At 47.9% G+C, this 144,179-nt stretch overlaps 1 long non-coding RNA gene and 4 pseudogenes across 1 annotated transcript; 3 read left to right on the top strand and 2 right to left on the bottom strand.

Annotated features, from left to right (window-relative positions):
* Positions 1–39,823: 39,823 nt before the first annotated feature.
* LOC129060759 (U7 small nuclear RNA) lies at positions 39,824–39,889 on the bottom strand (annotated as a pseudogene).
* A 4,158-nt stretch (positions 39,890–44,047) lies between these two features.
* On the top strand, positions 44,048–51,773 carry LOC129060299 (uncharacterized). The gene is made up of 2 exons (XR_008526888.2): positions 44,048–44,883; positions 45,332–51,773. It is a non-coding gene; the product is annotated as an uncharacterized LOC129060299 (long non-coding RNA).
* Positions 51,774–64,232: 12,459 nt separating this feature from the next.
* Positions 64,233–118,833, top strand: LOC112131857 (beta-glucuronidase-like; annotated as a pseudogene).
* Positions 91,478–92,158, bottom strand: LOC129060298 (ATP synthase subunit a-like; annotated as a pseudogene).
* An 18,650-nt stretch (positions 118,834–137,483) lies between the features above and the next one.
* On the top strand, positions 137,484–142,784 carry LOC129060297 (phosphoserine phosphatase-like; annotated as a pseudogene).
* The last annotated feature ends 1,395 nt before the right edge of the window (positions 142,785–144,179 follow it).

Below are 144,179 nucleotides of genomic sequence, written 5' to 3'. Positions count from 1 at the left end.
AGAATATTTGGTACTGGATGTCCATATGCAGGGGCATGTAGGTAAAGATGCTTTTCAGCTAAAGCTGCAATAAAAAAAAAAAAAATGAGTTAGGACTGGGCGTGGTGGCTCACGCCTATAATCCCAGCACTTTGGGAGGCTGAGGTGGGTGGATTGTCTGGGGTCAGGAGTTCAAGACCAGCTTGGCCAACATGGCCAAAACGATGAAACCCCATCTCTACTAAAAATACAAAATTAGCTGGGCATGGTGGCACACACCTGTGGTCCCAGGTACTCGGGAAGCTGAGGCATGAGAATTGCTTGAACCCGGGAGTTGGAGGTTGCAGTGAGCTGAGATCACACCACTGCACTCCAGTTAGGAAACTAAAGGAAGTGTTGGAAATTTGGACAATAAAAATTGCATTTAACTGGAAATAAATAGGGTAGTCTACCCGAGAAAGTGTGTATGTAATATAGGTAATGGGATGACCGGCTTTAATGCAATTGACTTGGCTAGCATTTCCACTGTACTGGGTGGAGCAGTGTCCCCCCACCCCAATTCATGCCAACCCAGAACCTCAGAATGTGACCTTATATGGAATTGGGGACCTTGCAGATGCAGATAGTTAAGATGAGATTATACTTAGATTAGAGTGGACCCTAATCCAATGATTGGTGTCCTTCTAAGAAGAGAAAGTGGGGGCCAGGCGTGGTCGCTCATGCCTGTAAACCCAACACTTTGGGAGACCAAGATGGGTGGATAACTTGAGGTCAGGAGTTTGAGACCAGCCTGGCCAACATGGTGAAATCCCACCTTTTTTAAAAATACAAAAATTAGCTGGGCTTGGTGGTGTGCACCTGTAATCCCAGCTACTAGGGAGGCTGAGGCAGGAGAATCACTTGAATCCAGGAGGCAGAGGTTGCAGTGAGCCAAGATTGCACCATTGCACTCCAGCCTGGGTGACGGAAAGGGACTGTCTCACACACACAAAAAAAAGTGACAGAGAGAGTGGGAACACAGAGATACAGGGAAGAAGTTCATGTGAAGGAGGAGACAGAGATCAGAGTTATGCTGCTGCCAGCCAAGGACATCAGGGATTCTGGCAGCCACCAGCGGCTGGAAAGACCCTCCCTGGGGCCTTTGGAGGAGTGTGGTCCTGCTGGCACCTTGATTTTGGACTTCTGGCCTCTGGAACTATGAGAGAGTCAATTACTGCTGTTTTGAGTCACCCAGCTCGTGGTTGTTGTTATAACTGCTCTAGGAAATGGATATGCCATCAATGAGTGGGGGAGGGGTCACTCCTCTTCTCCCAGGGCGAATGAGTGATGGTGGCACTGGAAAGAGATGTCCCCACGGTGACACCAGAGCAGAAATCTCAGCCCAGGCCCCAAATCAGAGATTCTGATTTAATGGTTCAGTGATAGATCCAGGCCTGGGTATTTTTTTTTAAACAACTTTATTGAGGTATAATTTACATACCATAAAATTCACCCATTTTAAATGTACCATTGAATGATTTTTAAATTTCCCAGGTTGTGCAACCATTACCGTAATCCGGTTTTAGAACATCTTCATCATCCCGATTCCATCCCTCGTGGGCATGGGTGGTTTTCAAAGCTCCCTAGGTGGCTCCAGCCTGCGCCAGGGCTGAGAACTCCTGTCCCTGGGGAGTCCTGGGGGGAAAAGGAGAGTGGTATAAGGTTTCCCCAGAGGTGTTCAGGACTAGTTGACCCTGAAATAAATGTGTAGGTAACTTCAAAATATGCCAATAGGCATCCACAGAAGCAGTTTTGGTTGCAGTGGTGGGGAGAGGGCGGGAAGCCGGCTGCTGAGGTGGATGAAAGCCCATCTGGGCTGTGGATAGTGTCTGGGGAGGGGGTGAGGAGGGAGGGACTGGTCCCATTTCCACCTGGCTGGAGAGAGCCCTGTGTCCACTCCCCAGTGCACACATCCATCGTATCTGCCCGGGAAGTTAGGGTGGGGATGGGAGCTGGGAACTGGGGTTGCTAGCAGGGAGTCAGTGGGTGTCAGGAGGCCCAGCCTGGCCCCTGCATGGCCCAGAGTCAGGTACATGAGGCTCACTGTCCCAGAGGGGTGAAGCACTACCCCCAAGAACACATAGCAAGGCTAACACAGGGGAGAAGAGGACCCAGGGCTTCGACTCTTTTATTTATTTATTTATTTTTGAGATGGAGTCTTGCTCTGTCGCCCAGGTTGGAGTGCAGGGGTGTGACCTCGGCTCCCTGCAACCTCCGACTTCCTGGTTCAAGCAATTCTCCTGCCTCAGCCTCCCAAGTAGCTGGGATTACAGGCACACACCACCACGCCCAGCTAATTTTTGTATTTTTAGTAGAGATGGGGTTTCGCCATGTTGGCCAGGCTGGTCTCGAACTCCTGACCTCAAGTGATCTGCCCACCTCAGCCTCCCAAAGTACTGGGATTACAGGCTTGAGCCACCGCCCCCGGCCTCTACTCTTGTTCCACCTTGGCGCGGCTCCCTGAGCCCTGTGCAACCCTGGAGAGAGGCTGGGGCCAGCTTGGTCCTGATCAGCACTCAGGGCCGGTCTCTGCTGGGCTCCCGCTGGAGCATTTCCTTGCCTGCCTTCCAGCAAGACCTTGCCTTGCCACGTGAGTCTGACCTGAGAGGTGTCTCCTGTCCGTTACAGTCTGGTCCTCTGCCAGGACTTGGTGGAATCTCTGTCCACTTGGCACCCAGGTCTGTTCTCACCCTGCAATGGCTCTTGGGTGACTCATCAATTTCTGCTTATATCTGGTCGTCTGTGGCTCTGGCAGGTCCTGGTACCCACAAGGGCTGGGCTGCCAACCAGGCTTGCAGCAAAGGCCTCTGGGGTGAGCCTGGCTTATCCTAGTCGGTTCCCCTTCACCTCAGAGCAAGTGATTTATGGGTATCACAGCTACTGCTGATTGAATATTCACTGCATATATACAGGACATCAGCTCTGAGTAGCAGATCCTCATCGGTAAATGGACTCCCAGATCTCCCCCAGCCTTGGATCCTTTCAGGACCACTGCGTGGATCACATGTGAGTGTGACTGTAGAACAGAAGGATAAGGCGTTTTCTTCTTTGTTAATCATATTCCATGCTAGCAACTTTCCAGAAGTTTCCCCTGTGGCTAAGGAAATATGTAACAGGTACTGCCTGTTTGCAGCTGCATTCGCTCAGGGTCATAAGGCATCACACACCGGGTTATAGGAGTTCTCAGCTGGTGGTGTCTGTTTAGACGATTAGTGAATTAAGGGCTTGTTTCTTTGACTTCAATAAGAGACCACATCCCAATGGGCAATTAACAGACACTATTTGGGATGGATGGCCACAGGCTCTCTGTGTCAGCGGTGAAGACCCCCAAACAGGCATTGTTCTTGGGTTATCCACAGGCTGAGTTCTGACCCTGCAGTGTCACTGCAGAGCAGGGATCCAGCCTCCCCGGGATGACAAGCTGACAGGGAAGACACCTGAGCTGCTTTGTAGGGGAGCTGCCATCCTGGTAGAGAAGGGGCTGCTTTGGGGTTTGTTTGTTTGTTTGTTTGTTTGAGTCTTGCTTTGTCGCCTGGGCTGGAGTGCAGTGGTGCGATCTCGGCTGACTGCAACCTCCGCCTCCTGGGTTCAAGTGATTCTCCTGCCTCAGCCTCCTGAGTAGCTGGGATTACAGGTGCCTGCCACCACACCCAGCTAATTTTTTGTATTTTTAGTAGAGATGGGGTTTCACCCTGTTGGCCAGGCTAGTCTCAAACCCCTGACCTCGTGATTCACCCACCTCGGCCTCCCAAAGTGCTGGGATTACAGGTATGAGCCACCATGCCCAGCCTGCTTTGTGTTTTGGAGGCTGCCTGCACGGGCTCCAGGAAGGTGTTTTGATCAAGGTGACCTGAGGGTGCAGCAGCCTTGGACATCTTTGGTGACATGTTCTTTTATCCGCTTATTTGAAAAATCTGTTTAAAGTTGCCACCAAGTTACAGTAACTGTATCAAGACCCCAAGGCCCAAAAAGGTGTCTTTCATGACCCCCTTCTCCCGGGGGGCCTAGAGTCTAGTGGGCAAAAAAGATACAAGCGAGCTCCACAGAGTTTGTGACAGAAAGTCTTGTATTTTACCACCACCTACCTCCTTTTTCCCTTTGATTGGTTTGGGTGATCATGTACCCAGCTCAAGATCACTGAAGCCAGTGGTCCTCAAAGTGTCGTCCCTGGACTGGCAGCATCTGCATCACCAGGGAACTTGTTAGAAATGACAAATCTTGGGCCCCATCCCAGTCCCACTGAATCAGAAACTCTGTGGGTGGGGCCCAGCCATCTCTCCTTTAACTAGCACTACTTACCCTGCACCAGTCGTATGCGTGGGCACTTGACTGATTCTTGCCAATGAGATGTCAGGAAGTATTTGTTGGGTTTTGGGGAAGTCGTTTTCTTCCTGTTAAAAAGGCCAGAGTCTTGGAAGGAGGAGGCCCTGCCTCATGCCCCCTTCCTGCTGCTGTATGGGTGGTCCTGAGTGCACATGTGCATGGCATTGAAGAATCAACGTATGGCCAGGAAGGGCAATGTCACTGTCACCAATCAGCTGAGCCTGACTGAGCAGAAAACACCAGCCCAGGGAGTTCTTATTAACAAGACAGCAAATGCGTTCATAACATTGCTACTGTAGCCAAGAGCACCCCCAACTGATCCAGGTTCATGAGGTTGATAATGATGTAGGTATGACCAGAACATCTCCCTGGCTTATTATGATGTTGCATAATAAGCAACATCTTGCTCTGTACTTTTGCGACATCTGTAGTTCAAAAACCTTGGCCAGACCAACTTAGACCCTTTACAATAGCTACTGTCAAAACCCAGAAAGTCACAAGTGTTGGTGAGGATATGGAGAAATTAGAACTCTTGTACACTGTTGGTGGGAATGTAAAACGTTTGAGTGCAGCCACCATGGAAAACAATATGGCAGTTCCTCAAAAAATTGAACATAGAATCGCCATATGATCCAGCCATCCCACTTGTAGGTATATACCCCAAAGAACTGAAAACAGGGACTTGAAGAGAGATTTGTTCCCCGTGCTCATAGCAGCATTATTCACAATAGCCAAAAGGTGAAAGCAACTCAAGTGTCTATAAATGAATGTTTAAGATGGTAAATTTTATGTTTGTGTATTTTATCATAATTCAACATTTTTTTCCATGTCCATAGAAATGAAATAATAAACTCTTTTAAAATTAAACTTTTTTTTTTTAAGAAACATGGCTGGGCCTGGTGGCTCACACCTGTAATCCCAGCACTTTGGGAGGAGGCCAAGGCCAGTGGATCACTTGAACTCAGGAGTTTGAGCCTGGGCAACATGACAAAACCCTGTCTCTGCCAAAAGCAAAACAAAACCAAAAGTTAGCTGGGTATGGGTGCATGTGCCTGTAGTTCCAGCCATTTGGGAGGCTGAGGTGGGAGGATCACTTGAGCCCAGGAGGTCAAGGCTGCAGTGAGCCATGATTGTGCCACTGTGCTGCAGCCTGGGCAACAGAGCGAGACCCTGTCTCAAAACATAAACAAATAAATAAAAATAAAAAAAGAAAAAAGAAACATATATACACATCTCTTAAAATCCACACCCTTTCCCTCATTTATGTCTGCAGGGCAATGGTCACTGTTGTTCTTGCCTCTCCTCTGAGTTCTGGTCTCATTTATCCAACAGACATCTTGACATCTCCACCTGGATGTTTTGAAGGCAACTCAAGCCAGTGCGCCTGGGTCTGAACTCCTGACCTTCCTTCCCAAACCTGCTCCTCCTGCTGTGTTTGTCTTTGGAATGACTTCCACTTCTATCCATTATAAGTCAGAAATCACCTCCTCCTCAATCTCCTCCCCTGGCTTAATCCATTTCAAATTCCTTGTAGATTGTCCTTCCTAAATACCTGCCAAAGGCGACCACCCCTGCCAATCTCCTTCAGTGTCACCTCTGACAACTGCAGTGGTACCCGACCCAGCTCCCTGTACAGACCAGGGCACCGCCCACATCCACGTTTCACAACAGGAGCCAGAGTGAGCTTTTTCAACTGCAGATTTGATTGATTTCATTCTAGCTTCACTCTCAGTAATCAATGCCATATGAAAATATTTCACAGAAAAATCCAGTCCCTCCCATTATAAATTGCCATGCAGGCTTCTCCTGGGTTGATTTCTCATCTAGTTATAAGAGCCAAGCTGTCTTCTGGGTCTCTTTGGACTGAGTCTCTCAGGTTTGGGGTCTGACCTTGAGGGTGGGTGGGACAAATGTCACTGATGGTTGATGCCTTAGTTTGGGTTGTCCCAGGTGCAGACTCTGAGACAAGAATTTGTGAGCAAGTAGTTTATTTGAGAGGTGACCTTAGGAAGCTCTGGCAGGGCTTTAGGAAGCGCAACAGGAAAAGGAGGAGGCCAATTCAGGGCATAGTATTCAGCCAGCTGGTGCAGAGGACAGCTGGAGTTCAGTCCCATGGAGAAATCACACACAACAGAGGAATCCCAGGAGCGAGGGAGTGTGGGTATTGATACACCAACTCCTATGAGTTATTATTTGGGGGTTGTTGGAGGTGAGTGTTAATCCCCTGACACCACCCACCTGCCACAGGTGTGGGTAGAGTGGTCTGCTGAGGTCATGGACAAAAGCCTGCAGGCAAAAAGAAGAAGATATTGGCAGTTAGAAGTGGCTCTCAGCCTGCTGGAGGGTTCCAGGGCTATGTGCAGGGCACGAACAGCACCTGCTCCTCTGGGGATGATGACAGGTGACACTGGGTGACTCAGATCTTCCTGACATAACATGGAGACACATGGTTAGAAAGCCAGTCCATTGTCTGAAGGAGAAGAGTCCCAGTTTGGTGCTAATATTCTTAACACCTTTCCAACACTGCTCATCTCCATCTGGAACCAAGAAAGAGCCAGCCTTGGGCCTAGCGTCTTTGGTAGGCCATCGTATGTACCTACCTGCAATTGATGATGTTGCTTTGGTTTCTACTTAATTTTTTCCAATAAACTTCAGCATATAAAGTTTGCTATTGAAATAAATGTATATACTTAAAAAATAAATTGATCTTTAAAGTGTTCAATGCCATCCCAGGCTGCCCTCCATGAGACAGGTGGCAGGCGATGCCTAAATCAAGGGGACACAGTGCACACTCTGCCATGGGTGTCTCAGGCCTCTGCCCTCTGGGTTCCAGCCCCTCTCTAACCTGGTTCTCACTTCTCCCTGTCCACTCCATCCACCAAAGCCACCTTCTCGCTCCCACTAAGTACATTCTTGTCTCTGGCTTTGTTCCCACCCCACCCCTCCTCCCTCCTTTCTTTTCAATGTCCTGCTTATGCTTGGAGGCCTGACTCCAACACCACCTCCCCACCCCACCTGAGTACCCGACCACACCCCCACACACACTCCCAGTGGGAGCTGAGGGCTTCCTGCTGGGGCCACCTCCACTCCAGGATTATTTCATCCTGGTGCTGTGCTATTGACTGTTGACAGATGGGTCCCGCACCAGCCCCAGTGCTTTGTGGGAACAGAGTCCTGGCCCTCTCTGAGCCTGGCCTGGTGCTGTCTCAGAAGAGCCCATGGTCTGTGCTGAGCCAGTGCAAGAGCAGAGTGAACCGCAGCTTCCTCCTCCACGGCACTCCCGACGCCCCTTGGGTGACTCCGGCCAACCAGGTGTTCCAGCAGAGAGAAGGATGATTATGGGTGTGACTATGGCCCTTTTCCTTCCACCACTCAGGCCGCACTGTGGGAGCTTGTCCCCTTTTAGCTGCTGCACCAGTCCATCCATTTCTTTCCATTGCCCTGTGGAGTCTGTGTCATTAGCCTTTTCTCTGGGTTCTGACTGATACCAGAGTCCAGCCTGCCTGGGGGCAGTTCTACACTGCCTTGAGTGCCTGGTTACAGGGTGACTGCACTGCCAGTGTCTCTGGGTTGCGTTTGGGGAGGCACCAGAGGCCTGAGCAGACGGCTGGGTTGGTTATGGCTGTTGGGAAGGGCACAAAGCCAGGAGTGGGTGACGCAGGGAGACCATGAGGAGCCTGTGCAGCCCGTTTTGTCTCAGCAGAGGGGCGAGTCCCAGCAGCTTCCCCAGGCCAGGGCGTCAGCCGAGTCCTGGCAGTGTAGGCAGCCCCCAAGCTGGGCATCTGGGCAGCGGGTGGGAGGGCTTCAGGGAGGACGCAGTGGGTAGCACATGCCTCAGGGGATGCGTGTGCGTGTGAGAGGGTGATAGTGTGTGTATATGTGTGCCTATGAATGTGTATGTGACTGTGTGCATGAGAGTGAGGGTGTGTGTACGTGAGTCTGTACATGTTTGAATGTGTGTATGTGTGTATGTGAGTGTACGAGCCTGTGTGTGTGTACGTATGCATGTGTGTGTGAATGTATGTGTGAGTGTAGGCGTGTTGGGGCCTGTGTGTGTGTGTGAATGTGTGTGAGTGTAGGTGTATGTGAACCTGTGTATGTGTGTGAGCCTGTATATGTGAGTGTGAGCCTGTGTGTATTTGTGTGTGTACAAGTCTGTGTGTGTGTGTATGTGTGAGACTGTATGAGTGTGTGAGCCTGTGTGTGTCTGTGAGAGTGTGTTTGTGTGGGCGTGAGAGTGTGCACATGTGTGGGAGACAGAGTGTGTGGAGGAGGCAGGCAGTGGGATATGGGAGCAGAGAGAGCAGGGTGACCTCCAAGGAGAAATGGTGTCTGGGCGACCCACACCATCATGAATTCTCACAACTGCCCTGTGTGGGAGGCACTGCCGCTACCTCCATCTGCAGAGGGGTAGGGGAGCCTGAGAGCTGGCGGGCGGAGGGCTGGGTGGGGTGGAACTGGCATCTGCCTCCAGGGCTGGGCTCCTCCCATTGGTGATGCCTGGGTTTCATTGTGCTCATAAAAGCCACGGGTCAATTATGCTTATTACCTGTTCTGCAGGTGGGAAAATGGAGGCACACGGGGGTGAGCAATTTGCTCAGCTTGAAAGTGGCAGAGCCAGGACCCAGCCCAGGCCATGGCTCCAGACCCACTCTGTAACCACTCACTGGGGGCCCCACAGTAATGAGCTCTTTGAAGAAAGGCGAGTCACTGACCTTGGCTGTGCCTCAGTTTCTTCATTTGCCAAGTGGGGCTCTGCTGCCCCTGCCTCTGCCCTGCTGACTTGCAAGAAGAGTGAGAGAATGGAATTGGATGAAGGCTTCCAGAAACTTCCATCAGGAAAGCGCCCTGGCCTGGGAGAAAGCCGGTCCTGGCCAGCTCTGCCTGCAACACCCTCAGTGGCCAGTCACGTCACCTCCTTGAGCTGCAGGTTCCTCACTGGAGCAGGGGTGGCCCAAGGTGAACCCTCAGATGCACTAAGCCCCACACCCTGATTGTCCGGCTCTGTTCTGATGGACAGCCAGGAACTGGGTGTCTGGAGACGGGCAGACCTGACCATTTGAGGCTTGTTCTAGGAAGCGTGTTCAGTGCGGCCAAGCTTGGTAACTCTGGGGCTTCTGGAATGGTTCCCATGCCAGAGAATTACAAAAAGATCCTTTATATTGAGAAGATAAAGTACAACTTATTCTCTTAGGGACACCTTCCTGGAGGGACACCAGACAAGAAGTCCAGTCCCTGGAATCAGACACCCTGGGCCAGGCAACTTTTGTCTGACTCCCCGAGTTCTCCACGGAGGCAGCGCTCTCAGAAGAGTCCACTGTTCATTCATACTCCAGCTCTTTTCAGAGCAGCTTCTACGTGCCAGGCATGCTCTAGGCACCAGAAATGCAACTGTGGATGAAAAAGACCAAGGCCCTGTTCTCGGGGAGCTGGCAGGGTGGGAGGGTCAGTGAAAAACAAGTACAGCCTGCCCCTGCAAGTACAGTCACATAGACATATGTGTGTATGTGTGCACATATACTTGAAATATCAAGTGGCTGGAGGGTTTACTTTAGACTGGGGGATGTGGAAGTCCTCCTTGAGATGCGCCCCCTTTGAGCAGAGGCCTGAAGGAACTAAATGAGTCTTCCATGTGCACATCTGGGGGAGGAAGTTTCCAGGCAGACGGACCTGCATGTGCAGAGGCCCTGTGGTGGTGGAGTGTGTTCTAGGAGGGTCAGCATGGAGGGGACAAGGAGAAGAGCTCGAGCTGAGGTTATGGAGGGCCTCGTGGGTCATGGCAAAGACATCTGGGTCATATTCTGAGATAGGTGGGGTGGGGTTTGGCACAGAGGACTTGATGTATTTTGCCTTAATATTTTAAAAGGATCCCTCTGGCTGCCTGTGAGCGTGGATGGTGCAGGATCAATGCAGGGAGTCGATGGAGGGAGACCAGCAAGGAGGCGATTGCTACAGTCAAGAAGGGATGATGGACGCCCAGGCCTCCGTATTCGGAGTGGTGTGGTCAGGCGATCGCATGGTGGCCATCATTGGAAGCTAAAGCCAGCGGGTTTGGTAGATGGTTGGGATATGGAGGAATAAGAGAAAGAGGAGGGTTATGCTGACTCTAAGATTTGGCCTAATCACCAGAAGGTTGTAGGCACCTTTTTTTTTTTTTTTTTTTTAAATGGGAGTGACCAGCTTGGAGGGAAGACAACGGGCATCAGAAACCTGCAGAAACCTGCAGGAGTGTGCACTGTGTGACCCCGATGCCCAAAGGTGACCCTGGGGCCAAGCAGAGTCTCCACCCTTAGTCTCTGGGGCCCCTGCCCACCTGCAGAAGGGACCGTAAACACTAACCTTTGATTTAAATCCAAAACATTCTTCCCTAATGTAAAGTTGCCCAGGGCAGTATTGGTTTCTCTTTTAAAGACTCCACCTGGATTCTATTCTAATGGTGGGGGTGCATATCTAGAAAGGATGGGCAGCCCCTGCGGGGAAAGAATGAATGGGGCAGGGTGCAGTGGCTCACACCTGTAATCCCAGCACTTTGGGAGGCCGAGGTGGGTGGATCACTTGAGGTCAAGAGTTCAAGACCAGCCTGGCCAACATGGTGAAACCCTAAAAAAATACAAAACCTAAAAAAATACAAAACCTAAAAAAATACAAAAATTAGCTGGGTGTGGTGGCATGCGCCCATAGTCCCAGATACTTTGGAGGCTGAGGCATGAGATTTGCTTGAACCTGGGAGTCAGAGGTTGCACTTATGGTAGGAGTTATTAAGAAATTATTTTAGGCAGATAGAAAGGAAAAGGGGTCCTTGGGAAGTTTTCATTTTTTAAAGCATCTCCAGAAAAGTTTCTCATAAAGCCCGGGCTCTTAGAGCCGGGCCGGCAACCTTTGATGTGCAAATGCCAGCCATTAGAAACTGGGTCCACCCAAACATGGAATGGAGAATCCAGAGCCTTCTTGCCCTTTCCTGACCTGTTCCTGGCAATGTGGCCGCCCCCACATATCCCCACATATCCCATCATGGCGCCCTGTATTTGCATATTAAAAGACTAGGGTGGGAGGGCCAGCTTTTTCATGGGCAACCATGAATGACATGCCTGGTCAAACCAATCCCCTGAGCCCTATGCAAATCAGACACCGTCTCCTCCAGCCTCTGTATATATACCTGGCTGGTATCCGTGGCAGTTGGGGACCTCCTTTTTAGGCTTTGGAGCCCCTGTTCCTCTGTCTCCGTACAGGGGAGCTTCTTCCTTCTCCCTTCCTTCTTGCCTATTAAACTCTCCGCTCCTTAAAACCACTCCATGTGTGTCTGTGTCATCTTATCTAATTTGACATGAGACAAGAGCCCTGGTGTTCCTCCCCTCATCGGAACTGTATCACAGTGAGCCAAGATGGGGCCACTGCACTCCAGCCTGGGTGACAGAGTGAACGTTCGTCTCAAAAAAAAAAAAAAAAAAAGAATTAATGGAAGAAGCCGGGCCTGGTGGTTCACGCCTACAATCCCAGGACTTTGGAAGGCTGAGGCAGGTGGATCACTTGAGGTAAGGAGTTCAAGACCAGCCTGGCCAACATAGTGAAATTCTGTCTTTACTAAAAATACAAAAATTAGCCGGGCTACTCAGGAGGGAGGCTGAGGCAGGAGAATGGCTTGAACCAGGGAGGCAGAGGTTGCAGTGAGCCGAGATCATGCCACTGCACTCCATCCTGGGTGACACAGTGAGACTCTGTCTCAAAAAAAAAAAAAAAAAAAAAGAATGAATGGAAGAAGATTCCATGAGTATCCAGAGTGCCGCAGGCCCATGCAAAAGATTTAACGTGGCTGCCACCTGTCCAGATGGGTTTGTGGGAAAGCACTACATCTGTTTAAGGGAGTTTGAATGTTCAACAGGGATATTAATTGCAGGAAGGAAATTACTGAGTCTTCAAATGTCATCAAGTGGGAGAAAGACAGATGGGACTTTTATGGACATGTAGTTTGTCCCAGTGAAATAAAGCATCTTAAAACCTGTCTTTACTGGCATAGAAGTACTGCAGTGTCCTCTAACAGAGCAGTTTACATCACAGTGGTGAGTTTCTGAAAAACAAAAAACAAGAGAGTGCTTTCCACCCATCTATCCAGCTTTCTAAAGCAACTGCAATAAAATATGTTTTTGTGCAATGGAATTTACAAAGCACCTACTAAGCACAGAACCCTGGGCTAAGGAGAAGAGTGAAGAAACAGAGCTCATTCTCGGTGGGCCCATGGCTGGTGGGAGAAACACATGGACATAAATGGCACGCAGAATGCAGTGGGTTGGTGCAGTGAGAAAGGTCCCAGGGTCCAGAGAAGGGAGACGGTCAGAGAAGGCTTTTTCGGAGGGATTCTATGTGAGTCAGCTTGCTATTGGCTGAAAGTGACTGAAACCCCTAATGAATCTGGCTTACACGGTGAGGGAGTATGTTATCTCCCATAAGAGAGGTGGACTTCAGGGTGGGTTGATTCAGTGGCTCTGCAACACCACCAGTCTCCCTCGCCTGTTGTGGGATGTCACAATGTGGCTGCCACCAGCAAGTGGCACCACATGTCTTCTTGTCCAGGTGAAGCAGGAAATTTTCCCCGACCCCTTCACAGGTGGGACCTGGAGTGTCAGAGGCTGGAGCTACCCGGTGCCAGCAGGGCAAACTCCACACACACAAAGCTGTTGCGCTCAACCCCTTGTGGGAGGGAGCTTGTAGATGAGCAGGTTCAGGAGCTGTGGCAAGTGCCTTTGGGTGCTGGCAGGAGCAAACTCTGTGCGGGCTTCACAGCAGCATCTAAGGGCAGAGTACCTGCAAACCCAGAATCCCCAGAGGATGGGTGTCACAGTGCTCTTTTAGCTTTGACTTCTGCAGATGGCTTAATTGTAAAACAGCTCAGTGGGCCCTCTGCCTTTTTGCATGAGGTTGCTGCTCTCCACCAGCGAAAGCAGAGGGTCAGTGTGACAGCCTTTAGTGTCCACACCTGTGGCACCTGAGCTCTTGTTTGGCATCCAAGAAAAATCAGGTTGCGTGAACGAATTGAAGGGTAGTGAATATGGAGGATTTTATTGCCGACGAAAGGGGAGATGGAAAAGGGATAGAGTGGGAAGATAATCTTTCCCCGCTGGGGAACATTCCCTTCATCCTCTTCGAAGCAACACTGTCAAGCCGTCCCTCTGAAGTCAAGCTGCTTCTCTCCAATGTCCAGGTACTTCTCTTCTCTGCCGGAGAAGCCGGGGGTTTTTATGGCACAGGATGGGGGTAGGGCGTGTCATGTGTGGTTTTGGAAAAGGCAACATTCAAGTCAGAAAACAGGAATCCATGTTCTCACTTTGGGCCATGGTTCCAGGTTTGAGGGTAGGACACTTGCTGGGGACCACCCTCTTCTGCCCAGAATTTCTCTGCCTCCTGTCCCTATCACAGGTCCCCTGGCATTGAGAGAGAAATCATTCCTTCAAGTGTGGGATGTACGCCCTGTCTTCAGTACAGTTGGCCATCTTGGGCCATGTGTCCCTTCCAGGACCACTGACAGTCACCAGGAGATTGCTGAATGTAGTAACTGTAGACTAATTGGGATGACCCTGAAGCTAAGAACCACGTCAGCATCCCTTGAACCAAAGGGCTGCATAGGGAACAGGTAGACACCAGGACAAAGTGTCCTGTCAGGCTTCTGTCAGGAGGAGGAATGTGAAGAAGGATATTGGTTAGGCAGCCGTCTGAGCAGGGCTTTGGTGGAGTGGTGTGCTTTTAGACTAGCAGAGATGACAACAATTATGTTTTGCATGCCACTCACTGAGCTTAGAGCTTTCAATGCAGAGTAGAATCTTCTCTGTGCAACTCCCTTAACTCACTCCCCTGATGCTTCCAAGCCCTCCGTTCCTCTGCAAGTAGATGGACAAGCCCACAGCTTGGGGCTATCTGCTACTCTCTGAAATGCCCATCATGTTCTCTGCTTGCTGAAATTCAGGGGTTTGTTCCCAAACCTGTTTACTCTGGATGTACCTGGCATTGCAATTGCAAAACTTAGTAAACATAGTAAATGGATAATTAGGAGGGGAAAAAGAAAGGGAGTCGCTGTTTTTATGAAAACCAAGTTGATTTGTCTGGAAAGATCTCTTAAGGGCAAAAAGCTGAAAAAGAGATCGGAAAAATATCGAGAACTGCCTAGTAACTGCCCAATATAATAGTCATTGCTGCAGGCAGGGCACAGTGGCTCATGCCTGTAATCCCAGCACTTTGGGAGGCTGAGGCCAGAGGATCACTTGAGCCCAGGAATTCCAGACCAGCCTGGGCAACGCAGGGAGATTCTGTCTCTACTTAAAAAAAAAAAAAAAAAAATTAGCTCGGTGTGGTATGCACAGCTGTAGTCCCAACTACTTGGGAGGCTGAGATGGGAAGATTTCTTGAGCCTGGGGATTTGAGGCTGCAGTGAGCTATGATTGTGCCACTATACTCCAGCCTGGGCGGGAGAGCCTGTAATCCCAGCACTTTGGGAGGCCGAGGTGAGCGGATCACTTGAGAGGTCAGGAGTTTGAGACCAGCCTTGCCAACATGGTGAAACCCCGTCTCTACTAATAATCCAAAAAAAATTAGCCAGATATGGTGGCACCTACCTGTAGCTCCAGCTACTCGGGAGGCTGAGGCGTAAGAATCGCATGAACCCAGGAGGCGGAGATTGCAGTGAGCCGAGATCGTGCCACTGCACTCCAGCCTGGGCAACAAAGAGACTCTGTCTCAAAAAAAACAGGGTTGAAAGAAATAGTCATTGCTGCATGTGACTACTGAGCACATTAAATGTGGCTGATGTGACTGGACATGGTGGCTCACACCTGCAATCTCAGCACTTTGGGAGGCTGAGGTGAGAGGATAGCTTGAGGCCAAGAGTTTGAGACCAGCCTGGTCAACATAGTGGGACCCCATCTCTAATTTTATTTAATTTTATTTATTTATTTGTTTTGAGACTGAGTTTCTCTCTTGTTGCCCAGGCTGGAGAGCAATGGCACGATATCGGCTCATCACAACCTCTGCCTCCCGGGTTCAAGTGATTCTCCTGCCTCAGCCTCCCAAGTAGCTGGGATTACAGGCGTGTGCCACCACGCCCAGCTAATTTTTTTTTTTTTTTTTTTTTTTTTAGTAGAGACAGGGTTTCTCCATGTTGGTCAGGCTGGCCTCGAACATGCGACCTCAGGTGATCAGCCTGCCTCCGCCTCCCAAAGTGCTGGGATTACAGGCATGAGCCACCGCGCCCGGCCTCCATCTCTAACTTAAAAAATATTTTTTGAAAATGTGGCTGATGTGACTAAGAAGCTGAATTTTTAATTTTGTTCAATTTTAATTAATTTTAATGATTAAAAACTGATATGTGATTCAGTTATTGGAAAGCTTTTAAATATGTTTGGGGATAGTTGTTTCTGTGAATCCACTTTTTCAGCTGTCAAATTTCTAAAATCGAAATAGAAGTCAAGTATATCTGATAAACATGGAGGTGCACTGGAAGGGTAAAACTCACACCAGAGTTTGAAGACTTAGAACGAAAAATGTAAATGACCTTAATTTTTACATTTATTGTATGTTGAAATAATATTTTATGTATGTTGGGTTAAATAAAATATATCATTGAAATTAATTTATTCTGTTTCTTTTTAGCTTTTTTTTCCTGATGTGGTTACTGAAACGTTTTAAATTGTGTTTGTGATTCACATTCTGTTTCTACTGGACAATGCCGGTGTGGAAGGATCCTGCACTGGGATTGCGTGGCACGTGTTTTTCTGCCCTCATTCCACTTCAAAGAAGCCAAAACTGAACATTGTAGAATTATGTAAAGAACAAAGACAATGGGAGATTCCAACAGCAGGCCCACATTATGAAGAAAGTCATTAGCCCTGGCATGAAAATATTTGCCAATTATAGGAGAGTTGCGTGTTTTCTTTTAACTGTATAAAGCTGTGAGTGTAAACGGGTTTTTTTTTTTGGATTATCCACTTTAGCATATTTAGCTTTCTTAATGAGCCCGCTGCTGGTCCCAGCTGTGCTGGGTTTTCTGGACTCTTTCTCCTGGTTTTATGGCAGCCCTTGGAGGTCAGGGCAGTTATGACAATTCTCACTCTGGAGCTGGAGGGCGCATGACAGGCTGAGGGTCCCACAGGCAGTGAGCAGAGAATAAGCAGTGGCCAGCGGGGGTGCCAGCCTCTGTGCCCTGGGATTGTCTTCTGCATTTTGTGTTTACTGCCTGGCCCTGGTGGCTGTACCTTCCTTCCCCCTCCATGGGCCACACCTCTGGCTCTCATAAGAGGACTGCCCTGGGGCTCCTGGATCTGCCTTGCCGCAACAGAGAGCTGGTTGTATCTGGAGTGCAGGTGTTTGGAAGCCCAGCTCCCTGCCCTGAGTCAGGACAAGGAGTGGCTGTGACTCACACCCTGGGCTGGATTCCCCTGCAGGGTGGGCTGAAGCCTGCCTCCCTCCCTAAGGAGCTTGGCTTAAGGCCACACCCTGGCCTGGCTTCCTGCTCTTCCTGATCCCCTCTCCGCACCCCTTTCTCATCTTCCCTGGTGCAGATTCCTAGATCCAGTCCTTCCATGAAGGTCCTCCTCTCAGGATCTGCTTCAATGGTACCTGACATAAAATAGGTGTATTGGGTAGGGGAGAGGAGCGTTCAGAGACACCCTGGGGCTCCATACTGCATGCTTTTCAGACACCGGGGCGCTGGGAATGCACCCCTTGTTGCAAACCTCACCTTCAATTCCTGCCCCACGTAAAGCCTTAGGGAACCTCCACCCAGCGGACCCCTTCCCAGATGGGTCCAGTCCAGCATCCCCTCTGCCCATGGAGGTTCCCAGCACTCTTTGGGGAAGAATAGTCTGAGAGATGCTGTCCTGCTTGGAGAGTAGCCCAGCCTCTGCCGGTGGTTTCTCGAAGCCCTGCTCCTTGTCTTGGGCCGAAGTGTCTCCTCCTGCGAATTCCCTCCTAGAAATCTCCTTTTGAATGTCCCTGTTTCATGTTAGGGTGGTGACTGATGGCTTTCATAGAGATTTCCGTACTCTCTTTAGAACAAATTGGTTCCAACACTTCTAATTGTGGGAATGCAGCCAAAATTCTGAGAGCTCTGGAAAAGTCTGGTTCACTGGATTCACTGTCTCAGAAGAGGACTTTTTCCTGGAAAGAGGCATCTGGAGCAATATTGGTATCAGGGCTGTCACTGAGGCCCCTTTTCTGTCAAGAGCGCCATCAGTGTTCAGTGGTCAGCGGTGTGGGCCTGGTGCTGGCCAGGGGTCCTGGAAGTGGCTCCACTGTCCTGCAGCCATGGGCCCAGGGAGCATTGATTCTGCCCAGCCTGGCTCTGTTCATCTGTGAGCGGAATCCTAATAGCATCGTCGAGTTCAGTGAGGATTAAGCAAGTTCACGCACCCGGAGAGCTCAGAACTGCAGTCCCCGGCCTGCGGTAAGGGCTGTGTGTGTCAGCCCATCGTCGTCTGCTGGTGCCGGTCAGGGTCACAGATGAGCCTGGTCAAAACGCAGCCCGGGATCAGGGCTTTGGGCTTAGGAAATGAGGTTTCTGTAGGAGCTCTTTGAGATTTAGCCTGTAATGGGCAGCTTTGCTTTTAATCGTTCTTGAGAGACAAGCCATCAAACATTGGTTATCCCTCAACTGAGAGCAGGAAGGGCTGAGAGGAGGAACAATGGCCCTGGCTCCCCCTGCCATGCACCCACTCTGCCAGCTAATGACAGACGCAGACGAATGGAGGACGTTCCAAAGTTGAGGCTCAGGGCTGCTGCCTTTTCTCCTTCTACTTCTTAATTTAAAAAAATTTATCCCAGAGTCTCCGTTACTATAGATTCCCTGACACTCTGCTATGGGCTAATCTTCAGGATAAAGCATCACCTTTTTTGAGTGTTTTTCTCCTTCAGGTATCCTCTTTTTTCTTGAAACCAGGAAGAAACCTATGTTGTCATTCAATGCTGGAAAATGCATCCCTTGCTCATTTTTAAACATTTTCATCTTCCCTTCATTTTCTGCCTAAATGTCTCAATTGTGTTTATCTTTCTCTTTCAGGGATGGCAGATGCTTAAGTATGTGCAGGCTGTGAAGTGGGTTGTAAATAAGATATTGTTATTAGGACTATCCCTGATAAGAAAGGCATGTCCTCTGCACCTCCAATCCTGGGCCACTGCTATGCATCCCCACTCAGATGACCGACTGCAGTTGCTCAGAGAAATTATAGAGGATGGTGAGGAATCAACCTATTTGGATGAAGACCTTTTGTGGGCAGGCAGAGAAGAAACCTCTTGAGAGAAGGAAGCATTGCCAGGGGCGTGGGAACCTACATCTGCTGGTGCCTCAGTCCCATCCTTGACCAATTCATTCAACAAACATTTATCAAGGAATGTCTTTGTGCCAGACCCCATCCTAGGCATGGGGCATGCAAGAAGGACAGGTCCCTGTACCCATGGAGCCTCCGTGCAAGAAGCAAAACAGGAAATGAACAATTTAACAAACACAGTGTAATTTCAGATCATACTAAGTGGTATAAAATAAAGTGAGTTGATGTGATAGCAAGGGACTGGGGACTAGGGAGTGTCAGGGATGGCTGTCTGTTAGGAGACCATATTTGAGTTGAGACTCGAATGCAAAGAAGGAATCTACTGAGTGAAAACTAGTGGAAGGACCACTTCTGTTCAACATAGCAGTGGAACTCCTAGTCAGAGCAATTAGGCAAGAACAATAAATAAAAGGCATCCAAATTGGAAAGGAAGAAGTAAAATTCTCTCTGTACTCAGGTGACATGACCTTATATGCAGAAAACCCTAAAGATTCTACAAATCCCCCTGTTAGAACTAATAAGTAGATTTGACAAGTTACAGGATACAAAATCAACATGCAAAAATCGGTAAACACGAACAATTCAGAAAGAAAATTAAGAAAACAATTCAATTTACTATAGCATCAAAAAGAATAAAGGACAGGAATAAATTTGAAGAGGCAAAAGATTTGTACACCGAAAACTATAAAAAATGATAAAAATTGCTGAAAAATTAAAGCAAACACAAATAAATGCAGACACCAGGTGATGCTCATGAACCAGAGGACTTAATACTGTTAAGATGTTCTTACCTTCCAAAGCGATCTACAGATTCAATGCAACCCCTATCAAAATTCTAATTTTTTTGTAGAAATAGAAAAATTTATACTAAAATTCATATGGAATCTCAAGGCACCTCAACAGCCAAAACAATCTTGAAAAAGAAGAACAGTTAGAGATATCACACTTCTGATTTCAAAACTTACTGCAAAGCTACAGTAATCAAAACAGTATCATACTGACATAAAGATACGCATGTAGACCAAGGGAACAGTATAGACAGCCCAGAATTAAACCCTCACATGTAGGGCAGATGATCTTTGACAAAGATGCTAAGACCTCTCAATGGAGGAAGGACAGTCTCTTCAACAAATGGTGTTGGGAAAACTGTATATCTACATGCAAAAGAACCTTACATCATATATAAAAATTAACTCAAAATGGATAAAAAACCTAAACTCAAACCTAAAACTATAAAACTCTTAGAACAAAACATAAGAGAGAAGCTTCACGACATTGGATTTGGCAATGATTTATTGAACGTGAAACTAAAAGTGTAGACAGCAAAAGAAAAAATAGATACATTGGACTACAGCAATATTAAACACTTTGCATCCAAGGACACAGCAGAGTGAAAGGTAACCTATGAAATGGGAGAAAATGTTTGAAATATATATGAGGGGTTAATATCCAGGATATTAAAAAAAAACTCCTACAACTCAATAACAAAAAAAGAAATAACCCTATTATAAAATGAGCAAAAGACTTGAATAGACATTTCTCCAAAGAAGATACACAGATGGATGCCTCATAAACACATGAAAAGATGCTCAACACCACTAATCATTAGAAAAATGCAAACCAAAACCACAATGAGATACCATCTCATGCTCATTAGGATGTCTACTCTCAAGAAAACAGAAACTAACAAGTGTTGGTGGGGGTGTGGAAAAACTGGAACCCTTGTGCACTATTGATGGAAATGTCAACTGTATACCCCTATGGCTATACCCTATGGAATTATACCATAGGGGTATATCATGGGGGTATAATTGTATACCATACGGGTATACCATGGGGGTATAATTCTATACCCATATGGAAAACAGTATGGCTGTTCCTCAGAACATTAAACATATAATTACCATGTGGTCCAGCAATTCATTTCTGGGTGTATACCCCAAAAAATTGAAAGCAGGGACTTGAAGAGGTATCTGTACACACATGCTCATAGCGGTATTATTTACAATGTCCAAAAGATGGAAGCAATCCACGTGTCCACTGACAGATGAATGGATAAAGAAAATGTGGTATAGAATATTACTCAGCCTTAGAAAGGAAGGAGATTCTGACACATGCTGCAGCATGGATGTACCTTGAGGACTTTATGCTGAATGAAATAAGCCAGTCACAAAAGGACAAATATGGTACAATTCCACTTATAGGAGGCACCTAGAGTAGTCAGATTATAAAGACAAGGTGGAATGGTGGCTGTCAAGGGCTGAGGGGAAGGAGAATGGAGTCGTATTTAATGGATACAGAGTTTCAGTTTTGCCAGATGAAAAGTTCTGTTGAGGGATGGTGGTGATAGTAGCACAATGGTGTGAATGTACTTAATGCCACTGAACTGTACACTTAGAAATGGTTAAGGTGGTTAATTTATGTGTGTAATTTACCACAGTTTGAAAAAAATGATCAGAAGAGAGTTCCATGCTTAGGGAACAGCAAATGCGGAGGCCCTGTGGGTAGGAATGAGCTTGGCACATTTGAGACAAAGGAGTCCCATGCTCTAGGAGCAAAGTGAATCAGGTGGGGGAGTGGAAAGAGGTGTGACCGCAAGGACAGACAGGGGACAGAACAGGCTGGATCTTGTGAGTTTGCATTTGATATTACAGATGTGAAATCTGAGATTCACAACAAAGATCCCCAGTAACTTGCCCAAGGTGAAATAGCCAGTAGGTGGCAGTGGCAGGGAGTCCAAGTGGTTCCCTAACAGCTTAGCTGTTCCCCCTTCTTCCTTAGTAATAGAACTACTGCTGACTATCAGTTGTGCCTATGGTCACCCAGAGTCATGACTACCTTTCCCAGCCCCCTTGCAGCTAAGCATGGCGAGGGAACTTAGTCCTAGACAGTGGGAAAGTAGGCAAAATCATCCTGTGCAACTTTAGGGATGTGTCCTTAAAGGGAGAGGTATTCTCTTCTTTATCTTTTGTGCTTTCCTGCTATCTGGAATGTCAGTGTGATGGTTGGAGTTTGGCAGCCATCTTAGACCCATGAAGCAAGGGAGAGTGACATGACAGATGGGAGAGTGTGGCCGACATTGGACTTGGGAGTTGGGAGGGCTCCTGAGGTGGTGTCACTTGACCTGCCTTGTCTGATGAGGAGGAGCCAGTGGAGGGCAGGCATATTTAAGTAAGGTCACTCCTGGTAGAAGGATCTCTGGTGGGACAAGCTGGGAGTAAGAGGGGGTGGTGGTTGGATACAGCAGGGAAGCTGGAGGGACTGAGGGCAGGTGTGAGGGGAGCGTGGGCAGAGACAGGAGCTGAGAGGGGGCAGGGACTGGCCCATCAGTCCCATGATGGGGGCACTGGAGGGTTGCAGTCAGAGAGGTGCCCAGGTCTGATTCAGCATGAGAAGGATCCTTCTAACTGCTGTGTGGGGAAGGGGCTGCTCATGACCAGGAGGGGAGGCCAGGGCAAGGCTGGGGAGCCATTCAGGGTCAGCAGATGCTGGAGGATGGAATGGGAAGCACGTGTTCTGTAGAGTGTAGAGTGCAACCACCTGTGGGATGATGGGTCAGCACCTGCCCTGGGCTCAGGGACATGGGTGGCTGTTGATTGTGATAAAGATGGGGATGACCTCAGAGCTCCCTTCCCAGCCTGCGTTTCTGCAGGGAAATGTCGGATCCAGGGAATGGAATTGATCCCAGCATAAAAAACACATGACACTGTAGGGCCAGGAATGAATGTCATGAGAATGTTATCAGATGCCTTATAATACTCAATATATAACCAATCAGTAATAATCAGAAGTAATCAATATAAAGCCAATAATCAATATAAAATTCAATGCAACCATAATGAGGGTGATTTTTTAAACCCTCGCATCCCATGGGCAGATGGTGCACTGAGCACTTTACTGGTATTTTCTGCCTTAACTTGTCTGACAATCCTATGTAACAGGAACTATAATTATCCTCAGTTTACAGAGGAGGAGACGCAGGCACAGAGAGGTTTAAATAACCTGTCCAAGGTCACACAGCTAGTAAGTGGTAGGCAGTGGGCTGGGATTTGAACCCAGAGAACCTGTCTCCCATGCAGGTGTTGTGTGCAAATTTGGCTCAGCCAATTGGATCCTCTTGTCTAGATCTGGGAGGTCTTCACCTTTGTCGATATCTGGCTCACTTACATCCTGTGATTGTGCCCCCCCAGAGTGAGGGGGCACATCAGGGCTGAGGATGCTGATTTGAGCCTTTGAGCAGCATGAGAGACAAACTGAGCAGCAGATGAGGCCAGGTGGGAAAGCTGACACCTCCTGGACTCTCAAAGGCTGAACTGGAGACCCAGGGACAGGGATGGGAGGGTCCCATGGGAATCCCCAACTCTTGTCATCATTTTCGTGTTCATTTGTTCTTGGGAGAGGGGACATCAGACCCCCCTTCCCCCATTAGAATTTTAGCTCCAGGAAGGGGTTTTTGTTCAATGTGTGTCTCCAGTGCCTTGGGCAGTTCCTGGCTCAATATGTATGGAAATATTATTGTAATAAAGAAGAGGGCAGTGACCTTATCTGTCCCTTTCAACCCAGCACCTAGCAGAGTGCCTGGCATGTGGTAGGATTCAATAAATATGTGTAGAATGAATGAATGGATGAATGAATGAATGACATCTCTCAATCCTTCCCCATACCTGCCTCTTCTGCCTTCAGGACCCTCTCCTCCCCATCTCATTCCAACATCCCTGTTTTGGGGCTTTCTTGGGTGGATTTGGGGCCCCATTTTGCTCCCCCAGTGCCTGTTTTAACAGCCTCTCTCCTGCCAAGATGACAAATGTCTCTCAGCCCTGGAAGCTGAGGCTGCCTCCACTGTGAAGCTGATACCACTGTTGGAAGATGCTTCCTCCCACCATTGGCACTGCTCTGCTGTGCCCCTGGGGTTGCGCCACCTTCTCTGACTGGCCCTTCGCTTAGGTCACACTCCTGGAAACAAGTTCCCAGGCAGACACCATCCCCAAAGTCTAGGATTCAGTTGTCTGCTTACACCAGTGCTAAAAACAGCATGATTTCCCCCAACTCAGCTGCACCTGTGCAGACAGAATAAGAGCATATTTTTAGCAGGTAACAGACTGCACACATGGAGACTATAATTAGCATTTCATTCAAAGGGAGGAGTTTCCCATCCAATGCAAGAGTGAGTGACCACGGGGTCTTCTCACTGTAGCCTCTGTCTCAGGTGCCTTGTGCGGGAAGGAGCCAGCAGCACTGAGGGAGACCCTGGGGTTCCCTGGGCACCCAGGAAAGGGGTGGGGCCTTTTTGGATATTGCTCCCATCACTGCTCATACCTTTCCCCTCTGGCCTGTCCAGAGCCTCGGTCCTGCCCAGACCCCAGTGCGGTCCTCCTGTGAGGATGACCTGGCCAGGCCATGTGATGAAGGTGCCCTGTCAGGTTGGTGTGGGGCTTGCTAGTCCTCTGTCCTGCACTCAAGGAGGCCCCATGGGGGACAGGGACAGGGCTGGGGTTACCCAGACCTCAGCATCCCTCCTGGTAGCAGGGAGCCCGGCTGCCTGGAATAAAGACTACATTTCTCCGGAGGAGCCAAGATGGCCGAATAGGAACAGCTCCGGTCTACAGCTCCCAGCGCGAGCGACGCAGAAGACGGGTGATTTCTGCATTTCCATCTGAGGTACCGTGCTCATCTCACTAGGGAGTGCCAGACAGTGGGCGCAGGTCAGTGGGTGAGCGCACCGTGCGCCAGCCGAAGCAGGGGCGAGGCATTGCCTCACTCGGGAAGCGCAAGGGGTCAGGGAGTTCCCCTTCCAGAGGTGACAGACGGCACCTGGAAAATCGGGCCACTCCCACCCGAATACTGTGCTTTTCCGACGGGCTTAGGAAACGGTGCCCCAGGAGAGTATAGCCCACACCTGGCTCAGAGGGTCCTACGCCCACGGAGTCTCGCTGATTGCTAGCACAGCAGTCTGAGATCAAGCAGCAAGTCGGCAGCGAGGCTGGGGGAGGGGCGCCCGCCATTGCCCAGGCTCGCTTAGGTAAACAAAGCAGCCTGGAAGCTTGAACTGGGTGGAGCCCACCACAGCTCAAGGTGGCCTGCCTGCCTCTGTAGGCTCCACCTCTGGGGGCAGGGCACAGACAAACAAAAAGACAGCAGTAACCTCTGCAGACTTAAATGTCCCTGTCTGACAGCTGTGAGGAGAGCAGTGGTTCTCCCAGCACGCAGCTGGAGATCTGAGAACGGGCTGACTGCCTCCTCAAGTGGGTCCCTGACCCCTGACCCCCGAGCAGCCTAACTGGGAGGCACCCCCCAGCAGGGGCAGACTGACACCTCACACGGCCGGCCAGGTACTCCAACAGACCTGCAGCTGAGGGTTCTGTCTGTTAGAAGGAAAACTAACAGAAAGGACATCCACACCAAAAACCCATCTGTACATCACCATCATCAAAGACCAAAAGTAGATAAAACCACGAAGATGGGGAAAAAACAGAGCAGAAAAACTGGAAACTCTAAAAACCAGAGTACCTCTCCTCCTCCAAAGGAATGCAGTTCCTCACCAGCAACGGAACAAAGCTGGACGGAGAATGACTTTGACGAGCTGAGAGAAGAAGGCTTCAGACGATCAAATTACTCCGAGCTACGGGAGGATATTCAATCCAAAGGCAAAGAAGTAGAAAACTTTGAAAAAAATTTAGAAGAATGTATAACTAGAATAACCAATACAGAGAAGTGCTTAAAGGAGCTGATGGAGCTGAAAACCAAGGCTCGAGAACTACGTGAAGAATGCAGAAGCCTCAGGAGCCGATGCGATCAAATGGAAGAAAGGGTATCAGCCCTGGAAGATGAAATGAATGAAATGAAGCGAGAAGGGAAGTTTAGAGAAAAAAGAATAAAAAGAAACGAGCAAAGCCTCCAAGAAATGTGGGACTATGTGAAAAGACCAAATCTACGTCTGATTGGTGTACCTGAAAGTGACAGGGAGAATGGAAACAAGTTGGAAAACACTCTGCAGGATATTATCCAGGAGAACTTCCCCAATCTAGCAAGGCAGGCCAACATTCAGATTCAGGAAATACAGAGAACGCCACAAAGATACTCTTCGAGAAGAGCAACTCCAAGACACATAATTGTCAGATTCACCAAAGTTGAAATGAAGGAAAAAATGTTAAGGGCAGCCAGAGAGAAAGGACGGGTTACCATCAAAGGGAAGCCCATCAGACTAACAGCGGATCTCTCGGCAGAAACCCTACAAGCCAGAAGAGAGTGGGGGCCAATATTCAACATTCTTAAAGAGAAGAATTTTCAACCCAGAATTTCATATCCTGCCAAACTAAGCTTCATAAGTGAAGGAGAAATAAAATACTTTACAGACAAGCAAATGCTGAGAGATTTTGTCACCACCAGGCCTGCCCTAAAAGAGCTCTTGAAGGAAGCGCTAAACATGGAAAGGCACAACCGGTACCAGCCACTGCAAAATCATACCGAAATGTAAAGACCATTGAGACTAGGAAGAGACTGCATCAACTAACGAGCAAAACATCGAGCTAACATCATAATGACAGGATCAAATTCACACATAACAATATTAACTTTAAATGTAAATGGACTAAATGGTCCAATTAAAAGACACAGACTGGCAAATTGGATAAAGACTCAAGACCCATCAGTGTGCCGTATTCAGGAAACCCATCTCACGTGCAGAGACACACATAGGCTCAAAATAAAAGGATGGAGGAAGATCTACCAAGCAAATGGAAAACAAAAAAAGGCAGGGGTTGCAATCCTAGTCTCTGATAAAACAGACTTTAAACCAACAAAGATCAAAAGAGACAAAGAAGGCCATTACATAATGGTAAAGGGATTAATTCAACAAGAAGAGCTAACTATCCTAAATATATATGCACCCAATACAGGAGCACCCAGATTCATAAAGCAAGTCCTGAGTGACCTACAAAGAGACTTAGACTCCCACACATTAATAATGGGAGACTTTAACACCCCACTGTCAACATTAGACAGATCAACGAGACAGAAAGTCAGCAAGGATACCCAGGAATTGAACTCAGCTCTTCACCAAGCAGACCTAATAGACATCTACAGAACTCTCCACCCCAAATCAACAGAATATACATTTTTTTCAGCACCACACCACACCTATTCCAAAATTGACCATATCCTTGGAAGTAAAGCTCTCCTCAATAAATGTAAAAGAACAGAAATTGTAACAAACTGTCTCTCAGATCACAGTGCAATCAAGCTAGAACTCAGGATTAAGAATCTCACTCAAAACTGCTCAACTACGTGGAAACTGAACAACCTGCTCCTGAATGACTACTGGGTACATAACGAAATGAAGGCAGAAATAAAGATGTTCTTTGAAACCAACGAGAACCAAGACACAACATACCAGAATCTCTGGGATGCATTCAAAGCAGTGTGTAGAGGGAAATTTATAGCACTAAATGCCCACAAGAGAAAGCAGGAAAGATCCAAAATTGACACCCTAACATCACAATTAAAAGAACTAGAAAAGCAAGAGCAAACACATTCAAAAGCTAGCAGAAGGCAAGAAATAACTAAAATCAGAGCAGAACTGAAGGAAATAGAGACACAAAAAACCCTTCAAAAAATCAATGAATCCAGGAGCTGGTTTTTTGAAAGGATCAACAAAATTGATAGACCGCTAGCAAGATTAATAAAGAAAAAAAGAGAGAAGAATCAAATAGATGCAATAAAAAATGATAAAGGGGATATCACCACCGATCCCACAGAAATACAAACTACCATCAGAGAATATTACAAACACCTCTATGCAAATAAACTAGAAAATCTAGAAGAAATGGATAAATTCCTCAACACATACACCCTCCCAAGACTAAACCAAGAAGAAGTTCAATCTCTGAATAGACCAATAACAGGAGCTGAAATTATGGCAATAATCAATAGCTTACCAACCAAAAAAAGTCCAGGACCAGATGGGTTCACAGCCGAATTCTACCAGAGGTACAAGGAGGAGCTGGTACCATTCCTTCTGAAACTATTCCAATCAATAGAAAAAGAGGGAATCCTCCCTAACTCATTTTATGAGGCCAGCATCATCCTGATACCAAAGCCTGGCAGAGACACAACAAAAAAAGAGAATTTTAGACCAATATCCTTGATGAACATTGATGCAAAAATCCTCAATAAAATACTGGCAAACAGAATCCAGCAGCACATCAAAAAGCTTATCCACCATGATCAAGTGGGCTTCATCCCTGGGATGCAAGGCTGGTTCAATATACGCAAATCAATAAATGTAATCCAGCATATAAACAGAACCAAAGACAGAAACCACATGATTATCTCAATAGATGCAGAAAAGGCCTTTGACAAAATTCAACAACCCTTCATGCTAAAAACTCTCAATAAATTAGGAATTGATGGGACGTATCTCAAAATAATAAGAGCTATTTATGACAAACCCACAGCCAATATCATACTGAATGGGCAAAAACTGAAAGCATTCCCTTTGAAAACTGGCACAAGACAGGGATGCCCTCTCTCGCCACTTCTATTCAACATAGTGTTGGAAGTTCTGGCCAGGGCAATTAGGCAGGAGAAGGAAATCAAGGGTATTCAATTAGGAAAAGAGGAAGTCAAATTGTCCCTGTTTGCAGATGACATGATAGTATATCTAGAAAACCCCATTGTCTCAGCCCAAAATCTCCTTAAGCTGATAAGCAACTTCAGCAAAGTCTCAGGATACAAAATCAATGTGCAAAAATCACAAGCATTCTTATACATCAATAACAGACAAACAGAGAGCCAAATCATGAGTGAACTCCCATTCACAATTGCTTCAAAGAGAATAAAATACCTAGGAATCCAACTTACAAGGGATGTGAAAGACCTCTTCAAGGAGAACTACAAACCACTGCTCAAGGAAATAAAAGAGGATACAAACAAATGGAAGAACATTCCATGCTCATGGGTAGGAAGAATCAATATCATGAAAATGGCCATCCTTCCCAAGGTAATTTACAGATTCAATGCCATCCCCATCAAGCTACCAATGACTTTCTTCACAGAATTGGAAAAAACTACTTTAAAGTTCATATGGAACCAAAAAAGAGCCCGCATCGCCAAGTCAATCCTAAGCCAAAAGAACAAAGCTGGAGGCATCACGCTACCTGACTTCAAACTATACTACAAGGCTACAGTAACCAAAACAGCATGGTACTGGTACCAAAACAGAGATATAGATCAATGGAACAGAACAGAGCCGTCAGAAATAATGCCACATATCTACAACCATCTGATCTTTGACAAACCTGAGAAAAACAAGAAATGGGGAAAGGATTCCCTATTTAATAAATGGTGCTGGGAAAACTGGCTAGCCATATGTAGAAAGCTGAAACTGGATCCCTTCCTTACACCTTATACAAAAATCAATTCAAGATGGATTAAAGACTTAAATGTTAGACCTAAAACCATAAAAACCCTAGAAGAAAACCTAGGCAATACCATTCAGGACATAGGCATGGGCAAGGACTTCATGTCTAAAACACCAAAAGCAATGGCAACAAAAGCCAAAATTGACAAATGGGATCTAATTAAACTAAAGAGCTTCTGCACAGCAAAGGAAACTACCATCAGAGTGAACAGGCAACCTACAAAATGGGAGAAAATTTTCGCAACCTACTCATCTGACAAAGGGCTAATATCCAGAATCTACAATGAACTCCAACAAATTTACAAGAAAAAAACAAACAACCCCATCAAAAAGTGGGCGAAGGACATGAACAGACACTTCTCAAAAGAAGACATTTATGCAGCCAAAAGACACATGAAAAAATGCTCACCATCACTGGCCATCAGAGAAATGCAAATCAAAACCACAATGAGATACCATCTCACACCAGTTAGAATGGCGATCATTAAAAAGTCAGGAAACAACAGGTGCTGGAGAGGATGTGGAGAAATAGGAACACTTTTACACTGTTGGTGGGACTGTAAACTAGTTCAACCATTGTGGAAGTCAGTGTGGCGATTCCTCAGGGATCTAGAACTAGAAATTCCATTCGACCCAGCCATCCCATTACTGGGTATATACCCAAAGGACTATAAATCATGCTGCTATAAAGACACATGCACACGTATGTTTATTGCGGCATTATTCACAATAGCAAAGACTTGGAACCAACCCAAATGTCCAACAATGATAGACTGGATTAAGAAAATGTGGCACATCTACACCATGGAATACTATGCAGCCATAAGAAATGATGAGTTCATGTCCTTTGTAGGGACATGGATGAAATTGGAAATCATCATTCTCAGTAAACTATCGCAAGAACAAAAAACCAAACACCGCATATTCTCACTCATAGGTGGGAATTGAACAATGAGAACACATGGACACAGGAAGGGGAACATCACACTTCAGGGACTGTTGTGGGTTGGGGGGAGGGGGGAGGGATAACATTGGGAGATATACCTAATGCTAGATGACGAGTTGGTGGGTGCAGTGCACCAACATGGCACATGTATACATATGTAACTTACTGCACATTGGGCACATGTACCATAAAACCTAAAGTATAATAATAATAATAATAATAATTACAATAAAAGAAAAAAAAAAAAAAAAAAAAAAAGACTACATTTCCCAGGCCTCCTTGTGACCAAAACATGACCAGTGGGGTGTGAACATTGTCTCTTTTTCTCTTCTCTTTGGATGGGAGAAAACAGGGGACAGATGTCTGGGATGAAGCGGAAGGCAACAGTCTCAAAAATCCGAGGATAAAGATAGAAGGAGGTGGGGCGTCCGTTTTCTCTGCTGTAAAATGGAAGAGTAATTATACCTATGTTCTGTAGTTTCCATAAGTTGAGATTCTTTCATCTGCTAAGTGATGAAAAATTAAACCCCAATGGTCTGAGGTGAAGGTGGATTTATTGGCTCAGGTAACTGGAAAAAAAATGTTCAAGAAAGAGGCTGACTCAGGCATGACTGTTTATCCATAGCCTGGGGGGACCTGACCTGCCTGAGTTACCGGTGGCTGTTATTTTCCCCATAAATTTGTTCACGTGACCAACAATTCCGGCTTGAAAGGACCACAGAATCTTATTGTAACCCCAGTGTTTAAATCCTGAGTGCATGGGATGTCCAAAATCATCATCGTCACGATTTCTGCCGTTCACGGAGCTGACATTTTTCCTGCTCCTCCCAGCTCTTTTTTCTGGCCTCTGCTGAGGTTGAATTCTCCACTCTGCATCTCACAGCTTCCCTTCTCACTTCTGCAAGGGTCCCTCCATCCAACCACATCATGGGCTTCTTCTTCTGCTTTTCACCTCTCCAAGTTCCACATCCCCAAGCAGCTGCTAGAGACAGATTTTACTGAACACTTTGGAGCAACCCAGGAGTGTGATTTCATTCATGCCCCGGTCCTTTGGCCATTTCTGCAGTCTGTGTTGCTTAGCAACCCCATTTTTGTTTTTACTAAGAAACTTTAATTCAAAAGGAAAACTCTATCACCAGACTAAATAGAAAACCAGCAACTTTTGCTTGCAAAAGGATGGTGACTGTAGAACTAAAAGCAATAAACCTAAACAGAGGTGCTTCATTCTGCAGGAAGCCTGGGGCCTGTCCTTTCTTTGTTCAAAAGGATGAAATGCAAGGTCTGGAAAGGAGCTAAAGGCACATCAGCACCAAATCAAGGTGTTTTCTTTGAGGTGATTGAAGAATTGGAGAAGAACCACTACAGGATTCAGTGATCTTAGTGCTAGCCCTGTGTGCTCTGTCAAATCATCTCATGTTTATCCTCTGGGAGTTCCTGAGCTAGGAGGGGCTGGGAGAAGGGCCTTCCAGGCAGCGGGGCTAGCTTCACACAGGCTTGACAGGAGGGGGAGGCCCTGGTTCAAAGAAGTAGCAGAAGGCCAGGCGTGGTGGCTCACGCCTATAATCTCAGCACTTTAGGAGGCTGAGGCAGGAGGATCACTTGAGGCCAGGAGTTCGAGACCAGCCTGGCCCACATGGCGAAACCCTAACTATTTTTAGTCTCTACTAAAAAGACAAAAATTAGCCTGGCGTGGTGGCACACACCTGTAATCCCAGCTACTCGGGAGGCTGAGGCACAAGAATCGCTTGAACCCGGGAGACAAGTTGCACTGAGCCGAGATTGAGCCACTGCACTCCAGCTTGGGCAATAGAATGAGACTCTGTCTCAAAAAAAAAAAAAGTAGCAGAGAGAAACCAGTGAAACAGGAAGGCAGAGGAGGTGAAAGAGGAGAGCAGGCAGGGGCCAGATGGCACAGAGCCTGGCAGCCACAGTCAAGGGTGCTGCCGGGCTGGAAAGCTGGGGCATGAGGGCATCAGGTGAGTGCTCTTAAAGTCCAGATGGCCTGGGAAAAAGATAAAGCATGGGGCACATTCAGCCAGGCAGGACCGGGTCCCACCCATGTGCCACCCCCAGTGTGGCCTCTGCCCCTCCCTCCCAGCAGGTGACCCTGCATCTCTCAGAGGCTGAGGTGTAGGGTAAGTGGAGGCTTTGAGTCTTTATTTCCTGAGCCCACGTGTCCCTGTCTCTAGGCAGGGACCCTTGGCCAGCTCAGGGGTAAGAATGCAGTGATGGTCAGCGGTGATGTCCCCTGTCAAGAGCCCTGATTGGATTTCCAAGGCATCTCCAGCCCCAAGGACCGCAGAGAGGCCCTGGCCAGGGACCTTTATCCGCATGCCTCTCACTCCCCTGATTGAATCTATCGATTCCCTGTCTATCACCACCTTCTCCGAGATACAAGGATGGGATGGTTTAAATGATTTACTTATTTCAAGCCACTGGGGCTTGGCAGAGAAACCAATAGGTGAATGTTAGAATGTTTTCCCTTAATGATTCAGGCTCTCTGAAGAAGAATCTGAAATATCTTGCTGTGAATGGAGCCAAGGGTGAGATGAGGCTGCAGCTAGAGGAAGGGTTCTCTGAACCACCTGCCCTCCTGCCTGGGTCCCCCCAGGGCACAGGTGTATTTAATTCACCTGTGGTCAGTGAATGTTGGTGGAGCACCTCTGCCACATCGAGCACTGGTCTAGCTGCAGGGACACAGAGATGGAAACCATGCGGCCTCAGACCCTTCAGCTACTCACAGTCTATTCAAAGAGGGGGAGTGTTTGGAGCATGATTACAGCTATAGTTTAAGGATGGATAGACCAGGTTAAGAGCACAGGGAAGAGGAAATTCATGGAAGGGACACAGAAACAGAGCTGGAAATGTACACAAGGGTGAGGATATTTGATGCTTAAGAATTTTTAATAAATTATTTCCTTCTTTTGTTTCTTTGAATACAAAAGAAACCTTTACAAAATTTTAAAAATAAAGATTATTATAGCCCACATTCTGATCATTACAAATGACATTAAAATAAATGGTAAAGAGATAGCCCTGGCCAGATGTGGTGGCTCATGCCTGTAATCCCAGCACTTTGGGAGGCCGAGGCAGGTGGATCACTTGAGCTCAGGGGTTCCAGATGAGCCTGGCCAACATGGAGAAACCCCATCTCTACCAAAAATACAAAAAATTAGCTAGATGTAGGGGTGCGCACCTGTGGTCCCAGCTACTCGGGAGGCTGAGGTGGGAGCTCTCATTTGAGCCCGGGAAACAAAGCTGGTGAGCTGAGATCGCATGCCACTGCACTCCAGCCTGGGTGACAGAGTGAGACTCTGTCTCAATAAATACATAAATAAATAAAGTAAAAGATGGCCCTGCTAGGAATGCTCTGTCTTGATTGGGATGATGTTTACTTGAGTAGACACATTTGTCAAAATGCATTGAATGGGACATGGAGAACAGTGCCTTTTATTGGGGAAGGAATTCTCTCCTAGATAACTCCCAGATCAAAGCAGAAACCAAAACTAGAATGATGGTTTCTAGAAAACAACAAGAATAGTTTACACCAGCATCTGAGGGACTCGGCTAGTGCTGTACTCAGAAGAAAATTTATGGTCTTAAATGCTTGTATTGCTCCAGAGTTTCAAAAGGGCGATGGTAAAAGTACTGAGTTCTTAAAAAATAGGAAAAAACAAAAAACAAAATAAGCCAAGATAAAATGGGGAGAGGAAATTAAAGATAAGAGCCAACATCAAATATGCAAGGGTGTGGACGGTGAGTTTTGGGGGGAGTTAGTGATGGGAGCACGCCACTTTGGAAGTGTATTTTTCCATTTCAGGAGCTGGAGGGTTTTTACGCAGTAGAGTGACTGTGCGTGGAGCTGGATGGAGAAAGACCGTGGAGGCTGCAGGGTGGAAAGCTGACTGGGGAAGACTGATAGTCACTGTCTGCCTGGTCTGTTCTTGTTCTCTTCCTGGGCTCTAAGATTTCTTTCTTTCTTTTTTTTTTTTTTTTTGATGGAGCCTCTCTCTGTCACCCAGGCTGGAGTGCAATGGTGTGACCTCGGCTCACTGCAACCTCCGCCTCCTGGGTTCAAGCAATTCTCCCATCTCAGCCTCCCATGTAGCTTGGACTACAGGCACACGCCACCACTTCTGGCTAATTTTTGTATCTTTAGTAGAGACAGGGTTTTGCCATATTGGCCAGGCTGGTCTTGAACTCCTGACCTCATGTGATCCACTTGCCTCAGCCTCCCAAAGTGCTAGGATTACAGGTGTGAACCACCATGCCTGGCCAAGATTTCTTTCCCTTCTCTAAATCATTACAGGGGGTCTGGATACTAGCTGTGCCCTGCCTCTGGGCTATGCAGCCCAGAAATGCAATTTCAAGAGAGTGGGTTGATCTGTGCCAAGTCACATCTTCACCAAAGAAACCTGGGCTCTGATGGGGTCTGCAATGGACTTGTATGGGTACCATCTGGGGGATGGAGTGTGGGGTGGTGGCCAGGATGGGCTTGTCTGGGAAAGAGGCTTCCCTGAGCCAAGTCAGTGGGGGCCACAGGGGACTCTGGGATGGGAGCGCCAGCCCAGCCAGGGTCTTTGGGGGATCTGGAGGGGATGTGACAAATCAAGAGGGTAGGAGGGGAGCCAGGAGTGGGAAGCTGGGGAAGCCAGAGCAGCAGAGGCTGGAGCAAATCCTATGAGAAAGAACCAGGAATTGGTGGTTCCTGAGAGAGTGGCTCAAACACCCTCGCCAGGGGGTGGCTCACCTTTAAAGAATGCCTTGCTCTGGCCGGGCACAGTGTCTCATGCCTGTAATGCCAGAACTTTGGGAGGAAAGTGAGACAAGGTTGGTTGCATTGAGCCGAGATTGTGCCATTGCACTCCAGCCTGGGCAACAGAGTGAGACTCCATCTCAAAAACAAAACAAAACAAAAAATGCCTTGCTCTTCCTCAATCAAAATCCCACTGGGAGTAAAAAATATTGAATGATAGCATACATAAGAAAAGTGCCCAGGCCAGGAGCAGTGGCTCATGCCTGTAATCCCAGCACTTTGGCGGGCTGAGGTGGGTCGATTACTTGAAGTCAGGAGTTTGAGACCAGCCTGGGCAACATAGTGAGACCTCATCTCTATTAAAAAAAAAAAAAAGAAGAAGAAAGAGGAGGAGGAGGAGAGGAGGAAGAGGAAGAGGAAGAAAAGAAATGTGTCCAGATCATAAGAGTACATTTCAATTAATCCTCACCAGGTACACGCACCTGTGCCCAGAACCTAGATAAAGAAACAGCAATCTCACTACAGAGAGTCCAGCTGAATGCCTCTCAGAGGGCCACATTCTCCTCTTTGGTGTTGAGGAAATTGGATGCAAAAGAGCCTTGGGTCTCTTTCAGTTGTTTCATTTGAGTATTCTATGGGCAGATTTTTATGTATTGGACTTCTTGAAATGGGACTTACCTGTGTTTAATTTATCTTGATTTCACCCCACTGGGTAACAAATACAATGGACCCTGAACAACACAGGTTAGAACTGCCAGAGACCACGTATACACAGATTTTTTTCTGCCTCTGCCACCCCGAGACAGTAAGACCAACCCCTCCTCTTCCTCCTCCTACTCCTCAGCCTACTCAATGTGAAGAAGACAAGGATGAAGACCTTTATGATGACCCACTTCCACTTAATGGAGAGTAAATGCATATTCCCTTCTGAATGATTTTCTTAATAACATTTTTTTTTGCTCTAGCCAACTTTTTGTAGGAATACAGTATATGATGCATTTAACATACGAAAACTGTTTATGTTATCAGTAAGGCTTCTGGTCAACAATAGGCTATCAGTAGTTAAGTTTTTGCAGAGTCAAAAGTTATATGTGGATTTTCAACTGTGTGGGATTTGGTGCCCCTAACTCCCACATTGTTCAAGAATCAACTGTATTCCAAATGACAGAATGTAATGCGAGACATCTGGAAAAGACCGATATATTTTTCTGACCACCAGAAGAAAATCCACCCAGGGAATCGGTCAGCGGAGGCAGGCACTCAGGTTTCACGGAGCCATGAGTTGGAGGGATTCTGCCAGCTTGGGTGATGAGAGGCTCACGGTCCCAGGAAGGTGACAGTAGCCTGGGAGCTGCTTCCTTGAAAACTCTGAACGGGCTGGGACCTGTGGAGAGGGACCAACAAGGGCTCAAGGGATGCATCTGAGCTGGTTTTTAAAGTTTATCTGTGTTAGAGAAACTGCCGCTCCAACATCAAGAATAAATCAGCTCCATTTCCCATCACCTCGGTTGCTTCTTTTTCCCATTTCTTCCTCTCTGTAAATTTTGCCTCAGTAAGAAAAATGTATTATGGTTTCTGAAGGCAACCACTTCCCCCTCTTCCCTTGTGAACAGTCAGGCAAAGAATGAATTTAGATTTTTTTGTAGTGTCAAGGCCTCTCTCTTGAAATTACTGCCACCATCTCTTGTCTCTCCTGGTAAGTGAGTTTAATGATCTCTTGCTCCTTATTCTCTTGAAAACTGCCTCGTGTGCTTCTGGCTTGGGCAATCTTAATGCTTTGGGCAGCTTTCAGTTTCCTGACTGTAGCCTGCACTCCAGATCTCATCCCCAGCCTGTCCCCATCCTCATCTCCGCCCAGCGCTTCCCATCTTCCCACATTCCTCTTCTCATCCCCTGTTCTTTCTGCACTTATTTGCTCACTGACATTCCCGTATTTTCTACTTCTACTGAAATCCTGATTGTATCCAGTCATGCTTTTTTGATTTTTTAAAAAACTGAAATGTCCATAATTCCAACACTTTGGGAGGCTGAAGTGGGCGGATCGCTTGAGCCCAGGAGTTTGAGACCAGCCCAGGCAACATGGCAAGGCCCTATCTCTACAAAAAATACAAAAGCTAGCCAGGCGTGGTGGCATGTGCCTGTATTCACAGCTACTCAGGAGAGTGAGGCAAGAGGATCACTTGAGCCCGGGAGGTTGAGGCTGCAGTGGGCCATGATCACACCACTGCATTCAGCCTGGGCAACAGAGAGAGACCCTGTCTTAAAGACAAACAAACAACCCTGAAAGGTTGGCTGGATGTCGGGGCTCACACCTGCAATCCCAGCACTTTGAGAGGCTGAGGTGGGCAGATCACTTGAGGCCAGGAGTTGAAGACCAGCCTGGCCAACATAGCAAAACCCCATCACTACTAATTTTAGCTGGGTCCGGTGGCGGGTGCCTGTAATCCCAACTACTCAGGGAGACTGAAGCACGATAATTGCTTGAACCTAGGAGGCTGAGGTTGCAGTGAGCTGAGATCATGCCACTGCGCTCCAGCCTGGGCAACAGAGTGAGACTTCATCTCAAAACAAACAAACGAATAAACACACACACAGACACAGACACACACACACACACACACACGCACACACACAAACCCTGAAATATGATGATGACCATTGTCTTTATCAACAGCCATTGCTTGCCGGCTTACGTTAGTTGCAGTGGGAGGGTAGGCAGCCGGAAGTATTGGGCATTCCCATGGCCTGTGCATTTTTGAATGATGAATACAAAACTGCTCAATTCACCAAAAACAATCATGTAAGAAAGCAACGTTTCACTTCTTCATATGGTCCCCTGATTACATGTGATGCAGGTGACAATTACATACGTCCCCTTAACAGTTTGAAAAATTCTAGTGAAGAGAGGAGTTTAAGTCCCTTCACACTGAACTGAAGCAATTAATTCTCTATAAAAAATCTCCACATGATGGATCATGTTGCATTTCAAACCTCTACAAACTGTCTCATATAAATATCTGTTTCTCTTTTTTTGAGACAGAGTCTCACTTTGTCACCCAGGCTGGAATGCAATGGTGCAGTCTTGGTTCACTGCAACTTCTGCCTCCCAGGACCTGCAGAGGTCCTGGTCTCAGAGTTCACGCCCTGTAGCTGCTGTGTGTCCAGCAGCTGGCAGGGCAAGAGATTTGGGGGAGGGTGTCACTTCCTCAGACACACAGCAACTGGCAGAACCCTGGCCTAAAGCCTTGCAGCTCTGGGGTCTCTCAAGCCCACCTGGGAGCAGGCCCTGGGGGACAGCTGTGGAGGACAGGGACTCCCAATGTACAAAACAGGCCACAAGCTGGGCAAGCTGCTCCTTCCCATAACCTCAGACTTTTCTTCTGACCCAGTCAGGACCAGCTCCTGGGAGCTTGCAGACAATCCTGGGCCCAGAGAAGCAGGCAGATGTGGCTGTTGGTATCACTAATATGGGTTGTGAATATCATCCTGTGGTTATTACTTTACTTACGTTACCCGCCAGTACAATCGATCCTGCATGTGTCCCCTCACTTTATGCTCACAGGGTTTGCATGATGGGACGAGCACTCCCAGCAGGTGATGAAGGTGATAAATGGCACTGGACATTCCTGGAGCACCTGTTGGCGCCCAGGGCGGGGCTTAGTGCTCCATTTGAGTTTGGAGACTTTACTCTGCAATAGTAGCTGTGTGACCCCAGGTAAGTGGTTTAACCTTTCTGTGCCTCTTCTTTCTCAACTCTAAAGGAGGATAATAAAGTCCCTGCCCTCAAGCAATCAAAGATGTGTGAGAGGGGCCTGGCACATGGCAGGCAGGCAGTATACATGGTTGGGATTAACCCCACTATACAGATGAGGAAACTGAGGCTCAGAGGCCCTGGCCTGGCAGGAAGTGGGACCTGCACCCAGGCTTGTCTGATGCTGAGCGCTTTGGCCTCCTTCCCTATGGCTGCTCCCCACTCCACACTGGGACATATGCTGGAGGGGCAAACCCCAAATACCCTCCCTAACCAGAAACCAAAATACCCAAATCCACCACATCCCAGCCCTTATGGCTGCCTTCAGAAGGGACAGAGCAGAGGGCCATCCCCTCTCACACACACAGGGGCTGACCATCCAAGGACCCCCATCACCTGGCTGAGAGCACCCCTGCTCCCATGGGGACACTGACCGCTCCGAGTGCCCGGCATTCAGGCCTCGAACCACCCACTAGGCACAGCACACGGCCTCCTTGGAACGTGTCCATCCCCAGGGGCCGTTTCTCTGCGGGATGGCGCCGCTGCTGTGGGGACGACCCCTCCTCCTTCCTTCACGACAACCTGCCCTCACCTGGCTCATCTCTTGGTAGACATTGTCCCACACATCTCTGTCATTTGCATGCCACAATGGTGACAGTCTTCCTGGCCATGCTTGTGACAGGGCCTTTTAGTTTCTGACTGACACATTCCAGCGTGGTTTCAACTGTTTTCACTTACAAAGGCAGGTTTCCCTTCCCAGCCTCACATGGCGGTGGTCTCAGTGGAGTTCAAGAGGCTGTGGGCTGTGAGGAGGGGCAGCAAAGAACCCCAGCCCACCCCAAGCAGGAGATGGCAGAGTCCACCCAGCTGTCTGGAGACAGCCAAGACCCTCGGCCACTGCAGTTCTCCCCACTGAGCCTGGGCCCCCACCCCCACTCCACACTGGGACAGATGCTGGAGGGGCAAACCCCAAATACCCTCCCTAACCAGAAACCGAAATACCAAAATCCACCAGATCCCAGCCTGGCCTGGCCAGGTAGTCTGACTTTCCAATGAAGTCAAAAATACAGATTTTTAGAATTAAAATGTAAATGTTGGCAACTAATTCAAATTCAATTTTGTGTGTGTGTGTGTGTGTGTGTGTGTGTGTGTGTGTGTGTGTGTGTGTGTGTTTTGCATGGAGGGCTTTCTGGTGAAAACCAGACCCCACCTGGGAGCAGGCCCCGGGGGGACAGCTGTGGGAGAAGAGGACCCCTCCCCCGCAAGTGCAAAGAACAGGCCATGAGCTGGGCACAGATGCCTCTTTCCGAGCCTTCCCGGGAGTGAAAACCGGAAAACATGCTAGACAAATTCTGAAAGAGCTGTAACACCTTATATTATTTGAAAAGTCTGCAGGTTGAGTTTATCCCAGACCCTTTACAGCTTTTTCCTTCTGACTGATGAGGCCTCAGCTCAAATGTCACCTCCTCAGAGAGGCCCTCCCCGATGGCCCTATTTAAGTTGCCCCCACCAGAGTCACAGTCAGCGATACGCACCCTTCATTTCCTTCTTGGCACTGACCCCTACCTGCAAGTGCCTCGTCATTTGTGGTTGACATCTGCATTGTCCACCAGCACTTAGGCTCTGTGAGGACAGAGGCACATGGCCTTGTGCCCTAGTGAATCCCAAATCCCCGCCCTGAGCACAGTGCCTGGCACAGAACAGACACAGGCAATGAGTGCTGCTGAAATTTCCCCATGGAGCCAGTGGTGATCTGTCCAGGATCTCCAGCCCTCCCACTAAATGTGTTCAGAGATGGGGACACTGGGGCCATCCTCCTTGTTCCACTCCTGGTGAAGAGCCCTCAGACCCATAGGATGGGCTTGTCAATATCACCTTCTCAGGTGAGCCTCATACATAAGCAGGTTCGGTGGGTTAACCAAGCCTACATCTTTAACCCATGTGATAACCACAGTACCGGGGGTCTGCCACCAAATTTTTTCTATCCTCAGTCCTGCCTTGGGAATTCAGACTCTCCCAGAATTCAGAGTTTCACAGACTCAGAAGAGAATGTGATGCTAGATTGTTCTGAAATGTTTGGTAAAGCAAGATCAAATGATTACATTTGTGATCTGAAATCATTTGTTTGTGTCATGCCAACCCACACCTCCTTCCAAATTATTTTCTTTAAATTCTCCCCAGAATGGGGAGCAGTATTAATTGTTGCCGATGAAAAGACTGCCCCTTTCATCAAAGCCATGAACTTTATCTGCCATTTTTGAATATAACACTGGCTTAGTGAAAGTGATTGTAAATAGCAGGTCTTCTTTGTGCATTTTATGCTTCCAAATGTGCTAGTTGTAATAAAGAAGCGAAAAGCTTAAAAATCCTCTCTTGTAAATGTTTGGAAAATTGCACTAGAGTTATTTCTTGCTCTTTGAGGGGAGAGGTCATCCTGCAAACGCACAGTCACACCTGTTCGGCTCCCCCAGGTTCTGAATGTCACTAGATCCCCACTCACCCCCGACCTTGGCAGGTCAGACTCTGTGAAGGATGCTCACTGTCTGTGCGACCTCACACCAGGTACAGGGACCAGGGGAAAGAGGCACATCTGGCTTGTAGGACAGTCCTGCAAGGCTACTTTTCTGGTAGGGAGGTGACACTTTCAAAGGAATGTCTCATTTCTCCCAGCTCCAGTCAGTTTCAACAACAGGTGGGGTTTTCTTTCCTCTCAATTATTATAGATTTTTTTCTAATAATCAAAGTCACAACTCATTTTGAAAGTTTTTAAAAATAGAAGAAAACAAGATTTTAAATCACAAGCGATTCCAACACCGAAGATAAGCAGCATTCGCATTTTGCTATGTAGTGCTCCTATTAGACAATATACACACATAGATCACACTTACACACTTATGCATTTTTGCTTCATTAAAATAGAATAAAGCTTTATGAGCCAGGCGCAGTGGCTCATGCCTGTAATCACAACACTTTGGCAGTCCAAGACAAGCAGATCACTGAAGGTCAGGAGTTTGAGACCAGCTTGGACAACATGGGGAAACCCCAGCTCTACTAAAAAGATGAAAATTAGCTGGGTGTGGTGCATGCAGCTGTAAGCTCAGCTACTTGGAAGGCTGAGGCAGGAAAATTGTTTGAACCCAGGAGGCGGAGGTTGAAGTGAGCCAAGATCTCACCATTGCACTCCAGCCTGGGCAACAGAGTGAGACTCTGTCTCAAAAAAAAAAAAAAAAAAAAAAAAAAAAGAGCTTTGTTTACACTAAACAATATTTTGTGTCCATATTTACACATAGATAACAACAGATCACTATTATTTTTGGTATATGCATATGTAGATATAAGTATTACATGAATTTCCTACTTTTTATTCAGTTACAGTTATATCACCTATCAGTGACGTAACTTCAGCCAAGACAGAAGTTTATCTCATAAAAACCAAGACTGGGCTGGGCACAGTGGCTCACACCTGTAATCCCAGCACTTTGGGAGGCTGAGGCCAGTGTTTCACTTGAGGTCATGAGTTCGAGACTAGCCTGCTCAACCTGGTGAAACCCTGTCTCTACTAAAAATAAAAAAATTAGCTGAATATGGTGGCACGCACCAGTAATCCCAGCTACTCGGGAGGCTGAGGCATGAGAATCACTTGAACCCAGGAAGCAGAAGTTGCAACGAGCTGAGATCACACCATTGCACTCCAGCCTGGGCAACAGGGCAAGACTCTGCCTCAAAAAATTAAAAAGTGAAAACAAAACTGGAGGTTGTCAGTCTGGGGTGGCATTAGGGACTTTCATTTCCTTCCAGAGGACATTCTGCTATCCACAGAGTAGAAGCCTAATCCTCAAGGTTCAAGGTGACAAGAATAGCTCCAACCATCATATGCATATTCCAGGAAGCAGGTCAAAGGATGGAACAACTAAGAAATGACACTAAAGATATGTGTCAGTCCATTTTTGTTGCTATAAAAGAATTCCTGAGGCTGGGTTATTTATAGAAAAGAGGTTTAATTGGCTCACAGTTGTGCAGGCTGTACAGGCATGGCACCAGCATCTGCTCCTGGGGAGGCCTCAGGAAGCTTCCAATCACGGTAGAAGGCGAAGGGGAAGCAGGTACATCACATGGCGAGAGAAAGAGCAAGAGAGGGAGGAGGATGTGCCAGGCCCTTTAAACAACCAGATCTCCCACAAACTCAGAGCAAGAACTCGGTCATTGCCATCCGGATGGCACCAAGCCATTGTGAGAGGGATCTGCCCACATCACCAAAACCCCTCCCACCACGACCCACCTCCAACATCAGGGATCACATTTCAACATGAGATTTGGAGGGGACCAACATCCAAACCATATCAAGACAGAAGTTACAGAAGGTGGTCTCCAAAAATACTACCCAACACTTTTATTACCTCCCATTGGCCAGAACCTGGTCACCTGGCCACAACTCACTGCAAGGAAGCCTGGGAAAATGTAGCATGTGCCCACCCACTAGGAGAGGGGAGCACTGGTGCCAGGGTGCAGGACCACCAGCAGGCACATGCTTCCTACTTCTTTCTTCTTATAAAAATCCTTAGAGATTCATCTTTGCATATTTTTCTAACTATTTCCTAGGGATAAATGCCTATAAATGAAATTTGGGACCAAAAGTTATGCACTTTCATTGGCCAGTTGCCAAATTGCCCTCTAGAAACGTTGTACCAATGAACTCACCCAAGAGGTGAGGTTCTATTTCATGAAATGTTTCTCCACCCCACATTTCCTTTTAATCCACACCCTTTGGCCTTTATTAGGCTTACACATCTCTTCAGAATACCTGCTTCCTACATCATAATCTTGGGATTTAATACATGTTTTTCATTCAGGTTATTATTAATATCAGATTTATCCGACTATGCGTGAACCCAGCCACAGCCTTAGGGAAAGAGATGTATCTTTCAGTGGTGAAGAGAATAAAAATTAATAATCCTCAGAGACTTTGAAACTGAAGTGGGCAGGGAAGGGTGGAAAGAACAGATCTCATTCTATGAAGAGCATGGAGGGATTTTCACAGAGCATGTAGTTCTGAGTACAGCAGACCAGGCACCTGGGGGGCACCCAGAGAGCAGCCTTTCCTCAACAGAAGAGGAGTGAGCACCACACAGAGTTACAGAAAGGGAATCCCGGACAGGGGTAACAGTAGATGCAAAGGCCCCCCGGCAGGCACCAACTTGTCCAGGTTTGCCCAGAACTTTCCCGGTTTTAACACTAGAAATCCCACATCCCAGGAAACTTCTGAGTCTCAGCCAAGCTGGGATGATTTGCCCGCAACTGCCCATGTTATAAAACTGAAATGTCTGTGCCCCACCACCCCCCTCATCCTGAGCAAGCTGAGGCAGTGGGTCGCCCTAGACTGGAGCAACGTGCATGACAGCGGGAAGAGCCAGTGACTCTTTTTCATGTCCTCTCTCCCCTCGACCTCAGGAGTCACCCAGGTGGTCACTGGCATCCAGGATGAAAACTTCCCAGCATCCTTTGCAGCAAGCAGTGGCCACATGACCAGGCAGTGGCCAATGCACATGAGGCTAGCGCACAGCAACTGCCTTTAGAGGAAGGAAGATTTGTGTCCTCATGTTCTCTTCTCCCCTCCCTGCTCGCTGGCAGTAGATAGGATGGACACTGTGGGGGAAGCTACACCCTAAGAAAGTCAGAGCAGCAAGATGGAAGTAGCCTAAGACCCTGAAAAATGCACAGAGAAGAATCACCCGACTGCCTTGGATTTTCATGTGAAAGGAATGAACCTCTGTCTTAGTAAAGCCACTGTGATTCAGGGTCCTTGTCACATTCACTGAGGCTGTAACATAATTGTTAGAAAGAACAGGAGTGGGAGGGGAGATGGAGTCAGACAGGCAGACAGAAGTTAGATCACATCGGGCCTGTAGGCCAAGGTGGAGGAAGAAACAGGCGACATAGGACTCAAGGAACACACCTGCTCCCAGGCAAAAGGAGTTTGCTGTGGGTGCCCCTCCCTGTCTGTATGTCCAGTGTGTGGATATTCTTTATACCTTGCCTATATTGTACAAATACTTTTTTTCTATTCAATATTTAGAAGACATTGCATTAAACAGCAAGATGGCAGATGAACATCAGGAAGGAACATTAGGAACATCCACATGTTCCATCCAGGAACCTTCACCATGGAAACCCTTGTGCTCATGGGCCTGGTCTCAAGACACATTCAGCTGTTGGGGATCAGAGGCTGCACTCACCGTAGCAGAGAGGCAGGACCAACTGGGAGAGGGTCCTTCTGTGACACCTACTGCATCACCAGGCTGTGTGAAGTGACTCAGCTGCCAGAACTCACACAATATCATTCTACACAAAAACCTCACGGGAAAAATGGTAAGTTATCAGTTTCTCCATTAATAGCAACTCTCAGATTAATCTCTGTCCTCCATTGCTTCTCCATGAAACAACTTTTTATATCTTTGTTTGGGTCTATTTTTCCATTTATTTTTTATTTTACTAACTGATTGAAAGATATATATTGTGTGTGTGTGATTTTGTCTCTGTCAGCCAGGATAATCATGGTTTAATTCCTATTATTATTATTACCAACATCCTTTAGTTTTTTTAAGCTTTTTCAATTCCTAAAGGTATTAATCAGGAACTTTCTGTCTCATGAGACAGAAAACAAATCCAAAACTGTGTAAGAGGAAAAAGAATGCACTCATCACTAGCATTGAGAAGTTCCCAAGCTTAGCTTGCTTGGGCTACAGCTACATCACCGTTTCCAGGGTCATCCTGTAACTCTCTCTCTCTACTTCCCCAACTTTGGCTCCATGTTTAGCTCCATGACCCTCAGACTTAAACAACAGCACTGGCTCCTCTCCAGATCTCCAGCTCCCTGACCCTCAAACTCCAACTGCAGCACCAGCTCCACCCCGGGTCTCCAGCTCCACGATCCTCAAACTACAACAGCAGCACCAGCTCCCTGGTGGATCTCCAGCTCAATGACTCTCAGACTTGGGAGGTGGCACCGGCTCCCAACCAAGGCTCCAGCTCCACAAACCTCAAACTAGAACAGCAGCACCAGCTACTCCCTGGGTCTCCAGCTCCCTGAAACTTTAACTATAGCACTGGCTCTTCCCCGGGGCCACCAGCTCCACAACCCTCAACTTACACAGTGGTAGCACCAGCCCCTCCCTAGGTCTCCAGCTCCACGACCATCAAACTTGAACTGCAACATCAGCTCCTCTTCAGCCTCCAGCTCCACAATCCTCCAACAACAACAGCAACACTGGCTCCTCCCTGAATCTCCAGCTCAACAACTCACAGACTTGAGAGGCAGCACCGGCACCTCCCCAAGGCTCCAGCTCCATGACCGTCAGATTTGAACAGTGGTAACACCAGCTCCTTTCCAGGTCTCCAGCTTCACTATCCTTAAACTAGAACAGCAGCAACGCTGCCTCCCTGGGTTTCCAGCTCCATGACCCTAAGACATGAATGAAAGAACCGGGTCACCCCAGCACTCCAACTCCAAGACCCACAAATTTGAACGGCAGCACTGGCTCTTCCCGGGATCTCCAGCTCCGCGGCCCTCAAACTAGATCAGCAGCACCGGCTCCTCTCTGGTTCTCCGGCTCCACAATCCTCAGACACGAACAATAGTACCAGCTCCTCCTTGGGTCTCCAACTTCACTACCCTCAGGCTAGAACAGCAACACCGGTTCTTCCGTGGATCTCCAGCTCTACAATCCTCAGACATGAACAGCAGCAGCACCGGCTCCCACCCTTGTCTCCACTTCCATGACCCTCAAACTACAACAGCAGTACCGGCCTCTCCCCAGGTCTCCAGATACACGACCCTCAAAATACAATGGCATCATAGGCTCCCTCCTGGGTCTCCAGCTCCCAAACCCTCAAACTTCGATTGACACACTGGATTCTCTCCACAGCTAAACAGCAGCATGGGCTGTCCCCCAAAGCTCCAGATCTACGAACCTCTGACTTAAGTGGCGGTAGCACCGGCTCCTCCCCAGGTCTCAGGCTCCACGACCCTCACACTAGACACCAAGACCTACCTCCTCCCTGCTCTCCAGCTACACGACCCTCAGACTTGAACAGTAGTGGCTCCTCCCTTTACCTCAAGCCCCATTACCCTCAGACTTGAACAACAGCAACACCAGCTCCCCTCCAGGGCTCCAGCTCGAGGACCCACAGATTTAAAAAGCAGCACCGGCTCTTCCCGTGACCTCCAGCTCCACTAACCTCAAACTAGAACAGCAGCATCGGCTCCTTCTTGGGTCTCCAGCTTCACTACCCTCAGGCTAGAATAGCAACACTGGTTCCTCCCTGGGTCTCCAGCTCAACGACTCTCAGATTTGAAAAGCAGCACTGGCTCCTCACAAAGTTTCTGGCTCCAAGGCCCTCAAACTAGAATAGCAGCAGCTGCTGCACCCTGGGTCTCCAACTCCACAACCCTCAAAGTAGAAAAGCAGCCCTGGCTCTTCCCCAGGTCTCCAGCTCCTCGAGTCTGAGGGTTGTAGACCTGGAGACCCAGGGAGGAGTCAGTGCTGCTGTTCTAGTTTGAGAGTCGTGGATCTGGAGACCCAGGGTGGAGCCGGTGCTGCTGTTCTAGTGTGAGGGTCATGGAGCTGGAAGACCCCGGGAGGATCTGCTGCTGCTGTCCTAGTTTGAAGGTCATGGAGCTGGAGACCCAGGAAGGAGCCATTTGAACAGCAGCACTGGCCCCTCCCCAGGTCTCAGGCTCCACGACCCTCAGACTTAAAAAGCCGTAGTATGGACTTCTCCCTGGGGCTTCAGCTCTACAACACTCAGACATGAACAGCAGCAGCACCGGCTCCTCCCCATCTCCAGTTCCATGACCCTCAAACTACAACATCAATACCAGCCTCTCCCCTGGTCTCCAGATCCATGACCCTCAAAATAGAATGGCATCACTGGCTCCTCCCTGGGTCTCCAGCTCCCAAACCCTCAAACTTCAACTGACACACCGGATCCTCCCCACAGTTAAACAGCAGCATGGGCCGTTCCCCAAAGCTCCAGATCCATGACCCTCTGACTTAAATGGCGGTAGCACCGGCTCCTCCCTAGGTCTCCAGTTCCGTGACCCTCAAACTACACAGCAGCACCGGCTCCTCCCCATGTCTACAGCTCCACCACCCTCACACTAGACACCAAGACTACCTCCTCCCCGCTCTCCAGCTACAGGACCCTCAGACTTCAACAGCAGCAGTGGCTCCTCCCTAGGTTTCCAGCTCCATGACCCTCAACCTGCAACAGCAGCACGGGCTCTTCCCTGTACCTCAAGCCCCATGACCCTCTGACTTGAACAACAGCAACACCAGCCACCCCCAGGTCTCCAGCTCCACAACCCTCAGCCTTAAACAACAGCAGCACCAGCTCCTCCCTGGGTCTCCAGCTCCACAACCCTCAGCCTTAAACAACAGGATCACCAGCTCCTCCCTGTGTCTCCAGCTCCACACCCCTCAGACTAGAACAGCACCCCTCCTCCCTGAGTCTCCAGCTCCATGACCCTCAAACGACAACAGCAACACAGGCTCCTCCCTGGATCTCCAGCTCAACAACTCTCAGACTTGAGAGGCAGCACCGGCAACTCCCCAAGGCTCTGGCTCCATGACCCTCAGATTTGAATAATGGTAGCACCACCTGCTATCCAGGTCTCCAGCTTCATGATCCTTAAACTAGAACAGCAGCACCGCTGCCTCCCTGGATTTCCAGCTCCACGACCCTAAGACATAAATGGTAGAACCAGCTCCCCACGAGGGTTCCAGCTCCAGGACCCACAGATTTAAATGACAGCACCGGCTCTTCCCGGGATCTCCAGCTCCACTACCCTCAAACTAGAACCGCAGCACCGGCTCCTCCCTGGGTCTCCAGCTCCCAAACCTTCAAACTTCAACTGACACACAGGATCCTCTCCACAGTTAAACAGCAGCACGGGCTGTTCCCCAAAACTCCAGATCCACAACCTTCTGACTTAAATGGCGGTAGCACTGGCTCCTCCCTAGGTCTCCAGTTCCATGACCCTCAAACTACACAGCAGCATCGGCTCCTCCCCAGGTCTACAGCTCCACCACCCTCATACTAGACAGCAAGACTACCTCCTCCCCGCTCTTCAGCTACACAACCCTCAGACTTGAACAGCAGCAGCGGCTCCTCCCTGTACCTCAAGCCCCATGACCTCAGATTTGAAAAACAACACCACCAGCTACTGCCTAGGGCTCCAGCTCCAGGATCCACAGATTTAAACAACAGCACTGGCTCTTCCCAGGATCTCCAGCGCCACTACCCTTAAACTCCTCTCTGGTTCTCCAGCTCCACAACACTCAGGCATGAACAGCAGCACCCACTCCTCCTTGGGTCTCCAACTTCACTACCCTCAGACTAGAACAGCAACATTGGATCTCCAGCTCAATGACTCTCAGACTTGAAAGGCAGCACCAACTCCTCCGTGGATCTCCAGCTCCAGGACACTCAAAACAACATGGCTCCTCCCTGGGTCTGCAGCTCCAGGACCCTCGAACTACAACAACATTGTTCCTCCCTGGGTCTGTGGCTCCATGATCCTCAAACTAGAACAAGACCTCTCCTCCCTGGGTTGCCAGCTTCCTGACCCTAGAACCACAACATTGCTCCTCCCTGGGTCTGCTGCTCCACGACCCTCACACTACAACAAGACCTCTCCTCCCTGGGTCTCCAGCTTCCGGACCCTCAAATTACAACAACATTGCTCCTGCCTGAGTCTGCAGCTCCATGACCCTCAAATAAGAACAAGACCTCTCCTCCCTGGGTCTCCAGCTTCCTGACCCTTGAACTACAACAACATTGCTCCTGCCTGGGTCTGCAGCTCCACAACCCTCAAACTACAACAAGACCTCTCCTCCCTGGGTCGCCAGCTTCCAGACTCGAACTACAACATTGCTCCTCCCTGGATCTGTAGCTCGATGACCCTCAGCTAGAACAAGACCTCTTTCCCCTGGTTCACCAGCTTCTGGACCCTCAAACTAAAACAACATTGCTCCTGCCTGGGTCCGCAGCTCCACGACCCTCAAACTCAAACAAGACCTCTCCTCCCTGAGTCACCAGCTTCCTGACCCTCAAACTATAACAACATTGCTCCTGCCTGGGTCTGCAGCTCCATGACCCTCAAACTAGAACAAAACCTCTGCTCCCTGTGTTGCCAGCTTCCTGACCCTCAAACTACAACAAAATTGCTCCTCCCTGGGTCGGCAGCTCCATGACCCTCAAACTAGAACTAAACCTCTGCTCCCTGTGTCACCAGCTTCCAGACCCTCGAATTACAACATTGCTCCTGCCTGGGTCTGCAGCTCCACGACCCTGAAACTAAAACAAGATCTCTCCTCCCTGAGTCACCAGCTTCCTGACCCTTGAACTACAACATTGCTCCTGCCTCGGACTACAGCTCCATGATCCTCAAACTAGAAAAAACCTCTCCTCCCTGAGTCGCCAGCTTCCTGACCCTCAAACTACACCAACATTGCTCCTCCGTGGGTCTGCAGCTCCACGACTCTCAAACTACAACAAGACCTCTCCTCCCTGGGTCTCCAGCTTCCGGACTCTCAAATTACAGCAACATTGCTCCTGCCTAGGTCTGCAGCTCCACGACCCTCAAATAACAACGAGACCTCTCCTCCCTGGGTCGCCAGCTTCCAGACTCGAACTACAACACTGCTCCTCCCTGGATCTGTAGCTCGACGACCCTCAAATAGAACAAGACCTATTTTCCCTGGTTCGCCAGCTTCCGGACCCTCAAACTAAAACAACATTGCACCTGCCTGTATCTGCAGCTCCACGACCCTCAAACTCAAACAAGACCACTCCTCCCTGGGTTGCCAGCTTCCTGACCCTCAAACTACAACAAAATTGCTCCTCCCTGGGTCTGCAGCTCCATGACCCTCAAACTAGAACTAAACCTCTCTTCCCTGAGTCACCAGCTTCCTGACCCTCGAACTATAACAACATTGCTCTTGCCTGGGTCTGCAGCTCCAGGACCCTCAAACTAGAACTAAACCTCTCTTCCCTGAGTCACCAGCTTCCTGACCCTCGAATTACAACAACATTGCTCCTGCCTGAGTCTGCAGCTCCACGACCCTGAAACTAGAACAAGATCTCTCCTCCCTGAGTCACCAGCTTCCTGACCCTTGAACTACAACATTGCTCCTGCCTCGGACTACAGCTCCACGACCCTCAAACTAGAAAAAACCTCTCCTCCCTGAGTCGCCAGCTTCCTGACCCTTGAACTACAACATTGCTCCTGCCTGGGTCTGCAGGTCCATGACCCTCAAACTCCAACAAGACCTCTCCTCCCTGGGTCTCTAGCTTCTAGACCCTCGAATTACAACAACATTGCTCCTGCCTAGGTCTGCAGCTCCATGACCCTCAAATAAGAACAAGACCTCTCCTCCCTGGGTCGCCAGCTTCCTGACCCTCGAACTACAACGAAATTGCTCCTCCCTGGGTCGGCAGCTCCACGACCCTCAAACTAGAACAAGACTTCTCCTCCCGGTGTCGCCAGCTTCCAGACCCTTGAATTACAACAACATTGCTCCTGCCTGGGCCTGTAGCTTGATGACCCTCAAACTAGAACAAGACCTCTCCTCCCTGAGTCGCCAGCTTCCTGACCCTCGAACTACAACAGCATTGCTTCTCCGTGGGTCTGCAGCTCCACGACCCTGAAACTAGAACAAGACCTCTCTTCCCTGGGTCGCCAGCTTCCTGACCCTCGAACTACACCAACATTGCTCCTCCCTGGGTCTGCAGCTCCAAGACCCTCACCCTAGAACAGCAGCACCAGCTCCCTCCTGGACCTCCAGCTCAATGACTCTCAGACTTCAAAGGCAGCACCATCTCCACCCCAAGTCTCCAGCTCCAACACCCTCAGATTTGAGCAGCGGCAGCACCAGCTCCTTTCTGGGTCTTCTGTTTCACGATCCTTAAATTAGAACAGCAGCACCATCTTCTCCCTGGGTCTCCAGCTCCATGAAACTCAAGCTAGAATAGCAGCACCGGCTCCTCTGGGATCTTCAGCTCCACGACCCTAAGACATCAGTGGTAGCACCGGCTCCTCCCCTGGGCTCCAGCTCCAGGACCCTCAGACTTGAACAAAAACACCAGCTCCTCCCCAGGCCTCCAGCTCCTTGACCCTCATAAACAATCCCTTCTTATGAAATGTAGCAGTCAGGAAAACTGTAGAGGAAGTAAATAAATAAATGTTTTCTTTCAAATTGACGTTTCTTTTCTGTTCACGCAAGTCTGGAAGCTTTGCTACTTTCCATCAACCTTGCAATCTACTTATATTCAATTGTAAGATGGAAATCCACCATTTGAAATGACTTTAAAACTTAGTAATTCTTTTTTACTATGATCTTATCTCACAGCTCTAGAAATGATCTTTCCTTTTGCCTGTGCAGAAGTCTTATGAACATTCAAACTATGAATTTAGTTGGTTGAGATTCCCAGAATACACATTATCCCCAAATGTTACTGCCCTCTTTAAAATCTTCTAACATGTTCCCATCACCCAAGCATAAACGCCAGTTTCCATCCACAGCCCACAGTGCCCAGCGCAGCCCTCCCCTCTGCCCTGACCTTAGGGTCTCCCCTCTGCTGTTTCTTTCCTGCCAGACAGGCCTCTGTCACTTCCTCAAACCACACAGGCTCAGGCCTGACTCTGGGCCTTTGCCCCTGCTGTGCCCTCTGTGTGGAGTGCCTTTCCCCGGCTCCCCATCCTCCTCTCAACCCGCTCAGCTCCAGCCTGCTGGTCAGGTCAATGAACACACGATGTCCTCCCCCTGTGCCTGAAACACTTCCCCCTTCACCATCCGCGTTCACTTTTCTAATTACCATTCATCCTTGGAGTCTCCACTGAAATATCGCCCCCCGCCTGCCCCAACCACTTGGACTTAATCTTGGTTAAATTGAAAACCCCATCTCCTGACTCCAGGAAGCTAGATGCTGTCATGGCACTTGGAAGTTTCCCATTGCAACGTTTTGCACACTTGTAATTGTTTTATTAGGTTGGTGCAGAAGTCATCGCAATTTTTGTCATTACTTTCAATGAATTGCAGCACCAGCTCCTCCCCACTTTTGATTGCCATTACCTTTAATGGCAAAAACCGGAATTACTGCTGCACCAACCTAATAGAATAATTTATATTTATTCACCCATCCTCTGTCTTCCCCTCTAGAAAGTAAGCTCCATGAGAATAGGGACCAAATCTACTCCAATCACTCCACCTTCCTTGCACATTGTCAATAATCATTTACCAACTGACTGATAGAGAAATATTTTCATTGTTGCTGGGATGAGCCACATAACACGACACTCCCCTTTGAAAGTCAACGTCATGGACAGTTAGCATTTGCTTTTCACTCCCGCATCCGTGGCTTGGCTGGGCTTAGGCTCATCTAGTCTGTGCTTGACTCCAGGCTGAGGGTTGGAACCCTGCACGCTCCACATGCCTCTCATCCTGCAGCCAGAGCCAGTGTTCCCTGGGGCACACTCATCTCCTGGGAAAAATCAAGAGCATTAAAGGCAGGCCTGGCAGTGCAGACACATTCCAGGCTTCTGCCTGTGCCGTGTCTATGAAAATCTCATTGGCATAAGCAAGTCTTCCAGCCACGAGCAATACCTGTGGGATGGATACGTCTCTCCACCCTCCCTCAGGCCCTGGTAAGGATGTGGATGTGTCATACTCTTACAGGGGGAGTGAAATATTGAGGCCTAACATTAAATCACCTACAGCAAGATATGTCAGCCTCTGTGTCCCCACGCTGGAATCATGCTTCACCAGCAGGTTTACCTGAGCTGGCTCCCCTTTGCCATGGTGCCCGCAGGTTTAGGCCAATGCTGTTCCTTGTGGAAGACAGAGAAGCCTCAGTTGGCCTCCAACTGTTGGCAAGAACAAGATATTAGGTTGGCACAAAACAACCATAACCCCCAGGTGGCCCTTGCCCAGTGAGACAGGAGAGGCGCAGGAAGAATTGTGGAAGCTCAGGGAGGCTCCCATCCCCAGCCCCTCCCCGCTTGCTCCCATCTCTGCTTTCTTGTTTTACTTTTTTCTTTTTTTTTTTTTTTTCTTGAGACAGGGTCTGATTCTGTCACCCAGGCCAGAGTGCAATGGCATGATCTTGGCTTACTGCAACCTCCGCCTCCCAGGCTCAAGCAATCCTTCCACCTCAGCTTCCCCAATGGCTGAGACCACAGGCACATGCTATCACACCCAGCTAAATTTTTTTTTTTTTTGTAGACACAGGATTTTGCCGTGTTGCCCAGGCTGGTCTCGAACTCCTGAGCTCAAGCAATCTGCCCACCTCGACCTCCCAAAGGGCAAGGATTACACACATGAGTCACTGAGTCCACCTTGATTTCTTTTTCTTTTACTTTTTTTTTTTTTTTTGAGATGGAGTCTCGCTGTCACCCAGGCTGGAGTGCAGTGGCGTGATCTCGGCTCACTGCAGGCTCTGCCCCCCGGGGTTCACGCCATTCTCCTGCCTCAGCCTCCCAAGTAGCTGGGACTACAGGTGCCACCACCTCACTCAGCTAATTTTTTGTATTTTTAGTAGAGACGGGGTTTCACCGTGTTAGCCAGGATGTTCTCGATCTCCTGACCTCGTGATCTGCCCACCTCGGCCACCCAAAGTGCTGGGATTACAGGTGTGAGCCACCATGCCCGGCCTGCTTTATTTTTCTTTACAGTAACTGGAAACTTCTAATGTGCTAAGTACACGTGTATTTTCTTTCTTTTTTGTCTTCCCTAGAATAGGAGCTTAATGTGGGCAAGTATTTTTGTTTATCTCATTTATCACCCTATCCCCAGTGGCGGAACAGTGTCCGGCACATGAATTGAATGGTGTGTTCTAAATAAATATTTTTAGCAAATAAATAAATGAAATATCCTACAAGAGAAAGCTAGTATTTGGAACTCACCCATCAACAGAATGAAAAAGCTGAAGACCTTTAGCCTGTCACTACCTCTGAACGCACCCAACCCCACAGGAGCCAGCAGAGAAAAAACAAGAACAAAGGTGGGGAAAAGAGCGGGTGCTTCCCCCTGCAACTAAGGACCCTCGAGGCTTAGGCTGAACTTGAGCTGGAGAAAGAACTAATCTAGGAGCTGGGTGTGAGATAAAAGTTTAGATTTGTCTGGCCTGGATTTTGTAACACCTAAACACCGGTTATTCCATTCATTTTTGTTTTTGTTTTTTTGAGACAGAGTCTTGCTCTGTCTCCCAAACTGGAGTGCAGTGGTGTGATCTCAGCTCACTGCAACCTCCACCTTCCAGGTTCAAGTGATTCTCCTGCCTCAGCCTCTTGAGTAGCTGGGATTATAGGCACATGTCACCACACCCAGCTAATTTTTCTATTTTCAGTAGAGATGGGGTTTCTCCATGTTGACCAGGCTGGTCTCAAACTCCTGACCTCAAGTAATCTGCCCACCTCAGCTTCCCAAAGTGCTGGGATTACATGAGCCACCAGGCCCTGTTTTATTCCATTCATTATTAACAAGTCTGTTATGATAAATCAAAGTGACCAAAATCCTAGGGAAACTTCCCCTGATGTCATCAAGGAGCAGAGACCAGAGACCTATCAGCAGGATGGGGACTAGGGCGAGGCAGGGGAGGGAGGACCTCCTCTGTGGATTATCAGGGTCCAGCAAGGGAGGTATAAAGTTTAAGGGGGCACCAAAAAATTCACTGATCAGGCTGGGTGTGGTGGCTCACACCTGTAATCCCAGCACTTTGTGAGGCTGAGGCAAGTGGATCATGAGGTCAGGAGATCGAGACCATCCTGGCTAACATGTTGAAACCCCGTTTATATGAAAAATACAAAAAATTAGCCAGGCGCGGTGGTATGAGCCTGTAGTCCCAGCTACTCAGGAGGCTGAGGCAAGAGAATCACTTGAACCCGCGAAACAGAGGCTCCAGTGAGCCAAGATCATGCCACTGTACTCCAGCCTGGGTGACAGAGCGAGACTCCTTCTCAAAAAAAAAAAAAAAAAGAGAAAACAGCCTCAGTTACAGGACCTCAGGCCTCCACACAGACACAATCAAGGAGTTTATTTATTTAAAACACAGCACTGTGTAGGTGTAGGATGGGGAATAATTCTTATTTTCAATTTTATTCTCTTTCTCTGTTGCTTGGCGTCTCTGGCCATGAGCCCGTCATTTCTGTAATCAGAGCACAGAATGTGGAGAGGGGAAGGACAGGCTGCCTGGCAGTGTGGTCCTGTTTTTCCTGGACCAGTCTTTGTGTGAGGACCCGTGGCCAATGGGCAGATTCGGGTCCCTGAGGAAAGAGGAGGAGCCAGGTAGTGGAACATTTCAGGTGACGGCCCTTCCCCGGCTGCCCAGGGCCCGCTTGGCGCTGATGGTCATTCCCAGCATGTTGGGTTGGCTTTTAGGGGTCTGGTCAGGACTCTCGGGGCCATCAGGGTCTGGCAGACCCTGGTCTGGATGTGAAGACACCTGGGGCATCTCAGACACCCTCTCCGGCCACTCATACACCCAGCACTGGGAGGCCACAGCACAGCTGCCCACCCCCGTGTTCTTGTTCACTTGGCGGCTGGCCAGTCATCGTGGACACTGACCGTAGCTCGAGGGTAGGGTCCCCAAGTTCCTGCTAGGCCAGCAATTGTGCCCCTTATGCTGCTGTATCTTGGGGTGCCAGCACGGGGTCTCCATAGGGATAGAGACAGCATCTCTGCACCAACCAGTGGGCACACAGCTGTGTTTCAGTACAAACACCAGGGCCAGCTGGACAACGCAGCCTGGGCCCAGCAATTCTGATTTGCCTGAATCCCAGAGTTGGCATGGTGGGGTCATTCATTCCAGCCAAACCAGAGAGCACGTCCTTGGGCAGGATGAGGAGTGTTCAGAGCAGGTGAATGGAGCTCTGCAGGGAATGACATCTCTGAGAAGTGAGGGCCCTGAAATCAATCCAGGGACACTCTCTGAGCACCCCCAGGGTGCACACCCGGCCTCAGGGAGCAGGGAAATGTCAGCCAGCAAGGACAGGTCTGTGCTCTGTGGATGGGCCAGGAAGAGGGGGTGCAGCAAAGGAATCATAATCGCAGAGGAGAAAACGGCCAGAGTCACAGCCTGCTTTGTCCCTTTCTCACTGGGCTCTGCCAGGAGTCCAGTCCAAGCCAGCAACTCCCGAGCACAGGTATCAAAATGGACTGAGATCCTCTAATCACTTCCTGGTGTCTTGAGACAGCCTCCTACCCACCACCGCGGGGACCTGCACTGGTTTCTCCAAGAAGAAACTGGGAGGCCGAGGGGCTGACCTGTGGGGAGACCTTTCACTCAGTGCCTGAGAACCTGTTGAATGTTTAACTTACCCTTAAAAAACATGCCTGCCTCTTTGTATGTCTAACTCTCTGTAAGGAGCGTGTGTTACTTTGCTAAAGAATGAAAACATCACTCCAGATCACCTGTGCATTTAGCAAACACCAATTCCCAGCCCAGAGCAGTGGATTTGCTGCTGCAAAAAGCAAAAGCTCAAAACCCACGTGGAGCCTTCAAAGGCCACCTGGCCCCCGGCTCACCCTTCGGAATTCACTGACGGGTGTGTTTGGGGCTCTTTCTTCTTGGTGTCTGGTGTCAGGAAAGAGAAGACACAGGGACACCAGTTAGGGGTTTAATCCCATCAGACCCAATCCTCAGTTCTCTGTGCCCCTTACGTTACCCCCATCGAGACACCACTGGGGCTGAATGAACCACGAGCTGCTGCCCTGAGCAGGGAGTCAGATCCGTCCTTAGTCAGTTGGTTGAAGCTGCTCACACCCTCTAGGGCCCTGCATGGGGGTGGGGAGTCACACCTTGGTTTTATCTCACAGCAAGGATGACCCCTCACTGGGCACCCCAGCTCAGATCTCAAGGGAAACAGGCCTGAGGGAAGATGGGTGGAAGGATGGGGCCCCTGGTGGGAGGACTCACAGGGTAAGAGACACCACCCACTCAGGCGATTCACACTCAGGGTCTTTGGGGCTCTCAAAGGAAACATTGGTTCACAGTGAACACAGGTCCAGCTATTCAGGGTCACAATTATCTGCAGCAGGCACAACCACCCACTCTCATAAGATGAATTCAGTAAGGCAGAAACTTAAGGTCAAGATGAATTTTTATTAAAGATGATTTCATAATCATGTTTTATTTGCCTGTATTTACAGACTAAAGTTTCAATAGGGCACCTTAATTCCTTAACGAAGAGAAACAATGCATATCTTGTGGTAATGGGGACCAGCAGCTCCATGAGTCAAAGCTTTCTGTGGCTCGATCTAGTTCAGAGTCTGAGTGATACATTTAATGTGCCAGCAAAAACCTCTGGTAAACAGCGAGCAGTGTTACAGCCAGCAGAGCCCAAGGGCTTGCCAGAGCTGTTGGAGATTTAAGGGAGCAGGTTGGAGCTCCTCCTGAGGCAGAATGAGAGGAAGGCTCTCCCCATCTCCTGAGTGTCGGGCTGGACTCAAAGGGGAGAGAAAATATTTTAAATAAAACAAAACACTGTCGTTGCAATAAAATGTGACAATTCTCTTCCCTTTCCTTTTTCTCTTTTCTTTTTTTTTTTTTTTTCTGGACACAAGTTCTTGTTCTGTCACCCACCCAGGCTGGATTACAGGGGCATGATCTTGACTCACTGCAGCCTCAACCTTCCAGGCTCAAGTAATCCTCCTGCCTCCTCAGTAGCTGCGACCACAGGCATGTGCCACATCTGTTTTTTTGGTTTTTTTTTTTAGACATGAGGTCTGGCCACATTGTCCAGGCTGATCTCAAACTGCTGGGCTCAAGCAACCTGCCCACCTCTGCCTCCCAAAGTGCTGGGATTACAGGTGTCAGCCACCACACCTGGCTCCCTTCTCTTTCTATTTCACCTGACAGTGTCTCTGCATCCCCATCTCCTAGCACTCTCCTGACTTCTTAGATACCCTGGCCTCATCTCTGATCTGTCTGATCTCTGGCCTTTGCACTTGCTGTTCCTCCCACCTAGCACACTGTTCCCTCAAATCACCCATTGCAGCCCCTTCTTATCCTTCAGGACTCAGCCCACATGTCACCTCCACAGAGAGGCCCTCCCAGACCACCCAAAATGAGACAGTAGCTCCATTCCCACGACTCTTTATCCCATATCCCAATCTGTGTCCTTTATTGTACTTTTCACAGTCTGAATGATGTTTATGTGTTGACCTGCATGCTGTCCATCCTCATAGACTGGAACTTCCTGAGAGTGTCATGAGATCAGACGGCTCTTACTCACTGCTGTGTCCAAGACACCAGCACAGCGGCCTGTGTTTAAAGGTGGTCTGTCAATATTTGTTAAGTGACTGGACAGATACGGAAGTGGACAGTTACACTGACAGTTTTTACAGGGGGATGTGTTGCTTTGCCTTTGACATGTTCCATTGTTCTCGTATATAACATGGGCCTGACCAGGAAGAGGTGGTGCCTGGACATGATGAAACACTTTCACATGATCTGTTGGACAATAAACCCCATAAGTACCCCTTCTCTATCCGTTATTCTATACCTTCATGGACAAATCACTAGACCTCACGTGGGCCCAGGAATTTTTAAATATATTTTTAAACAAATTGCTAATATGGACAGTGATCCTAAAATATAGAGAGACATATAGATAGTCGCCTGAGCCCTGCATGCTCTACTCATGACTTTGCAATCCATCCTTCGAGGAAGTCTGCAGTGAAGACGGCCCTTCAGAACTGCTATGAATTGAGTCAAGGGGCTGGACCTTTAGACCCCTGTGTTTACTACCAGTCTTTGGAGATGGATGGACCTCAGGAAGGGTGATTGGGCAAAGCAGCTCCTGTCAGCCAGGGGTATTTTCTGGGGAGGGTCTCAGCTGTGAGCTCTCAGCAGGCAACCCCCTGGGCAGTGGGGCTGCTCCTGAAAGGCGACGTGGGGGACACATCCCAGCATCTGGACCAAGCCGTGAGTCTTTCTCACCTGGGCCATTGCGCAAAAGCTTCCCGACAGGCCTCCCTTCTTCCACTCTTGCCCCATTTCCCTATTTTCCACACAGCAGCCAGAGGAAGCCTGTGAAACCTAGGTCAGGTCCTGTGCTTCCTCTGCTCAGAACCCTCCATGGCTCCCACATACTCAGAGTAAAACCCGGAGCTTCATGATAACCATGAGGCCCACAGCTTCTGTCCCCACAGCTTCTCTGACCCTACCTCCCGCTGTTCCTCTCCTCACTCGGCCGCAGCTGTGGCTCCCTCCCCGGTTTTCCTGGAATATGCCAGCGCACCTGTTGCTGACTTCGTACTCACTGTTCTTTTGCCTGGAAGACTCCACCCTCGATGTCATCCTGGCCCACAGCTTCAGCTCCTCCGGTCTTGGCTCAAATGGTGGCTTCTCAGCGGGGTCTTCTCTGACCATCCTACTGGAAATCAACAACCACCCTCCATAGGGGGCTGAACAAGGGACCCCCATATGTGTCCACATTCAAACCCCTGGGACCTGTGTGCATGTCCATTGCAAAGGGGCTTTGCTGATGTATTTAAGTGAAGGATCTTGAAATCGAAAGATGACTCTGGATGACCTGGGTGGGACCAGTGTAATCACAGGGGTCTTTATAAGAGTGGGGCAGGAGGGTCAGAGGAGCTGTAGTGACAGGGCAGATACTGGAATCATGTGCTTGAGGATGAAGGAAGGAGCCACAAGCCCAGGAATATGAGGGGCTTAAAAGAAAATACAGGCCGGACCAGCACTTTGGGAGGCCGAGGCGGGTAGATCACTTGAGGTCAGGAATCCAAGACCAGCCTGGCCAACATGGTGAAACCCTGTCTCTATTAATAATACAAAAAAAATTAGCTGGACCTGGTGGTGTGCATCTGTAGTCCCAGCTATTTGGGAAGCTGAGGCAGGAGAATCACTTGAACCCAGGAGGCAGAGGCTGCAGTGAGCCAAGATTGCACCACTGCACTCCAGCCTGGGTGACAGAGCGAGCCTCCATCTCTAAAAAAAAGAAAGAGACAAAGACAGAGAGGAAAAAAAAAAGGAAGGAAGGAAGGGGAAGGGAAGAGAAGGGAAGGGAAGGGGGAAGTGGAAGGGGAAGGGGAAGGAAGGGAAGGGAAGGAGGGAGGGAGGGAGGGAAGGAGAGGGAAGGGGAGGGAGAAAGAGAGGGAAAGAAGAAAGAAGGAAAGAAAGAGAAAGAAAGAAAGAGGAGAGGAGGGGAGGGGAGGGGAGAGGAGGGGAGGGGAGGGGAGAGGAGGGGAGGGGAGGGGAGGAGGGAAGGGGAATGAAGGGGAGGAGAAAGAGAAGGGAGAAAGAAAGAGGAAGGGAGGAAGGGAGGAAGGAAAGAAAGGAAAGGAAAGGAAGAGAAGGGAAGGGAAGGGAGGAAGGAAAGAAAGAAAGGAAGGAAAGGAAGAGAAGGGAAGGGAAGAGAGAAAGAAAGAAAGAGAGAAAGAGAAAAGGAAAGAAACAAAGAAAAAGAAAGAAAAAAGAAAGAAAGAAAGAGGTGGAGGGGAGGGAGGGAATAGAAGGGAAGGGAAGAAGGGAAGGGGAAGGAAAGGGAGGAGAAAGAGAAGGGAGAAAGAAAGAGAGGAAGGGAGGAAGGAAAGAAAGAAAGGAAAGGAAAGGAAGAGAAGGGAAGGGAAGGGAGAAAGAAAGAAAAAGAAAGGAAGAAAGGAAGAAATGAAGAAAGGAAGGAAGGAAGGAAGGAAAGAAAGAAAGAAAGAAGGAAGGAAAGAAAGAAAGAAAGAAGGAAGGAAATACAGACACTGAAAATGCAAAGAATCCTGACCTCAGGGCATCCAGCAGGAGCCAGCCCTGTTGACACCTTGACTTAACCCAGTGAAACTGATGGCACACTCCTGACCTCCAGAGCTAGGAGAGAGTCCATCTGTGTTGTTTGAAGCTATCAGGTTGGTGGTGATTTGTCAGAGCAACCACAGGAAGCTAACACACCCTCCCACATACCTGCGGCTTCCTATCCTCCAGCCTGCTGAATGTCTCCCCGTAGCATGGATTAGCAGCTGACATGCGTACCTTTCACTGATTTGTTTATCCCTCTCCACTTACTGAATGTCTGCTCCATAAAAGCAGGAATTTTGTTTGTTGCGAGATCCCCTGCACCTAGCACAGTGCCTGGCAGATAGCAGGTGCTCAGCAAACATCCTCTGCAATGCTGCACCTGAGTCCTGAGGAGGGAGGAGGAGCAGATCCTGGGATGAGCCAGGGGGCAGAGCTCCAGGCAGAGGCAGCAGCAAGGATAGATTCTGAGTCACAGCCAATCCCATCCTTCTAGGTGGTCGCTGTAGGACCCATGGATAAACTTCCTCCTAGCCCTGCCTCCACAGAGAAGTCCATTCAACTAAAGTCATGGAAGCTGAGGACTCACTTAAGAGCCCCTACAGTGAGACATTAAGAGCACAGACCCTGAAGCCAGGCTGCCTAGGTTCAAATCTCAGCTCTGCCACTCACTAACTGAGTGACTCTGGGCTAATTAATTGACCTCTCTGTGCCAATTTCCTCATCTACAGAATAAGGATAATGATAGTGTCCATCTCATACGGCTGTTGTGAGGATTGAAATAGCTAATGCATTTAGCACAGTGCCTGGCACACAGTACACATGGTCTACTGTTCCTATTTGGGTGGAAAATTCCAGCAAGTTGCGAAGATTGCTAAAAAGCAATGAGAGTATACCATTGAGAGTGTCTAAAAAGCAATGCGAGTGTCTAAACTGACAAGCAAAGGGTGTGATTAAAAGACAAGCCAGGTTTGCAGCAGAACATTCACTTTCCTTGGCCTGGGCCACAGACAAGGAATCTAAAGGTAGCCTGGCAACGCTTTGAGAAAAATTAATCACTCCTGTTGCCTGCCTGCCCCTGCCCATCCCATTTAACCTGCACTCTCCCGCCCCCTACCCTACCCCTAAAGGGATCCTGGAGCCTCCTGTTGCACAGGCTCGGCCGTGACATTCACAACACACCCCAGCTCTGCCCAGCAAGTTGTTTTCCAGCCCCATCTGCCCAGACACAGCCCTGTAAAGAGAGGGCCGAATGCAGAGCCAGGGCTGTGCTGACTGCAGAAGGGATGGAAGAAAATAAATGGGGTGGGGTCTGCACAGTGGGGGTTGGTGCGTCGTGTGGGTCTCACACGTGGCTTCCCTCCAACCAGCCCCCTGCACTCCCCGCCAGATGTAAGGACGGAGGGGTGAAAGTGGGGTTTCCGCCAGAGGCAGCAGAGCAGGGGAGGGGCCCCGGGCTGTAGGGACCTGTGTACAGGGCATGAGATGTCACCGGGGGCTTCCTATATGAGACACAGTGAGTCATCAGGGTGCAGGGTGGAGGCTCTGAAGGAAGAGCCCAGGGGAATACGGGAAAGAGGTGACATGAGAATCCATCAGCCACCACCCCAGTCCTTCCCTCCTCTGTCCAGGAGCAGGGCCAGGGCCTGGGAGACAGGGTCAGCTTTCTGCAGGAGGGACACCCACCCTGAGAGGAACCTGGGCTGTCATAGCTGCACAGACAATGCAAGCCAGGAGCAGTGGCCACACCCATAGAGCAGGAGCATCAGAAGGGGGCAGAAACACAAGCTTGTCACCCGAGGGCTGTGAGCATCTGTCTTTGTGGTGACCAAGGGGAGACAAAGCAAGTGAGGGAGACGCCTTCTCATCAGCAGTGGTTCTCTCCGCAGGTCTCCAGGGACAGTGGGTCCAGGGGGCAGGAACGGTGGGGGGCTGTCACGGGTGCCACATCAGGATGTTCCCTTCTGCCCTGAACAGCAGGCAGTCCCCTCAAGGATTCCACGTCATCAGCCTCTGGCCCGAGGGCTTCCCAGCACCTCCCTTTCTCCATTTTGGGTGACTTGGGCAGGCACTGGCATCTACATCTGTGCACTCTTTGCCCCTGTTGGGTGTGACCTGGGCCCTCCCATCAGACACACTTCAATCGCATCCCACACATCCCAGGGCCAGGCCTTGGCACCTCATGCACAGATTCAGATGATGCACCTGGGATCTGGGCACTGAGACTCTGCACGTGGCCTCATCCCAGTGTCTCAAAGGGAAATGAGGCTTGAATTTCTCCTAGGACACTGGACACCCTGCATCTCACAGTGCTGCATAAGAGGATGCTTGGCACTGCATCCTCCCTGCAATAACCATCATTTAATAAGGCCAGAAGAAGTGCAGAAGGCGCGGCCGACTGGGCAGCCATGTGTTCAAAAGCAGCCCCCACCCATGCACAAGCAGCCCTCAGAGGTGTCCAGGAAGCTCCAACCAGCAGATAACGGGTGCCCAGAATGTGCAGAGCCAGCCCAGATTGCAACCTGGATCTCAATTTGCAAGAAAGAACTTGCCGGGTTGAGCAGCTGCCACGAGTCCCAGTGGCTTGGCAGTTTCTCCTGGAGGCTGTTCTCAGAGCGAGACTAGGGACGGGGGCTCCCCCTTGGCCACTATGGGCCCCCACAGTCTGCACCAAGCTTGGAGTCACCAGGCTGATTTCACGGATGTTTAAGGAGCCTGCAGGAGACCATAGCTTAGTGTGTCCCCTGCTAGTTAAAGGACAATGGCCAGTTGTTCCCCATCAGAGACTACAAAGAATGATTGCTTTGGACCCAGGGAGCGGATGGGAGGGTATCAGATGCCAAAACCTGGTGCCTGCCACCTGGCATTCTTTGGAAGTGACCCTTTGAGGAACATTGGCCATTGTTGGGGAGATGGGTATTGGGGAGCCTCCCTCCCAGCTCTGGGGGCTCAACTCTGCCCACATAGGGCAGGAGGACGATGACCTGAAGCTGCGCCTGTCCTTGCCCAAGGGGGGTTGGGGGCTTTGCAGGCGGGTATGGGAACGCCTGCAGGCCTGGGGGTCAGGGGACCCGTGCAGGGCTGGAAAAGGGGGTCTCGGCCACAGGACCAGCCTTGCTTCAGCCAGTGAAGCCATGTGTTGAAATACGGCCCAGCATTGCTCAACCTTCCAGCGGCCAGGACACCCTGGGTTTGAGTCCCTGCTACAGATAAAAGAACCGAATCCAACCATTTGTCTCCAGCCATTCTCAGCCTCTGCGTCTCTCCCCAACCCTTCCACTGACCATGTTCAAGGAAGACAGAGCCCAGAACCTGTCGTGTGGGGTCTTGGGCTTTCCACGGCCTGATCAGTGCTAGTCTCTGGGGAGCATTTTTGGGGACACATTCAGATTCTCGAATGCCTCATACCCGGACTGCAATCCCCCATTCCACCAACAATTTCAGGACCGTGTGGGAAATTTTATCAAATTTGCAAGTGTGTTGTTTCTCCTTTTACCCCCATTCTATCCGTGAGATTCTCTAGAATTCACCACATGTAATATATCTTTGGGATTCATATTCTATGTTAAGTCCTTTGAAAGAAATCAACAACCGTAATCTAATTACTATTGGCTGTATCTTTCATGCTGTTTTGCCCCAAACCTCATCCTGTGTGCCAAGCTCACTACACACACACACCCCCCCCACAACAGATGCCAATTTTGTGCCTCGCTGCCTCACATAACATGGGAGTGTTGAGTAGTGAACAGCTGATCTGCATGAATTAACGTGGGAGGTTGTGTGGGCCCTGAAGCTTTCACACACACAAACCGGTGTCGAGCTGGGTTGTCATGGAGATCACATGGAGGGACACCAGGGTTCCCCCCAGGACTCTGGGCCTCCTCTGATGGGCAGGTCACATGGGGATCTGGAGGGAGGCACACACATGAACTGCATATTAAATACACCTGACTCACTGTGTCTGTGAGTGCGTGGGCGTGTGTGGGTGTGGGAGAGTGCATGTAGGAGTGAGCATGTGTGTGAGTGGACATATAAGTGTGTCTATGTGTGTTAGTGTGTGCATATGAGTGTGTCTGTGTGAGTGTGTACATATCAGTGTGCATATATGTGTGGGCATTGTATGCAGGCATGTGCATGTATGTATATGTATGAGTGTATCTGTGTGTGAGCACATGGATGCATGAGTGTCTGTGGGCATGTGTATCCGTGTGTGCATATGTGTAAACATATTAGTTTGCATGCACATGTGTCCAGAGCCCACATGGGATGAAAACTGAACGGCTCTAAAGATCTACTGGACGTATTTTGGATCCTAACAGAGCTCTTAAAGCTCCAAGGGGTCACTGAATGGACAACGAGTGTTTCTGAGTCCAGGTGGCACTGACTCAGCGATGTAGGAAGGTAGCTCCTTGAGTTCCAGGAATGACCTGCACCCCTTTTCTCTCCCTCCCAGTCACAGACCCATCCCCACGTCCCTTCCTCTCCCTCTCTCTGTTTGCCTTCCGAGCCTCTCCCTTTCCCGGTCTCATTTCTTGCACATTCATCACTTCTTCTTCCTGCAGTTCAATTCCCCTCCACCCCTCAGCATGGACTGTGGGATGAGGGAGCCACAGCCTTATCCCTACGTAACCAAAACTCTTGGCACCAGCTTAGACCTGTTTTTCAGTCTTATACATGGGTCTCAAATCAGGGAAATGTAAGGTTCTGAGGAAAATGGTGATTCCCCTTTGTGTTACCGTAAGGCGGTACGACAGAGATTCTCTAACGTTTTTAGTGCAACACACCGTAAGAAACACATTGCAAACTGCCACCCAGCACACACACGCACGTCCATTTATACAGAAACGCAGCACATTTCCCCAAATGACACTCACCCTCGCTGCACACAACGCGCTCTGATGTCTCCTGACCTAGTCTATTCTTGTCTACTGCAGATTTTCAACGCCGGGCTCGACCCTCTAAATTGATTTCAAGACCCACTAATGCATCACAGCCTGCAATTTGATAAACATCCCGTTGTGTGGTGTTCGACCCAAAGGCCATTTATCCTGCAGCCAGTGGGGTGAGGAGGAGAGGGGGGAGGCAGGAGGAGGCGCCCCTCCTCCTGCTCCTCCCATGTATTTTTGGTAGAGATGGGGTTTCTCCATATTGATCAGGCTGGTCTTGAACTCCCAACCTCAGGTGATCCACCCACCTCGGCCGTCCAAAGTGCTGGGATTGCAGGCGTGAGCCACTGCACCCGGCCCCCCAGTAGGTAGTTTTTCAGCCCTTCCCCCCTCCCTTCCTCTCCTCTTTAGTAATCCCCAGTGTCCATCATTGCCATGTTTATGTTTATGTGTAGCCGATGTTTAGCTCCCACTTATAAGTGAGAACATGTGGTATTTGGTTTTCTGTTCCTATGTTAAATCACTTAGGATAATGGCCTCCAGCTGCATCCGTGTTGCTGCAAAGGACATGATTTCCTTCCGTTTCATGTCTGCATACTATTCCATGGTGTATATGTACCGTAACAAATGTCTGCTTCTTTTCCCTGAGTCTTTTTGGGCCCCATGTAGAAGGGTCTGCAGGAAAGTTAACTAGCAACAGCGTCAGGACTGGGGAAGGGCAAAGCTCACAGGGATCTTGGCCAGGGGGAAGCTCTGGAAGCCCCCACCTTCAGTTGGGCCCGAGGCTCAGGCTGAAAGAGAAAAATGGAGTTGATCCTGGAAGGCTTGGCAGTGGAGAGGATGAGACATTGCTAGATCACTGTAAGAAGGTGATAAATGCTTGACCCGGCTTAAAGTGTTTTGTGCCAGGGTTATGTTCTGAGATATAGGAGGGTTAACTAAGCTGGGGCTGTGGATTTGTTATCCATTGCTTTGTAAATAATTACTTCCAAAACTTAGTGAGTTAGAACAACAAACATTTATTATTTCATATGTTTCTGAGGGTCAGGATTCTGAAAGCAGCTGAGCTCCCAGAATCCGTCACGAAGTTGCAGGCAAGCTGTTGGCTGGGGCTACAGTCTTCTAAGACTTGTAAGAGCTCAAGGCAGATGGGCCTGCAGGATAATTTACGTGGCTACTGGGAGGAGGCTTTGGTCCCTCACTACATGGGCCTCTCCACCACATGGGCCTCTCCACCACATGGCTTCTGAGACAGAGAGAGAGAGAGGACCAAGATGGAAACGGCTGCCTTTATAACCTGATACTGGAAGTGGCACATCATCACTTCTCCCAAATGCTGTTGGTCACCAAATATGGTACTACATGGTGGGGGACACCCGAGTTCCAGAAAGGGGGGCTCACTGGAGGCCAGCTACCAGAGGCTGGGTGTCTCTTGCTGATTCAATCTTTTATTTAAATACTGGCCTGGCGCATTGGCTCATGCCTATAATCCCAGTACTTTGGGAGGCCGAGGCACAGGGTGGCAGGGGTGGGGGGATATAAATAATCCACAGCCCCAGCTTAGTTAACCCTCCTATATCTCAGAACATAAACCTGGCACAAAACACACTGAGCCGGGTCAAGCATTTATCACCTTCTTACAGTGATCTAGCAATGTCTTGAGGTTAGCAGTTCGAGAGCAGCCTGGCCAACATGGCGAAACCCCATTCTACTAAAAACATAAAAATGAGCCAGGCGTGGTGGTGCACACCTGTAATCCCAGCTACTCAGCAGGCTGAGGCAAGAGAATGGCTTGAACCCAGGAGGCAGAGGTTGCAGTGAGCTGAGATTGCACCACTGAACTCCAGCCTGGGTGACAGAGCAACACTGTGTCAAAAACAAAAACAAAAACAAAACAAAAAACCCAACAACAACAACAAAAAAAACCAAAAAGTATGTAGTGAGCTTCTGCCACAAGCCAAGCATCGCTCTGGTCTCTGAGAAGTCAACAGGAAAATAGGCAATGTCTCTGCCTCATGGGGTTCCCACTGGAGGAGTGAAAGAGACAGACAAGATACACACAAATGTCTAATACCTTTCATTGGCTCTAAGATGTGCATTTTCCTGCATCTTTAACATCTCTAAAATTGGCATCTATCTTATGAGTTGATGCTGTGTCAGGGCACATTTGACAGTGTTTTAAATCTTCTTCTCTTCAGGGTGGGACAGGAAAACCTCATGAAAAAGAAGAGCTGGGGAGAGTTAAGGAAGAGACTGTTCATCGACCATGAGCAGTGGGGCTGGGTTGCGGGGACCAAGGTGGGGGTGGTGCCCCTGGGACTAGTTCCAGTCTCCCAAGGCCTGAAGGGGCAAGAGGAGGAGGTAGTGTATCAGAACCTGGTTGAATGTGAGCCAGGTGAACGGGCCACAGAAGCTGTGGGTGTTGAGAATTGCAGCTGCTGCCAATGCCGCAGCTGTTGCCTGGCACCCTGGGGCAACTCTCTTTACTCCCGTCCTCCATCCCCTGCCAGAGTGCCTGTGGGCTGAAGCCAGGGAGGCTGGGGAAAGTCCCTAGAAGCCAGGTTCCTGGGGCATCAAGTAAGGTGAACAACGGATATAGAGAGAAAGTAACCAGTCTTTGGGATAAAGGGATAAGGAGAGAGGGCTATCCCAAGAGGACTGCTGGGAAAGGCCGCTCCATGAAGTCTCAGCTAAGACGCGGGCCACAGAAACGTCTGGGAAGAATGTTCCAGAGAGGGCAGGACCTGAGTGGGCCAAGCATGGGCTGCAGGAAGCTGAGGAGCTGGTGGGCCTGGGTGGAGTGGGCAGTAGGAAGAGAAGTCAGGGATAAGGTCCAAAAATTTGGTAGATTCTGGACCGTGTGCAGGACCTTGTGCCACGGTGAGGAGTGTGGATTTGACTCAAGCATGACAGAGCCACTGGGGGGTTTTGAACAGACAGAGGACGTGATCCAATGGGTTTAACAGGAGCCCTGTGGCTGTCATGGAAGAAATGGCCCCACAGAGGGTGAGAAGGAGGCGGGGGCAGTGAGGAGGCTCTGGAATATTCCAGGTCAGAGATGAGGGTGGTCTGGTGGTCCAGGGTGGGGTGGTAGAGGTGGGGAGAAGTGGTGGGAGTCAGGACTGATTTTGAAAATAGACCCAGCAGGATTTTCTGATCAGTTGGAAGTGATGTGAGGGAGAAAGGAGTCAAGAGCAAATCCAAGGTCACTTCGCACCGTTCCTATGGAGATGCTCCAAACATGGGACTTATGAGTCGTGATGAATTTATAATTAAGAGTATGTTGGCAGATACCACAAGCTTCCAGGCCTTCTCTAGAATGTTCTCATGGTGAAAAAGCTTGATTGAGTGAGACCCACACTCACGATGTTCACCCCTCAACCCATGAAACGCATGCTGCAATAGCCCACATGTATCACTGGAGTCCTCCTGTGACCATGAATGTGCTGGGAGTTGATCAAGCTGCTTGCTACAAACCCAAAGATGTGGGCGTTGGGGGAAATAGGAGTTGAGACAGGAAGATGGAGCCTATAAGGATGAATGAGCCCAAGAAAGGTTTCTAACACCCTGCCCACAGAGGGAGGAGGGCATTGTGGTTCCTCCAGCCCCTGGCTGGGTGAAGTAACATCACCCAGGCCCCACTGTGGTCGGTCAGTTCAGGAGGAGGCAGGGCCATAGGTGAGCCTGTCCAGAGGAGCATGTACCATGAGGCCCAGAGAAGGGAGGTCAGGAAGGTCTACCAGGAGGAGCTAACATGTGAGCTGGGCTGGGCAGGGAAGGTGGGAGAGTGAGGAAGGAAGTCCCAGAAGGAGAGAGCAGGACCAGGACATGCAAAGGTACAGCCGGCAAGGCCAGAGGGAATTGATCTGGGACCTGATCCAGGATGATGGGACTGTCTAGAGCAGCGGTGCCCAAATTTTTGGCAGCAGGGACCACTTTCATGGAGGACAATTTTTCCACGGACTGAGGTGGGGGTGGGGATGGTTTCAGGATGATTCAAGTGCATTACATTTATTGTGCACTTTATTTCTATGATTATTACATTGTAACATATAATGAAATAATTATGCAACTCACCATAATGCAGAATCAGTGGGAACTCTACACTTGTTTTCCTGCAACTAGACGGTCTCATCTGGGGGTGATGGGAGACAGTGACAGATCATCAGGCATTAGATTCTCATAAGGAGTGTGCAACCTAGATCCCCCTCATGCACAGTTCACAATAGGGTTCACCCTCTTATGAGAATCTAGTGCTGCTGCTGATGTGACAGGAGGCAGAACTCAGGCATTCACCTCCTGCTGTGCAGCCTGGCTCCTAACAGTCCACAAATCGGTAGTGGTTTGTGGCCTGGGGGTTGGGGACCCCTGGTCTAGAGCCATTTATATCCATTAGGGCCCTTTGGCTGCAAGTGGCAGACACCTAACTCAATCCAAACAGGGACTTCATGGCTGGCTCTGTGTGAAGTTCTCAGACACAGGAGGGGCTGGGGACCAGGAGTAGAGACAACAAGTCCGGGGCCACACCAGGAAGTCTCAGCAGCAGGAACTGGGGGGCAGCCTGTGCAGGCCCCACCCTGGCATCCACAACACGGCTGGTCTTTGCATTTGAGGGAGAAGAACCCACAGGGCCATGGCGGCCTCATGATGCTACATATGAGGAGCTGCATTCCAAGGTCATGCAGCGTGTCCACTGTCACATGACCAGCAGATGCAGAGTGACGGTGGCTATCCCAGCCCACAGGCTCCCAGGCTTGGATTTTCCTACTGCAACAGAGCTCTCAAATCTCAGACATTCCCGAACTGCTGTCATAATTTTTATCATTTGCATTATACAATCTCTTCTAATATTAATTTTTTAAATTCATATGTTTCATATGCTAGTTTTATTTTTGTCTAATGTCCAAGTACTCCTATACTATTAGAATAAGCAGCACAGGCTGGGTATGGTGGCTCATGCCTGTAATTCTAGCACTTTGGGAGGCCAAGGCAGGAGGATCACTTGAGGCCAGGAGTTTGAGACCAGCCTGGGCAGTGGGGCCCTATCTCCACTAAAAAAAAAAAAAAAGCAGCGTTCATTTGTGAAAGACCCAAATCATCTTTGGAGATATGTGTACCTTGTTTTGGGAAACCCTGTATCATAACTAATGCTCCTTTCTATCTAGAGGGTGATGTAGACTGATTATTTGCAGTCACTTTTAGCAAAGAACCCTTGTTGTTCACTGGAATCATTTGCAGAAGAATAGGGGTGGCTCTGCCGGGAGAGAAGCATGGGGACCACACATCCTCATTGGCTCAGAACTGAGGGGTTTCCTGGGATATGGGACTATTGGTGCTAAAACTGGAGAGTTCCGGGCGATCCTGGATAGTCGGTGACCCTGGAGAGAAAGTTAGAGGATCAGAGTCCAGCCCACCTGGTTTCCCAGCCCTCACTATGTGGCAGATATGAGGATGCTTCCTTGGACCCCGATACATGAATGAAGGGGGCCTGCATCAGGAAAGCAGAAGCTGCAGCCCGAGGTCAGTGTGTGATGAGTGCTGTGGGTGGGCACCTCCACCTAGTCCGCTTCCAGGGCTGCAAAGGCTGGAAAGCTGAAACCTGCATTTCCCAGGCTCTTGGACATGGAGGAGTTGAGGCCCCCGCTTCAGTGAGTGCTGCTAGCCGGGGGCACAGTGGGAAGGGTTGGGTCTTTTGCATCAGGGTTCCAAGGCATGGCCATTCAGTTTGTGGGTTTGTTCCAGGGATTTACAAGCTGATATGGGGAAAATCTGACCATGAGGTGGCAGTAGCACACACTTGCTTCACTGGGCAGTACTTTGACAGGTTTGTAAGCAGGGAAGGTCCCTCGCAGCAGAAGCCAGGGAGGGCAAGGGAACTCTGGGGGCAAGATCTTGTGTGAGGAGGTGATGTTGCTCAGCAGCGTAGCCCAAGGAGTCTCTGGGTCAGGGTGCTCCCAAGGGCAGAGAACATTTGGGGGCCCTATAATGACAAGGCTTTCTATCTTTAACGCATGAGTAAGAGCTGTCACGTGAGGTTTTGCAAGGTAGGCAAAGCAGGCAGGCTCTAAATGGCTAAAAATCTCTTTGGGTTATTTAAAAAATAATCAGGTGTGTAAAAATTTGAGTTTGGCACCACTGGGCTTTTGAAGTAACAGGGCTCAGTTTGCTGTAAAGAAAGAAATGGGCTGGGTGCAGTGGCTCAAGCCTGTAATCCCAGCACTTTGGGAGGCTGAGGGGGGCAGATCACCAGGAGTCAGGAGTTTGAGACCAGCCTGGCCAACATGGTGAAACCCTGACTCTACTAAAAATACAAAAACTAGCCGGGTGTGGTGGCAGGCACCTGTAGTCCCAGCTACTGGGGAGGCTGAGGCAGGAAAATTGCTTGAACCTGGGAGGCAGAGGTTGCAGTGAGCCGATATTACACCACTGCACTCCAGCCTGGGCAACAGAGTGAGACTCTGTCCAAAAAAAAGGAAAGAAAGAAAGAAAAGAAAAGAAAACAAAAGAGAAAGAGAAAGAAAGAAGGAAGGAAGGAAGGAAAGAAAGAAAGAAAGAGAAAGAAAGAAAGAAAGAAAGAAAAAGAAAGAAAGAAAGAAAAAGAAAGAAAGAAAGAAAGAAAGAAAGAAAGAAAGGAAGGAAGGGACAGCCCAGGGGCCAATCCTCAGAGGCTATATTTGTCTCCTCTGTGTAACAGTGGGGTGGGGGTGCATTTTGGAGGCAGCTGCTTCTTGACCCCTGGTGTGCCCTTCAACTCAGCAGTTCCTCCCCCTGCTCCCGAACCCCACAGCCCATTTCTCTGGAGTGCCTGGCTATGTGGTTTGTTTATGTCCCTAGCGTATCTGTTCTGGGGTCCTATTCTGGGTGTCTCTTCTGAGGACCCAGACTGTAGCTTGTGCCCCTGCCCTTCTCATGATTTTGGGGGGATCCTAGTCCCCAGTATTCAATCCCTTTCTGCCTAACATGGCTAGTGTGGTTCCTGGTATCTGGAATTAACCCTCCTGAGGAAAATAACAGCTGACATCCGGTCTTGATGCCAGGGAGACAGCAGCCAGCACCAGGAGCTCTGGAGGGCTTGGGAGGGGGTGGCCTCCACTCAGCTCCTGCCGTGTAGGGTTGGCCAGTGTCTACAGTTTCAAAGAAAGAGATTCTTATGTAAAATAATTTGAGTCTTGAATGTTGGCTCATTTAACAAAAACAAACACAAAAGAGAGAGGGCCAAATGAAACATGTCTGTTGGTGAGGGTGCTAATCTGCAAGGGCCATTGTAACCCAGTACCCTGGACTGGGCACTTTGACAGCAGAAATGTATTGTCCTGCAGTTCTGGAGGCCAGGAGTCTGAGATCAAGGTGGCAGTGGGGTTGGCTCCTTCTGAGGACTGTGAGAGAATGCTGCGTTCCAGGCCTCTCTTCTTGGCTTGTAGATGGGCCATCTTCTCCTTGCATCTTTCCTCTATGTGTGTTTCTGTGCCCAAATTTCTTTCTTTTTTTTTTTTTTATGAGGACACTGGTCATGTTCTATGAGGGCCCACCCTAATCACCTCATTTTACATGTTTTTTTGTTTGATTTTTCTTTTTTTTGACAAAGTCTCACTCTGTTACCCAGGCTGGAGTGCAATGGCATGATTTCAGCTCACTGCAACCTCTGCCTCCCAGGTTCAAGCGATTCTCCAGGCTCAGCCTCCCAAGTAACTGGGATTACAGGTGTGCACCACCATGCCCAGCTAATTTTTTGTATTTTTAGTAGAGACGGAGTTTCACCATGTTGGCCAGGCCGGTCTTGAACTCCTGACTTCATGTGATCCGCCTGCCTCGGCCTCCCAAAGTGCTAGGATTACAGGTGTGAGCCATCGTGCCCGGCCTTCATTTTACTTTGATTACTTCGGCAAAGAAGGTCACATTCTGAGGTACTGGAGGTTAGGATCCCAAGAAAGGAATTTTGAAAGGGATACAGTTCAGCCTAGGACAGTGAGACGTGTGGAAAGGGCCCCAGGTCACGGCTGCTGGAGGATCCAGGACTAATGAGCAGCTAAAGGAAAGAAGGGCTGGAGAAGAGCAGATTTCCAAAGGCCTGGGCACCCTCCCATTTAGGAAGCCTGCCCCAGAAGTCCCTTTGTGGCAGCTTTGAAATGCACCTTTCTGGCCCAGGCCAAGGGCTGTGCTATTGTGATGATGTGTGAACCAGAAGACACCCATTGGTGTGCCCGTGACACATCTCACAGACCCAAGACCGTCCTCTCCTCCCAGAAGTGAGTCAGCGAGTTTCAGGATCAGAGCATCTGGGCAGGTGACAGGTCAGCGATGTCCCTTCTGCACAGTTCCCAGGGTGTCTGGGATGGATTAGCTGGGCAGCAAGATCATAGAGCAACCAGGCCCTAAACTGCTCCAACGAGGAGGCAGGACTTTTCCTCCCTGCCCTTTTCAAACTTGCTGTGGTGGATTCCTTTTTTTAGTTCGGGGAAGATTGACGATTTCATTATTTGTGGCACTCAGCAACAAATCTCAGAGTTGCAGCTAAAGTGAGCTCTTTCCCCACGCTGCATCTTCTGCTCTGTTATTCATCATGTTTAATCATTCGCTTACCTCTGACTGCTGCCCGCCTTGGGAGGGCAGGGTATTATGGACTTGGGACAGTTTTACACTTTAGAGGCTGAGGGGAGGGGACTGTGTTAGGAAGGAACGGGGCTGGGGTGGGAGGGCCATGGCTCAAGGTGGGCGGGAGCCAGTGAAGCTTCAACGGAGGCAACAGAATGACCAATAAAGGGAAGTGACAACAAAACTCTCCTGGGACCTCAAAGGCTGGCCCTGTTTGCCAAGAAAATCTCTCATAAAAGGGGTGAGACTTAATGCCAAAAAGAAAAGGAGAGAAACGGCCGGAGGGTTCTCTGCCAAGAGAATGTTGAAGAATTTAATTCCAGATGAAATGTGCTCTTGTTTGTGTACAATTAATTTTCTCCCCAAATGAAAGGTTTTTTCTGTCACACGAGTGTTTCAATAGCAACCACGTAATTAAGGTAGCATGTGTCTCTTCAGTTTGGGAAGCGGCTGTTTGTGTTCACTTGTTGGGGAAGCACACATTGCTTGGACTTGTTCCTGGGTCTAAGAAGGTAAAAAACAAAACAAAACAAAACACACAAAGAATGGAAGAAAACATCTCCAAATAGAGACTTGGCTCCCGTGGGGATAATGTCATCCGGAAAATGTGAGCAGGACCTTCCCTGAGAACCAAGAGGCCTGAGCTTCCTGGGATGGGAGGCTGTGAGGAGGAGAACTTAGACAGTTTCCAGAAATTCTAAAAATGGAGTCATGAATTCAAATGCCCGCGGGGGCCAGGTAGAAGGTGTATGTCCTGGAAGGGGTTGGCTGTAGTTTTTCAATACAAGTGTGTTTTGTTTGCATAGCAATACACAGGTGTGAAAACTTTAGTTCCACAAAGGAGTATGCACTCTCATTTGTGTTGAAATTTATGGATCTCTTAATTTAACTTTCGTGGGTGTTTTTTCCTTTTAATAAAGAGATGGTGTATTACTTTTCTACTGCTGTGTAACAAATTGCCACAAACTTAGGGGTTTAAGAGAGCAACCATGTCTTATCTCACAGGTTTTCCAACATGATGTGGCTGGATTCTCCTCTGACGGTCTGACCAGGCTAACATCAGGGTATCTGCCAGGCTGTGGTTCTTATTTGGGACTTGCCGGGTGCAGTGGCTCACATCTGTAATCCTAGCACTTTGGGAGGCTGAGGTGGGAGGATCACCTGAGGTCAGGGGTTTGAGATCAGCCTGGCCAACATGGTGAAATCCCGTCTCTACTAAAAATACAAAAATTAGCCAGGCGTGGTGGTGTGTGCCTGTAGTCCCAGCTACTCGGGAGACTGAGGTGGGAGAATCGCTTGAATTTGGGAGGCAGAGGTTGCAGTGAGCCAAGATCACACCACCACACTCCAGCCCGGGCGACAGAGTGAGACTCCCTCTCAAAAAAAAAAAACAAAAGTACATTGTGTTACCCTAAAACTATCTCTTTCACCCCATGTTGCCCATGGAGCAGTGGTGAAGGGCTCTGTCCTGGGGGATAAGTCTACACTGGGCTGCTCCCAGCCCTTGGAAGTAGATTAACTAGGCTGAATGGAGGAGGAAACCGGGCCACAGCGAGATATGCATGTCAATGAGTCAGCAGAAAAGGAAGACTCCCCCCAGTTAAAGAGAAAAATGAGGCTAGCCAGGTGTGGTTGCTCACGCCTGTAATCCCAGAACTTTGAGAGGCTGAGACAGGTGGATCACCTGAGGTCAGGAGTTCAAGACCAGCCTGGCCAACATGGAGAAACCCCGTCTCTACTGAAAATACAAAATTAGCTGGTTGTGGTTGTGCACACCTGTGATCCCAGCTACTCAGGAGGCCAAGGCAGGAGAATTGCTTGAACCCAGGAGGCAGAGGTTGCAGTGAGCCGAGATTGCATTATTACACTCCAGCCCGGGCAATGAGCAAACCTCCGTCTCAAAAAATAAATCAATAAAAATTTTAAAAATAGAGAAAATGAGGCGAGTGGGAATACTTTTGCTGAAACATATGCAAGGAAGTCTTGTTGAATGATTGCTGAGCAGGGATGTTAATAAAGAGCTTCTGGAAGTGTGGGGTGAGGACACCTCACTGTCACGTGGTCACCATTAGCCACTGCACCTGGCCTGGACTTTTTAAGCGCATAATTGGATAAGCAGGCATTGCCAGAGGGGAGTGTCTAGAGAGGTTAGGAGTAAAGCATTCAGAGAGGAGGGAAGGAAGAAAAACAAAGAGGGTGATTTAAATAACTGAGGTCCCTGATTACAAACTCCCCACTGTCAATTTCATTCTGTCTCTACGGAAAACAGACAACTGATTCATTCTGGCTACTTCCTATTGAATAGGGGCACAGTCAGGGGGCCGTGGAATGAACCTATCCACCCGGAATTGAAAGTACTCGAGAGTCCCTGGACTTAGAGAAGAGATCCGCTGGAGCATCATGGGGAGTGTGTTACAGCAATACAGTCCACAGCAGAAGAATAATCCTATCCTTGTAATCATGAGCAACTTTTCCCACCAGGAGGCCTGATACAAATCATGAGGAGAGCCATTGATTTAAAGACATTGTGGGATCAGACATAGCACTGGACTGGTTTGCTTGTGCATGTCTTGTAGGGCTGAGGATGTTTCCAGAGTTATCCTGGAAGTACACACAGCAGTCGATCTTTTTTTTTTTTTTTGAGACAGAGTCTCATTCTGTGGCCCAGGCGGTAGTGTACGGCTGTGATCTCGGCTCACTGCAACCTCTGCCTCCTGGGTTCAAGCAATTCTCGTACCCCAGCCTCTGGAATAGCTGGGATTAGAGGTGTGCACCACCACGCCTGGCTAAATTTTTTTTAATGTTTAGTAGAGATGGGGTTTCACCAGGTTGGCCGGACTGGTCTCGAATGCCTGGCCTCAGGTGATCCACCTGCCTCAGCCTCTCACAGTGGTGGGATTACAGGCGTGAAACATCATGCCCATCCAGCATTCAATCTTAATTATTAAATGGATTAATAATAAATTCTGCACTATCAATTGTACCCCGCGGCCTCTATGGTGATCTGACAGCAGAATGGTTAAATGTATTTAACAGGTTACAGGAGGAGCTGTGAATAATCACGAAGGAGGTCCTGACACATGTGCATTGAACAAATAAATATGAATGTAATATAAGACCAGTGTTCATTTTGGGATGCAGATTTAACATTTAAATGTACAGGCTTGAGCCACTGTGCCAGGCCTGCTTTTTAATAAACTTTTACACCTGTTCTGCAACTTGCCTCCTTCTGGCTTTATGCCTTATGACCCTCAGTCGAATTCTTTCTTCTGAGGAGGCAAGAATTGAAGTTGTTGCAGATGTGTACAGATTCATCACCAGGAACTCGGATACCTACCACCGGCAACAGGTGGAGGATGCTAGGTGAAAATGTTATGTAAGCTGCATGGTTTTTACAAATAGTAGTGGTTTTCATGTCCAGCCACATCCACTGCACCTTTCCTGTATGAAAGTCCCGTCAATAAACCTTTGCTGTCTCCAGATCTCTTCTTCTACCTCTTCCACATGGTGCCTTCCCTACTGGTGTAAAGTGGGGTCCTGCAGGGCACCCTCTCCCTGCATTTTTTTTTTTTTTTTTTGAGACAGAGTCTCACTCTGTCGCCCAGGCCGGAGTGCAGTGGCACGATCTTGGCTCACTGCAAGCTTCGCCTCCCGGCTTCAAGCGATTCTCCAGCCTCAACCTCCCTAGTAGCTGGGATTACAGGCGCCCATCATCACGCCCAGCTAATTTTTCTTTTTTTTTGGTATTTTTAATACAGACGGTGCTTCGACATGTTGGCCAGGCGGGTCTCCAAATCCTGGCCTCAAGTGATCCCCTTCCCTCGGGCTCCCAAAGTGCTGGGATTACAGGCATGAGCCACAGCGATGGAAGATTCCCGCTGGAGAAAGTGAGTGGAGGTGCTCCTTGAAGAAACGGGAATCCCACCAATCTCAGGGGTCCTCTCCTGGCCTGCGGCCCTGGATCGTCCAGCCTGGGCCGAGGAGGAGAGCAGACGTCGCCCTTCTTGGCTGGGGCAGAGGGTGTGGGTCCCGTTTCCCCAGGGTTCCCAGCCATTGGCTCCACTGGGCAGCGCCCGGCCCCGCCCAGCCCCTCAAGGTCTGGCACTCGCCCTCAACAAAGATGGCGCGGACGGCCTCAGGCGCACCACGGGACATGTGCGTCACGCGACCCACCTGCAAGGCTCCTCCCGCGGTGCGCTTAGCCCCGCAGACGGCGGCCGAGCAGAGGAGCGGGAAGCGTGCTCTGGTCTTTGCCCTGGCGGCGCTCTAGCGCTGTTACGGGGCTGCGCGCTGGCTGCAGGGCAGGATGCTGTACCCCCGGGAGAGCCCGTCGCGGGAGCTCAAGAAGCTGGACGGCCTCTGAAGCTTCAGCGCCGACTGCTCCGACAACCGGCGCCGGGGCTTCTAGGAGCAGTGTTACCCTCGTCCGCTGCACGAGGTGCGTGCTCGGGGCAGGGCCGGCAGGCGCACGGAAGCCCGGCGGCGGGAGTGGGAGTAGGGGAGCACGGTCACCCCCTCAGGCTCCTTCACCTGAGCGCCTTGAGACTGGGAGCCCAACTGGGAGGAGGTTAAAGGTCAGCGGGCTTGGGGACGCGGGGTTGGAGGACAGGGGGACCAGGGGGAACCAGAAGGGCCGAGGCAGAGGATGCAGGAGAAGGAGGAAGCACTCCTGCCGAGCCCCCTCCCGAGGCGAAGGCTGAGCCCTAGCAGTGTCCTATTTTTTATGTTTATTTTTAATTTTTAAAATTGTTTGAGACTGAGTTTGGCCCTGTCGCCCAGGCGGGAGCGCAGTGTTGCAATCCTAATTTCTGACCTCAAGCGATCCTCCCACCCCAGCTTTGCAAGTTAGCTGGGGCCACCACGCCTGGCTAATTAAAAAAAAAATTCTGACCAGGCTCGGTGGCGAACGCCTGTAATCCCAGCACTTTGGATGGCCGAGATGGGCAAATCACCTGAGGTCAGGAGTTCGAGACCAGTCTGGCCAACATGGTGACACCCTGTCTCTGCTAAAAATATAAAAACTACTTGGGTGTGGTGGTGCATGCGTGTAATCCCAGCGACTTGGGAGGCTGAGGCAGGAGAATTGCTTGAACCCAGAAGGCAGAGGTTGCAGTGAGCCGAGATCACGCCACTGCACTCCAACGTGGGTGACAGAGTGAGACTCCATCTCAAACAACAACAACAACAAAAAACAACTTACTTTTTTTAAGATATAGGGTCTCACTATGTTGCCCAGGCTGGTCTCGAACTCCTGGTCTCAAGCCATCCTCCCACGTTGACCTCCCAAAGCGCTGATTATAGACATGACCCACCCAGACACTCATCTGGCCAGAGCAGCAGGCGCTGCACAGAGCTGGGCCCAGGGATGGGGAGGAGGGGACAGTTTAGACGTCATGAGGTCAGCTCTGCCTAGGCAGGAAGTTTCCTTGGTTTTCAAGTTCAGATAGAGGACAGAACGTGACAGGCCAGGGACGCCACCCCTGTTCCCCTCCTCACTTGGATGTGGTTAGCAGAGAAGTGGGACCAGGTGAGATCTGAGCCGCTTTTGCCTGATCTACATCCTCTTTTTCTGACTTTGCGGCATTCAGTACAGGAGGAAGAGAGAAGAGGACTGGGTCCCTGTGTGTGCCCCACTCACAGTGTCCTAAGCAAAGCCCCCCCATGCCCCCAACCAGCCTTCCTCCCTGTGCCAGGCAGTGGGTCATCTGTCTCTTAGTTATGGGTCTGAACCTTCTTGCCTCGGGCTGGGATGTGGCCCTGGGCTCGCTCCTGTCTCGGGAGATATTGGGCCCCATCCACTCTGAGGAGGAACTCCTGGCCCCACTGGCCCAGGTGCACAAACCGCTCTGGCAGTTGACCTGTCATCAGCGAGTAATCTGTCGGTTCTGTCAAGAGTCCCCGCTATGTGTCAGGGCTTCCGCTAGGCCTGGGGACACAGCTGTGCAGCACACTGGTCCCAGATCCCTTTGGGGTCCTAGGAGCTGAGCCCGGCCCTTCTCTCCACAGTTGGGCCCCACCCTGGACATGCCGGTTCCTTCCACCTTCAACGACATTGGTCAGGACTGGTGGCTGCGGCATTTTGTCGGCCAGGTGTGGTACGAATGGGAAGTGACCCTGCCAGAGCGACGGACCCAGGACCTGCACACAAGAGTGGTGCTGAGGATTGGCAGTGCTCACTCCTATGCTGTCGTGGTCAGTGTGGCCAGGAGGAGGCAGGGTAGGTGGGTGGGCATGGCTGCTGAACAGCATGGGACCCCCAACTGCCACCCACAGCCTATCTTCTGGGGTGGGACAATGGGGTGCCCTGCCTTGTCCTGGGGGCTGTGCCCTGTGTAGGGGGATAGGTGGCCTGCTATACCCCATTGGGATGTCATTCTTCCCGTCTGGCTGGCAGGCCCCTGAGCCCCATGCTGCAGGTTATGTGAGGGAGTGCCTGATAGCAGGACCCCTTCTCGTGCCCTGACCTGACGCCCCTTCCCCATATCTCCTGTGTCTGCAGTGGGTGAATGGGATCGAAGCACTGGAGGGTGAGAGGGGCTATCTCCCCTTCCAGGCCGACATCAGCAGCCTGGTCCTAGTGGGGCCTCTGCCCTCCCACCTCCGCATCACTGTCGCCACCAACAACACACTCACTCCCTCCACCCTGCCACCAGGGACCAATCATGATATGACCGACACTTTATGTGGGTACCATCCTGCCTCCACCGCGCGCACGCACCTTCCTGCCCAACCTTGTAGTCTTCTTGCTAGGGTCAGGGTGGCCTTCGCAGAGTGGAGGCCCTGGATCTGGGGAGGCTGGGGAGGCCTGTGAACTGAGGTAAGGGACCCAGGGCAAGGGCCCAGCGAACCATAGTCCTCCCACCCTAGGTATCTCAAGGGTTACTTTGTCCGGAACACAGACTTTGACTTCTTCAACTATGCAGGACTGCAGCGTTGTCTGTGCTTCTGTACACAACACCCACCACCTACGTCGATGACATCACCATCACCACCGGCATGGAGCATGACAGTGGTGAGGGTTTCTGGTAGGACCCTCCCTCAGTGGGGCCAGGGTGACTCTGTTTGTTCCCTGTTTGGAAAGTTCTCCCAGGAAAAAGGTGCTGCCAGCATCTCTAAACCCTCACAGGTTCCCATCCCCCTAGGAAGCTAAAATCCAGCTTGTCTGAGCGGGCACCGGCTCCTGAAATCACCCATGTGGTTGACCTGGCTTGGAGAAGAGCGGTCTGGCCTAAGGTCACACAGCTCAGGGTGGCTGTCCTTTCCCTTCCCCACGGTGCTGCTCTCACTCCAGCTCCCCTTGCTACACATCATGCTCAAGGAACAGGCCACTTCAGGGGGCTGGGCATGGTGGCTCACTCCTGTCGACCCAGCTCTTTGCAAGGAGGCCCTGGTAGGAGGATCACTTGAGGCCAGAAGTTCAAGACCAGCCTGGGTAATATAGCGAGACCATCACCACAAAAAATTAAAAAATTTGCCTGGCATGGTGATATGTGCCAGTAGTCCCAGCTGCTGAGGCAGGAGAATCACTTGAGCCTGGGAGGTCAAGGGTGCAGTGAGCTATGACGGCACCACTGCACTTCGGTCTGGGCAACAGAGGGAGACCCTGTCTTGTTTTGTTTTGTTTTGTGATAGAGTCTCGTTCTGTTGACCAGGCTAGAGGGCAGTGGTGTGATCTCGGCTCACTGCAACCTCTGCCTCATCGGTTCAAGTGATTCTCCTGCCTCAGCCTCCCGAGTAGCTGGGATTACAGGCACCCACCACCACGCCCAGCTAATTTTTGTATGTTTTTAGTAGAGATGGCATTTCACCATGTTGGCCTGGCTGGTCTTGAACTCCTGACCTCAGGCGATCCACCCACCTCAGCCTCACAAAGTGTAAGGATTACAGGCGTGACCCACCGTTCCCGGCTGGGATACTCTGTCTTTAAGAAAAAAAAAATTAAGTTTTTTTACTTTTTAAAAATATATCTTTTTCTGAAATGAGGCCTTGCACTGTCGCCCAGACTGGAGTGCAGTGGCGAGATTATTGACAGCTGTTGTGGGACCACTGTACTAAGTTTAAAAGAATTTAGGCTGGGTGTTGTAGCTAATGCCTGTCATCCCAGCACCTTGGGAGGCGAAGGTTGGCAGATCACTTGAGCTGGAAAGTTCAAGACCCGCTTGGGTAACATAGTGAGACTGTGTCTCAAAATAAATAAATTAATTAAATTAAATGAAAAATAAATAAGAATTTAAACAAGAATCACAAGGCAAAGACAATGCAGCATAGAGCAATTGCAAAGGAAAAGTATTTTGGAAGTTAAGTGCAGAATAGCCAGGGCACAGTGGCTCATGCCTGTAATCCCAGCACATTCAGAGGCCGAGGCAGGTGGATCACCTGAGCTCAGGAGTTCAGACCAGCCTGGCCAACATTAGCTGGGTGTGGTGGCGTGTGCCTGTAATACTGGCTACTCAGGAGGTTGAGATGGGAGAATTGCTTGAACCCGGGAGGTGGAGGTTGCAGTGAGCTGAGATTGCAACACTGCACTCCAGCCTGGGTGACAGAGCGACACCCCGTCTCAAAAAAAATAGTGAAGTGCAAAATACACAGTTCACCCTGAGAGAGAGAATTCAGGGCAGGCTGCTCAAAAGGATGAGACAGCGCTGATTATTACAAGGGAAGCTCCCTTTAAGGAGCTGGGAAGAGGTGTTACTCTAAGCAAGCTCTGGGTCGTCCTCTTGGTGCACATGCACAGTAGCTGTACTTGCTTGTTCACAGGTCGCGTGTCTCAGTGCCGTAAGGATGCGGTCACTTTCTTGACTGCTTACCCTGCCTCAAGATCGTAGCTCACTGCAGCCCCGAACTCCTGGCTCAAGCAATCCTCCCACTTCAGCCTCCCAAGTAGCTGGGGCTACAGGGGCTGCTGGGGCTGCAGGCATGCACCAACATGCCTGGCTAATTTTTTTGTATTTTTAAGGAAGAAGTGGTTTCCCTATGTTACCCAGGCTGGTCTTAAACTCCTGGGCTCAAGCGATCCTTCCACCTCAGCCTTCCTAAGTGTTGGGATTACAGGTGTGACCACTGTGCCTGGCCAAAAAAATCTTTTTTTAAATTTAAAAAGAGCGCCAGACACGGTGGCTCATGCCTGTAATGCCAGCACTTTTGGAGGCCGAGTCGGGTGGATCACCTGAGGAGTAGGTGCGACTTCTACAATTGGTTTGGTGGAAATCAAATCCAAGTACTACTACAGCCAATGGACAGGGGACCAGGCCTTCTGTGATGGTGAGTGATAGCATCCCCAAAAGTTAAAAATACCAAATGCGTGACAGTTCTCCCTTGACTGGTTAATAGGGTGATAGTCACTAGTCCATCGAGATGTCTTATTTAAGGGGAACATGTGGGCAATCTTAGTTTTATGGCCCTGAGGTAAGAACCAGATGCCAGGTATAGTTGCAGTATAGTCACCCCCAAGTATTATGGGCCTGGAGCAAGGAGGGTAACACACCCAAGCGGGATGATGATTTCTCGGAGGTTGGTAGATTAAGATACCAAAATTTGGTAGGAGATATCCATATTGGGAGGGTGGTTTTGACTGAAATGTGCTATTCCAATGAACCAATGAATGTACTATGTAATATTAAGGATTTTGAGTACTGGTCGATATCCATGTGGAACTAGTTCTATATGTAAGTGTAGTATTATGTACGATAGTTAAGAAATTGCTAATACTTATATTCATGTGGAGCAAGCTTGTAATGTCATATAATCTGAGAATATACTGTGTACAATTGGGCATTGATAGTGCTGTATATTCATGGAGACTAGCAATAATGCACAAAGTACATAAAAGTATTAGTGTATTAGTGTTGATGGTCAGCACTTACATAGTAGTTAAAATGCGTGCCAAAAAGAATACAGAGAATAGTTTAATTAGAATCTTGGCTTTGGGTGTTGATGGTGAAGTGGGAATGCTTTTTCTCTGAGTTGCCCTGGGGAGGGGACTCTCCATTTCTGCTTTACAAGACTGATGTATTGGATTATACTACAAGGGCAGTTTCATTTAAGTAGTTTATTTTCGATTAGGGCGGTGAGTGGTATGAGGGCAAGAATAATAGAGAAATATATCTTAGATGCTATCTGTCCAATGGTAATAAAAGGCTGTTCAACTGGCTGTCCTCTGATTCATGTGAGTGTGAATAGGTCGGTGACTAAGATTCAGAACAGATACTGACTTAATGGGTGAAATATGATGCTTTGTTGTTTGGATGTGTGGAGTGCAGGAATAACTGCTAGAATGAGAATGGATAATAGAAGGGCCAGTACGCCTCCTAATTTATTGGGGATGGATCATAAGATTGCATATGCAAATAAAAAGTATCACTGTGGTTTAGTGTGGGGCAGGGTATTTAGGGGGTTGACTAAGGTGTAATGATCTGGGTCACCCAGGAGGTCAGGCGAAAACAGTACTAGAATTATTAAAAGGAGGAGGAGAAAAATTAAACCTAGAATATCTTTGGTTGTGTAGTAAGGGTGGAAGGTGATTTTGTCAGAATGTGATAAAATTCCTGAAGGGTTATTAGACCCTGTTTCATGTAGGAATAAAAGGTGGAGAAGTGTTAGCGCTATGATGATGAAAGGTAAGATGAAGTGGAAGGTGAAGAATCGTGTAAGAGTGGCTTTGTCAACTGAAAATCCACCTTAGATTCATTGGACAAGGTCAGTTCCAATATATGGGATGGCTGATAGTAGGTTTGTGATTACTGCAGCGCCTCATGGAAGAACAATGGATTCACTGGCCTCATGGAAGAACATAGCCTATAAATGCTGTTGCTGTGGTTGTGAGTAGAAGGATAATGCCACTATGTCAGATTTCTAAATATATGAATGACCCATAATATAAGCCTCCGCCGATGTGTAGGAAGAGTCAGATGAAGAGTGCTGAAGAGCCGTTAGTGTGAAAATAGCGGACTCTTCAGCTGTAGTCCACATCTCGGTTAATATGGGTGACTGAAGAGAAAGCAAATGAGGTATCTGGTGTGTAGTGTATGGCCAGAAAGAACCCTGTGATGATCTGGAGGATTAAGCAGGTACCAAGAAGTGAGCCAAAGTTTCATCATATAGAGATATTAGATGGTGCGGGGAGATCAATGAATGAGTAATTAATGATTTGTATTAGTGGGTTTGTTTTACATATAATGGTCATTAGTGTTCTTATAGTTGAAGTACAGTGATGGTTTTTCATATCATTAGTCATGGCTATAACTCATGTGGGAATAATGACATATGCTTTATTCTTATTAAGTGTTCTTTTGTTACGGGATTTGTAGGTTTTTCTTCTAAACCTTCTCCTATTTATGGGGATTTAGGGTTAATTCTTAGTGGTGCTGTAGGTTGTGTTGTGTTGAATTATGGTGGGGCTTTTATGGGATTAATAGTCTTTTTTATTTATTTGGGGGGGATGATGGTTGTTTTTGGATATACTGTGGTGATGGCTATTGAGGAATACCCTGAGGCATGAGGATCAAGTATTGAGGTTTTAGGAACTTTATTACTGGGGATACGAATAGAGGTGGTGTTACTTTGATGAATGGTGAGTATGATGGGGTGGTAATCATAGTTAATTTTATTAGTGTGGGAAGTTGAATAATTTTTGAGGGTGAGGGGCCAGGGTTGATTTGTGAGGATTCCGTGGGTGCTGGTGCTTTATATAATTATGGGTGTTGATTGGTGGTGGTTGCTAGTTGAACATTGTTTGTTTGTATTTATGTTGCAGTTGAAATTACTTGGGGGTAATAGAGTAGACAAGAGTAAAGTTAAAAAGGGTGGAATAAAAAAAGAAGAAATAACATTTAATTAGGCCTTTTTGAGTAGTTATGGTAATGGAGGCTGTGATTTGGGTCTGTGAAATTGTCTTTGGTATGGACTTTTCTAGTCAAGTTAGATCTAGCAGAAGTGATGCCAGGTTTTGGCTTGTAGATAGGTTTGAGTGAGGGGTTGTAGGATGAATTGTGATTGAGTAGAATCCTAATATATTGGAGAAGTTGAATGTTTGTAATGGATATGTTATCTTAAGATTATTAGTTATAAAACTAAGTTCCATTGCCAGTAAGAGTCCTAGGATGGTTACACCCAAGGCTGTAAGTTTTGGTTGTTTGGGGGGATGAAGTTAGGGATAATGCTATTGGTGATGAGAAACCCAGGGAAGATACGGCAGACTATAAAGCATTTAATTGGGTTTATTAGGGAAGGGTTATTTTCATCAATGCTGATTAGGGTTGGGAAGCGGCGTTGTCCTATTAGAGCAAAGAAAATAATTTGGATACTATAGATCCTTGTTAGGGAGGTAGCAATAAGAGTACTAGAGAGGGCTGAGGCTTTGGTATATGATGTGTTTGCAGTTGTGATAATGAGGTCTTTAGAATAAAAGCCTGTGAGGAAAGGCATAGCCGTAAGTGCTAGGCTGCCAATAATAAGAGAGGAGGAAGTAAGGGGTAAAGTCTTAAATAGTCCTTCTATTTTTCGGATATCTTGTTCATCGTTGAGGTTATGGGTGATGGATCCTGAACATATAAATAATATAGCTTTAAAAAAGGCATGGGTGCAGATATGTAGGAATGCTAGGTGTGCTTGATTAATGCCAGTTGTAACTATTATAAGGCCTAGTTGACTTGAGGTGGATAATGCTATGATTTTGTTGATAACATTTTGTGTTCGAGCACAAATTGCTGTAAGTAAGGTGGCAATAGCCCCTAAACACAGTGTAAGGATTTGGATTAATATACTATTTTCTATTAAAAGGTGGAAGTGGATAAGCAGGAAAACTCCTGCTACAACTGTAGTGCTAGAGTAGAGTACGGCTGCGACTGGGATTGGGCCTTCCATGGTGGAAGGAAGTCGGGTGGAGGCCAAATTGAACTGACTTTCCCGCTGCTGCTAAGAGAAGGCCAATTAATGGAAGAAGATCGGGGGAAGGATTTGGGATAAATGCTTGTTGAGGTTCTTATGTATTGCAGGATGAGAGGAATCATGCTATAGCTAAAATGAAGCCAATATCGCCAATGCGGTTATATAGAATCGCTTGGAGGGCTGCTGTATTAACATCTGCTCGGCCCTGTCATCAGCCAATCAGTAAAAAAAGACATAATTCCTATGCCTTCTCATCTGACAAGAAGTTGAAAAAGGTTGTTGGCGGTAACTAGAATTAATATTGTAGTGAGGAAAATAAATATTTGAAAAATTGATTAATGTTGAGATCTGATTTTATATACCATATTGAGAATTCTCTAATAGATCAGGTGACAAATAGTGCTACTGGGATAAATTTTATGGAGAAGTAGTCTAGTTTGAAGCTTAGTGAGAGATTAAGGTTTGGATTGTTATTCAATATCAGTTTGAGATGATGGCTTCGTGGTCTATATACACAAACATTGTGGGAATGAAGCTAATGGTGAAGGTGCATGCGGTAGATATTTTTACGTAATATGGATACGAGTTCTTGTGAGAGTTGATTAAGGTAGTAATGATTGTAAGGTTAAGGAGATTAAGTTTATAGTAATGGAAAAATACATGATTATTACTTGTATTTGGAGTTGCACCAATATTTTTGGTTCCTGAGACCAATGGATAGCTCTTATCCTCTAAAACTTGAGAAAGCCATGTTGTTGGGCACGGGGGCATGAGTTAGCAGTTCTTGCATACTTTCTCAGTAAATAAGAAATTGCAGACTTCTGTTACTAGACCCACAATCTAATGTTCTGATTAAACTATATTCACAGGGTATAAAACCTATAATAATTTTAGGGTTTAGTGATAATAGGAGAATAGGTGCAAGGTGTACAAGTATTAGCATATTTTCTCGTGTGGAGGAAGGTTTAATACTGTTAATGTAATCTGTAAGTGTTCCTTGTGTTGTGATAAGCACGTATAGGGAATAAAGGGCTGTGATTAATATATTCGTCCTATAAGCTTATTGATGATGTTTGATCAGGAGAATGAAGCTACCCTTACAAAGAGTTCTATTAGATTAATGGTGGGGGGTAAGCCAAGGTTAGTAAGGTTTGCTATAAGTCATCAAAAGGCTGTTAGTGGGAGTAGTGTTTGAAGACCTCAGAAGAGTAATATGATTTGGCTATGGATTCACTCATAGTTTGAATTTGCTAGGCAGAATAGTAAGGATGAAGTAAGTCTGTGGGCAATTATGAGGGTGATTGCACCGGTAAAGCTTCAGGGAGTTTGAATGAGGATAGCCATAATAACAAGTGCTGTATGACTTACAGAGGAATATGCAATAAGTGATTTTAGATCAGTTTGTCATAGACAAATAGAGCTTATCATAACTATCCCTCATAAGGATAACAGGAGGAAGGGGTAAGGTGTATATTCTGTCGGAGCTGAGGATAAGGGTAAGCCGTATTATGCCATAGCCGCCTGGTTTTAGGAGAACTGCTGCAAGTACTATTGAGCCTGCAATAGGGGTTTGTACGTGGGCTTTAGGAATTCATAGGTGAAGTCCGTGTAGGGGTATTTTTACTGTAAAACCCATAATACATGCTAATCATATAAGGTTATTGGATCAGGAAATTAACAGTTCTTGGGTGGTAAATATTATTATCGTGTTCAGTGAAGCGAAGGTATTTTGAGTATAAATAAGTATAATAAGCAGGGGGAAGAGATCCCACTAGTGTATAAAATAAGAAATATGAGCTTGCATTGAGGCGTTCTGGTTGGTTACCTCAGGGGGTGATAATAATTAAGGTAGGGATAAATGTAGCTTCAAAGAGAATACAAAATATAATTAGCTCTGTGGCTGTGAATTCCATAATTAAAGAAAATTGTAGGGAAATCAATATGGAAATAATAGAGCTTTTTCCATGGGGGTGACTCACTGGAGAGGTGGTACTGGCTTGCTGTAATTATAAGAGGTAGTAGTCAGGCTGTTAAGATTAGAAGGGGTGATGTCAGCAGATCAGAAGAGAAAGTTAATGAGAAGTTGAATAGATTGTCATTGAATTGATTAAAAAATAATAGGGCAATGAAGCTGATGATTAGGCTGTGAATAGTCATATTGATTCAGATTATAGAGTTTTTAGAGAGTCATTTTATTGGTAGCAGTATAATTATTGGAATAATAATAATTTTTAGCATTGAAGTCAATTTAGGTTATGTATATAGTCTAGGTCATAGGTGTTGGAAATTGAAACTAGTATGGCAAGGCCCGCTGTGGCTTCGCAGGCAGCAAATACTAGGAGGGTAATGGGTATTATGAATGCTAGGGTGAAATGTATATTTAAAGTTATAAGGGTATTTATGATGAATAATGATAATATTATTCCTTCTAGGCATAGTGGGGATGATATCAGGTGGGATCGAAGATTAATATCCCCAGAAGTGATGTGTTATATGCTAATATGATATTGATACAAATAGAGGGCATTTGGTAAATATGTTCTATCATAATCTAATGAGTCAAAATCATTCATTTTGACTTAAACTATCTACCAATTCAGTGCAATCTAATCCTTTGGGAGTTCATTCATAAGTTAACCCTAGAACTAAAATTATAACTAGTATTAAGGGCTGTGCTGATTATGAGTGTCAGGGTGCTTGTTTGAAGGGCTCATGGCAAGGGTAGTAGTAGGACAATTTCTAAGTCAAATAGGAGGAATGTGATGGCTACTAGAAAAAATTTTATGGAGAAGGGAATGTGGGTGGAGGGTAATGGGTCAAATCCGCATTCATAGGGGCTGGATTTTTTTATATAAATATTAAGTTGTGGGAGCCAAAATGTAATAACTATTAGTGATAGGGCTAATAGGGCATTGACTGCTAGGGCAGGTTAATTACTCTTTTTCAGATGTTGTCGAAACTGATTGGAAGTCAATGGCACTGTTTATACTAAAAGAGTAAGATCCTCATCAGTAAATAGAAACATAGAAGAATAGTCATACTACGTCTACAAAGTGTCAATATCAGGCCACGGCTTCAAAGCCGAAGTGATGGCTAGATGTAAAGTGTTATTTTAATTGGCAGGGGAGACAGATAGTGAGGAATGTTGATCCAATAATGATGTGAAGTCTGTGAAAGCCTGTAGGTGTGAAGAATGTTGAGCCATAAATTCCATCAGAAATAGCAAAGGGAGCCTCCAAGTATTCTGAGACTTGTAGGAGGGTGAAGTAAATACCGAAGGTAATTGTGATAAGTAGTGCTTGAATTATTTGTTTTTGATTATTTTCTATTAGGCTGTGATGGGCTCAAGTAATTGAAACCCCTGATGCAAGTAATACAGATGTATTCGGGGCGGGGGGGTACTTCCAGAGGGTCGAGGGAGAAATGCCTGTTGGGGGTCAGTGTCCTCCTAGGTCTGGAGTTGGGGCTAGACTAGAATGGTAGAATGCCCAGAAGAACCCAGCAAAAGAAAAACAAAAAATTACTTCTGAGATATTAAATAGAACTATTCCATATCGGAGGCCTTTTTGGACAGTTGTTGCATGGTGGCTTTGAAATGTACTTTCTCAGATAATGTCATGTCACCATTGATATATAGTCAGTGTATTGTTTAGTAGGCCTAAGGTTAAAAGAGTAATAGAGTTAAAGTGAAATCATAATAGCTAGGCCAGATGTTATTAGGAGAGCTGAGAGAGACCCTGTTAACAGCCAAGGGCTGGGTTTCACTAAACGATAGGGGTGTGTTTGGTGGGTCGTTATGTGTTGTCATATAAATAAAGGCTTACTAATAGCATAAAGACACAAGCTTGGATATGGGCCACAGCGAATTTGAGAGTGGTCAATAGAATTAGAATAATAAGGGTGATTGAAGCTGTGGGAAGGTTAATAGTTGATAATACCAGTGTGGTTCCTCCAGTTAAGTGTATGAGTAAGTGACCGGCTGTAATGTTGGCTGTTAAACGTACAGCTAGTGCCATTGGTTGAATAAGTGGACTAATGGTTTTGACGATTACTAGTATAGGGGTAAGTGGAATGTGTGTGCCTGGTAGTAGGAAGTGAGCTAAGGAGTTTTTAGTTTTCCAGTAGAAGCCTGTGATTACTGTGCCTGCTCATAAGGGGATTGCTATACCGAGATTTATTGATAATCAGGTAGTTGGTGTAAATGAGTGGGGTGGAAACCCAAGGAGATTGGCTAAGGCAATAAAGAGAATTAGGGATATTAGTATAAGGGATCAGGTTCATCCTTTAATAGTATGTGTGATTATTATTTGTTTTAGAACAAGTTGAACTAGTCATTGTTGAATAGAAATCAGTTGGTTATTGATTAGGTAGTTGGAGGTTGGAAGTAGTGTGGTGGGAAAGAAGATGATTAGTGCTGCTGAGGGTAAACCTAGGATTGTCGGGGCAGTAAATGAGGTGAGCAGATTTTAGTTCATTTTAGTTCTCAAGGGTTGTTAACATTTTTGTGTTTTAATTATTTTTGGTGTAGGGGGTGTGTGGTAAATGAACTTTGATAGTTTTAATTGAATAATGGAGAATAAAGTTATGATTGTTGATATAGTAATAATAGGTCATGTGGAAGTATCTAGTCGAGGCATTCACTGTAGAGAGGTATGATTTCTCTCAGTCTTTAACTGAAAAGGTTAACACTGGGGTAGCTTTACAGTGATATTATAGTGCAGATATAGACCAAGTTTTGAAAGTTTTTAATGGGACTAATTCTAGAACAATAGGTATAAAACTGTGGTTAAATCCACACATTTCTGAGCATTGTCCGTAGTAGATGCCTGATCATGTAGCAGGTAAGGCAAATTGGTTTAAGCGTCCAGGGAATGCATCTGTTTTTAACCCTAGTGAGGGAATAGTTCATTAGTGCAGGAGATCTTCGGGTGCGATTAGCATACGGATGGGAATTTCTCTTGGGAAGATTGTTTGGTTATTGACTTCAAGGAGTCGAAGTTCTCCTCATTTTAAGTCGGCTGTTGGAAGCATAAGAATTGAAGCTTAATTCTTCATAATCTGTGTACTCATAGCTTCAATACCATTGATGTCCAATTGTTTTAACAGTGAGAGAAGGGTTATTGATTTCATCTGTTATATACAGGATACATAGGGATGGGAGGGCAATTAAGATTAAGCTGATGGCAGGCAAGATAGTTCAGACAGTCTCTAATTCTTGGGCATCTGTGGTGCTAGTATGAATTAGTTTTGTTGTGTTAGAGAAATAATGTATAGAACCAGGGAACTAATTAGGAAAATAATTATAAGAATGTGGTCATGGAAGGCAAGTAGTTCTTCTGTAAAAGGGGATGAAGCGTCTTGAAGACCTAATTGAACTGGATGGGCCATTAAGATACATAGGGCTTAACCTATAACTTAACTTTGACAAAGTTATGAAATAATTTTACTAATACCGAGAAACTTACAGAGGTTATGGGATTGGCTTGAAACAGTCTGTGGAGGTTCGATTCCTTCCTTTTTCACTTAGGTCCTCATGTAGGTTGGTTCTTCGAATGTGTGAGAGGGTGTTGGACAGCCATACAGTCATTCTAAGTCGGTAGATGGTTGTGCAATTGTTAGAACTTTTCGTTTTGAAGCAAAGGCTTCTCAGATCATGAAAATTATTAGCATTACTGCTGTTAGGGAAATAAATGAGCCTCTGGATGAAATAATATTTCATGTGGTGTATGCGTCGGGATAATTGGAGTAACATCGAGGCATACCGGATAGGCCGAGGAAATGCTGCGGGGGAGAAAGTTAAACTGACACCTCTAAATATGATGGCAAAGTCAATTTTAACACAGATTTGATTAAGTGTATAACCTGAAAATAGGGGGAATCAGTGGACAAAGCCTCCTATGATAGCAAATACGGCTCCTATTGATAAGACATAAGGAAATGGGCTACAACATAATATGTGTCATGTAAAACAATATCTAGTGTTGAATTGGCTAGTACAATGCCGGTTAGACCTCCTACTGTAAAAAGGAAAATAAATCCCAGGGCTTAGAGTATTGTGGGAGATCATTTGATGTTACTGCCATGTAGTGTAGCTGATCAGCTAGATTTTGACACCAGTAGGAATAGCAATAATTATAGTAGCAGAGGTGAAGTATGCTCATGTATCTACATCTGTTCCTACTGTCAATATGTGGCGAGCCCATACAATAATCCCTAAGAAGCCAATTGATATTATGGCTTACACTATGCCCATGTACCCAAATGGCTCTTTTTTTCCAGAATAGTATGTTGTGATATGGGAAATTATCCTGAAGCCCGGTAGGATGAGGATACAGACTTCAGGGTGACCAGAGAATCAGAGTAAGTGCTGATATACGATAGGATTTGCCTCCACCAGCTGGGTCGAAAAAAGTAATATTAAGATTGCGGTCAGTTAACAGTATTATAGTGTCGGCGGCTAGGACTGGGAGAGAAGGGAGTAGGAGAACCGCTGTAATTAGGACTGATCAGACGAAAAGGGGTGTGTGACATTGGGACATAGCTGGAGGATTTATGTTAATAATTGTGATAAAGTTAATGGCCCCTAAAATAGAAGAGACACCTGTCAAATGGAGTGAGAAGATGGGTAAATCTACAGAGGCTCCTGCATGTGTTAGGTGTCCTGCTAAGCGGAGGGTAGACTGTTCAGCCGGTTCCAGCACCAGCCTTTACTACAGTGGATGCAAGTAATAGTAGGAAAGAGGGTGAGAGGGGTCAGAAACTCATATTATTTATCCGGGAAAATGCTATGTTGGGGGCGCCAATTATCAGAGGGATTAACCAGTTGCTGAAACCTCCAATTATAATTGGTATTACTATAAAGAAAATTATGAAAAATGCATGACCGGTAACGATGACATTGTAAATTTGATCATCTCCTAGTAGAGTACCTGGTTGGTGAATAAGGAGGCTTAAGGCTGTAGCCACTATCCCTGCTCATGCACCAAATAGCAGGTGTAATGTCCCGATATCTTTATGGTTGGATGAGAACAATCCACAGTTGGTGAACATAAGTGAAGTGAGAAAAGGTAAAAAGGCTGAGTAAGCATTAGACAGTAAATCTAAAGACAGAGGTCAAGGCCTCTTTTTAGCAGCCCCGAGGTGATTTTCATGTTGCATTGCAAATTCAAAGGAGCACCTTCAATCCTGCTGGGGCTTCTCTGCCTTTTTCCCCCAGAGGCGGGAGAAGTAGATTGAAGCCAGTTGATAGGGTGTTTAGGTGTTAACCAAATTTTCGTGGGTTTAAGTCCCACCAGTCTAGCCATGGCTTAGCTTAATTAAAGTGATTGATTTGCATTCAACTGATGCAGAATACAGTTTTGCAGTCTTTAGGTTTTTTGCAGAAACTAAGTATAATTCACTTTTTAAGAGCTTTGAAGGCTCTTGGACTTACTTAACCTAAATTTCTAGATTATAGGTAGCGTTACTGGAGAGATTGGTAGGAGGAGGGTAGAGAAGATGGTAAGTGGGGGGAGAAGTTATATGGGTTTTGTGTTTTCAAACTATCATTTTATTTTTATATTATTGGATGTGGGGAATATTGTCACTGAAGTGGAGTAAACTAAGCATATGTAAATATACAGATTGAGTAGAGTTATGATAGCTATAATGATTGGGATAATAAGACTTATTTTTTGTAAACTCTTGAATGGTGATTCATTTAGGCAGGAATCCTATGAATGGAGGTAAACCTCCTAGGGATAATTGATAGAATTATAGATACTAACCATGTTAATTTGTTTCAGGCGTGGGATAGTGATAGGGTTGTGGTGCTTGAATTCAGGCTGAGTGCTAGGAATACAGTGGTGGTTAAGATGAAGTAAATAGGTTAAAAATGGTAATGTTTGGGTTATATATTAGTACTGCTCTTATTCAACCTATGTGAGTAATTGGGGAGTAGTCTAGAATTTTACGTCGTTGTGTTGGGTTAAGTCCTCCTCCACTGCCCACCGTAATAGGTAGGATTGAGAGAGAGAGGAGGATGTTGGTGTTTACTGATGGAAAAATTTGATGTATAACCGAAATAGAAGCTAGATTTATCATGTGAGGAGGAGGATGCCGGATGTTAGGAAAGTTCCTTGAGTTACTTCTGGAGCTCAGAAGTGAAAAGGGGCTATCCTTAGTTTTATTACTAAGGCTGTTATTATTATTAAGGATGAAAATTGATTAATAGTATTTATTATTGTTCACTGTCTGAAACAGGTTATTGGAGAGAATACTTATTATGAGGACTATAGATGTGGTTGCCTGTATAAGGAAATATTTAGTGTCTGTTTCTGTAGAGCGGGGGTTTATTTTTTTAATTAAGATTGGGATGAGGGCTAATATATTTATTTCTAAGCCTGTTCAGATGAAAAATCAGTGTGAGCCTAGCATTGTGATAAGAGTACCTGTAAAAATAGTAAGGTAAATAATAAGTTGAGCTAATGGGTTAATTGGGACGGGAAGGGTGTAACCAACATTTTCGGGGTATGGGCCCGATAGCTGATTTAGCTGACCTTATCTTAGGACATGGTGTGATAGGTAGCATGGGGAATTTTGGATTCTCAGGGGTGGCTTCAATTCCTATAGTTCTAGAAATAAGAGGTTGAAATCCTATTGTTTACTCTATCAAAGTAATTATTTTGTCAGCCATATTTCTTACATTTGAGGTGGGATGCTGGAGATTAGGATGGGTATTGAGATATGTCATATACAGAATGCTAGTGTAAGTGGTAGAAAGGTTTTTCATAGGAGGTGTATGAGTTGATTGTAGCCAAAACGGGGATATGCTGTTTGAATTAATAAAAATAGGGAGGTTAAGAGGAGGCTCTTGGTAATGAAATATGTAGTATAGAGTTCTGGTGAATATATAGTGTGTAATGTTCCTAGAAAAATTATAATAGTTAGGGCATTTATTATGATAATATTCATGTATTCTGCTATGAAGAAGAGGGCAAATGGACCTGCGGTGTATTCGATGTTGGAACCTGAGACTAACTCTGATTCTCCTTCTGTTAGGTAAAAGGGGCTCGGTTAGTTTCTGCTAATGTGGAGAGAAATCATATTATGCCTAGGGGACTCTAGAAGTGCTGATCCAGAGAGAGTGTCTAAAAATCTATTCTCAGAAATGAGGGAAGGCCTTATGTCCATGAAACAGCAGATAGTATTAAAATAATCATTGTAATACCTATAACACAAGGAGAACTGGAATAGAGAATCAGAAGATTGCTGTGGTGACAATTCTGCTGCCTCCATCGATGGGGCATACCCCATTCTAAGTGGGAAATCTGTTTTTAGACAATTCCATTAAAAAGTTCCTGTCACTGGGTATGGTGGCTCACACCTCTAATCCCAGCACTTTGGGAGGCTGATAGGGAAGGATCTTTTGATCCCAAGGTAGGAAGCCATCCTGGCCAACATAGCAAAACCCCTTCTCTACAAAAAATAAAAAGAATGAAAAATTAGCCAGTTGTGGTGGTGTATGTCTGTAGTTCTAGCTATTCAGGAGGCTGAGGAAGGAGGATCCCTTGAGCCTGGGACTTCTTGAGGCTGCAGGGAGGTATGATCACACCACTGCACTCCAGGCTGGGCAACAGAGTGAGACCTGGTCTCTAAAAAAAAGAAAGGAAAAAGGTTTTCTCCCTAACCAAACTACAATTAGCTGACCAGTGCCTGTCACCCATGAACTTGAACACATGTGGTCTGACCCCACTGGAAGGAACGAGCCTGTCTTAGTTCAGGGAGATCCAGGATTTGCATAGCTCTTCTCCAGCACTGAGCTACTACTCACATTTGCCTCTCCTGTTCTGCTATCAACTGGCTTGATCTTTTTCTCTTCCTTTGTCTTTTAACATCTATTTACACCAAAGCTCAGTACTGGCTTCCTATGGCTGCTGTAATACATTACCACAAATTAAAAAAAATAATAATGATTTTGGCCAGGCATGGTGGCTCACACCTGTAATCCCAGTGCTTTTGGAGGCCGAGGCAGGCAGATCTCTTGAGGCCACAAGAGTTCAAGACCAGCCTGGCCAACATGGTGAAATCTCATCTCTACTAAAAATACAAAAGTTAGCTGGGCGTGGTGGCATGTGCCTGTAGTCCCAGCTACTTGAGAGGCTGAGGTGGGAGAATCACATGAAGCTAGGAGGCAGAGGTTGCAGTGAGCCGAGACCATGCCCCTGCACTCCAGCCTAGGTGATAGAGTGAGATTCCTTCCTAAAAGAAGAAAAAAGAGAAACCAAACTTTTTAAATAATTTTATTTTATTTTTTAAAAACTGAGATGGGGTCTTAAACTCCTAAGCTCAAGCCATCCACCTGCCTCAACCTCCCAAAGTGCTGGGATTATAGGCATGAGCCACCATGCCCGGCCTAACCCATGAATTCAATGACTCAACGTAATATGTGTTGTCTTATAATTCTGGACATCACAAATCTAAAATTGGTTTTTCCGAGATGAAATCAAGTGTCAGCCAGGATCTGGAGGAGGATCCATTTCCCTGTTTTTTTCCAGTTTCTAGAGGCCACCTGCATTCCTTGGCTTGTAGTTCATTCTTCTGTCTGCAAGAGCAGTGGTATAGCATCTTCAAGTCTCTCTCTGCTTCCATTGTTGATCTTACTTTTTTTTGAGACAGAGTCTCGCTCTGTCGCCCAAGCTGGAGTGCAGTGACGTGATCTTGGCTCACTGCAACCTCTGCCTCCCGGGTTCAAACAATTCTCCCGCCTCAGCCTCTCAAGTAGTTGGGACTACAGGTGCCCACCACCACGCCTGGCTAATATTTTTGTATTTTTAGTAGAGATAGGGTTTCGCCATGTTGATCAGGCTGGTCTCAAACTCCCGAACTCAGGTGATCCACCCACCTTGGCCTCCCAGAGTGCTGGGATTTCAGGCATGAGCCTCCACACCTGGCCTAGTCCCATTACTTTCAGTGGGAAAATCCGCAATTACTTTTGTACCAATGTAATAGTAACATCAAGGATCACTGGTCACAGATCAGTGTGACAGATATTATTATAATAATTATAGGATGGGCGTGGTGGCTCATGCCTGTAATCCCAGCACTATGGAAGGCTGAGGCGGGTGGATCACCTGAGGTCAGGAGTTCAAGACCGCCCTGAATAAAATGGTGAAACCCTGTCTCTATTAAAATGCAAAAACTTAGCCGGGCATGGTGGTGTATGCCTGTATTCCCAGCTATTTGGGAGACTGAGCCAGGAGAATTGCTTGAACCCGGGAGGTGGAGGTTGCAATGAGTGGAGATCACACCATTGCACTTCAGCCTGGGCAACAAGAGGGAAATTCTGTCTCAAATAATAATAATAATAATTATTATTATTGTTATTCTGGGCACAGTGGCTCATGCCTGAAATCCCAGCACTTTGGGAGGCCAAGGCGGGTGGATCACATGAGGTCAGGAGTTCGAGATCAGCCTTGCCAACATGGTGAAACCCTGTCTCTACTAAAAATACAAATATTAGCTGGAAGTGGTGGTGGATACCTGCAATCCCAGCTACTTGGGAGGCTGAGGCAGAATTGCTTGAACCCAGGAGGGGAAGGTTGCAGTGAGCTGAGATCATGCCATTGCACTTTAGCCTGGTTGACAAGAGCAAGACTGTGTCTAAAAAATAAATAAAATAAAATGAAGAGGAGGAGGAGGAAACAGCCAGGTGAGGTGACTCACGCCTGTAAAGGAAGAGGAGGAGGAGGTGGTGGTCCTGGTGGTGGTGGTGGTAGAAACAGCCAGGTGTGATGGCTCATGCCTGTAGAGGAGGAGCTGGAGCTGGAGGAGGAGGAGGAAACAGCCAGGCAAGGAGGCTCATGCCTGTAAAGGAGGAGGAGGAGAAGGAGGAGGAGGAGGAAGAAAAAACAGAGGAGGAGGAAGAAAAAACAGAGGAGGAGTAAACAGCCAGGCAGGTGGCTCAGGCCTGTAGAGGAGGAGGAAACAGCCAGGCACACTGCCTCCTGCCTGTAAATGAGGAGGAGGAGGAAACAGACAGGTATGGTGGCTCACGCCTGTAAAGGAGGAGGAGGAAACAGCCAGGCGTGGTGGCTCACGCCTGTAAATGAGGAGGAGGAGTTGGAGGAGGAGGAGGAGGAGGAGGAGATAGCCATGTGAGGTGGCTCATGCCTGTAAATGAGGAAGAGGAGAGGAAACATCCAGGCATGGTGGCTCACGCCTGTAAGTGAGGAGGGAGAGTAGATACAGCCGCAGTGGCTCACGCCTGTCAAAGAGGAGGAGGAGGAAACAGCCAGATGTGGTGGCTCATGCCTGTAAAGGAGGAGGAGGAGGAGGAAGAAACAGGAGGAGGGGGAGGAAACAGCCAGCCCCTGTGGCTCATGCCTGTAGAGGACGAGGGGGAGGGAGAAAGGTGGGGAGGGGGAGGGGGAGGAGGCAAAAACAGGCAGGCTCTTTGGCTGGCAACAGCCAGGCATGGTGGCTCACACCTGTAGAGGAAGAGGAGGAAACAGCCACAGTGGCTCACGCCTGTAAAGGAGAAGGAGGAGGAGGAAACAGCCAGATGCAGTGGCTCACGCCTGTGAAAAAGGAGAAGGCGGAGGAGGAGGAAACAGCCAGGCCCAGTGGCTCATGCCAGAGGAGGAAGAGTGGGGGAGGTTGATGGGGGAGGAGAGGAAGGGGGAGGGGGAGGAGGAGGAGGAGGAGAAAAATAAGAAAAAGAAGGAACAGAACAAAAAGAAAAAGGCATGTTCCATGGCTGGCAATAGCCAGGCATGGTGGCTCATGCCTGTAGAGGAGGAGGAGGAGGAAACAGCCAGGTGAGGTGGCTCACGCCTGTGAAGGAGGAGGAGGAGGAAAAAAAGGTGGAGGAGGGGGAGGAAAAAAAGGTGGAGGAGGAGGAGGAAAAAAAGGTGGAGGAGGAGGAGGAAAAAAAGGTGGAGGAGGAGGAAAAAAAGGTGGAGGAGGAGGAGGAGGAGAAAGAAAAAACAGCCAGGTGTGGTGGCTCATGCCTTTAATCCCAGCAGTTTGGGAGGCGGTGAGGCAGCAAGCTGAAAGGAGGGAGGAGGAAAAAAAAGAGGAGGAGGAAGAAAGGAGGAAGGAGGGAAGAGGAAAAAGAAACAGGAGGAGGAAAGGCGGAAGGAAGAAGGACGAATAAAACAGCTGGGCTGGGCTCCGTGGCTCATGCCTGTAGCCCCAGCTACTCGGGAGGCTGAGGTAGAAGAATCTCTTGAACCTGGGAGGCAGAGGTTGCAGTGAGCTGAGATCATGCCACTGTACTCCAGCCTGGGTGACAGAGTGAGACTCTGTCTCAAAAAAAAAAAAAAAAAGAAACAGGCACGGTGCCTCACGCCTGTAATCCCAGAATTTGGGAGGCTGAGGCGGGAAGATTGCTGGACATCCAGGAGTTTGAGACAAGCCTGATCAACATAGTGAGAACCCATGTCTACAAAAAAAGTTAAAAATTAGCCAGGAATGGTGGCACAAGGCAGTCATCCCAGCTACTCAGAAGGCTGAGGCAGGATGATCACTTGAGCCTAGGAGGTTGAGGCTGCAGTGAGCTATGGTCAAACCGCTGCACTTAAGCCTGGGCAGTGGAGTAAGATTCTATCTCAAAAAAATAGTAATAAAGTTTGAAATACAGTAAGAATTACCAAAATGTGACACAAAGACACCACATGAGCACATGCTGTTGGAAACATGGCACCAATCCACTAGCTCAACACAGGGCCACAATCCTCTAATATGTTAAGAAATGGGCCAGGCATTGTGACTCACGCCTGTAATCCCAGCACTTTGGGCTGGATCGCCTGAGGTCGGGAGTTCCAGACCAGCCTGACCAACATGGAGAAACCCCATCTCTACTAAAAATAAAAAATGAGTCAGGCATGGTGGCGCATGCCTGTAATCCCAGCTACTCAGGAGGCTGAGGCAGAAGAATTGCTTGAACCCAGGAGGTGAAGTTTGCTGTCAGCCAAGATCATGCCATTGTACTCCAGTCTGGGCAACAAGAGCGAAACTCCATTTAAAACAAACAAACAAATAGAAAGTTAAAAAGTTAAAGAACTGGTTGTTGGAAGAGCTTGGCACCTCCGCTCTCTTGCTTCCTCCTTTGCCGTGTGATCTGCACATAGCTCCCCTTCACCCTTCTGCCGTGAGTGGAAGCTTCCAAGGCTGCAGCAGAAGTAGATGTTGGGGCCATGCTTCTAGTACAGCCTGCAGAACCGTGAGCCAGACAAATCTCTTTTTGACAAAAAAGAGACCAATGACCCAGCCTCAGCTGTTCCTTTATAACAACCTAAGAGGATGAGCTACTTTATTGGGTTGTTGTGAGAAGTAGATGAGATAATACAGGTAGAGCCCCCAGATGAGGGTCTGTCTGGCACGTGGTGTATCAGTCAGGACAGGCTAATTAAGCTGCAGTAACAAACAACCCCAAAACCTCAGTTGTTTGGATCAATAAAAGACTTACTTCTCATTCATGCTACACATACATGACAGGTTGGAAAGGGGGCTTTGATTTCCATAAGTTGCTCAGGGATCCCAGCTGAGGGATGCTCAGTTTCACTTGTGCTTCCATGATCACCAAGGCAGGAAAAAGGGTTGCAGAAAATCAGGCGTTGGCTTTTAAAAATATTGCTGTTTGCTGGGCATGGTGGCTCATGCCTGTAATCTCAGCACTTTGGGAGGCTGAGGTGGGTGGATTGCCTGAGGTCAGGTGTTCATGACCAGCCTGGCCAGTGTGGTGAAACCGCTTCTCTGCTAAAAATACAAAAATTAGCTAGATGTGGTGGTACACGCCTGTAGTGCCCGCTACTCGAGAGGCTGAGGCAGGAGAATCACTTGAACCTGGGAGGCAGAGGTTGCAGTGAGCCGAGATCATGCCACCGCACTCCAGCCTGGGCAACAGAGTGAGATTCCGCCTCAAAAAAATTTTTTGTTGTTATTGTTTTTTGTTTGTTTAAGGCTGGGCATGGTGGCTCATGCCTGTAATCCCTGCACTTTGAGAGGCCAAGTAGGGGGCAGATTACGTGAGTTTAGGAGTTTGAGAACAGCCTGGCCAACATGGCAAAACCCCGTCTCTACAAAAAATTAGCCCAGCATGGTGGCGTGCACCTGTAGTCCTAGCTATTCGGGAGGCAGAGTTGGGAGGATTGCTTGAGCCTGGGAGGCAGAGGTTGCAGTGAGCTGAGACCGTGGCACTGCCCTCCAGCGTGGGTGACAGACTGAGAACCTCTCTCTCTCTAAAAAAAAAAAAAAAAAAAAATCGCTGTTTACATTTCATTGACCAAAAAGTCACACGGTCACCCCTCACATGACAGGGTCAAAGACATGCAGCATGCAGTTCCACTTCGTGTCTAAAAAGAGGGCGAAATAAATATTTGGTTAACATCTACGGTTAATCATAATTTAAAAAGTAGGCAGAGGAGAGCTCACTGAGGATGCGACATTTGAGGTGAGGCTTCAATGACAAAGAAGCGGAAATTATAGGAGCTACACATGCAAAGTCTCTAAGGCAGGAATGGGCTTTTAAGGAACAGAAAGTAGTAGCTTGACTGTTTGGAGAACGGTGAATGAGAGTAAGAATTGAGCAGGGGCTGGGTCATACAAAGCTTTCTTGGCCATAGTAAGGAGTTTGAATTATATTTCAAGTGCACCAGGAGACCGGGCAGGGTGGCTCACACCTTTAATCCGGGCACTTTGGGAGGCTGAGGTGGGAGAATCATTTGAGCCAAGGAGTTTGAGACAGACCAGCCTGAGAAACAAAGACCCCAAAATGTCACCCAAAAATTTAAAAATGAGCAGGTCACGGTGGTACATGCTTGTGGTCCCAGCTACTTGGGAGGCTGAAATGGGAGGATCGCTTGAGCCTAGAAGGTCGAGGCTGCAGTGAGATGTGATGGTGCCACTGTACTCCAGCCAGGGCAACAGAGTGAGATCTGTCTCAAAAGAAAAAAAAAATTGGCTGCGTGTGGTGGCTCATGCCTGTAATCCCAGCACTTTGGGAGGCTGAAGCAGTGGATCACTTGAGGTCAGGAGTTTGAGACCAGCTTGGCCAACATGGTGAAATATGTTTGTATTTACTAAAAATACAAAAATTAGCTGGGTGTGGTGTTGCGTGCCTGTAATCCCAGCTACTCAGGAGGCTGAGACAGCAGAATCGTTTGAACCCAGGAGACAAGAGATTGCAGTAAGCCAAGATTGCACCATTGCACTCCAGCCTGGGAGGCAAAGTGGGACTCAGTCTAAAAAAAAAAAAATATGTGAACTGATACATTGGGCTGTGACTTCATGAAAAGATACTATCATTGTTTATAGTACTGGTACAGGTTTGTACCCTATAAACACAAGAATTGTAATAACTTCTAGTGCACATAATTATCATAAAAATGCAAACTCTATTTTAAAAAGTTAGCTGGGTGTGGTGGCATGCACCCGTGTCCAGCTACTTAGGAGGCTGTGGCAGGAGGGTTGCTTGAACCCAGGAGTTGGAGGCTGCGGTGAGCTATAATCGCACCACTGCACTCCAGCCTGGGTGCCAGAGCACATCCATGTCTCTAAAACATGCAAGCAAAATGAAACAAAATAAAAACTCTGTGTGTGTGAGATTGCACACACCAAATGATTGAGGCCGTTCTGTTAGGAGTGATGACACATTATGACTGGGTAGCAACAAGAATGAAATTATATGCTTACAATTGTACTTCTCTGATGACTCGAACTATTTCATACACATTAGCTTCTGGGTCCATATATATCAAATGTTATTTCTTTTTCCTCTTTTTCTTTTCCTTTTTTTTTTTTTTTTTTTTTGTTTGTTTGTTTTTGAGACAGAGTCTTGCTCTGTCACCCAGGCTAGAGTGTAGTGTCACAATCTCAGTTCATTGAAACCTCTGCCTCTGGGGTTCAAGTGATTTCCTTGCCTCAGCCTCCCGAGTAGCTGGGATTACAGGTGCATGCCACCACACCAGGCTAATTTTTTGTATTTTAGTGGAGACGGGGTTTTGCCATGTTGGCCAGGCTGGTCTCGAACTCCTGACCTCAGGTGATCTGCCGGCCTTAGCCTCCCAGAATGCTGGTATTGATGGTGTGAGCCACTGCACCCAGCCTTCTAATGTTACTTTTCTACTACCCTTTTTTTTTTTTTTTTTTTGAGACAGGGTCTTGCTCTGTTCCCCAGGCTGCAGTGCAGTGGTGCAATGACAGCTCACTGCAGCCTCAACCTCTCATGCTCAAGCGATGCTCCCACATCAGCCTACTGGGTAGCTGGGACTACAGGTATGTGCCACCACGCCTGGCTAATCTTTGTATTTTTTTAGAGATGGGGTTATGCTATGTTCCCTAAACTGGTTTCAAACTCCTGAGCTCAAGCAATCCGCCCACCTCAGCCTCCCAAAGTGCTGAGATTACAGGTGTGAGCCACTATGCCCAGCCAAAAAAAAAAAAAAAAGGAAGAAAGAAAGTATTCTGCTTACCATGATCCTGGGAACTGGGACGTCTAAGTCCATCAGATCCTAATGTTATAAAGACTGGAAACATGGCCGGGTGTGGTGGCTCACGCCTGTAATCCCAGCACTTTGGGAGACTGAGATGCGCGGATCACGAGGTCAGGAGATCGAGACCATCTTGACTAACACAGTGAAACCCCATCTCTACTAAAAATACAAAAAATTAGCTGGGTGTGGTGGCAGGCGCCTGTAGTCCAAGCTACTCAGGAGGCTGAGGCAGGAGAATGGCGTGAACGCAGGAGGCGGGGCTTGCAGTGAGCCAAGATTGCGCCACTGCACACTAGCCTGGGTGACAGAGTGAGACTCCGTCCCAAAAAAAAAAATACTGGAAACACATTAGAAAACTCAGCCAGGTGTGGTGGTGCATGCCTGGAGTCCCAGCTACTTGGGAGACTGAGGTAGAAAGATCTTTTGAAGGCTGGGTGTGGTGGCTCACACCTGTAATCCCAGCACTTTGGGATGCCCAGGCAGGCAGATCACGAGGTCAGGAGTTCGAGACCAGCCTAATATGGTGAAACCCCAGCTGTATTAAAAATATAGAAATTAGCCAGGTGTGGTGGCAGGTGCCCATAATCCCAGGTACTCAGGAGGCTAAGGCAGGAGAATCGCTTGAACCCAGGAGGTGGAGGTTGCAGTGAGCTGAGATCACACCATTGCACTCCAGCCTGGGTGACAGAGCAAGACTCTGTCTCAAAAAAAAAAAAAAAAAAAGATCTTTGATACCAGACTGAGCAACGTAGTGAGACCCCATTTCTGAAATAAATGTTTTTTTAAAAATTTGCCTGGGCCGGGTGCGGTGGCTTAAGCCTGTAATTCCAGTACTTTGGGAGGCCGAGGTGGGCAGATCGCATGAGGTCAGGAGTTCAAGACCACGCCACCCAACATGATGAAACCCTCTCTCTACTAAAACTACAAAATTAGCTGGTCATGGTGGCACATGCCTGTAATCCCAGCTACTTGGGAGGCTGAGGGAGAAGAATTGCTTGAACCTGGGAGGCAGAGGTTGCAGTGAGCCGAGATCACGCCACTGCGCTCCAGCCTGGGCGACAGAATAAGACTCCGTCTCAAAAAAGAAAAACAGAAAACTTTTTTTTTGTAAGATACAGGGTCTCACTACATTGTCCAGGCTGTTCTCGAACTTCTGACCTCAAGACATTTTCCCACGTTGACCTCCCAAAGCGCTGATTACAAGCATAAGCCACCCAGACACTCATCCTGCCAGAGTGTCATGTGTTGCAGAGAGCTGGGCCCGGGGATCGGGAGGAGGGGACAGTTAAGACATCCTGAGGTCAACTCTGCCAAGGCAGGAAGGTCCGTTGGTTTTCAAGGTTCAGATAGAGGACGGGATGTGACATCAGGCGAAGGATGCCACCCCTGTTCCCCTCCTGACTTGGGTGTGGTCAGCAGAGAAGTGGCACCAGGTGATGTCTGGGCCGCTTTTTCCTGGTCTACATCCTCTTTTTCTGACTTTGTGGCATTCAGTACAGGAGGAAGAGAGGAGAGGGCTGGGTGCCAGCATGCACCCCACTCACAGTGTCCTAAGCAAAGCCCCCCATCCCCCAACCAGCCTTCCTCCCTGTGACAGGCAGTGGGTCATCTGCCTGTTAGTCATGCGTCTGAACCCTCTTGCCTCAGGCTTGGATGTGGCCCTGGGCTCTCCCCTGTCTCAGGAGATATTGGGCCCATCCACTCCGAGGAGGAACTCCTGGCCCCACTGGCCCAGGTGCACAAACTGCCTTGGCAGTTGACCTGTCTGGCCCTTCTCTCTGCAGTCGGGCCCTACCCTGGACATGTGAGTTCTCTCCAGCTTCAACGACATCGGCCAAGACTGGTGGCTGTGGCATTTTGTTGGCTGGGTGTGGTACAAACGGGAGGTGACCCTGCCAGAGCAATGGACCCAGGACCTGCGCACAAGAGTGGTGCTGAGAATTGGCAGTGCCCACTCCTATGCTGTTGTGGTCAGTGCGGTCAGGAGCAGGCAGGGCGGGTTGAGTGCACACGGCTGCTGAACAGCATGGGACCTCCATCTACCACCCCACAGCCTGTCTCCTGGGGTGGGACAGTAGGGGACACTCCCCTGCCCAGAGGGCTGTGTGCTGTGTAGGGGGATAGGTGGCCTGATCTACCCTATTGGGATGTCATTCTTCCCATCTGGCTGGCAGGCCCCTGAGCCCCATGTTGCAGGTTATGTGAGGGAGTGCCTGATAGCAGGGCCCCACCTCTTGCCCTGACCTGCCACCCCCTCCCCTTATCCCCTGTGCCTGCAGTGGGTGAATGGGGTTGACACACTAGAGCATGAAGGGCAGACATCAGCAGCCTGGTCTAGGTGGTGCCCCTGGCCTCTTGCCTCCCCATCGCTATCACCATCAACAACATGCTCACCCCCTCCACCCTGCCACCAGGGACCATCCGCTACATGACCAACACCTCCAAGTGGGTACCATCCTGTCTCCACCACACCCACCCACCTTCCCATCCCACCCCGTGGTCTTCTCGTAAGGGACAGGGTGGCCTTCACAGAGTGGACTTCTTCAACTAAGCGGGACTGCAGTGGGCTGTGCTTCTGTAGACGACACCCACCACTTACATCGATGACATCACCGTCACCACCAGCGTGGAGCATGACAGTGGTGAGGGCTTCTGGTAGGATCCTCCCTCAGCGGGCCCAGGGTGGCACTGTTTGTTCCCTGTTTGGAAAGCTCTCCCAGGAAAAAGGTTCTCCCAGCTTCTCTAAACCCTCACAGGTTCCCATCCACCTACGAAGGTAAAATCCAGCCGGTCTGAGTGGGCACAGGCTCCCAAAATCACCCATGTGTTTGACCTTGCTTGGAGAAGAGAGGTCTGGCCTAACATCACACAGCTCAGGGTGGCCATGCTGTCCCTTCCCCATGGTGCTGCTCTCACTCCAGCTCCCCTTGATACACATTGTGTTCAAGGAACAGGCAGCTTCGGGGGGCCGGGCACAGTGGCTCACTCCTGTCAACCCAGCTCTTTGCAAGGAGGCCCTGGTGGGAGGATCACTTGAGGCCAGGAGTTGAAGACCAGCCTGGGCAACATAGCGAGACCATCACCACAAAAAATTAAAAAATTAGCCAGGCATGGTGATGTGTGCCACTAGTCCCAGCTGCTGAGGCAGGAGAATCACTTGAGCCTGGGAGGTCAGGGGTGCAGTGAGCTATGACCATGCCACTGCACTCCGGTCTGGGCAACAGACGGAGACCCTGTCTTTTTTTGGAGACAGATTTCTCGCTCTGTCACCCAGGCTGGAGGGCAGTGGTGGGATCTTGGCTCACTGCAACCTCCACCTCACGGGTTCAAGCGATTCTCCTGCCTCAGCCTCCCGAATAGCTGGGATTGCAGGCACCCACCACCATGCCCGGTTAATTTTTGTATTTTGTTTAGTAGAGATGGAGTTTCACCATTGCTGGCCTGGCTGGTCCTGAACTCCTGACCTCAGATGATCCACCCGCCTCAGCCTCCCAAAGCGTAAGGATTACAGGCGTGACCCACCATGCCCGGCTGGGATACTCTGTCTTTAAGGAAAAAAAAATTTTTTTTAAGTTTTTTTCTTTTTTAAAATATATCTTTTTCTTTTTCTGAGATGAGGCCTTGCGCTATCTGCCAGGCTGGTGTGCGGTGGTGAGATTATTGACAGCTGTTGTGGGGCCGCAGTTCTAAGTTTAAAGGGATTTAGGCTGGGTGTGGTGGCTAATGCCTGTTATCCCAGCACTTTGGGAGGCCAAGGTGGGCGGATGACTTGAGCCGAAAGTTGGAGACTCACCTGGGCAACATAGTGAGACCCTGTCTCAAAAAATAAATAAAATAAATAAGTAAATAAGAATTTAAACAAGAATCGCACAGCAAAGACGATGCAGCATACAGCAATTTATTGCAAAGGAAAAAGTGTTTTGACAGTTAAGTTCAGAATAGCCTGGATGCAGTGGCTTGTGCCTGTAATCCTAGCACTTTCTGAGGCTGAGGTAGGTGGATCACTTGAGCTCAGGAGTTCAACCCAGCCTGGCCAACATTAGCTGGGCATGATGGCATGTGCCTGTAATATACCAGCTACTCAGGAGGTTGAGATGGGAGAATTGCTTGAACCCAGGAGGTGGAGGTTGCAGTGAGCTGTGATTGCAACACTGCACTCCAGCCTGGGTGACAGAGCGAGACCCCGTCTCAGAAAATATAATGAAGTACAAAATACACGGTTCACCGTGAGAGAGAGAGAATTCAGGGCAGGCTGCTCGTAAGGATGAGACAGCGCTGATTATTACTGGGGAGACACTGGGAGTCTTACATGATGAATTCCTAAGGAGCTGGGAAGAGGTGTTACTCTAAGCAAGCTCTGGGTCGTCCTCTTGGTGCACATGCCCAGTAGCTGTACTTGCTTACATCTACTTACAGGTGAGTTTACACATCACCTGTCTCAGCGCCGTGGCTGGCATGTCCAAAGGACACGGTCACTTCCTTGACTACCTACCCTGCCTCAAGATCATAGCTCACTGCAGCCCTGAACTCCTGGCTCAAGCAATCCTCCCACTTCATCCTCCCGAGTAGCTAGGGCTGCTGGGAATGCAGGCATGCACCACCACGCCTGGCTAATTTTTTGTATTTTTATGGAAGAAGTGGTTTTAATATGTCACCAAGGCTGATCTTGAACTCCTGGGCTCAAGCGATCCTTTCATCTCAGCCTCCCCAGGTGTTGGGATTACAGGTGTGACCATGTTGCCTGGCCAAAAAAATCTTTTTTTAAATTAAAAAAAAAAAAGCGCCAGGCGTGGGGGTTCACACCTGTAATCCCAGCAATTTTGGAGGCCATGGCAGGAGGATCACCTTAAGTCAGGTGTTGGAGACCAGCCTGGCCAACATGTCAAAACTCCATCTCTACTAAAAAGTACAAAATTAGCTGGGCATGGTGGTACACGCCTAAAATCCCACGTACTTGGAAGGCTGAAGCAGGAGAATCACCTGAACCCAGGAGGTGGAGGTTGCAGTGAGCCGACATCATGCCACTGCACTCCAGCCTGGGGGACAGAGCGAGACTTTGTCTCAAAAAAAAAAAAAAAATTAAAAGTTTTAAAAAAGCAACAGAAACAAATGACTGCCTGGGAGTGGTGACTGCAGGACACTCCCGTTTGTGTGGCCCAGGTCATGTCCCTCCCTCAGCCCTGGTATTTCTTGCCTCCTGCAGGGCTGGTGAATTACCAGATCTCCGTCAAGTGCAGTAACCAGTTCGAGTTGGAAGTGCCTCTTCTGGATGCAGAAAACAAAGTCGTGGCCAAGGGAGCCAGGACCCAGGGCCAGCTGAAGGTGCCGGGTGCCAGCCTCTGGTAGCCATACTTGACGCACGAATGCTCCACCTATCTGTACTCGTTGGAGGTAACGGTGGTTTGGGACTTGCTTAAGGGAGGTCTTTTGCCCCCATCTGGTGGCCCTGGCTTCAGCAGGAGCCCAGGACAGGTGGATGGGCAGGCATGGTCCTCTGATGTTTCCTACCCTTGGTGGGAGGCCCAGGTTTTTTTTTTTTTTTTTTTTTTTGAGATGGTCTCACTCTGTCACCCAGGCTGGAGTGCAATGGCCTGATTACAACTCACTGCAGCCTTGAGCTCCTAGGCTGCAGCAATCCTCCTACCTGGACTGCTGAGTAGCTGGGACTACAGGCACATGCCACCATGCCTGGCTAATTAAAAAAAACCTTTTTTGTAGGCTGGGCATGGTGGCTTACACCTGTAATCCCAGCACTTTCGGAGGCCGAGGTGGCTGGATCACTTGAGGCCAGGATTTGAAGACCATCCTGGCTAACACGATGAAACCCCGTCTCTATTAAAAATACAAAAAAAAATTAGCCAGGCGTGGTGGTGGTGGGCCCCTGTAGTCCCAGCTACTCGGGAGGCTGAGGCAGGAGAATGGCATGAACCCAGGAGGCAGAGCTTGCAGTGAGCCGAGATCATGCCACTGTACTCCAGCCTGGGTGACAGAGTGAGACTCCATCTCAAAAAAAAAAATAAAAAAATGCAAATTTGCTGGGCATGGTGGTGCATGCCTGTAATCCAACTACTCAGGAGGCTGAGGCAGGAGAATTGCTTGAATTTGGGAGGCAGAGGCTGCAGTGAGTTGAGATCATGTCACTGTACTCCAGCCTGGGTGACAGAGTGAGACTGTCTCAAAAAAAAAATTATTTTTAGAGATGGGGGTCTCACTCTGTCACCAGGCTGGTCTTAAACTCCTGGACTCAAGTGATCCTCCTGCCTTAGCCTCCCAAAGCGTGGGAACTCCAGGCATGAGCTACCCTGTCTGGTCAAGGGGAAGGCCCAGTTTTGAAGGGCAGGTCCCCAGGGTCAGCCAGGGAAGGGCAGAGCCTCTGTTTGCTACATCTCTGCTTGCAGCCCCGAGGCAGCTGCTGGGGTGCATGAAGGGCCTTCCTGCCAAAGGGCAGGCCAGATGGGGCTCAGGCTGTCAGGGTGCTCACACCTGGTGCTTTGGTTGTCGTAGGTGCGGCTGACTGCACAGATGTCACTGGGGCCTGTGTCTGACTTCTACACACTCCCTGTGGGGGTCCGCACTGTGGCTGTCACCGAGAGCCAGTTCCTCATCAATGGGAAAACTTTGTATTTCCACAGCGTCAACAAGCATGAGGATGTGGACGTGAGTTGGGGCTCCTGGGTCCTCGTGGGGGCTGCTTCTGGTCACCTTCTACTTTTGCCTTCCCTGTGTCCCGCAGTTGAGCACAGCTCAGGGTAATGAGGCAAATGGCTCCAAACTGCCCTGTGGTGGAGCTGGTGCTTGGGCTGGAGAGGGTGCTTGGGCTGGAGAGGGGGCTTGTGGGGTTGCTCTCCAGGGTCCTGGCTGTTGGAGGAAGTGCAGCTTTGACAGGGACATGGGTCACTCGGCTCTGCTGTCTCCTAGATCCGAGGGAAGGGCTTCGACTGGCCGCTGCTGGAGAAGGACTTCAACCTGCTTCGCTGGCTTGGTGCCAATGCCTTCCACACCAGCCACTACCCCTACGCCGAGGAGGTGCTGCAGATGCGTGACCGCTATGGGATTGTGGTCATCGATGAGTAGTGTCCCTCCATGGGCCTGGTGCTGCCATGAGTCCCCACCACGCACCCACTCCGCCTTCCCAGCCCGCGGGCCTCACCGTGATCTTCTGTCCCTTCCCTCCTGGCCCGCAGGCAGCTCTTCAACAACGTGTCTGCATCACCACATGCGGGTGATGAAGGAACTGGTGTGCAGGGACACACCCTGCCATGGTAACGTGGTCTGTGGCCAAGGAGCCTGCATGCTACCTGGAATCTGCCGGCTACTACTTCAAGTGAGTGCCCCCTGCCTGCCCTGGGCTGGATTGGGAAGGAGACCCAGGCAGGTGGCTCACTGGGGTGGGTGTGTGCTGTTCAAGATCAGCCCGTCTCAGCCCTTTGGGAGGGCTGCCCATACCCGGACAGTTCAGGGGACCAAATATCTACCCACCCAAATTATGGTTTTCTTTTGCTTGCTTGCTTTTTTTTTGAGATGGAGTCTTGCTGTGTCGCCCAGGCTGGAGTGTGGCAGCACAGTCTTGGCTCACTAAAACCTCCGCCTCCCGGGTTCACGTGATTCTCCTGGCTCAGCCTTCTGAGTAGCCAGGATTAGAGACATGCATGAGCCACTGCGCCTGGGCTGTTTTTTGTTTTTTTGGACAGGGTCTCACTCTGGTTGCCGAGGCTGGAGTGCAGTGGCACAATCTCAGCTCCCTGCAGCCTCAACTTCCCAGGCTCAGGTGATCCTCCTGCCTCAGCCTCCCAAGTAGCTGGGATTGTAGATGTATGCCACCATGCTCAGCTAATTGTTGGCCTTTTTTTTTTGAGATGGATTCTCACTCTGTCGCCCAGGCTGGAGTGCAGTGGCATAATCTTGGGTAACTGCAACCTCCACCTCCCAGGTTTAAGTGATTCTCCAGCCTCAGCCTCCCAAGTAGCTGAAATTACAGGTACGTGCCACCACGCCCAACTAACTTTAGCACTTTTCAGTAGAGACAGTGTTTCACCATGTTGGCAAGGCTGGTCTTGGACTCCTGACCTCAGGTGATCTGCCTGCCTTGGCTTCCCAAATGCTGGGATTACAGGCGTGAGCCACTGTGCCTGGCTAAGTTTTGTATTTTTAATAGAGATGGGGTTTCACCATGTTGGCCAGGCTGGCCTCGAACTCCTGGCCTTAAGTGACCTGCCTGCCTCAGCTTCCCAAAGTGCTGGGATTACAGGTGTGAGCCACCGCACCCGGCCTCCCTTTTTTCCTTACAATCATGCAATTCTAACTCAGCGTTCAGAGGTGGATTTTTCACTTGCAGCAGATGCAGTAGAGGTTGTAGAAATGCTCCTTGAGGCAGACGCCACACCCTGATTTCATGGAGTGCTTTGGGCTGAGCCAAGTCTGCAGTAGGCAGAAGGTTCTAAGAAGTTGTCCCAGCCTGGGCAAAGGACAGTTCAGAGCTGGGGGGCACAGGGGTGTGCTCAGCAGGACTGGGTGGACAGGTCCTTTGTTGCAAAGGTGGAGAGCACTGGCTTCCAGGAGCAGGTGCCTGACACAGGCTTCTTTGGGAGGTGGCCAGAGGAGATGCTTGATTTCCGGGGCAGGAATTGGAGGGAGCTGCCCAGGCTGGAGTGGTTCAGCCAGGCTGTCACAAGGCTTTGAAGCTTCTCATCTGAGAGCCCACACTCCCTGTTTGCTTGATGCATTAGTAAATATCCCACCCAAATCTGCATCCATCCGCTCCTGTGTTCAAGAGCTGTTTCAGGGAGTCAACCTCATTTTTGCCAGTGTTCAGCCCACTGACCTCAGCTCTGTGTACCTGGAAAGGTGGCTGCTCCTCTGGGGGGACAGGATTCGGAGGCAGGGGAAGAAAGAGTGATGTTAGAGAGCTCAGTCTAGGACTACAGGATCGTGTGCCCTTACATAAAATACATCTGAAGTTAGGGAAGAAAGCAGTGGCTTCATGCCTTTTTTTCTTTTCTTTTTTGTTTTGTTTGTTCATTTGTTTGTTTCGAGACAGGTTCTTGCTCTGTGGACCAGGCTGGAGTGCAGTGGCACGATCCCGGCTCACTACAACCTCCACCTCCTGGGTTCAAGCGATTCTTGTGCCTCAGCCTCCTGAGTAGCTGGTGTTACAGACGTGTGCCACCATGCTCGGCTAATTTTTGTATTTGTAGTAGAGACAGGGTTTCGCCATGTTGGCCAGGCTGATCTTGAACTCCCGACCTTAAGTGATACACCTGCCTCAGCCTCCCAAAGTGTAGGGATTACCAGTGTGAGCCATTGTGCCTGGTCTCGTGTTGTGTTCTGGTGGGGGAAGATGGGACAGAGAGGATGGAAGGGTGTCTGAGCCATTCCTGGACTGATGGAACCTGTCTTCTGCCTTTTGTAGACAGGATGGTGATCGCTCACACCAAAGTCTTGGACCCCTCACGGCCTGTGACCTTTGTGACCAACTCCAACTGTGCAGCAGATAAAGGGGTGAGCCTGGGGGTCCCCCCTCATTTTTCCCCACCTTTGCCTGGGCTTGTCCTGAAGCCTGATCATGGAACAACTGGAAAGGACCATGAGCTGCCAATCTGGGTTTTTTTTTTAATTTTGTTTTCTTACTTAAAAAGATAGAGACAGGGTCTCGCCATGTTGCCCAGGCTGATCTTGAACTCCTGGGCTCAAGTGATCCTCCTGCCTCAGCCTCCCAAAGGTCTGGGGTTACAGGTGTGGGCCACCGCACCGAGCCTCAGCCAGTCTGTTTTCAAAGATGATCTTTAGGTTAGTGAGAATTCTCTCCCTGCTTACTTGCCAGGCAGTGTGGCTTTCTCAATACAAGGAGGGTGGGCATAGGACAAATCCCATAGGTGGGATTTGTTTGCTCAGTTTGGACTCAGCGTTTTTTGCACTTTGATTTAATAGACTCATAAAATGTCAAAGGTTTAAAGGAGCTTAGAGTTCATCTGGCCCACACCTGGCTGATCAGAATCTCTAGGGGAAGTTTTTTTGAAATGGCAATCTCTGCATTCTGAGATCCTGATTCAGTAACTCCAGGGTTGGAGCCTTTGTTTTTCTTTTTCTTTTGTAGAGGCAAGATCTTTCTCTGTTGCCCTGGCTGGAGTGCAGTGGTGTGATCATAGCTCACTGCAGCCTTGAATTCCTGGGCCCAAGCGATCCTCTTGCCTCAGTGTCCCGAGTAGCTGGGATTCCAGGTGTGCACCACTGTGCTTGGCTAATTTTAAATTATTTTTTAGAGATGGGATCTCACTATGTTGCCCAGGCTGGTCTCAAACCCTTGAGCTCAAGTGATCCTCCTACCTTGTCCTCCCAAAGTGGTGGGATTACAGGCACAAGCTGCCATTAGCATTCTTTTTTGAGGTGGAGTCTTGCTCTGTTGCCCAGGCTGGAATGCAAAGGTACAATCTTGGCTTACTGCAACCTCCCCCTCCCAGGTTCAAGCAATTCTCCTGTCTCGGCCTCCGATGTAGCTGGGATTACAGGCGCACACTACCATGCCCGACTTAAGTTTTGTATTTTTTAGTAGAAATGGGATTTTGCCATGTTGGCCAGGCTCGTCTCAAACTCCTGACCTCAGGTGATCCACCCACCTCGGCCTCCCAAAGTGCTGGGATTACAGGCGTGAGCCACTGCACTTGGCCAGCATTCTTACTAGAAAGAAGTGTATTCAGGATGCATTAGAAACTAGCCAGTTGGACACAGAAGCCTCTGCTGCTCAGCCCTGAGCACCACTTTGCTGAAGCTGCCGGTGGCTCGGTCATCTCTGCCCTGCTCCTAGGTGGGACTCTCAGGCCCTCTACAGCCCACAGTGCTGCCTCGTGAATGCTGCCTCATGAAAGGTGCCTCAAGATTCTCTGTGATGACCGGGCATGGTGGCTTACGCCTGTAATCCCAGCACTTTGGGAGGCTAAGGTGGACAGATCACTTGAGGTCAGGAGTTCGAGACCAGCCCAGCCAACTGGTGAAACCTTGTTTCCACAAAAAATACAAAAAATTAGCTGGACGTGATGGCGCATGCCTCTAATCCCAGCTACTTGGGAGGCTGAGGCACGAGAAGCACTTGATCATGGGAGACAGAAGTTGCAGTGAGCAAGATCGCGCCCCTACGTTCTAGCCTGGGCAACACAGTGAGGCTCTGTATCCAAAACAAAACAAAAAAAGACTTTCTGTGAGAATGACTGCATCGGCCCCTCAGATGGGAGCGCTTCTCCAGAGCAAGGTGAGGGGAAGCCCAGTGATGGGACTGCTGCCTGGAGAAGAGTCAGTTCCAGTGGCGGGGGCCCTGGGCTTTACCTGAGGACTGCGTGTTGGCAGCTGCTCTGCTTCTCTCAGCCGTTTTCAGCTGCCACATTGGTGCAGTCACAGGCCTGCTTCCTTTGGGCCATTTTGTCACCATGTTTCCTGCCTGTGAGGCAGGGTAATTTCAGGATCTAAACTGGTGAACTTGGATGTTCTCAGCCTTGAGAGGTGGCTCTTCCCTTCTAGTTATTTTTTTATTTTTTATTTTTTGTTTTTGTACAAATGGGGTCACATGACGTTGCCCAGGCTGGTCTCAAACTCCTGTGCTCAAGCATTCCTCCCACCCTGGCCTCTCAATGTGCTGGGATTACAGGCCGGAGCCACTGTGCCCTGTTCATTGTCTTACTACTGTATTTTTAGATCCAGGGTCTTGCTGTGTTGCCCAGGCTGGTCTCGAACTCCTGGCCTCAAGGCATCCTCCTGCCTCAGCCTCCCAGAGTGTCTGGATTACATCCCCTTCTTACCTTCTCTGCCAGAAGAGCCCCTAAAGCGTATGAGTGCTGAATCATGTGGTCTTCTGGGCGCTGAACGGGCTCAGCTGCTCTGGTCCTAGGCTCATGTGAACATGATCCGTGTGAACAGCTACTACTCTTGGTATCATGACTACAGGCACCTGGAGTTGATTCAGCTGCAGCTGGCCACCCAGTTTGAGAAGCCCATTATTCAGAGCGGGTACGGAGCAGAAACAATTGCAGGTTTTCATCAGGTAAGTGGTATTGAACTTTCTGCTTGTGTGTTCTCTCGGGACAGAGATGTCACTCACCTCCCCCAGCCTGCCCTGCGTCCACTGCACTGCTCCCCTCACTTCAGCTTTGGGCTCATCTCCCACTGCCCCATCCATGTTCCCTCCCCGCCAGCAGCCAGGCCTCTGCCCCACTCACTTGATCCTCTGAGGTGGCCTCCTTATCGGCTTTGTTTCTAGACAGCCTCGTATCACCCGTGCCCAAGTGGTCTTTCTAACAAATCCAAATTTGTGTGTGTTTGTTTGTGAGACCGGGTCTCTCTCTGTCTTCCAGACTGGAGTGCAGTGGTGTGATCACTGCTCACTGCAGCCTAAACTTCCTGGGCCCAAGTGATCCTCCCACCTCAGCCTCCTGAGTAGCTGGGAACATAGGCACATGCCAACATGCCTGGCTAATTTTTTTACTTTTGTAGAGATGGGGTCTTGCTATGTTGCCCAGGCTGGTTTTGATTCCTGGGCTCAAGTGATCCTCCTGCCTCACCCTCACAAAGCACTGGGATTACAGGTGTGAGCCACTGCGCCCGGCCACAGATCAAAATTTGAGAGTCCTGTCATTGGCTCCCCCATGCCCACAGGACAAAGCCCTAACCCCTGGTCAGGACACTCAGTGTCCTCTGCTCTCTCCTGGGTTTTCATCTCCTTCTCCCCTCTATCCCAGCCACTGATCTGTTTCCACTGCCCTCGTTTGCTCTCCTGCTCTTGCTTGAGCTGTTTCTTCTGCCTGGAATGCCCATGTGGGCACCATAATCACCAACTAAAAGATTCTTGTTTTTTCTTTATTTTTTTAGAGATAGGTTCTTGCTATGTTGCCCAAGCTGGTCTCGAGTTCCTGGACTCAATTGATCTTCCTGCCTTGGCCTCCCAAAGTGCTGAGATTAGAGGTGTGATCCACTGTGCTAGCCTTTTTTTTTTTTTTTTTTTTTTTTGACAGGGTCTTGTTCTGTTGTGTAGGCTGGAGTGCAGTGGTGCCATCATAGCTCACTGCAGCCTTGAACCCCTGGGCTGAAGCGATTCCCCTGCCTCAGCCTCCTGAGTAGCTGGGACGACAGGCATGAACCACCATGGGCAGTCTATTTTTAAAATTTTGGGGGCTGGGCGCGGTGACTCATGCCTGTAGTCCTAGCACTTTGGGAGACCGAGATGGGTGGATCACGAGGTCAGAAGTTCAAGACTAGCCTGGCCAACATGGTGAAAGCCCGTCTCTACTAAAGATACAAAAAATTAGCCGGGTGGAAGTTGCAGTTAGCTGAGATTGCGCCATTGCACTCCAGCCTGGGTGACAGGACGAGACTCCATCTCAAAAAAAAAGAATTTTTTTTTTGTAGAGATCTAGTCTCACTCTCAGGCTGGTCTTGACCTCCTGGCCTTAAGTGATTCTCTCCCCTCAGACTCTCAAAGTACTGGGAATATGAGCATGAGTCACACGATGCATGGCTGAAAAGATTTCTATTCACTCTCAGAGTCTCCCCACAGCTGTCCCCCTGTGGGGAGGTTTACCCTACCTGCGCCAGGCTGAGGGAACCTTCCGCATGCTCTGCCCCTGTTGCAGCCCGAACCTGGCTCTCCCAGTGTTCTCGCCAGGCACTGCCGATGTTTCTTTGCCTCTCTTTGACTGGACTGTGGGCTCAGGAGAGAGGAGTTCTATGTATTGTTGCTTCCCAGGTACTCTGTGATGTCTGACAAAGCACGCGCTAAATAGTATCTATTGAGGGCATGCCGTCTGGAACATGATCTTGCTTTCATACCATGATTTTGCTGTCAAACCATATTTTCATGTGGACGCAAAGTTACATTCTACAGAGATCCAGTGTGTTATAAATGCAGATTTTCTAATAAATTCAGACTCAAGAAGGCTTCTTGTTGCAGAGTTTGTTTTCATGCACAGAAAAGGTAGAGTTTCTTATTTCCCAGGTGTCTGGGGAATGATGATGAATACCAAGAAGTATCTTAATGAATGTGTTTATTTGTTGATTCATTTTTGAGACGGAGTCTTGCTCTGTTGCCCAAGCTGGAGGGCAGTGGTGCAGTCTTGGCTCACTGCAACCTCTGTCCCCCAGTTTCAAGCAATTCTCATGCGTCAACCTCCCTAGTAGCTGGGAATGCACCACTACACCTGGCTAATTTTTGTATTTTTAGAGATGGGGTTTCACCATGTTGACCAGGCTAGTCTCAAACTCCTGACCTCAGGTGATCCACCCACCTCAGCCTCCCAAAGTGCTGGGATTTCAGGGGTGAGCCACTGTGCCCAGCCTACAAGTTTATTTTTTATTTCTTGGGAAGAATCAACTTAAGTACTAGTTAACCTCAACTCTGGTTCCACTTCTCCCCTTATCTTGCTGTGCAGATTTGGAAAAGTTAATAAACCTCTCTGTGTACTAGGTTTCTGAAAGCTGGCAAAGCACATTTACCATCCTTCATTCACAGCATTATTATTAGGAACATATAAAATATTATGTGTACAGCAACAACAACAACAACAAATATTTCAGTCCCTGATAGTGAATGGAGAAGGCCTTAGTTGTGTTTACGGTGGTTTTTATGTATTTGTGGTTGGGATGTAGCCTTGGGCTGAACGTCTTTTCAGGTTCTTGAATTTGTAGGGAAAGCAATATAGACATAGGAAGATTTGGGCTCAGACTGGGTGCGGTGCCTCATGCCTGTAATCCCAGGACTTTGGGAGGCCTAGGTGAGAGGATTGCTTGAGGCCGGGTGTTTGAGATCAACCTGGGCAACATAGCAAGACCCCATCTCTACACACACACACACACACACACACACACAAAAGACAAAATAAGCCAGGCATAGTGTGCACACCTGTCATCTTAGCTACTTGAAAAGCTGAGGCAGGAGAATTGCTTGAGCTCAGGAGCTGGAGGCTGCAGTGAGCTATGATTGCACAATTGCACTCCAGCCTGGGTGAGAGAGCAAGACCCTGACTTGCTTTCTCAATATAGGGCGACCCCATCTCTACAAAAAATAATTTTTTAAAGTGAGCTGGGCATGGCGAGGCATGCCTGTGGTCCCAATTACTCAGGGGCTGAGGTAGGAGGATCGCTTGAGCCCAGGAGGTCAAGGCTGCAGTGAGCTGTGATCATGCCAGTGCACTCCAACCTGGGTGACAGAGGGAGACCCTGTCTGAAAAGAAAAAATAAAAAGATCTGAGGTTGGTGTTCCAGGTAAATAAAAATTTGCCAGTGAGTAGGGGGGCAGTTGGATATCACTAAAGGGGAACGCTTTAGGGAGGACTTTGATCACCACTTCAGTGTTACCTAGAAGTATCCTCCACCCCTACCATTACAATAGGGGCCCAGTTTGGGAAGGATAGGGATGCCCTCTCCCCACCCCCCAATTTGGGTAGTTTCTTCTTACACACGCACACAGCAGTATTCAAAGATTCAGGCAGAGACTCACTCCTTCTGTCGCCCAGGCTGGAGTGCAGTGGCACAACCTCAGCTCACTGCACCCTCCACTCCCAGCAGGGTTCAAACGAATCTTCTGCCTCAGCCTCCTGAGTAGCAGGAATTACAAGTGTGCACCACCACGCTCGGCTAATTTTTGGTAGAGACAGTTTCACCATGTTACCCAGGCTGGTCTGTGAATCACTGGATCTCTCTTTCTGGCTTGGCTTCATTATCTCCAGGAAACATCCATGCCAACTCCAGCCACCTGCCCTAGAACCACACTCTGTCCCTTCAATTCTGCAAGGCCACCTGGCTTTGCTGTGCTCCCTGTCCACTGGGATTAGCCATGGTACCTCTCTGCAGGTGGTGAGTTGGGGCACTCCTACAGCTCACCTCATTTGCTGGTCTTACTGCAGGGATCAATGTCCTGTGTTGTCTATTTTTCAATCTCTGAAAACACTTGGCTCTTCCATTTATCTGATGTTCTAGTCATTTAAGGCTGGAGTGGAACTCTGATCCGTGTTTTACTTTCATGGATAGAAATGGAAGTCTTTCATCTTTTTTTTTTTTTTTTTGCAGGGGCATGGAATGGAGTCTCACTCTGTTGCCCAGTCTGGAGTGCAGTGGTGTGATCTCAGCTCACTACAACCTCTGCCTCCCGAGTTCAAGCGATTCACCTGCCTCAGCCTCCCGAGTAGCTGGGACTAAGGCACGTGCCACCATGGCTGGCTAATTTTTTGTATTTTTAGTAGAGACAGGGTTTCACCATGTTGGCCAGGATGGTCTCGATCTCCTGACCTAGTGATCTGCCCACCTCACCCTCCCAATGTGCTGGGATTACAGGTGTGAGCCACCACCGCGCCTGGCCCTTATTTTTAATGGGTGATTCAGGATTGCCTTTTCCACATAGATTTCTCCAACTATTCCAGTTTTTATTCTCTCTCTCTCTATTTGGGGGGACAGTGTCTGTCACCCAGGCTGAAGTACAGTGGCACTGCCTCAGCTCACTATAACCTCTGCCTCCTGGGTTCAAGCAATTCTCCTGCCTCAGTCTCCCAAGTAGCTGGGACTACAGGCACCTGCCAACCCACCCAGCTAAGTTTTGTATTTTTAGTAGAGATGGGGTTTACCATGTTGGCCAGGCTGATCTTGAACTCCTGACCTCGTGATCCACCCGCCTTGGCCTCCCAAAGTGCTGGGATTACAGGCATGAGCCACTGCACCCGGCCTCTCCTTATTTATAATACATGATTCAGGATTGCATTTTCCACATAGATTTATCCAACCATTCCAGTTCCTATTCTCTCACTGTCTTTTCTTGGGGGAAACAGGGTCTCTCTCACTCTGTCGCCCAGGCTGAAGTACAGTGGCACGATCTCAGCCTCCTGAGTAGCTGGGACTACAAACACATGCCACCACGCCCAGCTAATTTTTTTGTATTTTTAGTAGAGATGAGGTTTTGCTATGTTAGCCAGGCTGGTCTCGAACTCCTGGCCTCAAGAGACATGCTTTCCTCAGCTTCCCGAAATGTGGGATTACGGGCATGAGCCACTGCGCCCAGCCCCAGTTCTTACTATCGGTCTCCTGATAGATGGGGTGATGTGCGGCATCCCCTTGGCCATGAGCTAGGAAACCAATTAAAACAAATCTCACTAATTCTATATGCACCAACTCACAGCAGATTCACAAGCAATCTGTGAGGTAGGTGAGGTCATTTTTGTTTCCATGAATCAAAGGTAACTTAGCTGATGGCAAAGATAAGATTTGGACCCATATCCTCTGACTCTTCATATCACATGTTAAAATAAGTTCTCTATAGAATAAAGGGTTAGAAGGAAGAAATGAGAGGCAGGCACAGTGGCTTATGCCTGTAATCCAAGCACTTTCAGAGGATGAGGCAGGAGAGTTGCTTGAGGCCAGGAATTGGAAATGAACCTGAGCAACATAGCAAGACCCCATCCCTATAAAAACAACAACAACAACAACAAAACGCAAAATTAGCCAGGCATAGTGGTGAACATAGTGTACATAGTGGTGTAGTCCCAGCTACTTGGGGGGCTGAGGCAGGAGAGTTGTTTGAGCTCAGGAGTTGGAGGCTGCAGTGAGCTATGACTGCACCATTGCACTCTAGCCTGAGTGACAGACTGAGACCCTGACTCTGGAAAAAAAAAAAACAAAAAACAAGAAATAAGAACATCCGACCAGGCTTGGTGGCTCATGCCTGTAATCCCACCACTTCGGAAGGCCAAGGCAGGTGGATCACTTGAGGCCAGGAGTCTGAGACCAGCTTGGCCAACATGGCAAAGTTCCATCTCTACTAAAAATACAAAAAATTAGCCGACCATGGTGTGACATGCCTGTAATCCCAGCTACTTGGGAGGCTGAGGCCAGAGAATTGCTTGAACCTGGGAGGGGGAGGTTGCAGTGAGCCGAGATTGCACCACTGCACTCCAGCCTGGGCAACAGAGTGAGACTCTGTCTTTAAAAAAAAAAAAATCAAAATCTACAAGAAAATACAACTGACTATTTAGCTTATCTACAGATGTCAACAAAAGCAGTGGGTAAAAGACATAAAATATTTTGTTGTAGGACTCTACTGTGACCAAACCAGATTTCTAGATTTAGTCATTTATTTTTTTACCTACTTTACCCCAGTAATAACAAGAGTGTGACGAATGTCTTTTTGTATAAAACTTTCCTTCCCTCCACCAATCTTGAATTATTGCTTTAAGATAAGTTTTCAGAAACCGAATTTAGAGATAATGTTTCTGTGTACTTTTACTATTCTTTGTAGATAATTCTGAAAAGATGGAACTAATTCATATTCCAGCCAAAAGTATATGAGGCTGCACATTGCGTTATATATTTACCACGATTTGGATCATAATTTTTGTATCTTTGCTAATTTCATGGACAGAAAAGGGCCTCCTACTTGATTGCATTTTTTTCCCCATTTCTGCTGTGGCTATATATTGTTTTAAAAGTTTGTTAGAAATCTCTTTGTGTTTTTGTTTCATGAGAGGATCTAAGTGTTTATTTAAATTATTCATTTGCTCTGTAGAAGATAATTAAATATTAAATAGATTAAGCATTATATTTGTTGTAAAATGTTAATAATTATTTTAACTGCAAATTTGTTTCACGTAAAATATGGAGGTTGCCTTCCTGAAGTCCTAATATTTAAGCAAGCAGATTAGAAGAAATCAAGGTTGTGCTTGCATGAAATAAACATCTCTGCTGTCAATTATATCCAGCTAATCCCCCAGATTTTACCTTGTATGTAACTGGCTTCCTCCTCGCTCCATCTCCACCTTCCATTTTTGAGCCGCAACTCCTCCTCTAAGTGGGATTTCAAATGTGAACAAATGGTAATTGTCTTTTATCTCATCTCTATCTCTCTCTCCTCCCCTCCCAGACTCTATTTATGCATTAAGTACCATAACATTCACAGGATGGGCCTGTGAACCATCTGCCATTACACAGAGAGAGCAGTGGAGAAGAAATCGTGTAGATTAGAGGCTGTCTCCTTCTGTCACTTAAAGAAGCACATCCCAGATTTGTACTGTAATATAAATGAGAGAGGTAAGCTAAATGTCTGGGCCATTTAAGTTATATGAAATTAGTACTGTGTGGTTGGACAGTTCTCCAGAAGGGACTGGGAGGAACATCTTGCCATGAATATCTCAGTGGAATTTTTTAAAATATAGGATGGATAGCAAGAGAAGATAACAGTAGTTAATTCAAGACAGAAAGCTACCGACAGTGAAATAAAATATTTGTTCAAAATCTGTTACACATGACTGTATCTCTGCCATGTGAAAAATTCATGTGTTCATTCACTCATTCACTCATCCACTTATTCACTCAACACACGTGCATGGCACGGCTAGGGCAAGGCGGTGACGGTGTGAGTGTGATACACAGTCATGGGTCTTATAAACACAGACTAATGGAGGCGTAGACAAGCAAATAAATAACCAAGTGCCGTGATCAGAATGAGGTGCTTAAAAGGGCCTGCCCTTTGCAGCCGACACATCGCAATTAGAATTTTAGCCTAGGAAACTCACTGACTGTATGACTGGACTTAAACTTTCTGAGGCTTAAATCTATCATTTATAATATGTGGATAAAAACATCTCTCTCTGGCCAGGTGTGGTGGCTCACACCTGTAATCTCAGCACTTTGGGATGCCCCCTAGTTTGGGTAGTTTCTTTCTCCTCAGTTTGGAGGCTGAGGCAGGAGGATCCCTTGCAGTTGGGAGTTCAAGACCAGCCTGGGTGACATAGGGAGACCCCATCTCTACAAAAAATTTTTTAAAAATTAACCAGCCATGGTGGCACATGCCTATAGTCCCAGCTACTCAAGAGGCCAAGGCAGGAGGATTGCTTGATCCCAAGAGTTTGAGGCTGCATTGAGCTATGATCATGCTACTGCACTCTAGCCTGGGTGGCAGAGTAAGACCCTCTCTCAAAAAAATAAAATCTCTATAAGGAGTTTGTGTGAGGATCAAATACACAAAATAGCAACCTTAGAGCCTATATCCAACAGGCATTAAATAGATAATTAAAAACAAAGGCACATCCAAAGTACGATGATAATTCCAAAGAAAATAAAAACTGAAAACACTTAAAAAAAGAGTCATCACAATAGAGTGGATATTTGAATTGGGTTTTGGGGGAAATGTAGGAGTTCTCCAGGTAAACAAAGCAGAGAGACAATTCCAGGCAGGCAGATGAACACACACAAAGCCTGAGAAGAATGAAACTGCCAACAATTTGGGTTAATACTTTAAGACAGGCCTGTGGTAAAGGTGGAAGGTCACCAAGGAAGTTTAATTTGCTGTCATGAGGCTTCACATGACGTCAAGGTCAGTGAAATGTCCCTCTAAGTTGAGCAAGCCTATAAACTTGATATTGTCAATGCACCCTGAGGGGAATTGATCTTCAGAAAGACTCACACTAACCCAACTCTAAATAGACCGATGTGTAACCAGAAAGCCTGTGTTACCTTTCTTCAGATCCCTATAAATATAGGGTACTTATAGAGCTGGGCGTGGTGGCTCACGCCTGTAATCCCAGCACTTTGGGAGGCCAAGGTGGGTGGATCATGAGGTCAGGAGATCAAGACCATCCTGGCAAACACGGTGAAACCCTGTCTCTATTAAAAATACAAAAAATTAGCCGGGCGTGGTGGTACTCGCCTGTAGTCCCAGCTACGTGGGAGGCTGAGGCAGGAGAATCACTTGAACCTGGGAGGCAGAGGTTGCAGTGAGCCTAGATCACGCCACTGCACCCCAGCCTGGGTGACAGAGTGAGACTGCATCTCAAAAAAAAAAAAAATATATATATATATGTATATGCACATATATATACAGTAGCACATATACAGTAGCACATCAGCACCTTTTCCCCCTGTATATAGGTGCACGGAAGATGGCTTCTCAGTTAAGACAGATTGAGGTACATTGCCTTATAAGAAGAGCAAAAGGGCTATAGTGCTTTCTCTCTGTGTCTTCTGCTGAGAGATATCACCAGACGAAAAATGCATCTCCAAATCTTTGCCACACTGACCAACAACTGCCCCTTCTAGTTAAAAAAAGATTTGATATTTTTGAGATTGTTAACTCATTCACTTAGATCATGGTTAATCTTGCTCCTGTCAAGGAGACAGTACCCCAGCAATGACAGTGTCTTCTTGCTCTGATCCTTTAGGTAACTTGCCTCCCACCGTATCTATACTTCCTAGAACTGTGCCTCTCTACAATCCGCACACAGCAAATATCTTTTAAAGAATGAATGAAAGGTTCATGACTGTAATCCTCGCATTTTGGGAGGCTGAGGTGGGAGGATTGTTTGAGTCCAGGAGTTTGAGACCAGCCTGGGCAATGTAGTGAGACCCTGTCTCTACAAAAAAAAAGTTTTTTTTTTTTTGGAGTCTTGCTCTGTCACCCAGGCTGGAGTGCAGTGGCGTGATCTTGGCTCACTGCATCCTCTGCCTCCTGGGTTCAAACAATTCCCCTGAATGAGCCAAGCATGGTGGCTCATGCCTGTAGTCCCAGCTACTGAGGAGGCTGAGGTGAGAGGATTGCCTTGAGCCCAGGAGTTAAGAGGCTGCAGTGAGCCATGATCATGCCACTGTGTTCCAGCCTGGGCAACAGAGCAAGACCCTGTCTCATTAAAAAAAAAAAAAAAAAAAAAAAGACATAGAATGAATGAGAGATACTGAAGAAGATATACAGAGGACAAATAAGCACATGAAAAGATACTCAATATCATTAGCCATTAGGGAGATGTAAATTAGAATGGCAGTGAAATATTCCACACCTATCAGAATGGCTAAAATTTAAAAAAAAAGTAATAACAAATGCTATTGATAATGTGAGGAAACCAGATCATTTATACACTGCTGGTGAGAATGTAAGTTGGAAAAATAGTTTGGCAGTTTTCTGAAACAAGCCAATAGAAAAGAAAGTTGGAGGTAAGTGGATGTGGCTATTAAAAAAGCAACCAGAAAGATGCTTGTGGTGATGGAAATGTTTTATATCTTGGTCATATCAATATCAATATTCTGATTTTGTTAATGTATGGTATTTTTGCAAGCAATTTCTATTGGAATAACAGGGTAAAAGTTATATGGAATCTCTGATTTATTCTCTATAACTGCATACAAATCTACAATTATCTCAAAAATTAATACATAAATTATTGGGTCTGCAATATTCTTATTTCATACCCAGCTTTCAGAAGGCTGTCTTTTGGCCAACTAAGGTGACTTCACTTCTGCCCCCTTTTCTCAGTGTTCCTGCTGCAGCCTTGTTGACCTAGAATCTAGAGAGAGTGCGAGGCTGGTGGGAGACTTGGGAGAGAAGGTTAGGGTCTAAAGAGTCTTGTATTTTAAGCCAAGGAATAATAGAAGCCTCAGTGAGGTCTTCCTCCTCTCCACTGAGACAACTATCGTTTCTTCTGCCTTAATTAGGTAATTTGAGCCTCTATGATAGTTAATTCCCAAATCTCAGAGGTTAAACACACTGGCTGATCTCTCACTCAGAGCCTCGGGTTGGTATTTGCTGGTTGGCCTTTCATGTGTGGTGATTCAGGAATTGAAGCTACTTGCATCTACTTCTCTGCCACCCTTGAGAGCAGAGGTTCTCTATTTGTGGTCCTGAGTCCAGTTGCATCAGGACCACCTGGGAATTTGGAAGAAATGCAAAGAGAGACAGAAAGAAAGAGAGAAAGAGAAATGAGAGAGATAAAGAGAAATGGAGGTGTTGGCCTCCAGGACAGGAAAACCCCCAATATGGGGTCTTACAAACATTCATCTACTAGTGCTTCTCTGCCATGGGCCCACCCATCCACGTGAGGACTCAAGGGGACCTCAAGCCCTTCCTCCTGCTTTTGGTGCACAATGCCTGGTGCACTTCTCAAGTCCTTGCTAACAGTGGTCTCAAACATTTCCCCCACAGCAAACTCACCACAACTGGCACATCCCAAGGAGATTTCACGGATAGGACCACCGTGTCTGCCACCGGCATCCTTTCTCCATCAAGAAATGACTCCAAGTTCTTAAGAAACGGGACATCTCTTAAGGTAATGGTAAAAATTCCTTTCCAGCCTTTAACTTTAGGAAGTTTTTTGACTTCCTTGGTTTAATGAATGTGTATGAAAATCTGTTCCTCCAAATCTGTGCATCCTCCCAAAAATAGTAATTCCAATCATGGCGTGTTTTCACAGTGTCGTCCCTTTGACACGGGTGCTATTTTGAGCCTCATTAATTCCTTTAGTAACACAGCATTCAACAGTTAGGTGGTACCTGTGGCACCCACCACCAGGTCTAGCACAAAATAAGCCCTGGAGAGGTAATTTCTTGGCTGACAAAATGAAATAAGGTGTGGTGTTCTCTTGGCTCTGCAATTACTGCGATGCAATTCTGACGCTGGGCACTTGGAGTTCACATCAGACTCCACAGGTTTAAGGGCACAGTTCCCAGCAAGACCATCCTCATTTCAGAGACCATTTCAGGGGTCACGAAGCCACATGCACTTCTGACCAACTGGCCCCCAATCTGGGAGGGAAAGGGGTTTCATGACCCTCCTTAGGATCAATAAGTTGCTAAAATGACTCGGAATTCAGGTAAGTTCTATACTTTTTATTACAGTTTTATTATAAAGAGTACAAATCCGGACCCACCAAATGAAGAGACATATAGGGCAAGGCCTCAGGGGAGGGTCCCAAATGCACAGGTTCCAGGCCCTGTCCCCATAGAATCTGGCACACCTCTGTGTTCACCAACCAGGACACTCCCTCAAGCCTCAGTGTCCAGAATTTTTATTGGGGTTTCATCATAGATGTTATTCAGTGAATCGTTGGCCATGTGACTGAACTCAGTCTCCAGCCTCCCACCCTACCCCACACCACAGGCTGGGCTGATATCCCCTGGCTCAAAGCTCCAACCCTGTAATCACATGGTTGGAATTTCTGGCATGGCCAGCTCCCATCCCAAGTCACCTCATTAACATAAACTCAGGCGGGAGCAGAGTGTGTGAATAACACACACTCCTATCACTCGGGAAATTCCAAGGATTTAGAAGCTCCCTTTCAGAAACCAGGGAAATTCTTCATTCTAGAATAAATTTTTTATTTTATTCTATTTTATTTATTTATTTATTTATTTATTTATTTATTTTTGAGATGGAGTCCTGCTCTGTCCTCCAGGCTATAGTGCAGTGGCGTGATCTCAGCTCACTGCAAGCTCCGCCTTCCAGGTTCATGCCATTCTTCTGCCTCAGCCTCCCAAGTAGCTGGGACTACATGTGCCCGCCACCACGCCTGGCTAATTTTTTTGTATTTTTAGTAGAGATGGGATTTCATCATGTTAGCCAGGATGGTCTTGATCTCCTGACCTCATGATCCACCCGCCTCTGCCTCCCAAAGTGCTGAGATTACAGGCCTGAGCCACCACGCCCGGCCCATTCTAGAACAAATTTTTAATTACATAACAGCTCAGATCTTGCATGATTATTTTATTTTATTGAGTTGGGGTCTTGCTGTGTTGCCCAGGCTGGAGTACAATGGTGTGATTATGGCTTACTGCAGCCTCAACCTCCCAGGCTAAAGCCATCCTCCCCTCTCAGCCTCCTGCATAGCTGGGACTACATATGCAAGCCACCATGCCTGGACTGGCTAATTTTTTTTTTTTTTTTTTTTTTTTGGTAGAGATGGGGGTCTCACTATGTTGCTCAGGCTGGTCTCTAACTCCTGGGCTCAAACGATCCTCCTGCCTTGCCCTCCCAAAATGCTGAGATTATAGGTGTGAGCCACTGCACCTAGCTTTGGGTTAATAAGTGGTTCAACTGAACACAACAGCTGAGTTCCAAAATTTTGATGGTCGGTCCCTAAATATAATCCAAATTAATCGCATGAGACCCTGTTCCAATGTGGCATCACCTTCAAAGAAATATACCCATTAAATAAAAACCACCAATTGATATCTGATAAATGAATGTTTATTGCTCTCAATTAAGATGACACATTAGACCGGATGCAGTGACTTACACCTGTAATCCCAGCACTTTGGGAGGCCGAGCCAGGTGGATCACCTGTGGTCAGGAGTTCGGGACCAGCCTGGCCAACATGGTGAAACCCCGTCTCTACTAAAAATACCAAAAATTAGCTGGGTGTAATAGTGGGCACCTGTAATCCCAGCTACTCAGGAGACTGAGACAGGAGAATGACTTGAAACTGGGAGGTGGAGGTTGCAGTGAGCCAAGATCACGCCATTGCATGCCAGCCTGGGCAACAAGAGCAAAACTCCATCGCAAGAAAAAAAAAAAAAAGATTATACGTTAGTGCTTCTTGTAGATCTTTCTCTGTCCTTTGACATTTTGAATTCCTCATCTTGACAGCTGCCCAGATTCCTCACTTCACCCCTTCCTCCCACATCCACCAAGAATTCTGCCCTAACCCAGGCCCCAGGCATGCCCAGTGTTTCGTTCCCTCTCCCAGGAAGCTGAGCTACCGAAGACTGTGCCTCCAACTCACAGATGAAAAGAAGAGACCAGGCGACGCATGGTGGCTCACACCTGTAATCCCATATCTTTAGGAAGCCAAGGTTGGAGGATGCCTTGAGGCCAGGAGTTCGAGACCAGGCTGGGCAACATTAGGGAGAGCCTTGTCTCTACAAAAAAAAAATTTTTTTTTAATTAGCCAGGCCTGTGGTTCCAGCTGTTCAGGAGGCTGAGGTGGGAGGATCTCTTGAGCCCTGGAGGTCGAGGCTGTAGTGAGCTATGATTGTGCCACTGCACTCCAGCATGGGGGACAGAGCAAGAAAGAGAAAAGAAGAGACTTCCTAACTTCCTAAGTCTAAGCTGGATTTTATTTTGTTTTTTCTTTTTCTTTTTTTTTTTTTTTGAGACAGAGTCTAGCTCTGTTGCCCAGGCTGGAATGCAGTGGTGCAATCTCAGCTCACTGCAACTTCTGTCTTCCAGATTCAAGCAACTCTCCTGTCTCAGCCTCCCGAGCAGCTGGGATTATAGGCATGTGCTGCCATGCTTGGCTGATTTTGTATTTTTAGTAGAGACAGGGTTTCACCATGTTAGCCAGGCTGGTCTCAAACTCCTGACCTCAGGTGATCCACCTGCCTCAGCCTCCCCAAATGCTGGAATTACAGATGTGAGCCACCGCACCTGACCTAACCTGGGTTTTAGAAGACATTGGTTCCTGTCTCTTCTGACACCCTCCCACCTGGTTGGTAATGGTAATCCATGCTTGCACAGTGATGTGAAAATCAAAGTGAGCAGACAGATATCTCATTTAATGTGAGCTTTACATGCCCCTGAATGGTCCATAAAGTATATGCCTCTCTCTCCCACCGTTACAGAGGGAAAGCATTGTAGCTCAACCACAGGGACTTGCCTAAAGTCCCACAGCAGAGAGATGTCAGAGCCGGACTTTCGCCTGGATCTTCTGGCCCTGAGACCAGGACATTTCCAGAAGACCAGGTTGAGAAGTCATGTGTAAAACTCTGCTCTGGAACGATCCTCAATTCTTCAAGCCACGATGCAACCACATTTATTCTTCTCTGTGGACATTCTGGATTTTTTTTAGTATAAATTGGAAAGTTTCAACTGGGGGTTGCTCCTGATGAGCACTCAACTAATGAGAACAAGACACCCACTACCCCCTGACCCACCCATTCCCTGAGTCCTCTGCATCCTGGGGGTAATTAGTGTGAATTCCAGTTTCTAGCCAATTCTGTTTTCCAAATTTCTTTTTTTTGGCGGGGGGGTGGGGAACGGAGTTTTAATTCTTGTTGCCCAGGCTGGAGTGCAGTGGTGCTATCTCGGCTAACAGCAACCTCCGCCTCCCGGGTTCAAGCAATTCTCCTGTCTCAGCCTCCCAAGTAGCTGGGATTACAGGTGTATGCCACCACACCTGGCTAATTTTTGAGTTTTTAGTAGAGACGGGGTTTCACCATCTTGGCCAGGCTGGTCTCCAACTCCTGACTCAGGTGATCCGCCCGCCTCAGCCTCCCAAAGTACTGGATTACAGGCATGAGCCACCACGCCTGGCCTTCTCATGTACCTTCTTAAAAAGTTCTTTAGTTGACGGGGCGCGGCGGCTCATGCCTATAATCCCAGCACTTTGGGAGGCCAAGGCAGGTGGATCACGAGGTCAGGAGATCCAGACATCCTGGCTAACACGGTGAAACCCCGTCTCTACTGAAAAAAATACAAAAAAAATTAGCTGGGTGTGGTGGCGGGCACCTGTAGTCCCAGCTACTCCGGAGGCTGAGGGAGGAGAATGGCATGAACCCGGGAGGCGGAGCTCACAGTGAGCCGAGATCACACCACTGTACTCCATCCTGGGAGACAGAGCGAGACGCTGTCCCCCCGCCCCTCCCCCCAAAAAAAAAGTTCTTTAGTGGCCGGGTGCAGTGGCTCATGCTTGTAATCCCAGCACTTTGGGAGGCTGAAGCAGGTGGATCACCTGAGTCAGGATTTCAAGACCAGCCTGGCCAACATGGTGAAACCCCATCTCTACTAAAAATACAAAAATTAGCTGGGCATGGTGGCGGGCGCCTGTAATCAGCTACTCGGGAGGCTGAGGCAAGAGAATTGCTTGAACCTGGGAGGGGGAGGTTGCAGTGAGCTGAGATCTCATGACTGCACTCCAGCCTGGGCGACAGAGCAAGACTCCGTCTCAAAAAAAAAAAAAAAAAAAGCAAAAAAAAAACAGGCACACACACACGAACACGTGACGTGCATAAGAAACAAGCCCGGCCGGGTGCGGTGGCTCAGTTGTGTAATCCCAGCACTTTAGGAGGCTGAGGCAGGCAGATCACCTGAGGTCAGGAGTTCAAGACCAGCCTGGCTAACACAGTGAAACCCTGTCTCTACTAAAAATACAAAAACTAGCCAGATGTGGTGGCACACACCTGTAGTCTCAGCTACTCAGGATGCTGAGGGAGGAGAATTGCTTGAAACCAGGTGAGGGAGGTTGCAGTGAGCTAAGATCGTGGCACTGTACTACACTCCAGCCTGGGTGACAGAGCAAGATTCTGTCTCAAAAAAAAAAAAAAAAGAAAAGAAACATGTTCTTAGTATTCCTTGAGCCATAAATTGGGTGTGTGGCCAGGCACGGTTGCTCACGCCTGTAGTCCTAGCACTTTCAGAGGCTGAGGAGCATGGATCATTTTAGGCCAAAAGTTTGAGACCACCTTGGGCAACATGGCAAAACACCGTCTCTACTAAAAATACAAAAAATTAGCCAGGCATTGCGGTGCATGCCTGTGGTCCCAACTGCTCAGGAGGCTGAAGTGGGAGAAACACTTGAGCTAGGGAGGTAGAGGTTGCAATGATCTGAGATTGCACCATTGCGCTCCAGCCTGGGTGACAGAGTGAGGCCCTAACTCAAAATAAAAAAAAGTGTGTGTGTGTCCGTGTGAATAATATATGTGTGTAAAAATGTGTGTGTGTGTTTGTGTATGTGTATTTGTGGGGAATGAGGTTGGTAAAATACATAGGCATAGGCGCCAGATCATGAAGGGCATAAATTGTGTAATAAAGACATTATGTTAATTGGCCGGGTGTGGTGACTCTGGTAGGGTGCGGTGGCTCACTCCTGTAATCCCAGCTCTTTGGAAGGCCGAGGCAGGTGGATCACTTGAGGTCAGGAGTTCAAGACCAGCCTGGCCAACATGGTGAAACCCCATCTCTACTAAAAATACAAAAATTAGCTAGGTGTGGTGGCAGGAGCCTGTAATCCCAGCTACTCAGGAGGCTGAGGCAGGAGAATCGCTTAAACCTGGGAGGCAGAGGTTACAGTGAGTCAAGATTATGCCACTGCACTCTGGCCCGGATGACAGCGAGACTCCTTCTCAAAAAAAAAAAAAAAAATTTAATAGACACTGAAATTTGAATTTCATTTTTATTTATTATTACTTTTGAGACAGGCTCTCACTCTGTCACCCAGGCTGGAGTGCAGTGTCATGGTTGTAGCTCACTGCAGCCTCAAACTCCTGTGCTCAGGTAATCTTTCTCCCTCAGCCTCCTGAGTAGCTAGGTCTGTAGGCGCGCACCACCACACCTGGCTAATTTAAAAAATACTTTCATAGAGATGGGATCTTGCTATGTTGCCCAGATTGGTGTTGAACTCCTGGCTTCAAGTAATCCTCCTGCCTCAGCTTCCCAAAGTGCTAGGATTACAGGCGTGAGCCACTGCAGCCAGCCTGAAATTTGAATTTCATTAATTTTGACATGTCAACAAATATTGTTCTTCTAATGATTTTTTTCCAGCTGTTTAAAATGTAAAAATCAGCTGAGCATGGTGGCTCACACCTGTAGTCCCAGCTACTCGAGAGGTCAAGATGGAAGGATCGCTTGAGTCCAGGAGTTTGAGGCTACAGTGAGCTATGATGGCAACACTGCACTCCAGCTTGGGTGACAGAATGAGATTCTGTCTCAAAAAAAAAAGTAAAATAAAATGTAAAAATCATTCTTACTTGTGAGCTATACAAAACCAGGTGGCAGGGTGGATTTGACCTACAAGCCATAGCTTGCTGACCCCTGACTTAAAATATTTTTTTTTCCAGGCCAACTTTAAATGGCATTATTCTGCCAACTGCATTAGTTGGAAATCAGTTGAGCAGTGGTTGGTCAGCTGCTTTGAGTCTGTTTTTAACCACAGTCTATTCTAAATATAGATTACTTAACATCATTTGTGTAGCCTTGTATATGACATATTAGTCTCTGATGGGAGGCTGGTCTAGGCAACCTTGAGGATCCCTTTCACCCTAATTCTAGTCCAAAGATTTTCTAAAAAATAAAGACCACTCATAGGGGCTTATGCCTGTAATCCCACCATTTTGGGAGACCTAGGTGGGAGGATTGCTTGAGTCCAGAAGTTCAAGACCAGTCTGGGCAACATAGAAGACCCCCATCTCTACAAAAAATTTTTTAAAAATTAGCCAGGCATAGTGGTGCATGCCTGTAGTCCCTGCTACTTGGGAGGCAGATGCAGGAGGAATCTCTTGAGCCCGGAAGTTGGAGGCTGCAGTGAGCCACGATCACACCACTGTACTCCAGCCTGGGTGACAGTGAGAACTTGTCTCAAAAAAATAAATAAATAAAATTGGTTTTGACTCTCTGCCTCTGCAGCTTCTGTGGCGTGTGCCTCCCAGAGTTTCTTCCTGTAACTTCACCATTTTCCTTCTCCTGCCCAGGCTCAAGTCAGGACGTAAAGGTGGTGGTCCTGCAGGCTCTGTCCTTAGTGCTCTTCTCTTCTCCCTCTTTCTGTTGTCCCTGACCTTTACTTTTATAATTTTTTATTTTCTTGAGACGGTCTCACTCTGTCACCCATGCTGGAGTGCAGTGGCATGATCTCGGCTCACTGCAATCTCTGCCTCCCAGGTTCAAGCAATTCTCCTGCTTCAGCCTCTCAAATAGCTGGGACTACAGGTGCATACCACCCTGCCTGGCTAATTTTTGTATTTTTATTAGAGATGGGATTTTGCCATGTTGACCAGGCTGGTCTTGAACTCCTGGCCTTAAGTGATCCTCCTGCCTCAGCCTCCCAGAGTGCTGGGATTACAGGCATGAGCCACTGTGCCCGGCCTTTCCCTGGACTTAAATCAGACCATGTCTTCAACTATCCGCTCTACATTGGCGACCTTGTGTATGTTTAGCCCTTATATTTAGCTCTGACCTTTCTTCTGAAGCTTAAAGCATTTTCCAGTACCTGGAAGTTAAAGTCTAAGCTCCTTAGCCTGGCCCTAGGACCCGCTTAGTCTAAACTCCTGATGCACTGCCAGGCCCCTGGGCCAAGCCATGAGGTAGCTTCCAGCAGGTCATCTGCTTCTTCCTCCTCCTTATCTTTGCTCATGCTCCTCCCTCTGCCATCACAAGCGTCTCTCCTTGTCTTCACCTCTATCCCTCTCCTCCCAGCACATGCCAAATCGATGCCCTGCCCTTTGACAACCCACTTAGAGGGCCACTTACCTGTCAGATTCAGCTCAAATACCTGTGCTTCCTTGAAGCCTTCTTTCTTTTCTTTTCTTCTAGTTAGAGTCAGGGTCTTTCTCTGTCACCCAGGCTGGAGTGCAGTGTTGCGATCTTGGCTCTCTGCAGCCTCCACCTCCCAGGTTCAAGTGATTCTTCTGCCTCAGCCCCCCGAGTAGCTGGGATTATAGGCGTGTACCACCATGCCCAGCTAATTTTTTGTATTAATATTTTTAGTAGAGACAGTCTCTCTATGTTGCCCAGGCTGGTCTCAATCTCCTAGCCTCAAGAAATCCTCCTGCTTTAGCCTCTCAAAGTGCTGGGATTACAGGCATGAGCTACCACGTCCAGTCTGAAGTCCTGTTTCATAGATAAGGCTAAACATTTTTCCTGTGTCCCCACAGAGCCTTATGCACACCTCCACTTTAATGCTTGCTTGCTTGCTACAATTAGGTCAAAAATAATTGAATATTGTTTCAACAATACATATATATATTTGATGATATATATAAAATATATATTATATATGTATCTTTTTTTTTGAGATGGAGTCTTGCTCTGTCACCCAGGCTGGAGTGCAGTGGTGCGATCTCGGCTCACTGCAGCCTCTGCCTCCCAGGTTCCAGCAATTCTCCTGCCTCAGGCACCTGGGTAGCTGGGATTATGGGTACACACCACCACGCCTGGCTAATTTATATTAATTTTTATTTTTATTAGAGATGGGGTTTCACCATGTTGGCCAGGCTGGTCTGGAACTCCTGACTTCAGGTGATCTGCCTGCCTCAGCCTCCCAAAATGTTGGGATTATAGGCGTGAGCTACCGTGCCCGGCCTCCACATCAAATATATTTAAAAGCTGGTACCAGCTGGGTGTGGTGGCTCACAGCTGTAGTCCCAGCACTTTGGGAGGCCTAGGCAGGCGGATTACCTGAGGTCAGGAGTTCTAGACCAGCCTTGGCCAACATGGTGAAACCCCGTCTCTACTAAAAATTAAAAAAAAAAAAATTAGCTGGGTGTGGTGGCAGGAGCCTGTAATCCCAGCTACTCAGGAGGCTGAGGCACAAGAATCACTTGAACCCAGGAGGTGGAGGTTGCAGTAAACCAAGATCATGTCACTGTCCTCCAGTCTGGGCAACAGAGTAAGACTACATCTAAAAAAAAAAAAAGAAATAGAAAAGAAATTGGTGTCATGTGGGAAGTAAAAAAGAAAAAAGAAAAGGAAAAAGGAATGAATTCATGAGTACACTGTTATGTGGCCTGCACTGACTTTGACACAAATTAGATTGGCTTATTAGACAAGGTAGGATCTTTTCATAATTTTATTGGATGTCTTTAAATATATTTATCTTTTATTTTCTATAGGAGGAAAATTCTTCCAAGGATGGTCTCCCGCTCAGAGCTGAGGAAGCTTTTCCCCTCAGCAGGTGCTGTGTGTTTTGATGTTGACAGCACAGTTATCAGAGAAGAAGGAACCGATGAGCTAGCCCAAATGTGTGGCATTGAGGATGCGGCGTCAGAAATGTAGGGATAGCTTTTATTCACTTTATGAAATGATAAAGAATTTCTAAAGAGTGACTGTTTTGGATGAAGCGCTAGACCCTGGCTATGGAACATGAGCACTAGGCTTTTTCTTTCATTCCTTAGAGCTGAATTTGATATATTCATTCATTTATATAAATATTTATGGCAAACAGATATGGATAAGACATGTTCTTAGCTTGATCAGGGGAATGACAACTGTCACCAACCAAAGAAGATGGCTGGGGGGGGCGGGGCCCAAGTATCCAGCAGCTTTGTGTCATGGTTGAAAGTGTGGCCTTAATGATTCCCTGGAAAGGTTCAGAGCCTCTTGGTGGGTCCTGGGTCAGAGCCCCTCCCTCCCTCCTGCCCTCCTGCCCTGCAGCTGGGCACCTCCCTCCACAGCCCCAGTCCCCCAGTCATACACCATGTCATTTTCTTTTCTTTTCTTTCTTTTCTTTTCTCTTTTTTGTTTTCTTTTCTTTTTTCTTTTTGAGATGGAGTCTCGCTCTGTTGCCCAGGCTGGAGTGTAGTGGCATGATCTCAGCTCACTGCAACCTCCGCCTCATGGCTTCAAGTGATTCTCCTGCCTCTACCTCCTGAGTAGCTGGGACTACAGGCGTGCACCACCACGCCCAGCTAATTTTTGTATTTTCAGTAGAGATGGGGTTTCACCATGATGGCCAGGCTGGTCCCGAACTCCTGACCTCATGATCTGCCTGCCTCAGCCTCCCAAAGTGCTGAGATTTTCTTGATTTTGACAGCTCATGGCTTTCAAGAAAACTACCTATGGATAGGCTGTGTGGCTTCTTTTGTTTCGAGACTGAGTCTCACTCTGTCATCCAGGCTGGGGTGCAGTGGCGTGATCTCAGCTCACTGCAACTTCCACCTCCCGGGTTCCAGCAATTCTCCTGCCTCAGCCTCCCAAGTACATGGGATTACAGGCACACACCACCACACCTGGCTAATTTTTGCCTCTTTTTTTTAGTAGAGATGGGGTTTCGCCATGTTGGCCAGGCTTGTCTCAAACTCCTGGCTTTAGGTGATCTGCCCACCTCAGCTTCCCAAAGTTTTGGGATTATGGGCATGAGTCACTGCACCTGGCCTGTTAACGTTATTTTCACACAAACCTTCAGAAGTTTATTCCAAGGCCTTGCTCTCATAGCAGCAAAGCCTGTCTTTTGCACAGTGGGGCTCTTGGTAGCATCTTCCTTTTGGTGGATGTTGTGTAGACCCGAAGCAGTAAGGCATGTTAACCTCAAGGACATCGGAACTGGCTGGCCTGACTCTTGGGTCTCCCTCCCAGGACACAGCGAGCCATGGGTGGGTCAGTGCCTTTCAAAACTGCTCTCACGGAGCGCTTAGCCCTAATCCAGCCCTCCAGGGAGCAGGTGCAGAGACTCATAGCAGAGCACCCTGGACACCTGACTCACTGCATAAGGTAAGAGGAGTCCCGGTTCCAGGTGTATTTCAGCACCAGTGTTGGGGGGCACATCCTCCTGAGAGTATCTGACTATTGCTTTAGAGTGCCCTCTGGGTGGCTTGTTTATTTTCATTTTTATTCTTTAATTGTATTACTATTTTTTTAAATTTTATTTATTTATTTATTTATTGTTCTTTTTGAGGCAGAGTCTTGCTCTGTCGCCCAGGCTGGAGTGCAATGGTGTGATCTTGGCTCACTGCAACTTCTACCTCCCGGGTTCAAGCAATTCTTTTGCCTCAGCCTCCTGAGTAATTGGGATTTCAGGTGCCCACCACTATGCCAGGCTAGTTTATGTGTTTTTAGTAGAGACGGGGTTTCGCCATGTTGGTCAGGCTGATTTCAAACTTCTGACGTCAGGTGATCCACCCACCTCAGCCTCCCAAAGTGCTGGGATCACAGGCGTGAGCCACTGTGCCTGGCAAAATTTTATTTATTTATTTTTTTGAGATGAAGTCTTGCTCCATTGCCCTGGCTGGAGTGCAGTGGTGTGATCTCAACTCACTTCAACTTCTGCCTCCCAGGTTCATGCAATTCTGCCTCAGCCTCCAGATTACCTGGGATTACAGGCATCTGCCACCACAGCCAGCTAATTTTTGTATTTTTAGTAGAGACGGGTTTTGCCGTGTTGGCCAGGCTGGTCTCCAACTCTTAACCTCAAATGATCCACTTGCCTCGGCCTCCCAAAGTGCTGGGATTACAGGTGTGAGCCACCGCACCTGGCCTATTTTTTTTTTTTAAGAGTCAGAGTCTCATTCTGTTGCCCAGGTTGGAGTACAGTGGTATAATCATGGCTCATGGCAGTCTCAAACCCCTGGGGTCAAATGGCCCTTCCATCTTAGCCTCCTTAGTAGTGGGGACTACAGGTGCATGCCACCATATCCAGCTAATTTATAAATACAATTTTTTTTGAGAGACAAGGTCTCACTTTGTCACCCAGGCTGGAGTGCAGTGCCACGATCACAGCTCACTGCAGCATCAACCTTCTGGGCTCAAGAGATCCTCCTGCCTCAGCTTCCTAAGTAGCTGGGACTACAGATGTAGGCCACCATGCCTAATTTTTAAAAAAAAATTTTTATAGACACAGGGTCTCACTATATTGCCCAGGCTGGTCTTGAACTTGTGGGCTCAAGTGATCAATTTTCCCACCTCAGCCTCCCAGAGTGTGGGAATTATAGGTATGAGCCACTATACCCAGCCTTTAAAATTTTTTTTGTAGAGATGGGGTCTTGCTATGCTGCCCAGGCTGTTCTCAAGTGATTTTCTACCTCGGCCTCCCAAAGTGCTGAAATTAAAGGTGTGGCCTGTGTGGTTCTTTTGGCACTTACACGTTGTCTTGTCTGGCCGGTTGTCTGGTCCTGTCTGTTTCTACCTTTCCTCTTTCTCCAGGGAAAACCTAAGCTTTCCTTGTTTGTCCTCACCTTGTGTTTTTCTAGGTCCGTGGGCAGAGAAGAATTCTGGAATGGTTTCCTAAAGCAGCCAAGCCCTACCCATTGATTTCTAAGTGCATTTAGAAAAACACATATAAGGCTGGACATGGAGGCTCACGCATATAATTCCAGCACTTTGGGAGACCGAGGCAGGTGGATCATAAGGTCAGGAGTTCGAGACCAGCCTGACCAACATGGTGAAACCCTGTCTCTACTAAAAATACAAAAATAAGGCTGGACATGGTGGCTCATGCCTATAATCCCAGCACTTTCGGATGCCGAGGTGGGCGGATCACCTGAGGTTAGGAGTTCGAGACCAGCCTGGCCAACATGGTGAAACCCCAACTCGGCTAAAAAAAAAAAAATACAAAAATTAGCTGGGTGTGGTGACGCATGCCTGTAGTCTCAGCTACTTGGAGGCTGAGGGAGGAGAATCACTTGAAGCTGGGAGGCAGAGGCTGCAGTGAGCCAAGATCATGCAGCTGCACTTCCAGCCTGGGTGACAGAGTGAGACTCTGTCTTTAAAAAAAAAAAAAAGATGGAGACTTCAGAAGGGAGACTTTTGTAAATGGATTACTGAACTACAGCTGCCCCTGGGGAAGCCTCCTGTCCCCTCTCTGGTCCATAGCGGTGCCACAGCTGTTATCTTATCTCAGATCTCCAAATATATCAAGGAGTGACTGATAGTGATATTCTTTTTATTTTACTCTTTATTTTATTTTTTTGAGACAGGGTCTCACTCTGTTACTCTGGATGGTGTGCAGTGGCTCGATCTCGGCTCACTACAACCTCTGCCACCCGGATTCAAGCAATTCTCCTGCCTCAGCCTCTCGCATAGCTGGGATTACAGGTGCCCACCACAATGCCTGGCTAATTTTTGTATTTTTTTTTATTAGAGTCAGGGTTTCACCATGTTCGTCAGGTTGATCTCAAAGTCCTGACCTCAGGTGATCCACGCACCTCAGCCTCCCAAAGTGCTGGGATTACAGGCGTGAGCCACTGCGCCCGGCCTAGGGGGCTGATATTCTTAAAACCAAATATTTTAAAAATGTAAATATGTTAATAGAACATTCTTGAATGGTCTAGAGATAGAGATCATTGAAAAAAGAAGTCAAGAATGAGTGTGGTAATTATTGTAAGAATAGAAATAATTGATCAAAAATAATCTGGAATTTCCTTTTGGGTGACATTATATATGAACATTTTAAATTTAATGTATTAAGGCCAGGCATGGTGGCTCACGCCTGTAATCCCGGAACTTTGGGAGGCCAAGGCTGAGGTCAGAAGTTCAGGACCAGCCTGGCCAAAGTGGTGAAACCCCGTCTTTACTGAAAATACAAAACTTAGCTGGTGTGGTGGCATGCACCTGTAATCCTAGCTACTCGGGAGGCTGAGATATGAGAATGGCTTGAACCTGGGAGGCGGATGTTGCTGTGAGCTGAGATCATGCCATTGCACTCCAGCCTGGGCAACAGAGTGAGACTCTGTCTCAAAAATAAATAAATAAATAAATTTGATATATTAATATTTCATGGTGTTCTGCCATTTCAACAAGGTTTTACAATTACTGGAAGCTTAAAGGATACAACAAAGTCACCCCTAGGTATTTATGACCTAATACAGCCATCTCTACAATTGATATTTGTAATTTAAAAGCAAAGGTTGGCTGGGTGTGGTGGCTCACACCTGTAATCCCAGCACTTTGGGAGGCCGAGGCAGGAGGATCATATGAGCCTAGGAGTTCCAGACCAACCTGGGCAACGTATCAAGACCCCATTTCTATATTCATAATCATAATCATAAAAGGAAATAAAAGCAAAGCAAAGCTTATTTATTCTCAGCAACAGGTATGGAGCTCCAGGTTGTGCGACTTTACCGAGGGCCATTTTTTGCCTTCTCAGTGACATTTAAGTGAATATATCATCTATGCAGAAAGCTGGAACTGGTAAGATACATCTGTGAATCTTTAACCCTGTTTTTATTGCTCTTTTAAGGTGAATATGTAGGTTTTGATGAGAGGCAGCCAACAGCCAAATCTGATGGAAAAGGAAAGGTGATTAAACATTTAAAGGAAAATTTTCATTTTAAGAAAATAATCATGATTGGAGATGGAGTCACAAACATGGAAGCCTGTCCTCCTGCTGTATGTATTAAGGGTGCTAATATTTTTTCAGGGTGTATTTTTGTTTATTTATTTATTATTTCTTAATTTTTTTTTGAGATAGATTTTTGCTCTTGTTGTCCAGGCTGGAGTGCAATGGTGCAGTCTCAGCTCACTGCAACCTCCACCTCCTGGGTTTTCAAGTGATTCTCGTGCATCAGCTTCCCAAGTAGTTGGAATTATAGGTGCCCACCACCACGCCTGGCTGAGTTTTGTATTTTTAGTATAGACAGGGTTTCACCATGTTCACCAGGCTGGTCTTGAACTCCTGACCTCAGGTGATCTGCCTGCCTTGACCTCCCAAAGTGCTGGGATTACAGGCATGAGCCGCTGCGCCTGGCCATACTTTTGTTTTAGACAGCTGATTTATCCTATAATCCCAGCACTTTGGGAGGCCGAGACAAAGAAGATCGCTTGAGCACAGGAGTTTGAGACCAGCCTGGGCAACACAGTGAGACCCCATCTCTACAAAATAAATAAATAAAATAAGAACAGCTGATTTAGAACTACATAAGATTTAAAACAGGAGTAAACAAAAAAACCTCTCATTAGAAGATAAAAATGAAATAAAAAGAAATTCAATCTTGTTATGTCAATTGACTTTGTGCAAACCCAAGAAAAGTTATGAATAAGGAACTAAAAAAACCTTTTAAAACTTTTAACAATGCCTTATCCCTGTAGGATGGGCACCACCTTTTAGCCTAGGTGCGTGCTCAATAAGTTGGCTTCATTTCCCCAAATAATACCATCAACAACTCTTATAACCAAGATTTTAATATCATTTTATACTTTATATACTAGTTCCTCATACATTACTTCATTTAATTCTCATAACAGCCCTGTGAAGTCAAATATTATGTCTTGTTTTGTTTTGTTTTTTAGGCAGAGTCTCACTCTGTCACCCAGGCTGGAGTGCAGTGGTATGATCATAGCTTATCACAGCCCTGAACTTCTGGGCTCAATTGATCCTCCCATCTCAGCCTCCTGGGTAGCTGGGATTACAGGTGTGTGCCAGTGCATCCCAACCACCACAACACTTTATTCGTCTGAATTAACATCATTTTCTGAGACTAGCAGAGGTTTTATTTCTTTTTTGAGACAGTCTTGCTCTGTCACCCAGGCCAGAGTGCAGTGGCACAATCTCAATTCACTGCAGCCTCGACCTCCCAGACTCAAGCAATCTTCCCATCTCAGCCTCCTGAGTAGCTGCGACTGCAGACTCATGCCAGTACACCCATCTAATTTTGTTCATTTTTTTTTTTTTTGTAGAGATCAGGTCTCACTATGTTGCTCAGACTCATCTTGAACTCCTGGCTCAAGTGATCCTCCTGCCTTGGCCTGCCAGAGTGCTGGGATTATATGTGTGACCCAACATGCCCGGCCAGGGATTTTATTTCTAAGCATTTAAAAATCAATGCAGGAAGCAAATGCTATATAGCAAGTGTCATAAATATCAAAGGTGTCCATTTAACATAC

This window comes from Pongo abelii, chromosome 6 (genome assembly GCF_028885655.2).
Source record: "Pongo abelii isolate AG06213 chromosome 6, NHGRI_mPonAbe1-v2.0_pri, whole genome shotgun sequence".
In the NCBI taxonomy this organism is placed as follows: domain Eukaryota; kingdom Metazoa; phylum Chordata; class Mammalia; order Primates; family Hominidae; genus Pongo; species Pongo abelii.
This window is presented reverse-complemented; position numbering and strand designations above follow the sequence as displayed.